The sequence below is a fragment of the Paroedura picta genome, chromosome 10, assembly GCF_049243985.1.
Source record: "Paroedura picta isolate Pp20150507F chromosome 10, Ppicta_v3.0, whole genome shotgun sequence".
Taxonomy (NCBI): domain Eukaryota; kingdom Metazoa; phylum Chordata; class Lepidosauria; order Squamata; family Gekkonidae; genus Paroedura; species Paroedura picta.
The window spans coordinates 14189642-14319836 of NC_135378.1; the positions used below are offsets into that span (position 1 = coordinate 14189642).

General features: G+C 45.6%; 1 protein-coding gene and 2 long non-coding RNA genes across 5 annotated transcripts in view; 1 reads left to right on the forward strand and 2 right to left on the reverse strand.

The window, feature by feature from the left end:
• The first annotated feature begins 8051 nt into the window (after positions 1 to 8051).
• LOC143819434 (uncharacterized) lies at positions 8052 to 44688 on the forward strand. Of its 2 annotated transcripts, none has more exons than XR_013224970.1 (3): positions 8052 to 8158; positions 12257 to 12344; positions 44577 to 44688. It is a non-coding gene; the product is annotated as an uncharacterized LOC143819434 (long non-coding RNA). The 2 variants fall into 2 exon arrangements; XR_013224971.1 differs by lacking the exon at positions 44577 to 44688 and adding an exon at positions 41055 to 41137.
• Positions 20731 to 89070, reverse strand: TAPT1 (transmembrane anterior posterior transformation 1). Of its 2 annotated transcripts, XM_077301089.1 has the most exons (15): positions 88431 to 89070; positions 68919 to 69049; positions 59159 to 59277; positions 50923 to 50946; positions 44706 to 44868; positions 41131 to 41266; positions 39955 to 40052; positions 39711 to 39780; positions 33870 to 33950; positions 31482 to 31591; positions 31148 to 31207; positions 29821 to 29889; positions 29085 to 29161; positions 24849 to 25009; positions 20731 to 22626 (listed from the first exon to the last, which is right to left on the reverse strand). In XM_077301089.1, exons 1-15 carry the CDS (start codon positions 88972 to 88974, stop codon positions 22409 to 22411), a joined length of 2061 nt encoding a protein of 686 aa, XP_077157204.1. In that variant the 5' UTR covers positions 88975 to 89070; the 3' UTR covers positions 20731 to 22408. The 2 variants fall into 2 exon arrangements, with proteins under 2 accessions (XP_077157204.1, XP_077157205.1); XM_077301090.1 differs by lacking the exon at positions 50923 to 50946 and having other exon boundaries at positions 88431 to 89069.
• A 22225-nt stretch (positions 89071 to 111295) lies between these two features.
• Positions 111296 to 130195, reverse strand: part of LOC143819046 (uncharacterized) — a 27998-nt gene continuing 9098 nt past the window's right edge. The window contains exons 2-3 of the long non-coding RNA XR_013224738.1: positions 112372 to 112414; positions 111296 to 111338 (exon numbers count right to left, since the gene is read on the reverse strand). This is a non-coding gene — a long non-coding RNA (uncharacterized LOC143819046). The remainder of the gene's footprint in view (positions 111339 to 112371; positions 112415 to 130195) is intronic.

The following is a 130195-nucleotide window of genomic DNA, read 5'->3' on the forward strand; positions in this document are numbered from 1 at the left end:
AACTATCAAGCCTTCCATTATTCCTCCCCCTTCTCTATATGACTGCTTGTAGGTGTGTTAGATATTCGTGTGTAGTTTTGTTATTTTCCTTTCAATAAAAGCTTATATTACTATTTTACCATTTACATCTGTGTTTGCCTTGAGTTCCTATGGGTGTAATCAACCCTGGTATATACAGGCATCTCGATCCATAAACGCTAACTTACCCCCCTCTCGCAGCATTTGGGCTAATCTTCCCCACAAGCTCAAAGATAAGTGTTTTAGGACACGTGTTCACGCAATTTGGGTAACAAGGAGGAAGATAGGAGGCCAACATCCAGAGAGCAACTGGAGGCCAATGGACATGACATCACAAAGAGCTCACTGGAGTTGCCTGGAGACGAAGTAATAACATATACTGGCCTTGGCAGGGCGGGGGGATCTCTGACTCGGAGAAAGACAGAAAGCCAACATCCAGAGAGATTTTCCTAGGAGCCCTTAGGCAAACAGGAGCCAGTCCACGCGCTTAGAGATACAATGGGGGTGGAAGGGTGAGCTGATGCGAGCTTGAGTCCAGAAGCACCTCTGGGTCAGGCAAAGGCTGTCATTCCAAACCTAAGGCAGAGATGGAGTCTGGCCTGGCTTGGCCAACCCTAGCAGTATTGTCTTGGCTTTAGCTTAAGCCTAGACTATTGTGGGGAGCCATTGGCTATAGAAGACAGTGTGCCTGTCAATTTAGGCAGGGGGCCCTGCCACACCTTAACTATCCCCCCCCTCTCTGGAGTGAATTTTATTTCCATTTATTCGCTCCAGAACAATGTATAATGCGTTAGTGGTGGCAAAGATTGAAATTCAGACTAGAAATTCAGAGAGAACAGTGGGGCCATCTTCTGCCACTACAAAAACTTAAGCCAAATTAAAAAACAAAACACATTTAGGAGGGGTTTGGGTGACTTAAGGAAAGCTGTGAAGTTGCCGTTCCTCTTTACCACAACAACTCAAAACTAAATGTAACATACATGGACTAGCTAAGCATGAGGTCTCCACCATATGAATAAAGCAATGAACCAATGCAAACTGATACGTTGAGCAAGGCAATCTAGCAAACAATAGACAAAAAGCAAATGCAGTGAAAACCAAATTCTATGTAGGCAGGAAACTGTGGGCAGTACCTGAGCAATATTTTAGAATGCGAGCACTAGGCAATCCTAAAAATGCTGGCAATGAATATCAAGCAATTACTATGAAGCAGGCAGAAAGTGGCAGAAACTAAAAAGTTAGAAAATGGAGTAAGCAATGGCTTCTAATAAGCAATGCAATAAGAACAAGGTAAAGCTAAGCAATTTAGCAAAACTTATATACATAAACTAGCAAACTATTTGCTACATTCTCAATCTAACTAAAATGGATACACAATGAAAATGTATATTTACAACAAAAAATGTAGAGTGGGAAAGGTGGCAGTCACCTTCCCAATAAATACAGAGTCAAATTATTCCCGTTCCCACCCCTCCCTCCCTCCCACCCAAGAATCTTCTTGGCAGGTTGGCAAGGTCTTCTGATGCCCTCCCCCCCTTGCTTCCAGGAAAACAGTGGCGGCAAAGTGGCTGCAGCAAAGTCTCCCAGGGAGGGTGGCATCAAGCATTATTCGTGGCAAGGCTTACAACAGGGAAGCCGTGAGATCTTTGGGGCAAACCGGGAACAATTGGCATCTGCGGGAAATCTGTAGCAGGGAAACAAGCTGACAGGTTTGGTTATGGATTCCCGAGCAGCGGGAACCCAGGGAGCTGGATGGGGAAAACGAGAATCTGGTTTTTTAGGCTTGGGGAGAGGAGGTCAAAGGTGGGGGCTGTGGGGAAGAGTGAAGCTGGTTCAAACATTTGACAAGCTAGGTTCAAGACTGGGGGACTCTGAGAATGGCAGTCCCAGGATGGAGCAATAATCTCCTGTTGAGGAGGAAGAGTAGGGGAAGCATTTCCAAGAGAGAGCACAGCAAAGACTAGAAGGAGAAGCATATCTGTTTCTAGCATCCGTGTGTTCGTGTGGCAAAACAAAGCGAGCGACCTGAAAAGGAACAGGGGTTGTATCAGGGGCTATATACACAGCTGCAAAATGCCTCAGGAAAGGGCCTCCCCCCCTTGCATCTGAGAGCAGGCAAGGTCTTTGTCCCTATTTCCCTTTACCCTGGATCAAACTGGAGGAAGGTTTCTGCCACATTTCCAAAGCAGGCTCTCCTGAATTGCTCAGTGTGAGTTGTTTGACCACAACTGTTGTGGTGGGGGCTGGAGGTTTGACCTCCGGGGGCTCTTCAGTGGCACAATCCTCCTGGGGATTGTCCAATTGTCCTTTCCATTCCTTGGACACAGTAGAAATACTTCAACCAGATGCTCCCATTCTTAGGCAGAGCAACCTGGTATCCTTAAAGGCAAAGACTATTCCTGTGCATGGGCAGAGGGTCTTTATCGGCTGGCTGATAAGCTAGATTTTCATTCAAAACAAAACAAAAATGACAAAAATGTTTTAATTGCCAATTAAAAATAAAAAGACAAAATGTAAAAGGGAAGAAAAAAAAGGACACATTTCACAAAGAAGATCTGTGACTCCCCCCCTTGCTTCCCTGAGGTGGGGGTCAGTCTTTAAAGAAACAAAACTTCTTCCCTTCCTGATTTGAGAAGAATACTTTCTGTTCTGTTAAAGTTCCTTAGTTATGTAGATTATTTGCTTTGCTGGGGGAGAGAAAGGCATGAGTCATAGGCCTGAGTGCCTAGGAAGGCAGTTAGATAAAATTAGTCTGTTTTAAGATTGCAAAATAGTGGCTGTTTCAGTGTGAATGCAACTATCAGTGGAGGCTCTACCAATTGCAGCCAAATTTAAAATTTGGAAGTAAAAATGGAAGCACACATGTTGAACAATTATTGTGAACTTGGATTTTGGAACTCTGTACAGGTTCAGAGGCAAGGTTTCCTTCCTGACTCTGAGATGTGGGAACTGAGAATATTTCCTCTTCTTTAAAGACAAGAGGTGAAGCTGGGTTGCTGGATCTGCTGTATTTTCTTTTCAATTTATTATCTGTGTGGCTTTGGAAATCCAGTACATTTTGCAAATGTGTTTTTACTTTTAAAAGTTCACCCTGGAATTCCTTGTTTTTCTCATTAAGATCCTTAATTTCTAGATCTTGTTTCTGGGTAAGAGTTTTTAAATTTCTCTATTTCCTTCTTGAGCCTCTTGTGGCGCAGAGTGGTAAGGCAGCCGTCTGACAGCTTTGCCCATGAGGCTGGGAGTTCAATCCCAGCAGCCGGCTCAAGGTTGACTCAGCCTTCCATCCTTCCGAGGTCGGTAAAATGAGTACCCAGCTTGCTGGGGGGTAAACGGTCATGACTGGGGAAGGCACTGGCAAACCACCCCGTATTGAGTCTGCCATGAAAACGCTAGAGGGCGTCACCCCAAGGGTCAGACATGACTCGGTGCTTGCACAGGGGATACCTTTACCTTTACCTTTATTTCCTTCTGCCGATCCTTAGGGGATTCAGAATAAATTTCTGTGGGGCTAGTTCTTGCCTTCATCCCTGGCTCAGATTGATCATTTTCCTGGTTTTCCTCTTCCTCATGGCCTTCACAAAGGCACACATGAGCACAGATGTGGGTTGGTTATCATACTGGGTCATGTCTGCCCCAGCATTTCTAAGTTCCCACCGCAGAAAAATCCGGTCACTAATTTTATTCTGCTGCCGAGGGGCAGAATCTCTATTAGGTTTGGGATTATTCTGGGGGAAGTTACTATAAGAAAAACCACTCTGTGTCTTATCCCTGTTTTGGGCAGGGGAAGGTAGCTGTGGGAGCTCTGCCGAGTTGGCAGTAAGCTTCCCATAGGCAAGGGCTCGCTTTCCCAGAGGCTGCCTGTTGAACTGGGCCATGTCCAATCTGGCCTCCTTGAGCCTGGCCCAGAAGTATCTCCTTAGGAAGGTTTCCGGGTGCTGAGACCGATTCTGGGCAGAGGGAACTGCCTGCTGAGGGTTCCCAAGAGGTGTTGGGGGAGGCACAGCAGTTTGGGTGCCAAGGGAAGACTCTGCACTTTGGCCAGAGAGGTTTTTCCCTGCTCCAAAGCTGCTGTGTCCCCTGTTTCTTCTAGGTTTCAAATGGGGGCCACTGTTGGCATAAGTGACCACCTGCACCGGTTCCTGGGAGCCTTTCTTGGGATGCTTGACTCGAGAACCTTGAGCATAGGCCGCCTCACGGAAAAGGTCGCCAACGAGCCGTACCTTCTCCTTCAGTGCATATCAAGTGATGTTGGTCGGGTTGAACAAGCCTATAGCAATCTTTGTTCTGGTGTTGAGACCATTGTAGAACGGGGTCTTAAAATTATCTACATTAAAGTTCCACATACCCTCAGCATTTGCCTGAACCTTCTCAGCTAACTGCGCAAGAAAGCACTTGCGGCTTGAATAGCTTTCGGGGTTCTCATCCGGGCCTTGCTTGTCCATGAGGAACTGTAGCTCCGCTGATTGGCCCGGCCATAGCAACTTGGCTATTTCACGGGCCCAATTCATTGGACCTAACTGTGCCATATTACGTTGGAGTAGGCCATTCCGTAAGGCTTGTGCGTCTGGTCCAGTAGCGCACACCCTTACCAATTGGCACAGATCCTCCCCGCTGGCAGTGGGGTACTGCTCTAGGGTTGTACACAGCCATTGCACGCCAGTGTCCCTGTTGAGAGGGCCCAACTGGTCACCAATAGCCTTCGCTTCATGAGGCTTCCAAATCATGACTCTCTCCTGGTTGGTAACCTCAACACGGCCGTTTGCCATGTGCCTCCGGACTGTCTCATGCTGGACAGGATGGACCGGAGTGGGGGTTTCCATCCAATCAAGGTTGATTGGATGATGTGAGACAGCCTCTGCTGGCAGTACCTGCTCTGTGTGAGACAGGTCTGGCAGGGCAGGGACTGTCTCGGGGTGAACAGTTGCAATGAGAGAAGTCTGAAGCCCCAATTTTTGCTTCAGACTTTCAATTTTACGGCGGCACACATCATGGCTTATGGCTGAGACTTGTGCTGCTTTTTCTCTAGCCAGAAATTGTGCTGCACTCTGTGCCTGATCATGCAGCTTGCCCAGTTCTTCCATCTTAGCAGAGGCCTCTTCTGCTCTCAGAAGAGCCTGTTGGCACTGGAGATCTTTCTCCTGTACCAGAATTGCATAGTGGTTTTTGTCCACCAGCAAGTCAAATTTCTCTCCTTGCAACTGTTCTATTTTTTGGTGGAGCTTGCTAATTACAGCGTCTCGCTCCCCGATTTCTCTCTCAAGATCTTTCCCCAGGGACTCAAGGTGAGCTTCCGTATCAGAGAGCTTGAGTGCATACTCACACTCCTGATTTTCCAGTGCTAGTCGGAGGTCCCGTTACAAACTTTCCAGCGCTGTTTGGAGTTCTCTAATCTGTGCCACACTGTCTTGCAGCGCGATGTAGAGACCCCAGGCAGTGTGGGTACTCACACTTCCCAGTTTCAGCCTCCTGGAGTCACAGTAGGACTGAAAAGTCTCTGTAAATTTCTCCAGGGGATTTGGGTCTTTAAAGAACCCAGGTTTCCAGGGGTTGCGCCCCTTTCACATGACCCACTTGGTCAGCTGGTCTACCCTGTCCTTGCTCTGAAAGGCTTCAGCAAGAACAATCTTTGCAGCCATCCCTTATGGCAGCAGTTACCCAAACACTCAAAGAGAATGCAGCAAAAGAAAGACCAGGGCAGAGTCTGCACTTACTTTGTTTATTCCATTGTCAATCCTGTTGAATTCAGATCGCTTTGAATCGGGTCTTCCTCTCCCCCCACCATTGAAACAGGAAAGTCTTCTGCACGTGGTTAGGGAGGCTCAGAAGAGGGGGGGGGAGGCAAATGGAGACTCTTTCTTTGTTTTCTTGAAGGGGGGGAGAGGATCCAAGAAGTCAGAGGAGAGAGGGAAAAAATCCTTTCTTTTCTTAAAGGGGGGGGGACGAAGAAGGCACAAAAAAAATCCAAGGCCGACAGAAGTTGAGAGAAATTTGGGGCTTCTCCTTTGAGGCAGGCTTGTCACATGACCACCTGTAGCCAATCACAGGTCTTCTACCACAGAGGAGAGATGTGATTCAAAACAATGCGATTTTCTGAATATATTCAGGATTAGCAGCAGTCTGAGATATCGCACAATAAAGGTAGGGTCACTCCGGATCAATCCTTCTTGCTGCAGAAGGAAAATTTAAATCGCCCAAAATCCAAACGGAAATCGCATTCTGTGTAGAGGGCAGGGACTGAATCGATCTGAGGTTGGAATAAAAGCTCCGTGCAGTTTACACCCTGGTCTGTGTCCTCTGTGTCTGCAGAATGATCACAACTTGCACCAACCCTGATTCACAGTATATACAGCACATGAACAGGAGGAAACTAAAAGGGGGGGTGGGGGGGTGGCATGGTGTCCTTTCTTGCCCTGCACTTAACGGGAGTGCCCGAAGTCAGGAGGAGCACCTGCAAACCTCGACTGATTCACGGTATCTACAGCTCGTGATCAGAGGAGGAGGAAGAGGAGCCCTAATTCATGGTATATACAGCACATGAAAGGGCAAACCTCAGGTCTGCCTTAGCGAAGGTCAGATGTGTGAGGGCGGGGTTCCCTATCGCAAACTACTGTGGTGGGAGGCACCCTGTGGGTCTGAAAGATGCAATGTGGGGTCCCCACAGAGCGACAGTCAAAACCCACAACTAATTCCAAGTGAACACCGTTTTAGCCCTCGGCCAACAGGCTTTCTAGTACTAAAGGAAAGGAGGGGAACAGAAAATAGCCCACCCAGAATTCACACTTCCAAAAGCACATTCACACACTAATGCCAAGTGTTCACTCGGGCTTTTCCCCTTATGTCTGGGTTACTGGAGAGTGCCGTGTGTCCACTTTACTCCCTAGTAAACGGGCAAATGTCCGCATAATCCACCTTAATCTGTTACCCAAATTGCGTGAACACGTGTCCTAAAACACGTATCTTTGAGCTTGTGGGGAAGATTAGCCCAAATGCTGCGAGAGGGGGGTAACTTAGCGTTTATGGATCGAAATGCCTATATATACCAGGGTTGATTACACCCGTAGGAACTCGACGCAAACACAGATGTAAATGGTAAAATAGTAATATAAGCTTTATTGAAAGGAAAATAACAAAAAGACACACGAATATCTAACACACCTACAAGCAGACATATAGAGAAGGGGGAGGAAGAGTGGAAGGCTTGATAGTTACCTGTCCGAGGAGTGGTGGGTCAGAGGAAGAAGCACAAACCAGCGTGGGAGGTCTCGGGTTGGAAGACACTCAGAATGGCTGTGTGAAGCCACAGTTTTTATGGGGTTTTGGGAAGGGGGCTATGTGACAAGGCTCAGGTAAGCATGTGCTGGAAGTTTCCAGGGTCCCCAGAGATTAGGACAATACCTGGCCAAGTGGGGGGGGGGTTGGCCATAAATGGATTTGGATAAAGGTATTAATGGCTCTGAGGAAGAGAGCCATCAGGTCTCGCTGGCAGGGTGTGGGGAGGAAATATCCCCTGGCAGAGGGGCCAAGTGTGAAAAATGTTGCAAGACAAAGGATTTTCCTAGGAGCCCTTAGGCAAACAGGAGGAAGCCAGTCCATTTGCTTAGAAATACAATGGGGGGGGGGGGTGAGCTGACGCGAGCTTGAGTCCAGAGGCACCTCTGGGTCAGGCAAAGGCTGTCATTCCAAACCTAAGGCAGAGATGGAGTCTGGCCTGGCTTGGCCAACCCTAGCAGTGTCATCTTGGCTTTAGCTTAAGCCTAGACTATTGTGGAGTGCCATTGGTTATAGAAGACAGTGTGCCTGTCAATGAGGCAGGGGGCCCGGCCACACCTTAACAGGATCCCTTACTCCAGACAACTCAGGTGAGCTCTTTGTGATGTCATGTCAGTTGGACTCCAGTTTCTCTCCGGAGGTTGGCCCCCTGTATCATTACTAGTGTGTTTGTAGTTCCCCCTCCCCCGCCAAGTCCAGTAAGTGGCATCACTTCCTCTCCAGGCAACTCTGGTCTGCTCTTTGTGATGTCATGTCAGTTGGTCTCTAGATTCTCTCTGGAGGTTGGCCACCTGTCTGACTCCTGGTGTTTTTATATCCTCCGCACACCAAAGACCAGTAAGATACATCCTGTCCTCTCCAGGCTACTCAGGTGAGCTCTTTTTGATGTAAAGTCTGTTGATCTCCAGTTTCTCTTGGGAGGTTGGCTTCCTGTCTGACTCCTATTGTGTTTAGAGTCCCCCCCCCAAGGCCAATAAGAGTCATCCCTTCCTCTCCAGGCAACTCAGGTGAGCTCTTTTTGATGTCATGTCAGTTGGTCTCCCGGTTCTCTCTGGATGTTGGATTTCTGTCTTTCTCCTAGTCAGAGTTCCCCCCGCCCCGCCAAGGCCAGTATATGTTATCACTTCCTCTCCAGGCAACTCCAGTGAGCTCTTTGTGATGTCATGTCCATTGGCCTCCAGTTGCTCTCTGGATGTTGGCCTCCTATCTTCCTCCTAGTGAGAGATTTCCCCCCCTGCTGCCAAGGCCAGTAAGAGGCATCCCATATGGATGTTGGCTTCTTGTCTTTCTCCTAGTGTGAGATTCCTCCCCTCCCCCTGCCAAGTCCAGTAAGTGGCATCACTTCATCTCCAGTATATGTAAACGAGACCTTGGGGTACTTGTGGATTGTAAACTAAACATGAGCAGGCAGTGTGATGCAGCAGTAAAAAAGGCGAATGCCATTTTGGGCTGTATCAACAGGGGCATCACATCAAAATCACAAGATGTCATAGTCCCATTGTATACGGCACTGGTCAGACCACACCTGGAGTACTGTGTGCAGTTCTGGAGGACTCACTTCAAGAAGAACATAGATAAAATTGAAAGGGTACAGAGTAGAGAGACCAGGATGATCTGGGGTCAAGGGACCAAGCCCAAGGCCCGTAATAGAGTTCCCTTCCTCTCCAGGCAACTCAGGTGAGCTCTTTGTGATGTTATGTCAGTTGGTTTCCAGTTTCACAGGTGAGCTCGTTGTGATCTCATGTCAGTTGATGTTCAGTTTCTCTCTGTATGTTGGCCTCCTGTCTTTCTCCTATTTAGAGATTCCCCCTACCCTGCCAAGGTGAGTAGGTGACATCATTTCCTCTCTAGGCAGCTCAGGTGAACTCTTTTTGATGTCATGTCAGTTCGTCTCCAGTTTCAGGAGGTTGGCCCCCTCTCTCACTTTTAGTATGTTTATATTTCCCCCTCCCCCAGGCCAGTAAGAGGCATCCCTTCCTCTCTATGATACTCCGGTGAGCTCTTTGTGATGTCATGTCAGTTGGTCTCCAGTTTCTCTCTGGATGTTGGCCTCCTGTCTTTCTCCTAGTGAGAGATCCCCCCACCCCTGCCAAGGCCAGTATATGTTATTACTTCCTCTCCACACTACTCAGGTGAGCTCTTTTTGATGTAAAGTCTGTTGATCTCCAGTTTCTCTTGGGAGGTTGGCTTCCTGTCTGACTCCTATTATGTTTAGAGTCTCTCCAAGGCCAATAAGAGGCATCTCTTCTTCTCCAGGCAACTCAGGTGAGCTCTTTGTGATGTCATGTCAGTTGGTCTCCATTTTCTCTCTGTAGGTTGGCCCCTTATCTGACTCCTAATATACTTAGAGATAACCCCCATCCCCTGCCAAGGCCAGTAAGAGACAACCCTTCCTCTCCGGGCAACTCACGTAAGCTCTTTGTGAAGTCATGTCAGTTGGTCTCCAGTTTCTCTCTGGAGGTTGGCCTCCTGTCTTTTTCCTAGTGAGAGATCCCCCCGCCCCGCCAAGGCCAGTATATGTTATCACTTCCTCTCCAGGCAACTCAGGTGAGCTCTTTGTGATGTCATGTCCGTTGGTCTCTAGTTTCTCTCTGGAGGTTGGCCTCCTATCTTTCTTCTAGTGAGAGATTCCCCCCCCCCCGCCAAGGCCAGTAAGAGGCATCCTTTCCTGTCCAGGCAACTGAGGTGAGCTCTTTGTGATGTCATGTCACTTGGTCTCCAGTTTTTATCTGGATGTTGGCCTCCTGTCTTTCTCCTAGTGTGAGTTTCTTCCCCTCCCCTGCCTAGTCCAGTAAATGGCATCACTTCCTCTCCAGGCAACTCAGGTCTGGTCTTTGTTAGGCCATGTCAGTTGGTCTCCAGTGTTTCTCTGGAGGTTGGCCCCCTGTTTGACACTTAGTGTGTTTATAGATACCCCTACCCCCCACCAAGGCCAGTAAGAGACTTCCCGTCCTCTCCAGGCTACTTAGGTGAGTTCTTTTTGATGTAAAGTCTGTTGATCTCCAGTTTCTCTCGGGAGCTTGGCCTCCTCCTATTATGTTTGGAGGTCTCTGGAGGCTGGCGCCCTCTTTTATTCCCAGTGTGTTTAGAGATCCCCCTCCTTGCCATGTCCTGGAAGAGGCATCCACTCCTCTCCAGGCAAATGAGGTGAGCTCTTTGTGATGTCATGTCAGTTGGACTCCAGTTTCTCACTGGAGGATGGCCCCCTGTCTTAGTCCTAGTGTATTTAGAGGTCCCCCCTCTCTAAGGCCAGTAAGAGGCATTCCCTCCTCTCCAGGCAACTCAGGTGAGTTCTTTGTGATGTCATGTCAGTTGGTCTTATTTTCTCTGGAGCTTGGCCCCTTGTCTGACTCCTAATATTTTTAGAGTCTGCCCCCCTTCCAAGGCCACTAAGAGGCATCTCTTCCTCTCCTGGTATCTCACGTGAGCTTCCTGTCTGACTCCAGTTGGCCCCCTGTCTGACTCCAGTGTGTTTAGATCCCTCCCTCCCCCAGGAAACACAGGAGAAAATTGAGCATGTGGAAAGCCCAGACCTGTGGTTTCCTTGCTATCTGCCCAGGGAGCAGCGACTCACAAGAGTGTCTGCCCCCAAAATGTGTTGTTCTCTGGGATCCTGAGCTAGACTCCAGGGACTCGGCCCCCCTCTGAGCTATCTTGCAAGCTGGCAATGGACTTCAAACCCTTTCGATATTCCCATGTCTCAATGAGGTTAAAGTTGTGGGCAAGTCTGCTTTCTTGTGCCAAAAGAGCAAGATATTATGGAATGCAAGGACATCGGCTGCCTTCTGTCCTTAATTTGGCATCCTCTGTTCCGTATCACATCTGTACTGTCCACAGCAAAACAATATGTTGCACCTTTTATTCCAGCAACATCTTCATTCAGGCCTGGGAAAATAACTTTGCTTGGTCAAATTCTCTTCCTTCTACCCACTTCTGGAAACTTTTTGCTGGGCTTTGTGAAACTTTTATGTAACTCACCCTCACACAACCTCCCCTGCCCACCCCCCAAAAGTAGAATGCCACTGGGTCCAATGTAATGCATAATTACTAAGGTCTCCAATAAGGTTGTGAACCTGCAGACCTCCCATGATGACAGTTTATCCCTAGACTACAATCTGAGCTGTGGCTCAGGGGGAGAGCAGTTCCGAAGGAGTCTCAGCATGGCTTACAATTGCCTTCCCTTTCCTCTCCCCACAACAGACACCCTGTGAGGTGGGTGAGGCTGAGAGAGCCCTGGTATTACTGAAGAAGAAGAGTTGGTTCTTATATGCTCCTTTTCTCTCTCTGAAGGAGTCTGAAAGCAGCTTACTGTTGCCTTCCCTTTCCTCTCCCCACAACAGAGGTGGGTGAGGCTGAGAGAGCCCTGGTATTACTGCTTGGTCAGAACAGCTTTATCATGACTGGCCCAGGGTCACCCAGCTGGCTGCATATGGAGGAGGAGCAGGGAATTCAACCTGGCTCGCCAAGTGAGAATTTGTTTGTGCCCATATCCATACCTGCTCAGAAAGCCTGTGAAGTGGGAGATAATATAGACTCCTTTTCACTTAACACATCAGTAGGTGTCGACCACCATAAATTACCTAATGGCAAATTGTCATTTGTAGACCATTTAGATCAATGATGTCCCACAATTCTTACCACAGCATTTGAGATCTACTCTCACACACGGTTTGAGTTTTCTGAGTATTTACATTTTCATAAATGAGTAAATTTTGTCAAAGCAGTTATTGAAGATATTAAATTGTTATTCAGTTCCAGCACTACATGAGTTAAAATTTTGCTCCTCAACAAGAGAAATATTTAAAATACCCACGAAGTTCACATTGCTTCCTTTGGCTTGTATTTTCCATGGGCAACATCTTTTGCCCTTCAGGTCAACCTTGATAATGATCATTAAAAAGAAAACCCTTTAGAGAAGGGTCCATGGCATATCTGAGACAGAATTCATTCTCTCCTTGTCTGTCATCAGATATCATCATTACAACAACAAGAAAAAGCAGAATCTCAATTATGGCCATGAGAAGAAACAGAACATCTTTTAAAATGAATCTCTGGAGGTAACTGGACCATTTATTTATTACTGTGTGAGGTCAAATGAATAGAAAACTTCTTGTGATGGGTTACAAAGCTGCATTATTTATAAATACAAAGGGGACTTTGAATGCGGCCTTCTAATCCCCCCCCCCCCAAAAAAAAAGAAACCAATCTAAATTTGCAAAGTTATACTACAATTAACCTTCCAGGACATTCAGTTGCTGATCTGAGAAGCAATTATCTTACAAAAAAATTTCAAAGGGAGATTAAAGAATGAGACTGCTGAGTTGCAACTGATAATGAAGCTCCAGACAATGCATCCTCATGGACTGAATGAAGATCTGGGTTTCTTGTCTTGTTACCAATGCTTATTTATCCAAGCCTACGACCCCTCTGCATATACACCTAATCCAATTATGCTCCCTATTGCCATTCACCTGCTACTGTCATTTGGTATCTGAAATCACTCCACTCTTCAAGATATAAGAACAAATAGAATCAGATTCTAGATATATCTGGAGAAGTGAGCAGTGATTCATGAAAGCTCCTCCTCGCCACATTTTTTAAAAAATCACAGACACTGTTTTAATTACTTTTCCCCAGAAGGCTGGCTTGTAAGTCCTTGTGGATGGATAGAAAGGCAAGACAGAAATTAGCTCATGGGAGTTGTAGTCCATGGACATGTGGAGGTCTGCAGTTTGACTACCCCTGATGGAAGAGGGAGCAGAAGATCCATGTCTTTCTTAAAAACGGTCAATGGGATTTCAGCCACAGTATCATAGGCTCTGTGGGTTTTTTTTTAATATTCTAATTCTCTCGCACACAAATTTGTAGAGTCCAGTAGCACCTTTAAGACCAACAAAGATTTATTCATGGCATGAGCTTTTGAGTGTTTGCACTCTTTCTCAGACTAAATGGAACAGGGATCATAAGTGTACAGATAGAAGGCAAAAATAAATTATGGCAAATTAGTAAACTCTGTCATAATATCCTAGTTAAGCCATATGACGCCATATGATAATTCTTTGCTAAAACAGCTAATCAGTCCTTTTGAGTTCAGTTGTCGTTCACAAAAACATTGGAGAAATAAAATTGCCCACATTAGTAATTCATGCCAGACACTTTCCCAGTTCTTGCTGGCCCCAGCCATCTCCACCCAAGCGTGGAAGCTACTTTGAGGTCTTTTACTGAATTTCCTGGAAGGCTGACGTGTTCCCCTACAGGTTTTTCAGTCCTGTAATTTTTGATATCAGACTTGTGTTGATTAATTCTCTGGCGGAGAGTTTGACCTGTTTGCCCTATGTAGAGAACAGAGTGACATTATTGGCATTTAATGGCATATACAATGTTAGAAGATGAGCAAGTGAATAAGCCTTTGATGGTGAAGGTGATGTTATTCACTTGCTCATCTCCTAACTTTGTATATGCCATTAAATGCGAACAATGCCCCTCTGTTCATAGGGCAAACAGGTCAAACCTTTGCCAGAGTAGCTGTTTTATTAGAAAGGAACTTCAAGAAAAGACTAGAAAGGGAGATTGCAGAAATCCAAGTTTTTACGACACTCAACACAATAGTATACCCTGGACTCAACAAGGACATAGGTTTTTTTAATCTCACGATGCATGCTAATATCCACATTCCTTACACATTATATCCACATTCCTTACAGTCCCCTCTTCTTTCAAATGTATTTTATTTGGGACAATGGGACTGTCATATGATGTTAGCAATATGTAATGTGATTCTGAATTTAACTCTCTTACCAGCACAGCTTGTCACTTGCAGGGATGCTTTTGCGCTTTTGCCAGTTATGATGGTTGTTCATTTAGTCCAGGGGTAGTCAAACTGCGGCCCTCCAGATGTCCATGGACTACAATTCCCAAGAGCCCCCTGCCAGCGAACGCTGGCAGGGGGCTCCTGGGGATTGTAGTCCATGGACATCTGGAGGGCCGCAGTTTGACTACCCCTGATTTAGTCTGAGGAAGAGTGCTTGCACTCGAAAGCTCACACCTTGAAACAATCTTTGTTGGTCTTAAAGGTGCTACTGGACTACATTTTTGTTGTGCTACTTCAGACCAACATGGCTACCCACTTGAATCTACACATATTTATGTGAGGGCTCCCCAACTGCCTGGCTGCTAGGGCTCCCCCTGGTGTCTGCTCCAGAATCTGGGGTGTGGCTCCCTCTTTCAGAGGGCACCAAATAGGTGGTGAGAAGGTGGTATCGTCATCCGACGCCGCCTCCTCCTCCTCCTCCTCCTCCTCCTCCTCCTCCTCCTCCGCCTCCACCTCCTCCTCCTCCGCCTCCTCCTCCTCCTCCTCCTCTTCCTCCTCCTCCTCCTCCTCCTCTGGAATAGATGGCTTCAATCCAGCCTCCTCTGGCTTCAACTTAGAGCTTGGTCTTGCTGTTAGGGTAGCTGTCTGCTGTCCTTCTCTCCTCCTCCAGTTCATCTGTCTTCTCCTTCCCAATTCATCCAACCCCAGCTTGTCTGTCTCCTCACCCTTTATTCCCCCAGAGCTCTCAGAGTCCCCAGCGTGCTGGCCTTTCCCCCAAGGTGATAAGAGTCCTGCCATCATCTCAGCATCTCTCTTCTCTGCCAGGCCTGTGTCCCATGTCAGGACCAGCGTCCATTCTTCATGCCTTGTGCTGGCTGGGCAGCCTTACTGTCATGGCGCACCTCCAGGATTAGGCCCCTTAGTGTCTCTGGGACTTACACTTTGTTGCCATTATAAAATGGACAATTAACCTCTGTGAGTGACCCCTTCAGTTTCAGGAATTTGGGATCCTTAACCAGCACTTCCAAGAGTGCATCTGAGCTGGTTTGTGCCCATATCCATACCTGTCTCGGGGCAGGGCTGTTGAGTTTGCTTTCATCTTATTGCGGGTTTGAACAAATATTCCCAGCTGATGGGAGGAAAACACCATGTCTATCGTCTCTTCCCACTTACTATCATGCTGGGGTAAATGAGAGGGGGCAGCCGCAAGGAGATTTGAATGCCTTGGAAAGTTTTACTTTTTACTCAAAGTAAAATCAAAACGGGAACCTGTTTCCCACTCAATTTACGCGGCTTGTGCAAGACCTCTATTCTTGTGATCTGTGCAGTCCTGGAACAGCAACTCCACTCACTCCAGAAAATGGCACCAGGCGGTTTCAGGAGTCTTCACCATGGTTGCCTCTTTCTCCCACACTGCCCGGTTTTGTTCTGCTACAGTAAATTTGTGGGAGATGTATACACACGGGTGCAGCCCACCATCCTCCCTGCACTGCAACAACAGTCTGTCCATATTGTATTGCTAGCATCTAGAGCCTAATGCTGGGAGCGATTGAGGGCAAAAGAAGAAGGGGATGACAGAGAATGAGGTGGCTGGACGGAGTCACTGAAGCAGTCGGTGCGATCTTAAATGGACTCTGGAGAATGATAGAGGGCAGGAAGGCCTGGAGGATCATTGTCCATGGGGTCGCGATGGGTCGGACATGACTTCGCACCTAACAACAAAGTATCTACTAGCATGATGGGCAGGGACCAGATCGGCCAGGACTGGCTTAGCGGTGAATAGTCTCTTCAATTCCTCAAAAGCCACCTGGCATGCCTTGGTCCACTCCAGGCAGCTACTCAGCTTTGTCACCCCTTCCCCTATGTTTTTAACAAGTCAGTGAGGGGCAGCATAACCTGGGAGAAGTGAGGCAGGAGGTCCCAGTAGAAATTGGTGAAGCCAAAGATTGAAACTGTCTGTGGGTTCAGGGGGGTGGCCCAGTCAAGGACATCTTGGATCTAGGCTGGGTCCATCTGGATGCCTTTTGGGGTGACCCTATATCCTAGATAATCCAGACTTTCCCTATAGAACTCACACTTGGAAAGTTTGGCATAGAGTTTGTTGTCAAGGAGCCACTGGAGAACCTCCCACACCAGGGGCACATGTCCGTCCAGCGTTTGGCTGTAGATAAGAATGTCATCAAGTAAAACATATCCTTGTAGAGCAGGTTATGCAGAACTTTGTTGATCATAAATACTCTTGGGGTGCCTTTTAACCAGAATGACATGATGAGGTAGTTGAACTGCCCCAGGAGGTATTAAATGCAGTTTTCCATTCATCCTCAGGGGCTATTCTCACATAAAAATATGCCTCACTCAGGTCAAGCTTGGTAAACACCTTCCCCCACCCAGATGCCCCAACAGGTCTTTGATCAGAGCAGGGGTAGTCAAACTGTGGCCCTCCAGATGTCCATGGACTACAATTCCCAGGAGCCCCCTGCCAGCGAATGCTGGCAGGGGGCTCCTGGGAATTGTAGTCCATGGACATCTGGAGGGCCGCAGTTTGACTACCCCTGGATCAGAGGGATGGACTTTGAAATGGTATTGATGGCTCAGTAGTCTATGCACCTTCTTCTTATTAGCAAAGAGGACTTAGCAGCCATAGGTGAGGTGGCAGGGTGGATAAAACCTTGTGTGAGAGATCCACCAAATGTGCAGGGCTCAACTTATCGAGGTTATCCTTCAACAAGGGGCCCCCTGGGTTCAGCGCTATTGTGCTGTCTATGGGACAGTGAGGCAGCAGATGGTCACACTCCTCCTCAGCAAACACTAGGGACAAATCCCAGTGGCACTCTGGAAGGTCCTCAGTCATGGCAGTAGCCACACCTGCCCACACCAGCCAACCACGCCCTTGCAGATGGCAGGAGCACACATCCACCTTCACAACTACCTTGACTGAGATGCTCTCAATAGGAGGACACATCCAGAAATGTTGAGTGCACATAGAATATGAGAAAGTCTCATGTTCCTTTTACAGAAAGACAGGGAAGTGGGTCATAAACCGGTCCAGACACAGGAGCACCCAATACCTGGAAACTGGAGCTACCATCATGGAGATACATTCATTGTAGCCCCCCACCCGCATCGAGATGGGGGGTAGTAGCCTTGGTGATGGGTCCATTCCCTACTGGCTTCCCATCAACCTGTTCCATAATGATGGGGAACTCCAGATCTTCAGTCTCCAACTTTACCCCTCTGACAATCTCAGACTTGATTAGGCAGGTGCTGCAAGTGCAGTCTAAACAGGGTTCCACTACCAATTGGGAACCGGTCTGTTCATTTGTGAGGCAGGCCTGTACCAGGAGGGAGGGGGTACATGTGATGGGGACCCAATGGGGTATCCTGAAGATTGACCTGTGGTGAGGTGCTGTTCACTGCAGGTTGTCCTTATTTCCCAGTAAAGCGGCATCAGATTCCCCCACACTGGCCAAGGGTCCCAGAAACCGTGGGAGGGGGATTGCTTCTCAGCCGGAACTAGGAAAGACTGCTCACCATCCCTGTCTTCCTTGGTGCTGGTTTGGGCAGCGGAGTGGAGCTCGAACTGGCTGGGGTCTAGCACATTCAGGGGGGACAGGTGGCCAAGGATTTGCGACTCAGGCAGCTGGCAGCAAAGGGACTGGATCTCTCACACCCCATACATAGCCCCTGGGATCTACAATGATCCCTCTCACTGGAAACCAACCTCAGGGCTGACTAGCCGCCAGTTGCTATCTTACCCCTGGTGGGACAAGGGATCCCATTGCTGATGCCACAACTTCAACCTCTGGAGCCAACTCTAGGTGTGCCGTGCTACCATGAACCACCCCTCGAGCATGGCTGAGTTTTCATTAATCTGCAACCCCTCAGTAATGGGGGGTCCAGCCCCCTCTGGATGTATTAGATCCGTGCGTCCTCGTTGCATACCCACAACCTTCCGAGTAGGGTGTGAAGATCACTACTGTTACCTGGCCAGTGAATGCACCCTCTGCTTAAGCAGTTGCAAGTCAGCTTTGGTCTTGTGTTCATGGAAGGGGTCACCAAAGCATCCTTCCAGGGCAGCCCAGAATAGCCCAAAGTCAGTGAGCTCAGGACCTTTCAGCTTGTGGAGAGTTGCCCACCACTCCACAGCTTCACCTTCCAGATTGCCCACCAGTACCCAAATCGCTGCTGTGATGCCAGGGAAGGAGTTTGAGGGAAGGAGTGAGAGCTTGTTCTGTGTGAAACCCAGCAGCATGAAAATTCATTTGCAAGTGTCTTATTTAACCCTGCCTTGTGCTGAACAGAGGCAAAAGGCTCCATCTCTTGTCCCCCCATCCCCTTCCCAGCCCCAACACCTGGCCCTGTGCACTTTCTATTACTTTGGTGGGGAGAGGAAGGAAATTGTCAGTTAATGGGTGCTTAATGCTTAACTTTAAACCTTGCAAGTTTAGCCCTGTATGTATGTTAGTGGACTACTTGCAAGAATGTTCTGTTCTGGTAGGAAATCTGCTGGGTACGTGCAGTTGTGGAAGACTCTGGTACTGCTGCTAGTAGGTGTTCTTAATAAGTCCTAGACCAGGGGTAGTCAAACTGTGGCCCTCCAGATGTCCATGGACTACAATTCCCAGGAGCCCCCTGCCAGCGAATGCTGGCAGGGGCTCCTGGGAATTGTAGTCCATGGACATCTGGAGGGCCGCAGTTTGACTACCCCTGTCCTAGACTGAGGCAAGTGGACTGAGAGAGCCATCCTGAATTTTTTTCTTTGGCTCCCAAACAGCTTCCTAGAGTTGTGCGTTTCAGCTGCCAAAGCAGCTGTTCATGCCCGAATGACTGCTTTGATGCTTCCTAAAGTTCTATTCCTATCAATTCTTTTTGTGCAGTGACACAATAAAAACACACACTTCACCATTGCACTTGTGCCAACTACAAATTGATACGTCACTGCAAAAGTTGAAGTCTATTTTACACTGACTTAAAATGCTCCTCTTAGTGTCAGGCTAAGACCCTTGAGTGGCCTACAAGGAACGTGCTGAGACCCAATGCTTAATGGATAGGAAATTATGGATTTCTTGAATGTCGTCATGGAAAAACTGGCTTGATACTTTTCTTCTGTTGACTATTTTTGTTGTCTTTATGTAAAGCAGTCTGTTTTATGGCAGAAATATAGCCATTTTCGTTGTGTAGTTCTATGCTAAACAGTGTCTAATTTCCTGTGGAAAATGAATATTTTAAATGTTTTTTCTTTTGTTATAGTTCTGTACTAGAACAAAATTTGAGTCTAGTGGCACCTTTAAGGCCAACAGAGTTGAACTCTGTATAAGCTTCCGTGTTCCGGTGCCAACTAGCAGAGGCCGGTGCCTTCCCCTTGATGTCATCTCCCAACATCGATATCCAGAGATTTGCTGCCTCGTCTTATTATGAAGTTTCATTTTAGACCCCCATGGCTAGCAGCCACGGATGGACCTATCCTCCACGAAGCTAACCCTGTTAAAAAGCCATCCATGCTAATGCCCAATACAATGTTCGTTGGCAGTATATTCCATAACTCTACTCACTGAGTTTCATTGTGTAGGTCTATGTTAAACAGTGTCTAATTTCCTGTGGAAAATGAATATTTTAAATGGTTTTTCTTTTGTTATAATTCTGTACTGAGTAACGTGGTATTTCCTTTTGTTCACCTTGGATCTATAGCCTGGCAATTTTTATTGGATATCCTCAATTATAGGCAGGGTGGGTGGTCCTAATAAAAGGTAGTGCATGAATTTTGTTTTTTTTGTGAGGGTCAAGGCAGCTGCTTCCAATTTTCTCCTGCATCACAAAAGGTCAGATGGACAGCAGATGCTGCTGAAGGCATGAGATTTAGGGACACAGCATTCAGCACTGATGTCCTCTCTCTCACCTTTACCTGGCCAGGCACTTAGTATTTGGATTCTTTAAGTTTGAAATTGATTTTATCAGTTTAACTACTACTCTGCTCTGAGGAATGTGATTTTCAGCCCATGACTGGTTTTGCCAGTCATTCTGTGAGGAGTATGAAATGAAAATATATTATTTTTCCTAAGGGTGGCTGTTTTCTTAACAAACTTTTAGCAAACATTAACTGTTTCACTGTGAAAATGTCATTTATTGGATTTAAAAAGCCCTGGCCTCTGCAGGAATTTCTCAGATCCTTATTCCAGCAGGGCCTCTGCATAGCTCCTCAAAGGCCCCTGATGGTTGGGGGGTTCCTCTGGAACTGCACCCCCTATGGCAGGGGTGGCCACTGTGGCTCTCCATGGACTACAATTCCCATAAGCCCAGCTCGCAGGGGCTCATGGAAATTGTAGCCTATGGACATGTTGGAGGGCCCCAGTTTGGCCACCCCTGCCCTCTGGGCTGCACATATTCCCCCTCCCCTCAGCGGTGAGGAAGGGTTTTCTTCTTAAGTACAAAGGTGTTCGGATCCTAGCAGTATTTACTTTCATTCCATCAAAAGATGTGGAGCCTTGGAATGCTGCTTTTTAAACAAAAGTTACAAAATTGAATTTTTATTGTGTCACACAAGATGCACTTATATAAAATTGGTACAGAATGTCATTGAACAGTTTCCTTCGAGCAACAGTTCAACAAAAATTAAACTACATCAAATTCACAAATACTTTTGAATCAAATTTTAATGAGTCAAATTCATCAAAATAAAATACATCCCAAATAAAGGTCTCCCTGCCTATATTTGAATCTCCCTCCTGCCTCCAACTTTGGCCACTTCTCCGACTGAAGGAAGGAAGATGTGGGTAAAAGGGGGGACGGGGAAGACACGCGCCTCTCGGAACAGGGAGCAGAAGCCAGCCTGACTTTTATTTTCAAAGACTTCTCCACGAGGACGTTAGTTCTGTACATTCATCTCGGTAACAGTAATCGGTGACTTTTGAGGAATAAACACGGATCTGAAAGCTTAAAACTTTTAATATTCTTTCCTTTTTTACTTGGCCACTCTGTGATTGCTACTAAACTGACAAAGATCTGGAAATCATTCAGCATTTAAAACGGCATAGTTACACATAGCCCAACACCATGGCACCATCTCACACTCGGCTTAAATACCAAATATTCCTTTTCCGTCCTCCTAGAACAGGGGTGGTCAAACTGCGCCCCTCCTGATGTCCATGGACTACAATCCCGATGAGCCCCTGCCAGCATGTGCTGGCAGGGGCTCATGGGAATTGTAGTCCATGGACATCCATGGACATCAGGAGGGCCGCAGTTTGACCACCCCTGTCCTAGAGGATCCTCCTCCCTTTGCCATTCCTCCAGTGATTCTGATACTCCCAACGTAAAAACTGCTGCATACTTTCAAGCCCAAACACTTCATAATAAAACCACATTCATTCTACTTAAAAGCCCACCCCATCCCCCCTCAATGTCAGGCTTTCCCTGTTTTCAGCCATGTGCAGCTGCCCAAGTAAGGAGAGAGGAGTGCTCATTTTAAAGCTGATTCTCGATCCACAAAAGGCAGGCTCTCCCGGAAGGGTCTGCAGCAGCAAGTAAAATGCTTCTGTGCCGGCCGGATCCTGCATCTCCATTGTGCCCCTCCCACCCTCAAGCGTGACGTGTTCACATTTCATAAAGTCATTTAGTTTTTCACTTTTAAAATAACAGTGCAAACTGGAGAGAAAGAAAAAAAAAGCTGTGGATGCCTAATTAACGGGCATATTCAACAACTCCATTTTTTCTGATTTTTTTTTTGTAGCAGCTGGCTTAATATTTAGACAAAAATATTATGCATTCAATCTTTCATCTGAGGATCATTTATCTGGATTATCTGAAATACACTCTGAACTATCTTTTGGTGGTGATATCTTGACTGCTTATTCTAGTGAAAGTTTGGAAAAAAGGCTCATGGGCCGGTGAAGTACTTGGAGCTGCTTACGAAAGCCAGCTGGGAGACGTGCTTCTTGTGAAAGACGCAGATGCATTTCCAAAGTTAGCCTTCTGTTTGAAGGGATCTTGGCAAAAAAATGATCCGTTCTGGAAGCCCAGTTCAGAGGACATAAATGAATGAAATATTCCTTTTCTCCACGCTGCTTCCAAGGAAGTGAGGTTGTAGCTCTGCCAAGCTGAAGACCTCTCCAAACTCATCCCATTTCCCCAAAGCTCCAAGAGCTGAAACCTGACCAGTCCTCAAGCCAAGGTATTCACCATAATAGGGTTATCGTTAATAATTTAATTTTTAAATAAATATTTTAAGTGCCTGTTTGGCAAGTGTCCCTCCGTCCTGGTCAGCAGTTGGTGCGCCAAACGCTCAGGATCCCCAGCACATCGATGGACAAAAGTTCAGTCAATTCTGTTTCCACAAATTGTGAACCTGTCTATCTCCAACAAATCTTTCTTTGCAGATCTGTGTTTTAACTCCGAATTGTCCAAGGTAATATCTTTCTCATCCCCGTCAGGAGTTGTGAGGAACTGATCCGAGTTGCTGGTCACAAGCAGGGGTACCGCATTCTCCTTCTGGTGCGCCGGCTGGCTGGTCACTGACGCAGACGAGTTTTCATCTGTGGAAATACATGCATTAAAAAACCAGAAATGAGCACACGGGAGGGACAGGAGAATTATTCGTGGCAGCTATGGACATGGCAATTTTTGCAAAAAAACATGTTTTACTCACTGCATTGCAAAATCAGTTAAGTTAAAATATGTTCAAAGGAGGAGGGTGGCAACAACCGGACTGTCCAACAGAGCTCAGCTGGGGCTCTGCTGGGCAGCCCGGCTTAAACTGGATAACAGAGCCTGCCAAGGAGCTGATACTGTCGGGATAACTTTCCCGCAGGCTTGGCTAGGGACAAGCTGGCCTCAGGATCTGAGTGCTGCAGGGTGGTCTCTGTATGAGAAACCAGTCAAGCCAGCGGGGACAGCTGATCCACAGGCTGTCTTCTGCAGTCCCTTTAATCTTTAAAGAGACTGCAGTAGAAGTCCAACAAACAGCTGTAATCCCCAAATATAGTAGGGATTTTCTTAGGAACCCCATACTCAGGAAAACCCATTTCTATTTGGGAAGCTAAAATATATCAGAAAAACATTGAAAAGATATTTCCCGGGAATACTTTCAACTTGAGCGGACCAGAATCCCCCTCCCCACCCAATTATCTCCCGGAACAGCCTCAGATCCTCCAGTGCTGATATGCTGTTGATCCCTGACCCAAAAGAAGTGCATCTGGCCGTAACCAGGGCAGGGCCTTTTCAGGGCCAGGTGGAATATGCTGCCAGCAGAGATCTGGGCCCTGATGGAACCATCAAGCAAACAGCAGAACATACCACCATAGTTGGCAAAGATCTAGGCTAGGAACAAGGCCAATGGGGAGAATAGCAGGGTACTTAGAATGATGGCTATAAATGCATTTGCTGTATATGCTTATGCCCCCCCCCCCCCCCCGGAGAGCTCTTCACTATGCATGTATGAATCAGCTAGTTGTCCCGAGCACCCAGGATGTTCACCTGACCTCAACCTGGGCCAGGAATTTTCGGTCCTGGCCCCAACGTGGAGGAATGAGCTCCTGGAAGAGCTGAGGGCCCTGCCGGAGTTGTCAGCTTTCCACAGGGCCTGCAAGACGGAGCTCTTCCGCCAGGCGTATGGTTGAGGCCAGGGTGGAGTCCTGGTATACCATCTGAGGATTCCCCCCAAGGTTCAGGCAGATATGGTGCCTCGCTCCCAATTAGGGTTGTGCACAGCTGACGCAGCCAGCTCCATGCCTGCATGTGTGCGCCGCGTTACGCGCCGGCACCGGCACCTCCCCCCCGCGGCGCGCCACTGGCTGCATCGGCCTGGAACGGCCAATTCAGTTGCCGCCGTGCACAAACCTACTCCCAATGGAAGAAGACTTGGCCTCCGGCTGGACGAGGAAGGAAGAGATCAGAGGTAATTAGAAGCTTAACATGTGACCGCCTGCTGTCTTTGATGTGAGGGATGATTTTACGGGTTTTTATTGTATTTTAATGTTTTTATTGCTGAGAACTGCCACAAGACCATTGGAACAGCGGCGGTATACAAACTGAAAAACAAACAAACAAGCAAGCAAATATGTTTTTATTGGAACTGTTTTACGTCAATTTATAAAATGTGGTAAAATGTGGCCAAGCCTTGTAGGGACGGGTGGTTTATAAATCCCATTTAATAAAAAGAAAACTGTTTTTCTTTTTCACATTTGGTGGCAAAGCTCAATGCTTAAGAAATCTGGGCACGCTGTTACAGACGCAGCAGCAGGATGGAAAACCTCGTAAGGCTGCTCATTTAGGGGATGGTAAAAAAGTAGCAACTTCCATGCATTTAGAGAGAACTCTACTCATCGCAGCAAGAGATTACTAATAGCATATTACTGGGAACCAGTCATGCTCCCCTGCAAGACAATTTGGTTGAGGAAGGCATTCTGTCTGGTTCCGTCCTGACCTCTGGAACCATGGGTGACTGACTCCTCATTTATACCACGTCTATCATTTCAATGCGTAGATGTAAGATTAGTGATTTATACCATGTAATGAGATTAGGTATAGCCAGTGCAGACACGCAGAAACATGATCCTGGCACAATCATCTCTGGAGCACAACAGCTAGAGCAGGGGTAGTCAAACTGCGGCCCTCCAGATGTCCATGGACTACAATTCCCATGAGCTGGTAGGGACCGGAGGGTCGCAGCTCCCATGAGCTGGAGGGCCACAGTGTGCCTACCCCTGGGCTAGAGAATGCTTCCCCAAACAGCACGGTAGACAAAGGTTCCTCTCACCTTGAGGGGACTTGTATTTGCTGTGCGGCTTCCCAGGAGGTTTGCCAGGGGTGCTGGTAGGAGGCGGGTTGAACAGCTTCTCCTCCATGTTTGCTTCTTTGACGTACTGACATGACTTTCCCAACAGTACGATGCTGTTAAGGACCTTGAGCGAGATCAACCTGAAAAGAAGCAGGGCCTGTGAGACGAGACAACGCAGGAGCTCCATGTGTAGTGACTCACAGGTGTTACCACCAGCTGCCACTGCTTACTACAAAAACAACAGCCAGCCAAAGGTCCAAGGCCAAACGGCTAGGGTTCTACCACTGCACTGACAACTGGACAAGCCAATTAAAAACCGGGGAAAGAGGTGACTGAATTAATGTATGTGAGTAATACTTTTATAGGCACACAGATGCAGTGATTCAATAAGCTATAGAGCAGGGCTAGTCAAACTGCGGCCCTCCAGATGTCCATGGACTACAATTCCCAGGAGCCCCTGCCAGCGAATTCTGGCAGGGGCTCATGGGAATTGTAGTCCATGGACATCTGGAGGGCCGCAGTTTGACTAGCCCTGCTATAGAGAGAGTTAAACCAGATGTAAGATCTGTGAACCCAATCCACTCCTTTATTTATTCAATTAGCATGTTGAACCTTCTACTTTGAAGACCAGGGAAGTGATTTCATTGGAGGGGGGGGGGGGTGACTTTAGACCCTCCTTATGCATGCCACTTGCCCCAGTCCAAATCATTCCTTTCCCAAATTTTTACAACGATCATTTTGAGCTAACCAGCACTGGAGAAAATCACCCCCAAATGAACATTTCAGGAAACCCTGAACCCAAGAACTCCTGTGCCACATCTAACTGGGTCCTTGAAATAATCTTATGGGGCCAGTATAACTAAAGTCAGACACAGTTAACAGTTCAATCTTATATCTTCTTGCTTAGAAGTAAGTCAAAGAATACCAGGGGTTTCAATCATCATCATCATTAATAATAAAATTATTAAAATACAAGGGCATCTTATGCCTTGCTGAACATGCCAGAGCACAGAAGCTGGCTCCCTTAAGGATAATTTTGTTAAAACAATCAGCAAGAAAAAGGCAAGAATAAAAGTCATTTGATCTGCCTGGATTGGGGTAATATTCATGTTCCGAATGTCATGGTAAGATCAGGCAATGTAAGAGGACAAGTTCAACTGTTTGCACCAGTGACCGTAGACTTTATTATAGTCACTGACCAGCATAAAGTTAAAGGTAAAGGTATCCCCTGTGCAAGCACCGAGTCATGTCTGACCCTTGGGGTGACGCCCTCTAGCGTTTTCTTGGCAGACTCAATACGGGGTGGTTTGCCAGTGCCTTCCCCAGTCATTACCGTTTACCCCCCAGCAAGCTGGGTACTCATTTTACCGACCTCGGAGGGATGGAAGGCTGAGTCAACCTTGAGCCGGCTGCTGGGATTGAACTCCCAGCCTCATGGGCAAAGCTGTCAGATGGCTGCCTTACCACTCTGCGCCACAAGAGGCTCTTACTGACCAGCATAGACCAGTGTAAAAAAATGAGGCACAATCACTTAAGATCAAAAATGAACAGCAGACTGCAGTGCAATAATATAAAACATGGAATAAGAATGAAGACATACAGTCGGAGCAGATAAGGAACTACTATGAGATATTACAGCTCTCAAAGTCATTTAGTACACATCATCCTACTACAAATTTTCAATGTGGCTGCAAAAAACCTGGCGGAGTTTATGTCTGTGAGCAACAAGGAAGTATAACATTGTTCTGAGTGCCTTGGAAATCTAAATAGCAATAGCAGAGTGAAGCTGCTATGTATGCCATTATGATATTGATCTTGGAAAAATAGGTTCCATTTTTTCTATCTGTACAGAATCACATTCCAGACTTTCATGGGCAGAGACGTTGTACAGGAGGGATACGTGCAAATCTCCCTTCAAGAGGGGCAGATGGGGGGCGCCAACTGGGCCAGAGTGACGGCTCCACAGTGTTTGAGGAATTCTTATGTATAAAGGGCACTTGATGGAATGGAACTTTTGCTGCCGTCCCCTACTGCCGGAACAGACTGGGCCTGTGCTCTGTCGACTTGAAGGGCAGTACCCCACGGTCTCTGTGTAAGAGCTCAACTTCAGTCCCCTAAAAGGGACTGTTCAAATAAATTTGAATTGGGAATTTAAGGGTTTTACCATCTCTATGGAACAGATTTGGAATTTAATGGCTTGTTGCATCTTGTTGCTTTTATTGTTGTATTTTTGTCTGTGGTTTTAATGGGTATTTTATTGGGGTTTTGAACAGGCTTCTGTGATCCGCCATGAGCCATATGGGAGTGGCGGGCAAGAAATCTAATGAATGAATGAATGAATGAATGAATGAATGAATGAATGAATGAATGAATGAATGAATGAAATTGTAGTAAACATTAATTCTCTATCAGGAATTGTCTAATTCTGCTCCTGTTGATGTAAAGTTTTGGACATTTCAGTTATTCTAATTGCCCTAGCAACTTATTAGTAGCTACTTGAAGATAAAGTTTCCAATATCTCATACTCAGTGGCAAGGGCTTGTTATCTTGCTAGCACACTACAGAGTTCTCTGGTGCCTGATGGAACTGTTTGCTAATATTATGCTTCAGTCTTGTGCTTGGTTTCTACTTTATCTGTCGTTGGTTTTTTTGCTGCCCAATTGACTGGAAAATTACATCTCAGGGCCCTCGGTGGAATTTAACTACACACGGGCTCAGCAGGATCCAGGCAATACGCTTTAGTTACAAGTAAGAGGAACACACTCTGTCACTATGCAGGGGGTGAGCCTTTCTTATTAAGAAAAAAAGAAAGATTTAAGAAAGGTTTATATGGAAGTGGCACAGCAAGTGTTTCAAAAGGCTTGGGCTCAAAATCATTTGGCCTATGGCGTTCCTAATTACGCATGGCTCTGGAGTACAACTGCAGAACTAAAGAAGGCTTCATTATTTCATGTAATTGAGAGTTGCTAATTATTTTTAATTGCCACTCAAGGTGACAGCTAGAAGCCTGAACTGCCTAACTTGGCATGGGAGTTAAGCAAAGTGGGCCACCGTCAGTACTTGGTTGGAAGACCACCAAGGAAAACCGGGATTACTACGCAGAGGAAGGCAACATCAACCCCCCTCTGCCCTGCTCTGGCCTCAGCAGCCCCACTGTGTGTTAGGTGGGACTTGACAGCACAGCCTTTGTCTTCAAGATGGTGGCAGAAAACAGAAGGCACTGCTCGGCATAGGCAAGAAGTCAATGAGGGGTAGTCAAACTGCGGCACTCCAGACGTCCATGGACTACAATTCCCATGATCCTCTATCACTGGCAGGGGCTCATGGGAATTGTAGTCCATGGATATCTGGAGGGCTGCAGTTTGACTACCCCTGGGGTAGAAGCTTTGGAGAGTCAAAGCTCCGAAGAAAATCTTGGTGAAGGTGTTTCCTGGAGTCAACTCCACACCAACATGGCTTCCCTTGGAAATGAGGAAGAAAATGGTGGCTCGCACCATGGCAGACCCTGAAAACCAGCACCGTTGTGTTCACCAAGCACAGCAAACTACCCTTTTATTTATAATTAATTAATTATATTTATATACCGCCTTCCCCTGAGGCTCAGGGCGGTTCATGCAAAACCTAAAGCCTCTGAGAGCCAAAAGAAAGAGAATGTGAATGAGATCAGAGTAAACAGCCACACAAATTTTAAAAGTCCTAACACCCCAGAAGACAGCAACAGAGTTCAATGAGATCTGAACACACTGGGAAAGTGGGCAAATGAGAACAAGATGCAATTCAATAAAGAGAAGGGCAAGCTTCCACAACTGGGTCACAAACATGGGAAGCTTGACTTTAAACTACATGTAGAATGCTCCTGCCCACTGGCAGTCTTCAAGCCAAGGCTGGACAGGTCCTTATCCTGGAGGCTTGAGGCTGATCCTGCATTGAACAAGAGGGTGGACTAGATGGCCTGGATGACCCAATTCTGGGATTCTGATTTAGGGTAGTGATTTTTCAGTTTTCTAAATGCAAAGAGAACATTTTCCGCATGGAACAAAGTTTAAGTAGAGTGGCAAAAAGTTTAATTCTGGGTATAAGCTTTTGTGTGCATGCATATAGAAGCTTATACCCAGATCAAATTTGGATGCTCTTAAAAGTGCCACTGGACTCTAATTTTGTTCTATTGCTTCACCTGAATCAATCTTCATGAAATTTCACATGGCTTGCACTTACCCACAGTAGAAGAGGACCACACAAGCACAAGCCAAGACCCCTTGCACTTTTACTGAACTGGTAACCACTCTGATGAGCTAGAGACAAAAAAAAAAGGGGAGGGGGATGGATGTTTTAATGTTGTTGTTAGGTGCGAAGTCGTGTCCGACTTCGTGTTTTAATAGAGGTTGATAAATAAGAGAACTTCAAAAGAGACAACTTTCTGTGCAACAGAAATTACAATATTTACATTTCAAATAACCAGTGATACACTGCACAGCCTCTTTTACAAACTATCTTGAGATGTCTTTTGCAAGACACAAATTATGTCACGGCTACTTTCTCTCTGTATCAGTCTTTGCATTAGGACGACAGCATCTGGGTTTGATACAGGCCTTGATATTTATCAACTTCAGCTTACTGTTGTTTCAAGGCAATGTTTATGAAACAGCTGCATTTCCTCAACTGTTCATCATTCATTATCCAATACTAAAATTAAACCCACACTCAGGTGTTCTAGGGCAGCACTGGATTTACACCTTTTAACAGCTACCTCAATAGCAGGGTCTGTTTTACCCTAAATGGACACCCCGCTAACGTCCTAGGCCGAGTGGCCGGCCTCTCAACTTCATTCATATCCCTTTCAGAGGCTTTCCCAAACTGAAGTACTCAGAAAAATATTTAACATTTCATCCCTTGGTAATTTTTTACCCACCACTGAAGGGCTTTGCCATATGGCAAGAAATACACAACTTACTAAAACAGCCAACGGGAGAGGAATAAAGCCCATTCGCCTGGAAACAGAATCGCTGTAATCTGTGTATGCCTGGGGGGAAAGAACCAGGTTTTAAAAATAAAAGAGCAGCGCAAGTTCTGTTAGGACTGGTTACATATTCTGAATGGTATCAGCCATTTCTGAGGCATCTGTTAAAGGAAAAGCAGAGCTGTATTTCTAATTGGCAAAACCAGCAAAAAAACCCAAATGTTTGCCTGAGAATCTTATTTAAAATTAATGCAATTTAAATTCCCTGAGTTACGAAGGTCCAGCTGTTGGACATTGCAGGAGCAAACTGCAAAGACATTTCACACCATCCCATTAGATAATCCAATGGAAAAGTACTCAAAATGTCATAAAGATTACAGGGGAACATGTAATATCTCAGTCATACAATAGTTGTCTATGATACCCTCTTCCTGCCCTGAAGCTTTAAGCATCTGAGCTCTCCTTATGGCTCTTCTTTCAACCATAAACACACAAAAACGGAGTTAAAAATAAATAATCTCACACTTATTTATTGAAGAACACGGAATTTATTCACCTGACCTATGAAGAAAGACAAAAGACCGGCTTTGCCCTATGAGATTCCATTATAAGCCAGTGGGCCAAATCTTCAGAAATGAAGAAGGCTACAGAAATACAAGCAGGGCCAGGAATCCCCAACTCAGTGGTTGTGGGCACCATGACACCTGCTGGCACATTTCTTGGTGCCCATCAAGTGTTTTTTGGAAGTGGCTTCTAACTGGCCACTGAAGATATGATTGGCTGTGCAGATTTTTAAAAGCACGGCTTTGGCAGCAGCTACCAAGGAAGCACAAGGAGTTTCACTGTGGGACTGAGGAATGATGGGGCAGCCATGGGGCACCTCCCCATGGCAGCCATTCTAAGTCATATCCACCACTCTGTGTCACAATTCCAAAGCTGCCTGCAGGCCCAAAAAAACTGTGAATTTAACAGCAAAACAAAACATATATATATAGCACTTTAAAGATGTTAGTTATACTTAAACTGTAAGAACTGTAGGTGAAAAGGCCGATGCTGAAAGTGGGTGACTTTTCTATGGCCATCTAGAGAATCCACAGTGGAGGTGAGCTTATCTTCTCACTCTAGGACTTCTAGATCTACAACAATTTCTAAAGTCATTACTCACATCAAATGTTTTTTATTATTATTTTGTGCAAGTTACCTAGGGCAAGTTCCCTAGAGAGACAGCATAAAACTCTTCTAAATAGGTAAATAATTCTGAGAAACAAAAGCACAAACATCAAGTGATACAAGAAACAGAACCTTTTACCCCCACACTTACATTTTTCTGTCGACTGCTAACGAGATCAAATGCAAGGCTTGCTCTGTATTCACTGTAGACCTTGGAAAACAGCAAAGCATACAGGTCATTTTAAGATCATCACAATTTATACAAAAACAGATTATTGTTACAAACTGTTCACTTTAAAAATAATTTTAGGTGTACTTAATTCAAATTACTTAATTCAAGTTACTGGTGGTTCCTTAAACAGCATGCACACCAATCAGGGTGCTATACCAAGCCAGCTTGGTGCAGTGGTTAGGAATGTGGACTTCTAATCTGGCGAGCCAGGTTTGATTAATTATAAACATCCATAGTTCAACTATATACTTACATCAGCTGTAATGTCATTGAATTTTGTTATAAAGGCATGTTTCACAATGTCTACTGCAATTTCCGAAGCAATCACCATACAAACATCTGGAAATAATACCCAGAGGTGGTCTGTAAACATAAGAAAAAGATACATACATACTTAATATGGTTAAAAACAAAACAAAACAATAATGTCTTCTCACCTTACACAAAAAAATTCCCAAGAATCAGATTATCGCAGATTATGTGGAAACACATAATCTGTAACAAACTGATTCTGGAAAGAGTGCAGGGCTGGGTGCGGAAGATGGGCAGCGGAGGTGGTGGTGGGGCAGCAAACGGGGCTCAATGCTGGGCCTGGCTAGCTGCTGCCGCCACCGTCTTCCTTTCCATCTACTGATGCGTTTCCCAGATGTGGGACAAACGGACATCATGTCCATAGTCACTTCCGTTTCAGGGAGCACACCAGCAGATGTGTTTCCACATCAGAAACATTCCTTTTTCTAGCAAGCAACTTTAAAAACTTTTGCAACATCCCCATCCCAGAATGTAGCAAGTTCTTAAAAGACAAACCTTCCTAAGTATTATTAAGAATGCAGTTCACTTTAAAACACCACAGTAAAACTCTTGAACACCAGGACTGAACTGCAGATAAAACAATGAAATGGACAAAACAGAGAGAAGACATGAATAAACTGAGGGCAATTTTCCTAACAATGCATGAAGCATTATGGGAATCTAGTCAACTGACAGGCAATGAACCAAACCAATCCACTGCTGGAATCCCTATGTCCCCACTTGGAGGACTCCCCTAAAGCTATGGCACGAGCAGGGATGCTGGTGACAATAACCTCCATTGGCACCACAACAAAATCCTAGATGTTGTATAAGTCATACATAACTGAAATATTTCCTCACCTTACAAGAAATGTTATATGATCAAAAGGGTCCAGACAGTCTCCACACCAAAGTAGCTTTCTACTGTCTTTCCAGGAATCATACTCCATACAAATGTAATTATTATTATTAATAAGATGACATGAAGCTCATGTGAGCATGAACATCTAGGCAATATGCATAATTAAACAACAAAAATAAAAGAAGTCCTGTGCACATGTCCAATGTTCTTTAAACTGAAGAATAAATGTTTACGAATGCTCAATAAACTGATCAAAGTTTGAATCTAGTAGCACCTTTAAGATCAGCAAAGTTTAATTTGGAGTATAAGCTTTCATGTGCACGTATGTGAAAGGGACTTAAATTTGGTTGGTTCTGTTACCCACACAGCTACCCACCTGATTCTATATATAAATTGGTTAGTTTTGTCTGCTGGTCTGCTTCCATTATCCACATCTTTCAGTCCCATTCACAGAGGTGCTAGACCAGGGGACCCCTACATGGGGGCTGTGGTACCATTATACCTGACACCTTTCCCACCAGGGGTTTTTAGAAAGCGGCAACTGCCCCTACAGTGTTGATTTTATGCTCTCACTCTTCTTTCCCACTATATTTTTTAAAATTACTCCTCTTGTCTTGTGGCTCTGGCTCCAATGGTGGCCATTTTGTGGTTGTGATTACCAACCCTTACAGCTTACCAACAATTCCTAAGATGTCCACATAAAAGTTTGGGGTCCTTAAGCTAGACAAATATCTCCAAATACAATAAGGCCTGACCATGTCATTTGTACCTTGCAGAAACCAAAGGCACCTAGGGTGCTGCCGTATAGTTGGCACCCTGAACCCAGCCTTTCCCCTTGCCCCCTACACAGTGCTAGGGGGGAAATATGGAGCCTCTTTCCCACTTATCCCTTCTTCACACAATCTCACTCAATGCTTTCCTAATGTCTCTTCTAAAATAAGGGTCTGCCATGGTTGAGTCTAGATCAATAATCAGTGAATCAAAAAACAAGATTACTCAAAAGTATTTTGCTGGGATTATAGAACCAACTGGAACATCAGCTTCTATACAACAGAATGAGTCTCCTGTCTGCTTTTATATTCCGATCATGCATTTTTCTAATCTGAACGAGAGCAAAAACCATATGCAGACACCAGACTGGGTGTTATCTAACGGGTGGCTTCAGAAAATACATTGTAATGGAGCTTAATTTATCAGCGTGCCGCATCATACCAGATGCATTTATCCAAATTGCTTCTACGTGTATGCAAACATATTATTTACAATGTAATCCAAACACAACTCATTCAGCAGCACTCTAATAATCAGGCCTTGTGACATAGCAAGGTGACATAACATGTGTGACATAACATGAATGACAAGAATTAATACGGTTCCAACATTGAAAAATGTACAATCAAAAGATATGTGTGCTTCTGGCAGTGACTACAAAACATCAGCGGTTGCAGCTTTCCATTTCTGTATGTTTTGAGCGGCAGCAAAGATTACCTGGATTCCATGAAAATTGCTCCATGTTTCTTAGACAAACTATCAGTAACAGCACGTAGTTGGTGAATCGCTCCTTGATATCTGAAAAGAATAATCAGATTTTATCTCTGCACACAAGTATCAGTTTGCCTGGTGGCCTATTATACTGAAGGTCCACTAGACAGACAGACGGACACAGACAGAAGTTAACGCCAAGCCAGTTTCTAAAATGGTGTTTCACTGTTAGGAGTGGGCAAAGGGTGACATTATCTCTTTCACCACTTCATTTGAAACAAAACCACAGCAGGCTGAATGTAAAAGGTAACATACCAGATTATCTTAAATGTTCCGAGATGAGTTGGGTGGGACTACTGGGACCTATCTGCGTAATTTATGGTGCAAAATAATCAAGAGGTCTGCTGTGCCACAGGCAGGAAACTGACCCCAGGCAAGCCCTACGTGCCACGAGCTTCCTCTCGCCATCGGTGTCGCAGATATGGAATCCTAGGAGCTTCCCCAGTGCCTTTCGCAGCCTGAACATTTTACAGCTGGTTAGAGGCTGCTCCAGCTCCCAGGCTGGAGTACCTAATCTGCAGATTCTCCTGGAGTTGGCTATGCACAGGTGGGGGTGGCCAGGGATAGAGAAAAAGTCACATCAGGATAGTGAATAATTTCCTGGCTCAGGTTCTTCAAACATATAGCTTCTGCCTACGTGCATGTTTACACCTACACAATAACCCATCATAATGATAAGAAAATCATTTTAATCCAGCATCCTTTTGATCAGCCCTGATCTGGATAGCCAAAGAAAGCCTGATCCCATCAGATCTCAGAAGCTAAGCAAGGTTGACCCTGGCTAGTATTTGGATGGGAGACCAGCAAGGAAAACAAAGTTGCAGTTACCTGTTCATCAAGTATCTTCTGTGCAGGCGCATGAGGAGGCCTGCCATTGGATAGGTTTTACAGCTAAGAGTCTCCAGGGAGCACGGTGCATCATAGCCAGAAGCTTGTTCTCACCCAGGGACTATTGCTCCTGCACAGCAGCACCCCTTTATTTTCAGTACCTCTCGTGCAGCTGAATGGGGCAGGAGGAAGGGTGTGTCTGTCTGCACTAAAGTTGTGTGCTTTGGCTCAGTTCGGATGCCTCGGCAATCACCGAAGCCCAAAGCGGTGCGTAGGAGGCCAGTGGCACGGAGAGGAGGGGTGGTGGCGGCACTCAGCCAGTGGCCACATGAAGGTGCCTGCATGCCGCCACTGGCTGGGGCGCCACCCCCCTCATCCTCTCTGCGCTGCTGGCCGCCTTGGGCTTCGGTGCTCACCGAACCCAGCCGAAGCACACAGCCCTAGTCTGCACAGAAGATACTTGATGGACAACAGTTACAGGAAAGTGCCACTTAGTTTTCATCATCAGAGCCAGTTTGGTGTAGTGGTTAGGAGTGCGGACTTCTAATCTGGCATGCCAAGTTCGATTCTGCACACCCCCACATGCAGCCAGCTGGGTGACCTTGGGCTCACCACGGCACTGATAGAACTGTCCTGACCGAGCAGTGATATCAGGGCTCTCTCAGCCTCACCCACCCACAGGGTGTCTGTTGTGGGGAGAGGAATGAGAAGGCGACTGTAAGCCGCTTTGAGCCTCCTTCCGGTAGGGAAAAGCGGCATATAAGAACCAACTCTTCTTCTTCTTCTTCATCAGTCTTCTGTACAGTCCTCCATGGGGATTTCAGCCAGCTTCACACCACGTGGAGGGGCAGCAAAAAAGAACTGCCTTGCCCACTTGTGCTTCACATTTCACTTGTAGACCCAACGCACAATAACCTGCAAACATATCTGCCGACAACCCTATATGTGCTCTGCGTGTGTCTGTCAAAGGCACTCCATCCAAGAAAGCTGTGAAAGAAGCCGCTGTCCTGGTAGAATGTGGACAAATGTTCAACGGGCAAGGCGGTCTGGCTCTCTTGGAGCATTCCCTACTAGCCTTGACAATCCAGCTGGACAGTGTCTGAAGTGACCCTCTCCTACCATTCTTCAGGCCACCAAAGCAAATAAACAGCATCCTATCCCTATGAAACGTCAGGATTCTCTGGAGGTAAAATTATAACGCCCTCCTAATATTTAAAGAATGCACCAAGCCCTCATTCTCAAGTTCAGCGTGGGGGAAAATACAGGCAACACAGAATCTTGGGAGAAAAGGAACCTTGAAATTATCCTAGGCAGAAACTCAAGACTAGGTTGAAGGGGGGAAAAAATATAAAAAACGGGATCTATCAGAGCTGCCAGTTTATTCACCCTCCTGGCTGAAGTAACAGCCACTAAACAGCATATCTTCATAGAAACTTCTGCCAAAGAACAGACTCTGGACCCTGCGACCCCTTGTTTGTTTAAATAAATCACTGTAACATGTTGTCTGTCTGCACCATCATGGAACAGTTCCACGTAATATCTGACAAACAACTAAGGGCACAGTGCAGTTCCAAAATGTTACTGTGCAGCGGTTTCTCATCTTCTAACCAAACATCCCTGGCTGAAATACCCTTTTCACAGTGAGCACCCCAACCCAAAAGTGAGAAACTCCAAAGGAAACCCACCCGGGGGATAAATTCTCCCAATAAGACCACATAATAAAGAATGTATAACAGGACTGGGGATACAGAACCTGTGCCATAAGGCATAAATCTATAGCAAGACCAAGACCAGAGCATATGTAACCCAGCCATAGGTAAGACTGCAGGATTGGAGTATATATATCCCAAAAGGCACAGAATGTTCCAAAGTGATTGAAACTGGTGAGATCTGAACTGAGGGTGAAGGGGTTGCTGCTGCTCAAAAGTACGTGGTCCCTGGGTGGGAGCAAGCTTCTGGCTATGGCACGCAGTGTCCCCTGGAGGCTCTTAGCTGTAAAGTCTTATCCAATGGCAGTCCCCCATGTGGGACTGCACAGTCCCCCATGTGGGACTGCACAGAAGATCGATGATGAACCAGGGGCTCTACACACAGGACGTCAATGGCAAACCACATCAGAATGTTGCTTGCCTCTTTAAATCCCTCTGGCAGGGGTAGTCAAACTGCGGCCTTCCAGATGTCCATGGACTACAATTCCCAGGAGCCCCCTGCCAGCGAATGCTGGCAGGGGGCTCTTGGGAATTGTAGTCCATGGACATCTGGAGGGCCACAGTTTGACTACCCCTGCCCTATGGGCTTGCCACAAGTCAACTGCAACCTCTTGGCAAACCCCCCCCCCCATTTCTGAACAAAGGAACTCAGAATTAAAGTTGGAGGTCAGTAGCGCTTAGGATAAGACAAGCAACAGAAGAAAGGTTAGATTCAGCTTGGGCCTAATAATTAACTCCTCTTGTGTTTATCACTAAAGTGATCACGCTTAGAGGAGTGAAATAAAGAAATAAATAACAAATAAGGAATAAGCTGGAAAATGCTTGGGCACTAAAATTTTAAAAAATCCAGAACATGAAATGAGTAATTTTTACACACACACACACACACTGTTTATATGCCAATTAGCCTACTAAAGCTATTCAGCAAAATGTCAAGGATGCAAAAATGAGATATAAAGAAAAACTGTCACATTGGTTGCCACTTTCTCCAGCCTAAGGACATTTTACCCTCGCGGAACAAAATCTGAGTCCAGTATACCAATGAAATTTTCTAGAATACAAGTTTTTGTGAGCCAAAGTTCACTTTTTGTGATGAAGTGAGCTTTGCCTCACAAAAGACTTATGCCTTGGAGAATTCTTGTTGATCTTTATGTTGCTTTACCAAGTATGCATGCACGTGAAAGTGTACAATCAAAATTAAGTGTAAAACCAGTCTTAAAGATGCTACTGGACTTTTCTGTTGCTTGAGACCAACATAACTACCCACTTAATTCATCTTCCTGGGATTTCTAACTCAATCAAACTGTTAAATAAATTACTTAAACCTGGAATTTCCCACTGTCAAACATTTTTAAAGCAAGACTTTGGACTTCTTAACTTACTACAGTTATTGAATATGCAAAAATGTGATAAATTTCACAGGACACGACACCCTGTACTTTCACTGACTAGATCTGAGTGTATATTGGTCCTACTTTGCCAGTTCATGATCACTCACTCAGAAGAGATTTCTTACAGTTTTAACTAAATTTTGCTTTATCTGTACCCCGACGTGTATTGGATATGAGGCCCAACACATTCCTTCAACAGTTAATCTTTCTCTGGATCTGCAGACAACTTTCTAAAATAGTCCAAAACGACTGCCCATATTTTAGGCTTTTCCAGCTAGGCTAGTCGATGACCTGAAGGAGAAACATCCTGCCCTTTTAAACAGAGGTTTAAAGTCATTTTACCTGCCAATATTATTAACCTCTGGGCCATGGAACAGGCCAGCTGCCCAATGCTACTGATCAAGCCTGTCATCAAATGGGTAGGACGTTGTTCTCCTGGCCTTCTGGCAAACCTATTCCCCTGCCATCGGCTTTATACATAATAATTTAAAATAATAATTTAATCAGTTGTATTGCGATTCCTCCCCCTAAGCAGCATGGCATAAAAATAGCTGTTATATCGCCTGCTTCTTCCGGCGGAAGAAACAGCAGGAAAATATTTCTACTGTTATCACTCACTATACAACACAGGTTCTCCAGGGATGCCTGTTAGTAACATTCTGTACTGGGGGATAGGTGTCACTTATCAAAATAAATTCTCTCCTTAGACAAAAGCAAGAAACAATGAAATAGCTGTTCTCAGTGAAATAAACGGCTCCAGTTTCTGTATGCCTAGTAAAACAGGTGCCACCAGGAGGTCCCCCAGCAGGGCCAGAACTCCATTTTCCTGCCATTTTTGCCCTCTAAGCACCAAGAAGACAGAGCATCCCTGCCACAAACAGAATGCTGCATCTGTACCTTGTGGCTAATAGCCACTTAAGAACTTCTGCTCCATACGTTAAAGTCCAGGGGTAGTCAAACTACGGCCCTCCAGATGTCCATGGACTACAATTCCCATGAGCCCCTGCGTTAAACCAATACCCTCTTGAAGCTGTCTATGCTTAAAAACCACCGCTAGTTTCCGTGGCAGTGAAATCCACATCTTAATGGCTGTTTGGGTGAAGAAGTCCTTCCTTTTATCTGTTCTAAAACCTGCTGCTTATCCATTTCATTGAGTGTGATATTAATCTTCCTTGGAAAAGGGCGTACATTTCAGTTATGTTCTACAATGTTACATTATGAGATGAATGTATGAGATGATTTATGGAGGAGAAATAATCAGCAATCCACCCCATCGAGTAAAAAGGGGAGCAGCATGTCTTCAAAGTGCTCAGAAATGTTTAATATATTAGAGCAGCAACAAACTTCCAGGTATTCCTTTACCTTTAATATTGTAACTCGCCTCGAGCATTCGGGGAGAGGCAAGTAAGAAATGTAAAAATAATAATGATGATGATGATGGTAAAAGTATCCCCTGTGCAAGCACCGGGTCATGTCTGACCCTTGGGGTGACGCCCTCCAGCGTTTTCATGGCAGACTCAATACGGGGTGGTTTGCCAGTGCCTTCCCCAGTCATGACCGTTTACCCCCCAGCAAGCAAGCTGGGTACTCATTTTACCAACCTCGGAAGGATGGAAGGCTGAGTGGACCTTGAGTCGGCTGCTGGGATCGAACTCCCAGCCTCATGGGCAAAGCTCATGTTTGCTGCCTTACCACTCTGCGCCACAAGAGGCTCTAATAATAATAATAATAAAGACCTCTAAAAGTCTGATTACTCAAACGATATGAATCTACATCAACAACAACTGTTCTGCATTTCTACTGAATACACAGACTACAGATTAACAGTAAGTACTGAATTAGGACACAAATATACATACCACTGTTTGACATCTGAAACAAATTGTTCTTCTCAAACTTCTTGAAAACGCTTCCTTTTATTTCAACAAACTGCAATTGAAAGAAAGCAGCATACCTCAGATAATTTAAAAAAAATTAAAATAGCCAATCTGTGTTTGACAATGATTAACCAAGTTGTCAGAGCATAACTGCTTCTTAGAAAGGCAAAAGTGTAGACTGTAATATATTGATCAGCTGAGAGGCAAGTAGCCATTTAATACTTACATTGTTAGACATCATGATGGTAAGAAGTGACTTATTGTGGGAGTTAAAAGCTACATTGAGCGTAGTTGCTTGGACCATTATAAGAATAGCATGCAAGACTGTGTTCAGGTGTGTTAAGGAAAAAGGTTATTAAGAAAAAAATGTTTACCAAACGTATTCCCCTGTACTTTCAGATCCTCCCTCCCAAACAAAAACATCTTCAGATTTCACTGATTTATACCCTTCAACCAAATGCTGATAGTTTCATAGGTCGTAGAGTCAAAGAGTTGGAAGGGAACATCCAGGCTATCTAGTCTAACCCCCTGCTCTACGCAGGATCAGCCAAAAGCATCCAGGAGAAGTATCAGTCCAGCTGCTGCTTAGACTGCCAGTGAGGGGGAGCTCACCAAGCAGCCCATTCTACTGCTCAACTATTCTGTGAAGGTTTTTTCCTGATATCTAGCCAGCACTGTTCTCCACGTAATTTAAACCCACTACCACAGGTCCTATCCTCTGCTGCCAACACGAACAGCTCCCTGCCCTTCTCTAAGTGACAGCCTTCCAAAACTCAGAGCAATCATTGTGCCTTCTCAACCTCCTCCAGGCTGAACATTTGCATGTCCCTGAGCTTTTGCTCAGAGGGCTTGGTCCCAGGCCCGGATCATCCTCACTGCTCTCCTCTGAACCCTCTCAATTTTTTCCACGTTCTTTGTGAAGTGAGGCCTCCAGAACTGCACTCAGGACTCCAGGTGGGGTCAGACCAATGCAGCATATGGCGGGACTGTGACATTTTGTGATTTCAATGTGATGCTTCTGTTGACATAACCCAAGACTGCCTTTTGCCTTCTTTACCACCACATCACACTGTCTGCTCATGTTCAGCTTACAGTCCACAAGTATCCCAAGATCACGTTCACACACACTGCTCCCCAGAAGTGTATCTCCCATCCAGTATGAATGCTTGTCATTTGTGTGACCCAGATGTAGAACTCTGCATTTCTCTTTATTGAATTGCATCTTGATCTCATTTTCCCACTTTTCCAGTGCATTCAGCTCTCGTTAAACTGTATCTCTATCTTCTGAAATGTTTGCTTCTCCTCCCAATTTGGTGTCACCTGCAGATTTAATGAGGAGTCCCACCTCAAAGAACTGACGTTAACTTGGCACCGTAATCGCATTTGTGATGTAGAAGGATACAGACATACAGCACGGCCATGAAAAAGTGAGGGATCACGCCTATGTGTGCTCGTTTCCTCTCCTTTGGTTCTGTCGCTGTCCAGTAAAGAGCATCCAATATATCTTGCCCAAAAGATGAAAAAAGACGATCGGCTACCTAGAAATAAAAGGATTTTATTTTGTAAAACTTTGTTTCTCTTACACTTGGACTCATTTGACTTCAACACAATGTAAAAATTCGTCCCAACATCACTATGAACTGTAAGGCGACCCATTTATAACTCAACACGATTACAACAGCCAATTCAAAGGCTTGTGTACTTACTGTTTTTAATCACAACTACATTAGGACACTGACATGTTACATATTCTACGGAGATGATAAACATACCTTCTGTAACTTAAAGGCTTTATATGTCAGTCTAAGGAATTTCCCCCACTTCAATTGTTTGCCAAGGAACACCTACCATGGAATTCCTGCAGGGCATTTCTCAGTTGTATTACCCTAGAGGTAGCCCATAATGGAAGGGTGCCTCACACAGAGACACCTTCACACAGAAACCAGCCTGGCAGAGACTGACTATGGAGTCAGTAGGGCCTCTCAACAAACCTAGGAAGCCAAGCCAGGTCTCCATCTTGTTTGGGCTTCACTACATTTCCTCCTTGCCCAACGGACTGAGCTAAATGTGCACATTATCTAAATCACCTCCCCCCCTCAGCCAAAGACCATTAGACTATCTACAGCAGGGGTAGTCAAACTGCGGCCCTCCAGATGTCCATGGACTACAATTCCCAAGAGCCCCATTGGCAGGGGGCTCTTGGGAATTGTAGTCCATGGACATCTGGAGGGCTGCAGTTTGACTACCCCTGATCTACAGGAAAGGAATATCCCGTCCAGGTACTAACTGCAACTTCTTTTGTCTCTCTTGCCCAGTGTAATTTCTGCTTAGCAGCACCTCTTATCCCCAAATGTCTTCCCCCAGTCCTTCCTGATAAAACAAAGACAGGGCCATTAGCGACACATTACACCTAGCCAAGGTATTGTTCCACTTGATGAGATTACTCCACACCTCCCACTCTAGTGACCTCACAGTTCAAACGCACCTATCAGGTACTCATAATATCAGAGACCAATCAACAATCACGGACCTCCCAGTGGGCAGTCCCTGGGGTTGGCCCAGGAATTTCAAACACTATATCAAGCCTTGCGCACACCTTGTGTGTGTTTGTGTGTTGTGTGTGTTGTATGTGTGTTGTTGTCCACACCCGGCATCCTGTCTACCCCCTGATGTCGTGAACCCTGGGTCTTGGCTGCTTGGATCCAAGAAAGGTGCAGTATCTTTCCCCCCCTGTAGAACTTAGTGTAACTTGTCCCCCTGTAGAACTTTGTGTATGTATGTTTTTACTTCTGTGTGTGTTTTGAGTGTATCCCAATATTTTCCCCAAATAAATGCCCTGAGTGTAAGCTTAATTGTCTTCTTCATTTAAGAAGGGATTCTTCCAGGGAAAGGACCCCGTAAAAATTGGTAGTAAAAGATCCTGTGTTACCCAGCCTCTTGCTATATTCATGATTCCCCAGCAATCTGGGTAACAGTTCCTTGGATTCTCTACCTCGGCACTATCTTGAATGTGAACACTACCATAAACCCAGTACCTTGTAACCATGTCTTATAGGGAAAGAGCAACAGTGATAGGTAAATTGCATTTCAGTGAGGTCCCTTGTTAGTGATCTTCTCATTGGGGAATCAATAATAACCATCCAGGCAGCCCCACAGTTCTCTACAACAGGGGTAGTCAACCTGTGGTCCGCCAGATGTTCATGGACTACAATTCCCATGAGCCCATGTCACCATTTGCTGGCAGGGGGTCATGGATATTGTAGTCCATGAACATCTGGAGGACTACAGGTTGAGGATCCCTGCTCTACAACATGCTCCTTAATTACAAATATTTGTGTGATTTCAAACGGATGCTTCCTTTCGCTTAGTAATAGTATTTAAAATTTTCACAGGCACAAATTCATCTTAAGGCTCTCTCCATGGCCACAATGCAGGCATAGACCACTGCTGCACCCAGGGGCTTTCATGAGGAAGGAATGCTCACAGCATAGAAACCGTAGATCTTTTTAAAAGCGTTTCTCCTTTAGCATAGCTTGTATTATATTTCAGCACAAATCTACAAAACTGCACCTTTCATTAAGCTGGGCTGACCTAAACTCTACTGAAAACGAAAGATCCTAAAGGTTAAGAAGATCTGACTGTTTAGGTCCAACAACTCTGTTAGTCAAATTAAAAACATTAAATACTGACAACATATACAAGAATACACATGTATTTATTACAACATCAGTTTAAAAACAGATATTGATAACTTCAATTAAGAATTGATTTGTACTGTGATAAACAAAAATGTCCACTTGACTCTGACTGTACATGTTCCAGCCCACTGACCTTCCTTCCTCAGTGGTCAAGCAAAGGATGTTACAGGATTGATCCAGACATCCCCTCTGCAATTTATCATCAACCTGAAAGTCACCTAGGAGCTCTGGCAGATCCAAGAGCACTCCTGAACTGCAGATCAGAATCCAAAGAGGGAGCGCTAGCCTGTCCAAAACAAGTCATCTAACCCTGGATTAGCTGATCAAAAACGAAAACCTTTGTCCTTATTGGATTAAGCTCCAGATTGTTAGTTCCCATCCAACTCATCACCTGTGCCTAGATACATCCTCCCTGGAAAGTGATGAAAATGAGAGAGATCTGGGCAGCACTAAAGGTAGGACCTATGGCGATGAGGAGAATGATGCTGCTCCTCCCTGAACCTCAAGGCTCCGTCACTTTTGGTGTGAACAGCAGGCATGCTCCACAGGCCGCCTCATGGTGTCCCTCGCTCAAATCCAAGAGACAATGTTCATGCTTGACTGGCATTTTGGAGGCACATTTTGAGACTTGTCCATAAACAACCACACACACACACACACCAAAGTGGAAGAAACCTCAGTCAAGACATAAGGTAAAAACCTCAAGGATTCTTCCTTCCAGGCCTCCCCTTCCATTTGTTGTTTCTCTCTCTCTCTCTCTTGAAGCAAAGTCAGTCAAGGGCTAAAGGATTTGAATAAAAATACCTCAGGTTGGCCAAGAGAACAGCTGAGTGATGATCAAAATTAGTAAGGTAATTACAGACAACTAGAAAGGCACCGACTCCATCGGTGGCTCAGGTGGAACTGAGGGAATGGGGGCACTGCTCCCTGAGAGGAGGTCACCCTTTGGGTGGGAAAATGCATCGTAAGAGCTCTGAGAGGGAAGGGTGCCTCCTGGGTGAGTTTTATGCTAGGAAAAAAACCCTCACTGCAACAGGCCCATTCATGCACAGTCCTAATGTGGGGATGCATGGAAGACTGAAGATGAAGGTTGAATATTCAAAATAATGGCATACAAACATATTTCCTGCTTTTCTTTCTCCTAAATAAGATGAAGTGAGACAGCGGAAGGGACAACACAGAACTGCCAGAATTTCAGAACCCCGAAGCACTGAAACTGCTATGGGATGTCGACACAGGAAGGAAGTGTGCTTCGGTGTTCTCATGTGGATGCACTTACCTCAAGCATATTATAAATGATGTAGAGTTTGATGACAGACTGTCCCCTTATCAGGTGGTACATCATGGAGTAGTCAACATAGTGCATCATGAAGTAGCAGATCACCAATATAACGCCCTTGAAAATATCACACACCTGAGCAGGCTGCAGCAATCGCCGGTCACTGAAATACATCAACGGGAGAACATAACAGCAGTTGGCAAGCTGTAGCCACATACAGCCAATTCTTTACTACAAGAAAATAAAGATGCTCCAAATCTTGCAGCTACAAAGATTTCGCCCCTCCTCTGGAGTCTCTTACTGGAGATCTGGCAGACCGTAGGAGGCAGGGCGAGGATTCTGCTTTATGGTTAGCTTGTTGGGGCTGAGTGATTTTATGTAGTATTTTATACTTGTATTGCAATTATTTGTTAGCTACCACGAGCCAGCAGGCCGGGAGCAGCAGCCTAGAAGTATAATTAATTAATTAATCAATCCATTAATTAATTAAAATAATAATTAAAAGAACAAATAAAGCTACACTGGCTTTTAATGGCATTAGTCCTGCACAGTCTGGCCTCCAGAAAAGCTCTCACACCAAGAACTGGTGGTTTACTCTTAGAAGCAAGGGCCTCTTGGAAACGATGTTAAAAGAGATTTGAATACAAGAGCCAGCAAAATATTCTGGCAAATCCAAGGCATGATTAGCAGATAAATGCTTACCACAAATTCAACTGTGCCATGTTAAAGTGTAGATTTGGAGAGCCAAATAAATTTACTGAGTTATATTTCAAATGTAATATTGGAGAAGAGTTTTACGGAAATGGGGACCACCAAAAAAGACAAATCAGTGGGTTCTAGGCCAAACGAAAATCTAAAATGATTAAACTGAGGCTATTGTACTTGGTCACATTATGAGAAGATGAAACTCACTGGAAAACTAGAAAAAGGCAGCAGGAAAGGAGAAAGACTCAGCATGACATAAGATTGACTGAGCTTTTGGGGAAGAGCAGGCTAAAAATACAATAATAAAATATTTTTAAAATTAAAATTAAAACCACAGCTCCAAGACATGAGCAAGGCTATTAATTCACAGGGTTGTCATGTTGGAAGCAATATAACAATAAGCGATATAACCATAACAACAACTTCATTCTTATAGCTCACTGTTTCTTGGTAGGCTCAGGGTGGGTAACAACACAATCGAAACATTCGATACAATATTCCAATACAAAATGATAAGCACAAAACATTAATTAACTCTAACTTGGCTTTTAAAATTAATTTAATGTTAAAAGCCATCTCTTCAAAGGGGAACGGCTTGGTTGGTGTATGGGCAGATTTAATGAAGATGGCCTCCAGAATTGTTGATCGTTCTAGAGGCCCTGATCTTGCTGGGCAGCACATAGCTTTTTTTTCTGACGCACATGAAGACACACTCTCAGCACAAAATTATATAATAGCGAAGAGTGGTGACCCTAGGCATATATCATAGGCACCGGGCCGTGGCTCCCTCTCCCCGCTCCCCTCCCCACAGTAAGAAACTTCCCAGGCTGCAAGCAAATCGGCCGCAAGAGCGGCCAATTAGCTTGCGGCCCGGCAAGCTTCTTTTTGTGGGGGGGGAGAGAAGGAAGCAGGGCCGCACATGTGCGCTTGCGGCCGCGCATGCGTGGCTGTGCAATTGCCCTCCCCGCCGCCTTAAAAAGGTTGCGGACCACTGATCATAGGTGGTCTCCAAAAAAGGATAAAATGTACATATATTGGATGGAGCCATAATTTACAGATCCCATTCAACCACTCAGCTACACTTTATGAGATTAATACAGAAATTTTATATAGAGTGTATTATCACAGTTCTGACCACTGAGGAAGACCCAGTAGGGTTGAAACGCATTTGGTCTTATGTGCTGTTAGTTCTGTATAGTTTTTATGAAGTTTTTATTGTTTTTAATTATGTACTATAATAATCAACAAGTTTTACATTATTTTATTGTACAGCTCAACTTCTGAGTTCCTTCCAGCACATTCCACCAGACACGGGCCAAGGTTGAAAAAATTGGTCAAGGTCAGTTTTACTTCCCTGGGGCCAAGGACCCTGAGCAGCTTTTGATCACAGGATCTTAGTGCTTTCTGCGAGGTGTAGTGGAAGAGGCAGTCCAGTAGATACAGGGGTCTCAGACTGTTTAGGGCTTTGAACATAAGGATCAAAACCCTGAACCTGATTCAGTCTCCAATCTGGAACCAGTGCAGCTAGGCGAGCACTGGTGTTATACGCACTCTCCATGGGGTCCCACAATGACCCTAGCTACGACATTTTGGACCAGCTGGAATTACCAGAGCCTCTTCAAGGGCAGCCCTACGTAGAGTAAATTACAGAAGTCTAATCCAAAGGTGGCCATTGTATGGATCATGGCAGCTAGATCAGTTGTTGAGAGGTAGGGTAGAAGTTGATGTGTCTGTCTGGCAGCGGTGGTAAAATGCCTGGGGAGCTACATTTGTGGTCTGGGCCTCCATAGATACCTAGGTTCTTGACAGTGGTTAAAGGTGTTAAATGGTCCCCATCAAGAGCTGGGAGTGGCACTACCTCCCATACGCCACAACTGCCCAGCCATAGGACCTTCATCTAAGTTGGATTTAATTTTGGCTGACTCCATCTAAGAGGGTCCTTCATGGCCCCCAGACAACTGGCCAAAGAACCTGGGGGATGGGTGGCATCCAGCATACTGGTGGCAACCCAGCCAAAAACCCTGGACCAGGCGGGTGAGGGGCACAACTGACAGCCCTTCACACACACACACACGCGCGCACGCGCGCGGAAGTAGCTGTGGTAGATAAATATTCTGAAGACAGATCCTAAGCAGGGGTTATTATTTTAAAAACATCTTCTAACTAAGGCTATAGACATAATGCAATTGACATAATTGTTCTTTTGGCATCTTCACACCAGCTGCAGCTTGTTTGGTCTCTTTTCCCCATTTTGTCTGTGGCCGTATTTGACCAGTTGCAATTTACTGGATGCACGTTACACTCCCCATACGTGACCCCTTGACATCCTCCCCACACAAACTAGAAAAGCTGTATAGGAGCCTGGATCTTCCAGGATGGGCACTGCAGTATTTCACTTGCACAGATTTCCTTGCTGTTTCATCCTTTTTCTTCTTCTGCAAGGAGTATTTGGCACCATTTACTACTTCTAAATTAAACTGAATCATTTCGTTCCTTAAATGTTTAAACGCGTTAACAGTATATACCTGGGCTTAATTAAGAAACTATTTGAAAGACACGATTCTGATATGGCATACAGAGCTATCTGCCTTACTTACAGTAACCTTAACGTTCTCTTCTCCTTTTTGATCGTATGGATTACATAGGTCAGGTGGTTCATCTATATCTGTATTCTGTGTGTGAATATTTTTATCAGCAGAATTAACTATAAATTTATTCTATTAAAGTTTGACTTGACCATAGCTATGCAAGAAAGGATACGCATAAAAGCCCTTGAGGCTGGAAGTCTGAACAGCAACGACAAAATATTCAAATACAAAACTTTTCAGTTTTAGTAATAATTTTTCTTTCCAAGCCAAAGATGAATGCAAAGGATAACTCAGAGGGTCATAAAAGTGCAAAAACCGCTTCAAGCTTGTTTTCTTACTTAGTACCACTTGTGGGTGGAAATGCTTAGGTGGAAATGGATGGAGTATAGTGACAGGTTCTCTTTCAATTATGCTCAGGTTCCACAACTGGGAATGTGTCTGTCCATTAAAATTTAATATTGACATTTTTATTTCCTTCTCTAGAGTTTTCCCCTCTAGAGTTGAACCCAAGCAAATTACCTGATAAATTTAGCTTGTTTTTGTAAAGCTTCTTACTGTGGGGGGGGGGAGAGGGCAGCAGGGCCGCGCACGCGCAATTGCGGCCGGGCCACGCACGCGCACATGTGCCATGCGCGGCTGAAAACGTGCATGCGTGGCACTTTTGCACGTGCGCGCATGCGCGAAAGTGCCACACATGTGTGTTTTCGGCAGCGCATGATGCATTGTGTGTGCGCAGTTGCGCACGCGCGGCATGCGCGGCCAGGCAATCGCCCTCCCTGGTGCCAACGGTCCCCAGCCTGAAAAAGGTTGGGGACCACTACTGTAGATTGTTCATCTTATGTCACCTTCCTAAAATTTTAGGAATAGGCAAAGCTAGAAATTCAAACAAATGTCATCAAGCTGCCATCTAAGGAAATGCATAAATCTGCTAATATACGGCTCTATATGCCTAGGTTGTAATGTAGGTCAAAGTTTTCCAAATAGCACAACACTGTTTTCAACAGGTTGCCACACCACAGCTACCTTTATCGTATACTTCTGTTTCAAGTAAATGTTGTACATGTACTACATAAGAGTTTTACCTCCATCTGCTGGATAAGAAGAACATTTACACATGCATTAATTATAGAACACACACAACTCAAATACTATTTTTATTTGCTCTACAGCAGTGGAGCGAAGGCCATGGCGCCGGGCCGCAGCTCCCTCTCCCTGCCCACCCCGCAGTAAAAAAGTTCCCAGGCTGCAAGCTTGCAGCCCGGGAAGCTTCTTACTCAGAAAGCCTCAGAAAGGTTGGGGACCACTGCTCTACAGCATCAGCTCAGGACAACATCTCTAAGGGGGGGGGGGTATTTTTTCACCAAATCACCCACCCTGTTGGTAGGGAGGGGCAGTTTGGATAGGGAGGAATTGTAATATTTATTTACCCAAATGGGATCCACAAGGTGGCTCACAACTAAGGCTACTAGGATGTCCCCCCCCCCCCCGGTCACTAGTGTGGGATGGGGAGTTAGGATGGCCAGATTCAGACTGGGAAACTCCTGGAGATTTGGGGATGGAGCCTGGGGAGGATAGGGACTTCAAGTGGGGTACAATGCCAAAGTCCAAAGCATCCACTTTCTCCAGGGAAATCGATTTTTGTAGTGTGGAAATGAGCCATAATTCCAGGGGATCCTGAAGTCTACTGTCACTTAAGCAAATAGCACTGAGTCCTATTTTCAATGACAAGCTTCAATTTTTTGTTTCTTCATCTCAGAATGCTGAGAAATCTGACACCAACTATGACTCCCTTTACACATTAAAGATTCAAGTACACAGTTGTGTTGGTCTGAAGTAACAGAACAAAGTTTAAGTCCAGTGGCACTCTTAAGAAATCACCAGGCCATAAAGATAGATAGAGGAAATGCAGTTAATTAGCATACAGCATAATGGAGATGTTTAACAGATTCAAGGACCAAACAGAAATAACAAGCTTATTTTATAAGGTTACCACTTGTTTTGGTTTAATTCCTGGGGAACATAGTGAAGTAAATAAATGTCAAAATAGGAAATTAATGGGTGGATGTATCCTTAACTGTGTAATGCTCTACAATTATTTACTTTTAATTACAATTAATTACTCTTAGTATTCCACAATTAAGGGTATCCCTGCTCATTAATCTCCAATTCTGACATAAACCCATGGCATAAACACTAAAGAAGTATGCATGCACACAAAAGCTTATACCTTGAATAAAACTCCGTTGGTTTTAAAGGTGCCACTCAAACTTTGTACATATTTAAGACATCTAAGCATCCTACAGGATGCAAAGAGGCTTTGAAATCCTGGCCCTGAAAGATGTGAGCCCTCCCCATACACAACCACCATTTGTTTTGTTTTTAGCTTTCAGCCTGATGAAAAGTTCTGGAGAACCCAAAAGCTTGTACATGGAGAGCCAATGTGGTGGAGTGGTTAAGAGTGGCAGATTCTAAACTGTCATTTTCAGTTGGTTGTAATAAGTGCCATTTACATGGAAAACACATATATCATCCATGTACAGTCACGTTGGGATTGCCAACCACATCTTGCAAAAGGTAAACTCAGCTGCAAACTCAGGTTTGTAGCCACAGGACACACTAAGTGGGCCTTTCAAAGCAGGTTTCTTGGTAATCTGACCATTTAAAGCAGGGGTAGTCAAACTGCGGCCCTCCAGATGTCCATGGACTCCAATTCCCAGAAGCCCCTGCCAGCGAATGCTGGCAGGGGCTTCTGGGAATTGGAGTCCATGGACATCTGGAGGGCCGCAGTTTGACTACCCCTGATTTAAAGCATGCAATATTTTAAACAAGGGAGTGCCTTCAATCTGCTCACAGTTAGATTTACAAAACTACATGCGCACACAGACAGCACGAGTACATGCTAAGAAAGAAAAATCAACACCAACCTCATTCTTAGGCCTTGCTGAGAGCTGTCTCAAAATAAAAAATACATATAAGCCAAAATGAGAATATGCACAATAATTTATGAAGATTCATAATTCATAGGCTCTCCTCCATAAGTCAGAAGTGACTTGATGGCATTTCGCACACACAATCATTGCAATGTATAGAAATTTATTTTTTAAATTGGTGATGAAGTAGATGAGGCCACGGCAGTCTCTTTTTAAAAAAATCATCACCATGGTTTAGTATTCTATGCACAGTGTTTTTACTTCCAGTGTTTTATTTTTGTCATGGACCAAAAGAGCCCTATATATGAATAAAAAGAAAACTATATATTATTATCCCATGTGGTAGATGTATTCTGTAATTTAATTAATAAGCTTTCCAGTTAAACTGGAAATTTTTTTAATGTGGAAAGATTTGTTTGAAATACAATTCCATTAGATTGCAAAAAAAAATTTTTTTGGCAAATATAACAAAAAGGCTTCTAGGTCTTCTCAATTCATACATACTCACAATATACATGATGTAGTCCTTTTTTCATATAAACTTCTTATATTTACCTTTATCTGAATCAAAAATACATCCCTAGCCCAATCATGTTTACTACCACAGATATTAGCAAATGTTAAAGGTAAAAGGTAAAGGTATCCCCTGTGCAAGCACCGGGTCATGTCTGACCCTTGGGATGACGCCCTCTAGCGTTTTCATGGCAGACTCAATACGGGGTGGTTTGCCAGTATCTTCCCCAGTCATTACCAGTCATTTTTCTTTTTACTCAGATATACCTAATGCACATCTATAGTGGCAACTCTCTATGCAAGGATCCATCTATCCTCTTCTGCTTGCTTTTTCTGTTTCCCTTAGTATTCCCCCAGCAAGCTGGGTACTCATTTCACCGACCTCGGAAGGATGGAAGGCTGAGTCAACCTTGAGCCGGCTGCTGGGATTGAACTCCCAGCCTCATGGGCAGACAGCTTCAGACAACATTTCTGCTGCCTTACCACCCTGCGCCACAAGAGGCTCTTAGCAAATGTTAGTTATCATGAAATCATAACTCCAAGACATGCACCCCAATATAGAAAGTTTCCTTCCTTGGGTCCTAGAGATGTTAGGGGAGGGCGGTATACAAATGTAATGTAATTTCACTCCTACCCCATAGTACTCCCCACTCCCCAGTTTTATCTAAGAGTAAAACTGGAATTCTGAGGACTGAAAAGCTCCAACAAAATATTTTCTTTCAGAATGAGTGAAATACTTTATTAGATACTAAATCAAAATGTGAAATAATCTACAATGTTAAAGAATAATTCCTGTTCACATCACAACTTAATGGGACTAATTTTGTTCACAAATTGTTCACATATGCTATAATGTGTAATACCAGTTAGATATCAGGAAAAAGTTCAGCAGTGGGGTAGGCTGCCTAAGGAGGTGGTGAGCTCCCTCTGACTGACAGTCCCCCTGGCTGGACAGATCTTTATCCTGGATGCTTTAGGCTGATCCTGCATTAAGCAGGGGGTTGGTCTAGATGGCTTTTATGGCGCTTTCCAACCATATGGTTTTCAGGTTTGGGTGTACTGAACCCACAGATATCAATATTTCCAAATCCCAATACTGGTATGGTATTTGGAATTGATAAATATTCAGGAAGCCCTCAGCTCTTTTATATCCTATGGGGACCATTATATAAGGTGCTGCTGGTGCCTCTCCACAAAAGAACTTGCCAGGTTTAGAAAAGATTAATCCACAGAGTCCAAATTCTATGGACCCTCCAAAAGGTGACCCCATCTTCCACTGCTTTCAATGGAAGGAGAAGAAAGACATTTAAATGGAACATGGTCTCTTTAAATGTCTTTTGCAAGCTGTGTGTTAACTCCAAAAGCATTTAAAGGGCTCACTATACCCTTTAAATTTCTTCTGCAAGTGGCAAGTTTACCTGAAAGGCATCCAATGGGACTGCAATCCCTTTAATTGCCCTTTAAATTCAACCGTTCGGCTGTCCTGAAAAATTCCAAATATTTCCAGGATTTTTTGCGCTTGGTCATTTTGGATAGCTGAGATGCAGCATCCCTTTATATCCAGCTACATTTTTCTTTTTACTCAGATATACCTAATGCACATCTACAGTGGCAACTCTCTCCCCAAGGATCCATCTATCCTTGTTTGCTTTTTCGGTTTCCCTTAGCATTCCCTCAGTGATCCCTCCTCCCTCCCTGATGTGTTGGTTTTATTTACTTGCTGGACTGATTTAAAACTCTGGTTTTAACTTTGTTTTAATGACAGATTTGTATGTTGTGTTTAATGGATTTTAAGATGAGATTTTAATTTGCATGTTTTAATTTGTTAGCCACCCAATTGGCCATATGAGGGCAGAAAGACAGAGCAAGAAACTTGTTAAAAATAAATATGTAATTTTACTATTGAAGACCATGCTTATGAAAAAGTGTACTTTTCTTTGTTTGTATATACTCTCTGATAACAAAAGCTGAGACAATCATGCAAAACTAATGTGCAACTCTCCTCACAACTCTCCTCACTCATTTTAAAACCGGGTCTAGTTGAAATACTGCTTATAGAAAATGAAGGTATTTATATTTGTACTTTACTGTGCATTAATTTCATATACAAAATTATAAAAGATACATTTTATGTTATTAAAATATTTAGCGTTGACAAGAAAGCTTTTCCCAAATGTTTCTACTATTCTTCAGAAAACGGCTTCAAAATTTCCGGAAATTTTAAATCTCTGTGTTCCTGCGGTTGGATGCTTTTTCTTTTTACTTTATCCTCGAGACCAGGATATTTACAAGCCAGGCAATAACATGAAACAAGGTTTCAAAACACAAACCTCCAGTAAACCAGAAAAAATCACATGGTTTGTTTGGAACTTGGGCAATACCCACTCCTTAAACTTAATATGAAAGCATGCTCTGATTTAACCATTTATTTGAGGTGTGTGTGTGTGGGGGGGGTGATAAAGCTCTATCACAGATGTTATTTGCTTTCCTCCAACATCGCTTCCACTGGGAGATCCTGGAGCAATTTATAAATACAAGTATACCATACCAGTTAATAAGGTAGCCAGGTTCCCCCTGGCCACTGTCAAGGGATGGGAGGATAGGGTTGCCGGGTCCAGGTTGGAAAACTCCTGGAGATTTAGGGGTGGTGCCTGGGGAGGACAGGGAACTCAATGGGGTATTTTCTCCAGGGGAACTGATCTCTGTAGTCTGGGGGCGAACTGTAATTCCAGAGGATTCCCCAGTTCCCACTTGTAGGCTGACATTCCTATTCCTACCAGTTAATAATTTGATTATTTTTCCACCTTCAATCTATGAGTTTATGTGGAGATTTTAACAGACAGAATACAAGAAAAATTAGGATTTACTCACCATGGAGAAGTCCCATGTGACATCACATTCCATCCTATAAAGGAACTCAAAGTGCTCTTCCCTTCAGTCTGATTTACAAGAAATAAAAGAGAAAGAGAGAGAAAGAAGATTGTAATGTTGCTACTCTACGTATGTTGACCATCATGGAAAAAAAAGAGGGGAAGTGTTTATGAAAGTCTCTGTTTTTTTCCTCATGTAGAACGTACAATGGCAGCAGGAAAAGTGTATTTTTTCTCTCTTTGGGATGAAAGGAACGATCATTATCTGCTAAATCGAGAAATTCTGGGTCATAAACCTTGGCAAAAGGAAATTAGATCTAAGTCCAGCAGAATCTCACATTTTCTTTTGTCAAAAGTTAAACTATGAGACATTTGGGGGAGGGGGGGATCCCCAAAAGACTATATTTCAGTTAAGGCTTGTATCTATTAAAAGTCTCTTACTACCATTCCTCTGTTGCATTAGCTGAATAGGAGATGGCTGTATTATTTGCTGTAAAGCCCTGAATTCTCCAACAAGGACAATATTTGAAAACACATACAATATACTGCTGCAGACAACAGTATACATGCACTTGATATAAAGGATGCAAAGCTGATCCAAATAAAGGATTACACAAATTAATTTATACCTCTGGGAAAAAAGTAAAGTTTAACAAAACCTGTATTCAAAAATACTTAAAGGAAGACAATCTTGACAGAAAGAAAAATTAATCTCAATTAAAGATTACCTTTTCCCCATAAGAAATAACAAAGATTTTTGGGGTGTTGGCGGTGGAGTCTATTATTTGCTAGTTACCATATGTAGCCACTGATCAATATGTTTTAAATGAAACAGAGGAAACTGCCCACAGGTCACAGGGCAGGGGGTAGATATAATACCTACATTAGCCTGAAAAGAACACTTGACAGTTTTCTCCTGACTGCAACTTCTCCCCTACCCCGCCATTCAAAGTGACAAAAGTTGAGTCAGTTGTTCTCCAGCCCAACTCAGTCACATGACCATAGGGGGACTCAACTTAGAAACTGTTTGGTGGCCCCAAGAGGAGCAAAGAGGCCCCCCTTCCTCACCCCTTGCAATGTTCAGAGTCGCTCAGAGCCAGCAGAATGCTTTCTAAAGTGAGTCCTCCTTTGAATGCGGGATTGTGAGTTGGGTTGAGGGACCCTGGATTCAATTTGTGGCACAAGATTTGACCAGGTCTTGGGAGTCAGCATGTCAACATATTCATTTCTAAAGTTTGTAGTAACTGCCAGACTCTGTGAGACTGAAGTTTGCTATCTGGACAAGGCAGGACTGGTACCATATCAGGGCTAGAGGAAGTTAGACATGCTGTATTAGCACACCTGATACACTGAATGTCTGTATTTGGTAGTGCCCTTAAATACTGAGGCAACATAAGACACCGGTTAAGTCTTTGTTCCATGATTTCAGTATCAAAAGACAAGCCACTAATTCTGGCACAACAGAACATCTCTTGAAACTGGGATACAGCATATATACATAGCTAGCTCAAATGACACAAATGGGTCTTTCCGGCAGGTTTGCCAAACTCAAATTAACTAACAAAAGCCAAATTCATACAAAGAGAAAAGGAAAGGAAACAATCCTCGCTATGAATAAATCTCTCTAATACTCTTTTGTTTTGGAAGGGGACGGGAGGTGTCCTGGCATGCTGAAATAAGACTCTGTGCTGAGCCCCATTTTGTGTTCCGAACCGTTCATGGTGCTGTGAATTAACGATTCGTGTGGACAGGTAAAGGAGTTTTAAGCTCTTGAAAGAATAAGGTCTGAGAGAATATAATCTCTAGTTTGAATGATTTAGAATAGAATAAAACAAAGCGCAAAACAAAGGATGGAGATATAGGAAACAGTGTCTCTACTGAGATATTGGAGAAAAAAAACAGAACGAAGGGAGGAGCACTTTTAGTTCTACATAGAATGGAATATGATGCGGCATCTATAGGAAGACCTTTCATACAGCTCAAACAAGTCAGAGGGAGAAATGCCCACACAGAACAGGAAGAAGACAAGCAACCCATCTGCTGTCAGCAGCCTTTGTTGTTTCAGCCCTTCTTAGAGTGGCATTTGGTGCAGCATACCTACGCGTACTCAAGATGGAGAGATGTTCCTTCAGCACTTTTATCTTTAAAAAACATGACAAGCTGACAACCCTAAAAGCAGCAGTTAAAAAAAAAACGAAACAGAAAACTACAGATAACTACACGTAATTTATTACGAAGACAAGAAACTGCCTTGCACTGAAGGTCAGTATTAGGGATGCGTGAATCGGCCGCCGAAGCAGCTGTTCCCGCCCGTAGCAGCCAGCGTCGTGCCACCGGGGGGGGGGGCGCGGGAGGTGGAGCTCTGCGCCTGCATAAGTGCGCCTGCCGCCACCTGTGCCCCCCCCCGCGGCGGGGCTCTGGCTGCTACGGGCGGGAATGGTTGCTTTGGCAGCCGAATCGCACCACCTCAGTCAGTATTGTCTATTCAGACTGGCAGCGGCTCTCCAGGGATTCAGGCTGAGATCTTTCCCATCACCTCCTACCCAGGTCCTTTTACCTGGAGATGGCAGGGGACTGAACCTGGACCTTCTATGGACAAAGCAGATGCTCTACAACAGGGGTAGTCAAACTGCGGCCCTCCAGATGTCCATGGACTACAATTCCCAAAAGCCCGAATGCTGGCAGGGGCTTCTGGGAATTGTAGTCCATGGACATCTGGAGGGCCGCAGTTTGACTACCCCTGCTCTACAAAGACACCATGTCCCCTCCCTTGTAACACAACACTGAAGAAAAATAAAGTAAAAGCACAAGTCCAACAAATCACTGTTCAGACAGGAGCAAAATAAGCCTCTAAGTTAAGTAGCCTAAAATGCACACTGCAATCCTAAGCAGAGTTACACCCTTCTAAGCCCCTTGGCTTCAATGGATTGAAAAGGGTGTGACTCCACACAGGATGGCACTGCAAATTGTTTTGTTAAGCTGACAAACCCACTAATGTCTATGGGAAAATTTACACCAATTTTAATACATCTGGATTGTACCCAAGACCTTGACATACCCTTGAGTATACTGAAATCTTATCTGCCGACTTCAGCAGTTGATTTATTTTCACTCCTGTACAAGCTGTGCCTTGCAATCCCACTGTTTGGGTGTCTCCAGCATGATATTAGATCGTTTCTGTATACAACCAGGATTATGAAAGATAAAAACCATCTGTAACCTGGACTTTCTGCCACAGCAGCAACGTGAAGTTGAACACAGACAAACCTTTTGCACAAAACAACTGGGCAAATAAGTTGTCCCCGTCCACAAAGTGGCTAAGGAAATTTTGACGTACATCTGCTCCCAACTAAAATCTGACGAGATGGGGAGAAGTAAAATTTACAGTGGCAATCTGCTGCTTCAGAAATAGGTATTTCTATTCATCACATACAATTTCTTGAGAAATCCGGAGAAAACTGTCATCTACTAAGACCTTTGTTAGCTTTAGGCTAGTAACTCTTAAGTGTGCTTGCAATTCTCGTTATAAACAGAAAGTGGCTGAAAGGGCTAGTTTTAGATCATCATAGACATTAAGCATTCTGAGAATACTTCCTACGTTCTTTACATTGGGTAACAAAAAGAAACAGGAAGAAGGGCAGCTCATTAGTACCCTGCTCAATTTGTTCCCATCACTCAGCATCGAAACGTTGTAAATTCTGGTATCTCATTTGCTCTAATAAGGTATATTCTAGAGCAGGGGAAGTCAACCTGTGGTCCTCCAGATGTCCATGGACTACAACAGTGGTCCACAACCTTTCGGCTGCCACAGACCTCTGCTCCGGAGAGTGGGGAGAGGGTGGCCCGGGGGCCGGCAGGGGCGCAAACACGCGTGTGCGGCAGTCCGCGCATGCGCGTTTGCGCCGCCGCCATGCCGGCGGCCGCGGCTTGAACTCCCGGCCCCTCCGGGCTGCCAGCAAATCGGCCGCCAAAGCGGCCGATTAGCTTGCGGCTTGGCAAGCTTCTCTTCCCTCCCCCGCCCGAAACAAAAGCTTGCCGGGCCGCAAGCTAATCGGCCGCTTCGACGGCCGATTTGCTCGCGGCCTGGCGAGCTTCTCGCTTCGGGCGGGGGAGGGAAGAAGCCGCGGCCCGGCGCCAAGGCCTTCGTGGCCCGGCACCGGGCCGCGGACTGCAGGTTGGGGACCACTGGACTACAATTCCCATGAGCTCCTGCCAGTATTTTCTGGCAGGGGCTCATGGGAATTGTAGTCCATGGACATCTGGAGGACCACAGGTTGACTTCCCCTGCTCTAGAGTCAATCTCCATTTACAAAGAACTGGGTTTACAAATGCAATGGGAGACTATAAATGGTTATTGCCTAAAACTTGCATTAAATTAATTTGTGAGCTATAGCATTCCAAGCGCAAGAAATCCCATTTTTACCTACTTTCATTTTCGGTATCAAAGACAGATAATCTCTGAAGTCTGAAAATCTACGTACCTGTAAACAGCAATGTGCCCAGGTAACATTTCGGGTATAAATAACCTGATTTTATTTAAATGGGTGTCTATAAATACTAATTAATAAATAAAATAAAATGCTATAATTTAACAATGTGTGTCTTAATAGATAATGTTCCCAGCAAGTCCTTGTTACTTTTCTAATCACAGTCTGACGTTATGTGCCTTGCAGAAGCACATGAGGATTCAGGAACTGCAATCATGTTTGAAGGCTCTCAAACCTGAAAATACTAGCACTTTCAAACAAATCCATGCTTAAAGAGCAACATGGTTAAACAGGCACATTTAAAAGATGTTTTTCTATAAATCATGTCAATGCCCTTCTTACAAAGTAAAGGGAACTTACCGCAAGCCATAGCAAGGCAATGTGATGAACCTGAACATTGCCAGAAAAACTCGTAACGGAAGGAGAGTGAACACGTAGAGAAAAGCATCCAGGCACAAGAAGATTCCAAAAATCATCAGCTAAATTTGGGGGGGGGGGGGGGAGAAATAGGGTCAAAACAAAAGACAGAAAATAAGAACAATGTCACCTAAACATCGCTTCTTGGTTAATACAATAATAATTTATGCTTGTAAATTGGCCAACCAAGTCATTCACTGCAGATAAGGAACACAACAAAATCCCAATTATCTAGATCAGTGGTTCTCAACCTGGGGGTCGGGACACCTTTGGGGGCCCAATGACCCTTTCAGAGGGGTCGCGGCAGGGCGGGCAGCGTGGCCAGGGGGGCGCCATGCACACAACAGCCTTGTGGGTAGATCGAGATAGAGCGTTCATCTGTCTGGAGCAGTGGAAAAGAGCGAGAAAAGCATGGTGGGACAAGAGGCAGAACTGAACTGAGAAATCCCGGAGGGAAAAACAATTTATATACAATAATGAACCATGGATCTTCACGCCATTGGTCAGTTTCAGTTTAATTTCTGTGAAAGAACACCTGCCTAATTTTATGGTTGGGGGTCACCATAACACGAGAAACTGTATTAAAGGGTCATGGCATTAGGAAGGTTAAGAACCTTCTACATCAACTTCAGTCGGAATTCAGGGTTTAGCGACTGCTTTCATTGCTCATGTTAAAGATTTCTGACAGACCTCTCAGAAGTTTTCCACACCATTACTTATGGGGAACTTTCCAAGTTTTTCGATATCTGTCAAATGTCCATGTCAAATTGTGACTGGATGTAACCACCCAAATACTTAAAATTTATCTATTTATTTAATTAATTTACAATTTGATTTTTATACCACTGCTCCCTGTAAGCAGCCTCAGGGCAGTTTACATAACAAACAAGGTTGACTCAGCCTTCCATCCTTCCGAGGTCAGTAAAATGAGTACCCAGCTTGCTGGGGGGTAAAACGGTAGTGACTTGGGAAGGGAATGGCAAACCACCCCGTATTGAGTCTGCCATGAAAACGCTAGAGGGCATCACCCCAAGGGTCAGACATGACTCGGTGCTTGCACAGGGGATACCTTTACCTTTACCCCCATTGCCACCTGCAAGCATGACATGCTGTCTCCAGCCAACCCTACCTGACTTGGATAATCCACCTATGACCTTTTGCAAGCTAGTAATAATCTTGACATTCTAGTAGTAACCAACTCAGTGTTCCTCCTAAGCCCCCCTTCCTCCAGCCCATAAGCAAGTGCGACACTTCCTGCTGACTCAACCTGCAATATTTCTGTCTTTAAAACTTTCCATAAATGATAAATATAATGGCTTCAATCAAGACTAGGCAATTATACAGTCATCAGGATTCTGCTCATAGTGCCATTTTCCCACCTCTCCCCTCTCAGGGCAGCTTAAAATGTCCAATGAAATTCTGTTCTTAAAAGAGAGGGGGCCCACAGGATCAAGATTTCAGGGGGAATTCTGAGAATGCTTAGGGCTGATCTTGCGTTGAGCAGGGGGTTGGAAGGGGCCTGTATGGCCCCTTCCAACTCTATGATTCTATGAGATCTTATGAATGATGGCCAGAGGCAGAGCTAGACTGCTGGGGAGAAAGCAAAGACCACGTGGAGAGTTATAGCATGGCAAGGGGCTTCCCCCCCCCTTCTTCTTTTGTCTCCTCTAACTGAAGCTGCTCTCTCCCTCTCCCTCTGTGTGTGTGGGGGGGGAGAGGGAGGGCAGGCAATATTTGTATATGAGTGGGCATTTTTGTAGCCTGCTAGAGTGTGCTTTGTTGTGTTTATTGTTAAGAGTTATTGTCTGTGCCTGTGCCTGACTGAGCAGGTGTATGCTGGGGGTGGTGAGCAGCAAAGGGATTATAAGCCCCACTCTGTGCTGGGCTGTGACCCTGTGAGTTAAAGGCTCTTCCTCACGAGAGCCACAAGCAAAAGGGTTCTTGTCCTGTGACTCCTTGCCTGCAGACTGTCTGGGGATCACCCTAACTACTTTATCCTGAAATAAAGGTTTGAGAGTCAAGGAATCTATTTTTTGGAAGACATGAATACTCAAGGCTCACATCCCATCACCTGCAAGGAGTGTGCAATGTTTGTTTTCCTCCCTAAAAATGAGCAGACAGTGTGATGTGGTGGTAAAGAAGGCCAATGTAGACTTGGGCTGTATTAACACAGGCACCACATCAAAATCACAGTGCTGTATACCGCATTGGTCAGACCCCACCTGGAGTAGTGTGTAGTTCTGGAGGCCTTACTTCAAAAAGGGCGTGGACAAAATTGAGAGGGTTCAGAGGAGAGTGACAAGAATGGTCCGGGGCCTGGGAACCAAAACCTATAAAGGAAAGGTTGAGGGTCTTGAGGGTAGTTCAAGCAGTGGAAAGGGCTGCCTAAGGAGGTGGTGAGCTCCCCCTCACTGTCTTCTGGACAGATCCTTATCCTGGATGCTTAGGGCTTATCCTGCATTGAGCAGGGGATTGGACTCGATGGCCTGTATAGCCTCTTCCAACTCTATGATTCTATAAATCCTTGCACATATGGAAAGGTTAATTCATTTGAATCCATCCCAATAATAGAAACACCATGTTGAAAATGTTTCAAATTGACTGAACTGTGCTCACTATATTTTAACTAAGAATCAGTTAGTGATATGCATGCTTCTTTAAGATATATAAATTTCAATCTGAATTGCTTGACTATAATTAAGCCTATTTTCTTGGAAATGTAAGTGATTCATCTGAAACACTGTTCTGTCACTCTTTAACAGACGGGAAGACACTGTTCCTATTTTAAAAGTGTTCTCTCAGCATATATCACATTTCAGCTTCCAGCAAAGCAACAGTACACTTGGCAATATGTTCCGGCAGTAGATTCAAAGATTAAATTATCAAGAATTGTGAAACAGGCGAAAGATTTATGTGATCTGAAGAGAAACTCTGGCAGAAATGCAAGATTGGGACACTATGGAATACTCAGCATCAGCATATTGGTAAAGTGTTTTATTGATGCCAAGTGAAAAATCACTTACAGTAAAAATAAACAGAATGTTTTCAATATTATAAAAATGTCCTCTTTACTAATCTGTACTCATATCTGCATGTAACAGGATTTTGTCCTGTACATTTATAATGGTTTCTTTTTTGTTTGATACAGAATTCAATGGAATATGGAATATTTTGAAATAAAGGGAAATTTGAAATTTAAAAAATCCAGAATTTCTAAATGTAGGAGCAGTGCAGGCATTTTCAGAATTCTATTCTTGCATCAATACTGCACAGGGCCCTTGTAAGACAGAGAAGCAAAGATAAACATGACTAGCTGTAAGAAGATTATGTCACGGTTCCTACTTGTATATAACTGCCCAGGAAAGGATCCTAGAACTGATAGAAATCAACGTACTATCATCTAAAGCAGCGGTTTTCAACCTTGGGGTCACGAACCCATTTGGGGTCGCATGGCCTCTTCCCCGGGGTCGCCAGGTTGCTCACCACCACAGTGGTAGTGAGAGGCGGGAAGCAGCAGTGGCAGGGGTGGCATGTGGAGGCGGGCGAAGGTGGCGGAGCCATGGCAATGGCCGCCTCCACACACCTCGATTGTTGTGTGCATGCATGTGCACTCACACACCACCCACACGCTCTGCACACACGATGCCGCCGCACCAGCCGCCACCAAAGTTGGGGTTGCGGCAAAGAAAAGGCTGAGAACTGCTGATCTAAAGGGATATGTTTGTCAAAAGGGGGAAGGAACCGTGCCTTCCACCCACTAAGAAATACTACTTAGTGTGGCATTTATGGATTTGTATAATCTAGTACAGGGGTAGTCAAACTGCGGCCCTCCAGATGTCCATGGACTACAATTCCCAGGAGAACCCTGCCAGCGAATGCTGGCAGGGGGCTCCTGGGAATTGTAGTCCATGGACATCTGGAGGGCCGCAGTTTGACTACCCCTGATGTAGTATGTCATCTAACGGGAAGACCGTCAATTAGAAGGTCTGCAAAGAAAATTAAATGTGTTCATGATGTTGTTTAATTAGTTTCAAAGCTGGGCTTGAGACAGAAGTTATTAGTGGCACCAGATAAGAAACCTACATCTTCAGGAAGCTTAGGATTAGGGATGGGGCACGATGCGTGTGTTAAGACTTTCATAGGGCAGACTTTCATAACTCATACATGACGAGAATCATCCTGCTAACCAGAATACTGGAAAAGAAAGGAGTAAGTGATGGGTGACCTCTCTTTAAACAAGAGCTATTGCATGCTCAAGCCATGACTATTCTAGCAAGACAGAAATGTGGTAGGGGATCCAAGAAGCCTATTTGGATGAACAGAGAACTTCAGAAGGAGCTAAAGAAGAACAAGAAAATGTTCAAGAAATGGAGGGATGGACAGACCTCTAAAGAACAGTATCTGCAGGTTACTAGGCATTATAGATTAGCCATCAGAGAAGCCAAAGCTAGAAGTGAGCTGAGATTGGCCAGGGAAGTCCATTATGTCAAAAAAAGCTTCTTCAATTATGTAAGGAGCAAACGTAAGGTAAATGAGGCAACAGGCCTGCCGTTGGGTAAAGATGGAGAGACTCTGACAGATGACAGAGAGAAAGCAGAAAAGCTCAGTACTGGGAAAATATGGACACATCTAGGGCTGGAAGTAGGCAAGGTATAATGTCTGGGTAGCAGGCTGGCATGGACAGAGAGATTGTCGAGAGGCACCTGGCTGCACTGGATGAATTCAAATCCCCTGGGTCAGATGGTGTCACCTGAGAATGCTGGTAGAACTTTCTGGAGTGTTTGTGGAACCCTCGTCCATTATCTTTAGGACCTTTTGGAGGACTAGAGATGTACCAATATCAGTTGCATGACCGTCCAAATAGATATGGCAGAAAGGGCTCCTTCATGGTGATAAAAAAAGGGAAATTGGGAAAGGTAGCTAGGGACAGGCCATGACATCACTCTTCACATTACACCTGCATGTTGACTTAAGTGTATCTCTCCTTCAGTTTTGCTAACTTAAGCACAATGCTGGTCAGGGTCTCTTGTGGGCTCCAGCAGTACTGAAGTGGAATCAACCAACTAGCCTTCCTCCAGCCTAAACAGACTTCCTACTACTTAAATGGCCACCATTTGGAGAATGGATCCTTAAATTGTAGGAAAGCTTTGGACTTGAGCCAAGAGACAAGATAGGGTATATTTCCATAAATAAATGAACAAGCAGACATTGCTCAGTGAATTGCTATGGCAGGGGTAGGATCCAACCCCCTATTTCCACAACTACAGCTTTAGTCGTAGTCTGCATGGCTGAGACCATCCCATGCATACCAATGGGGAATAATGAAAGGAAGGGGTACACAATGGGACACACCCTCTGAGGATACAAGAGCCTCATTATGAACTTTTCACACAACCAGCCCTATGATTGGGTGATTGGATTGTTATTCTCTGGAGGGGGAGAGTTGTCTTCCATCCACACACCTCTAAGGACCCAAACATCAGCATGGAATTCCAGATTGTGCCTTTATTTCTACAGTTTCTCTCTTCACTGAACTACGAGTGGCTTCCATTTGACTGAGTGGGCTCCTTCCCCTTGCAAGTAACTTGCTCCCTTCACATGATATTTCCTACAATGAGGTTTGAAACCATCTCCTGGGAGGAGAAGGTAGCACAGGTGTACAAGTTCTCCTTGCATACTTTCTCCTCAGAATCCTTGTGTGGCAGATATAAGCTGCTTCTCATCGCACTAGGTGAGCAATGGCATACATGCTGTGACATCTTTCAGGATAGACCTTGTGTGGGGGTGCAGTGGAATGTATGGAATGATGTTCCTAGGAAGTCCACAATATCTTTTCTTCCTGGTGGGTGTCTTCCATACATGGAATTATGGGAATATTGCCAGCAGCTGGTGATTGTGATGCTTTGGGAGTGGTTGTCATAACTATCTGGGCATCCTTGTTACTTTTAGGCACAACAGCACAAATTAAGACTCAGTAATTACCATCTTTGCTTGCAACACTGAGTAGACCGGTAAAGTCATTCAATGGTATATAGGCCTATGCATCTAAACTTAAACTTAAGTAGGAAAGATATATACCTTGCTAATATCTCTTTAATTTCCTTTTCCAGCCAAGGCCCAATAACAATTTTGAAAGGAGTTTGGCTTCCCACTGGGCACACTAAATGCTTTTCTAATCAGTATACATATTTAAATTAAAAAATTAAAATGAAACAGTAAGTTTTAAAATCCTAGAATGTATTTCTCCCACATACACACACTCTGGAGCAGGGCTGGTCAAACTGTGGATCTCCAGATGTCCATGGAATACATGCTGGCAGGGGCTGATGGGAATTGTAGTCCATGGACACCTAGAGTACCATAGTTTGGCCATCACTGCTCTAAAGGCATCTGCATTGCAGCCAATTCCAGCCAATTTTGTAATATCATTCTTCCAAAGATAGTCATACTTCAATAGTCAAGGAACTGATTTAAAAAAAAACATGTACATGGTGCTTCCTCTAGAACAGTGATCCCCAACCTTTTTCAGGCCGGAGACCGGGGGGGGGGGTGGAGAGGGAGGACCAGGGACCAGGGGGGAGAAGAGGGAGGTGCGGGCATCGGTGCTGCGCCATGGGGGGAGGAGGGAGGCGCCCACTGGCGCGCTGGCGCCTCCCTCCCCTCTACCACGGCCAGGCACCAAGGGCTCCACACCCTGACACCGGTCCACGGCCTGGGGGTTGGGGAACACTGCTCTAGAAGACTATATCACTCTGCTATGACATTCCAGTTTTATCTGACAAATGTCTGCTACAACTGTCAACCAGCCTTGATTTTTAAAAAGGTATTTTATCCTCCTCTTCTATTAGTTTGCCTCTGAATCATTTTCAAGCCCCTCACAAAAACCATCAATCAATTTGAAAAGAAAACCAAACTGCTCTTATTGTGATTAAAGTGTGCTTGTTCCTGGCACCCTAAAGAGAGTGTTCAGGGTGCATTTATTTGTGAGTAAGTTCCACAGAACACAGTAGAACTTACTTTTAAGTAAGCATGCCTAGGATTGAGCAATACAAACTGACCACAGGATTGGACAGCAGAAATTTAACATGGGCATATGCTCAATGTTCCAGCCCTGTGAATGTGCTACTGGACTTGAATTTAGCTTTTCTACTGTGTTTGTGCTGCCCTAGCTGCCCAGAGATCAGATTGTAATAATCCCTGTATATGTTTAATCTCACAAATCAATGGCAAGCTGTTTGCATTTTGTTACTGGTTAAGCAAAGAAGTTCTAGCTGACGTAGATCACCTTTGGATACAAGCAACCATCTCTTGTACAGCAAAGGTTAGCATTTGCCTGGACGAGTCTCAGCAGATAGTGGAGATCAAAGCCCTCAGGATTGAGCCCTTGGAGTTTCAACTACAATTATATTAAAAAACAGCAATGAAATAAAAGAAAGCCAAGGACAGACAGTCTGTTCACCAATTCTTTAGTTTGCAAATTTAAACCAATCAGAATATCCTAAATCAAAATACCACCCAGTTGGCTTCCACCGTATTTATATAACAAATCCCTTCTCTCAAAGTGTTATTTGCTAACATTAAACCAGAGGATACAGTTAGAAGGTGAAACTAAGGTTACTGGGGGGAAAACAAGCAAGCAGGAAGAAACACAGGATAGAAAAAAATTTCAGCTAGTAGTGCAAATATTTAATATTTTAAGTAGGATCCCTGAAATAATCACATAAAACACAGGGACATTTGTGCTCAATCCAAACTTGTAAAACATAGACTTGAGCAAAAGAAAATTGGAATCACCAACTATGTACAACTACAACATCAAAATTCAGCTTAACAGCAGCCTCACATGAGAAACTGGGATACAGGAGAATGCTGAAATTCGGTCTGTACTCACACAAAATTAGCAATTTACAGAACGGACTTCTGTATAGCCTTCTGATCTAGGTGGCTCTTTCTGCATTGAAAGAGCCACCTTCTGGAAGAAGTCTCCGTAGATTTGAAGAAGGCTTCCAACTTGAACCAAGAGGAAGAATAAGGTATAAATATTTTAGTGAGTAAATTTTGCACAGTGGAATGGTAGGATAGAGGGACTGCTACAGCAGTGGTCCCCAACCTATTCCTCACCGGATACCGGTCAACGCTTGACAATTTTACTGAGGCCTGTGGAGGGGTAGTCTTTTGCCAAGAGATGTCGCCGCTGCCTGAGCCCGTGCTCCACTTGCTTTCCTGCCAGCGCCCCTGACTTCCTGCTGCCCACTGGCGGTGCTGCCAGCAGCAGCTGCACAGTGCCACACTGAAGGGGAGCCCCAGCCATGGTGGCCGCCAGAGAGCACCAAAGGTGAGCTGGTGGCAGAGTGGCAGGACAGCCCCCAAGGCAGCAGCTGGGGAGGAGGACGAGGAGGAGCCGTGGCTCAGTACCGACTGATCCACAGACTGGACCGGCACCGGTCCCTGGACCGGGGGTTGGGGACAGCTGTGCTACAGTTTCTCATGCACATTAAAGTCTGAAACAGTACAAAGTACAGCACTTATTTCTTTTGGGACCGCCAATCGTACAGTCTAGCCATCAGTGATCCTTCAATGATACCTGGGGCCAAGGTCTCTTCCAATCCCAATGATAACTGGGGCCAAGGTCTCTTCTTCTTCCATAATGTGAAAACTTCAGAACGTATCACCTCTCTCCACATTTTTTAAAAAATTACAGAACAGATTTCAATTAGAGGATTTGGTTCTTATATGCTGCTTTTCTTTACCCGAATGAGTCTCAAGGCAGCTTACATTCACCTTCCCTTTCCTCTCCCCACCACAGACACCCTGTGAGGGAGGTGAGGCTGAGAAAGCCCTGATATTCCTGCTTGGTCAGAACAGCTTTATCAGTGCTGTGGTGAGCCCAAGGTCACCTAGCTGGCTGCATGTGAAGGAGCAGGGAATCAAACTCAGCTCACCAGATGAGAAATCCACGCTCCTAACCACTAAACCAAGCTGGCTCTTTGAAACTGAATTTCTTCACCAAGCTACGATTAGATCGAAAAATCAAGAGACCAATAATTTTTCTGCAAGTCTAAAAGAATGATCCAGTTATTAACAATGCTACTTAGCATCTGTTTAGGGCCGTAATTGGTAAAGACTCTTTTCTTGGCATAACTAATCTGTGAAGCATTTATAACCACTTGAGTAACTTCCCAATTCACAGACCTGCTTCTTCGCCAGCCTACTAGACCTAACAGTGTGGCCGGCATCCATTTGCTGCCTTCTCTGCGGCTTCTCCCACTGGCAGAGCCAAGTTGCATTTAAATCAGACCACTGCTTATCTTTTTGGCGGTAAAACCACCACAGGGGGGGGGGAAATGATGCTCTGGCCGCACATGATGTTCTCCCTCGTACACCATCACTTCTTTGGAACCCAGCCTATATATTTAATAAGCAAATGCTATAAAATGTCCTTTGGTGACTCAAAGCAGAAGCAAAACAATAAAGTGCAATATTCAGTTCTTCCATTTGCCTTCTATGAACTCACATAATGCATTTTGTGCTTTATTGGCATCTGCTTATGCTATCTGTCTACCTGCATAAAGAAGGAAGATGCAAGCCAGATTTAATCATATCTGCCTCTTTCCCATTAAAAACACACTTTTTCTAAAATGCTTGCTTTGCAGCTGTTACTTTTGTATAATAAAATATCAAACTAATGGATTGCTAAGTTTACCTTTTCCAGTTCTCTAGGTATTCGCAGGCACGTGTAGACCCTCTCTCTCCGTTCTGTGTACTTTGCTTCATTATGCTCAAGGAAGTAACCTCTGGTTAGCTCTGCATTGATGAACCGCAGTAGTGAAAGATCTGCAAGAGAAAAGTACGGAAGGGCAAAATTGAATAAAACCCAATTCAAGAATTTCTAAGCAGGTTTTTCCAAATTTCAAAAAACATTTCTTGCTTCCCACCCCCCCAAGGTTAAATAGTTATTAGAAGCAAATTCCCAAGTAGCCAGAGTTTTATTTAGCTTCCACACACTGTAAAATCACGACTGGCTTGCTTGTTCATTCCAATGACAAAATCTCATCCTTTCCTCTCCACAACAAAGAACTGGTTCTTATATGCTGTTTGTCTCTACCTGAAAGAGTCTGAAAGTGGCTTACAGTCGCCTTCCCTTTCCTCTCCCCACAACAGACACCCTGTGAGGTAGGTGAGGTGAGAGAGCCCTAATATTCCTGCTCAGCCAGAACAGCTTTCTCAGTGCTGTGGCGAGCCCAAGGTCACCCAGCTGGCTGCATGCGGAGGAGCGGGGAGGCTCGCCAGACTAGAAGTCAGCCCTCCTAACCATTACACCAAGCAGGTGTAGAGAATGAAGAAATCACCAAACTGTCAAACCCTCACATATGCAGGCTTCCAAATCAGGATATATGTTTTAATCCTCAACATTTTACAAAGAAATCCTATACTGCATTTAAGGCCCAATATCAAAGACTTGCTGTAAACGGTAATGACTGGGGAAGGCACTGACAAACCACCCCATATTGAGTCTGCCATGAAAATGCTAGAGGGCGTCACCCCAAGGGTCAGACATGACCCGGTGCTTGCACAGGGCATACCTTTACCTTTACCTTTTTATCAAAGACTTAGGCCAATTCTCAGGTGAAGAATATGTGAATTTTTAATAATGAACTATAAAACTCTTAAAGCCTTTTAAAGAGATGGTACTCTGGCGAAAAAGACTGACGGGCACAATCAGTTAAGTTTGTATTACGGCTAAAAGGTTTAACTCCTCAAAAAGAGCTTCATGATTACCATAATAATCTTTAATAAAAGAGTGAAGAGGGCCTGGAAAACTACAGGCCAGTGAGTCTGACCTCCATGGCAGGGAAGATAATGGAGCAGATTTTAAAGGGGGTGATCGGTAAACATCTGAAGGACAGCTTAATCAGAGTCCAGTAGCACCTTTAAGACCAACAAAGATTTATGCAGGGCGTAAGCTTTCGAGTGAAAGCACCCTTCGTCAGACTATGATCTTATATTCCCTGTCATGTCATGTCATTATATTCCCTGTCATGTAAGAAGATCATAGTCTGAGGAAGAGTGCTTGCACTCGAAAGCTCACGCCCTGAATAAATCTTTGTTGCTCTTAAAGGTGCTACTGGACTCTGGTTTTATTGTGCTACTTCAGAACAACACAGATACCCATTTGAATCTAACCTGAAGGACAGTTTGTTGATTCGGGGAAGTCAGCATGAATTTCCCTCCAACTGATCCTGCTAGACCAACCAGGTTTTCTTCTTTGACTCAGTGATGGGCTTACTAGATCATGGTTATAAAACTGCACCCAAAGAGGGCAGCCCCAAGATGCTTCCATGCTTGAGAGGACAGGCAGGGGCAGAAGGGCAAGGTCTCAGCCAACTGCTGTCAGGAACTGATTATCTAGTTGCCTTTTATCTTTAACTGCTCCTGCGGAGTGGAATAAATAAAAGAGTAAGCCCAAAGGGGGAGGAGAAAGGGCGGGCTCTATCTGGGATAAAAACTCAGAGGGCCCAATCAGGAGCCGCAGAGCGCAGCTCCCCATTGGCTGCTTGGCCCAGCCTCGCCTTGCCTGGACTCACCGCACACAAGGAGAAGCAGCCTTCCCGGATGGTGAGTACTCCCGACGGCTTCCCCTCACCCTCGTGAAAGGAGCAGGGACGCAGCATCGCGGACGCCCCGTCCCTACTCCTTTCCCGCCAGGGGTCCCTTCCCACTGGCCATTCCCCACCGCCACTTCCCCACACCCAGACACACAGCCTCACCAGCCAACCCCCCTGGCCGCCCCCCCTCGCCCCGCCGCCGCTTCCCAACGACCACAGATACACAGACACGCACACACACACAAACCCTCCTGGCCGTCCCCCTCGCCCCGCCGCTGCTTCCCCGCCCCCACAGACACACGCGCACACACACCACGCTCTGCCACCCCTCCCCCCACCCCACACATCCATGCACACACTCCTCTCTACCCTCCCTCTTTCCTCCCCCTCCCCATTCACCCCCCCGCGATTCCCCCTCCCCTTTCACCTACCTCTCTGTCTGCCTTCCTTTCTTCCTTCTTACTTCCTCTCTCCCACCCCACACATCCACGCACACACTCCTTTCTACCCCCCTTTCCTCCCCACCTCTCCCTCTCGATTCGCCCCCCATTCCCCTCCAACCTACACCCCCGTCCCCTCCCCTTTCACCTACCTCTCTGCCTGCCTGCCTGCCTTCCTTTCTTCCTGACTTCCTCTATTTCTCCATCTCCTTCCTGTCTCTGTCTTTCCCTCTCACTTGCTTTCTGTCTCTCTCCTTTACTTTCTTTCTTTCTCCCTTCTACCCATCCCTTCAACCACTCCTTGCCCTTTTTTCTCCCTCCCCTTCCTCCTTTCCTCTTCTTCCTTCCTTCCCCAGTCTGTTCTCCCCTTCTGCTAGGGCCCGCTGTATTTCTTCGACAGCGGGCTTATTTTCTAGTTATAATGTGGACATATTTACTGAACTCAAGATGTTTCCCATACAATTCAATCTCAAGTAAATACAATCAAATCCAAATTGCTATTTTTCCTATTCATCTCTAATCTGTTAACCATTTACATTATGCTGTATGTTAATTTACTCTCACACTTTGCCTGTAAGTATGAACTGATTCCTTCCATTCCATGAGATTGCATCTGAAGAAGTGCACATACACACAAAAGCTCATGCCTTGAATAAAACTTTGTTGGTCTTAAAGGTGCCCTCTGGACTCTAAATTTGTTTTGCTGGTTCAGACCAACACGGCTACCCACTTGACTCTGACTGGAATGGCAGTCTGAGTATCATTTAGCTGTTGACCATACAATACATTTATTAATGTGACACCATTTTATTACTTTTACTGTTTATTAGTTCTGGTCAGGTTTTCTATTGCATGTCAACAGCCTTTAGTCTTTGGAAAGTCAGCATGTAAGTGTTTAAAATAAATTTATTATAGAGTATTGCTTCAGTACTGCTGTTCAATGCAGCTTTATATGCCCAGTAAGCTTCAAGAAATGTCCTTTGGGACAGCAAGCAACATTGGGCAAATAACTAACCAAGCAATGTCTGGATACAGAAACTATTTGAGCATTTATCTTACTTTCCATTTAGACATTATATTGGAGACATATGGGTGAGCTGTTGTGGCTTCTTATCTTGAGAAGGATATGAGGAGATGATGGCAATTTAGACCAACATTCAGATGACTCAAGTAACTGAAGTAGCATGCACACAAAAGCATGCACCTTGGATAAAACTCGGTTGATACTTAAAGGTGCCAATGGGAAAAAATTCTTTGTTCTGCTGCTTCAGACCAACATGGCTATCCACCTGAAACAGCTGAAGTATGTCTGTAATCTAAGCAGTGAGAACTAGTAATGGGCATGAACCACCTCACAATCCTAAATTCCCAACAAATGTGGCCAGTTCAAGGGAGACACCTCCCCCAAACATTTTCCGGACGTCCAGTTGGGCTTGGGCCACTTAAACCCTCCATTTATCTTTCCCCCTTCCAATTGGTGAGAAGCAAAATGGAAGGTTTAAATGGCTGCTAGTCATTTTGGCAATCCATTTTGCTTGCTCCCTCCTGTTTGGAAGCTGGAGGTAACGATATCAATCAGTCTTATAGCAGGGTATGCACCAGTGTGGTGTGAGGCTGAGATGGCTGACAACCATTTAAACCCCCGTTTCACTTCCCCCTGCTTCCAAGCAGAGACAAGCGAAATGGACCAGTCCAAACCAGCTGGTTTGTTTCAGGGCTTCTGGTTCATTTGGGTTTGTTTCAAGAACACCCTGAATCCTAAAGTAAACTAGAATCCTAAAGCAAACAGGAAAACATATCACAAAGGCCCTCATAGGTGAACAAGCTAGGGTCCACAGCAACCTGGGGTTTCTGATCCATGTAAGACTATTGTAGTTTTCAGGTTTAGATGATTGACAGAAAGCTATACAGAAGCTTCTGCCAAAGGGCCCAACTGAAACACACTGAGAGAAAGTGTCTACATGAACTGCCATCATAATGCATAATCCGGCATGTGAACCAAGATTAACATCTTTAAGGCCTTCTGCCTACAAATGAAGAAGGAAACTGATCAACAAAATGAGATAAGCCCTAGCAAGTCTGCCAAGTCACAACTCTACAAACTCAAGTCTGCAGTAAGTGGCATTAAGTCCGTAACTGGCAGCAGTGCTTCGGCTAAAATGGCCTGAGCTAAAATTATCAGACTTTACAAAGTGTTCTATGATTAACAGGATGCGTAATAGGAAAGTACAGCTCCATTATACCAAAAAGGTACATAAGGGAGATGGCAGCTCTCCACGGAATTGGTAGTCCCATCTAACATAGCATTTATTAAAAGCCCCCGCCAACAAGGAATTCTTCAGAGTCAAGTTTTTCCAATACAGAATGCAGTCCTGAATCATCTGTGATGGACAGCACTTTGAAAGTCCACTCACAGCCTGAGCTAGCCTCATAGCATGGTTCCTGAGTTATAAAAATGACGCTCACTGTCACACTGTTAGATCTTTTTGGCTTTACTCAGCCCCGGAAATCTTTGGGGAAGCTGAAGAGCCCTTTTTCTTATAACCCTTTATCAACCCTTATAAGCCCTTCTAATAAATTTAAAAAATAATTTTACAAAGAGGAGCAGGGAAGTTGGAATGAGGAGACTAAGCTTTATCTATGAAAATCAGATATTTTACAGTTTAGAAGCCTGTGGTTACAGACTTTGAGATGTTTACAGGCTTTTCTTTCAGGCATCAAGATTTCTTTTAAACTGAGAGGTTTTATTACTTGTGTTTATCCACCAAACACATCTGTTTTCCTTTTTTATCTTTTTGAGTTCCACTGAACTCCCCCGGCTCCTAGAAAGTGGGCACTCTTGCTAGTACCACCACTTTCTCCCTTCCTAGAGGTACCAATATCCCACTGTCTACTGAAGCAGTTCCTCACACAAAAGACTCAGAGGAAATAGACACACCTGATTTCCCCTTTCTAACTGGGCAGGGATCCTCCTTTTGTCCTTAGAAGAATTCTCCTCCCAATTTGGCTCATTTTGCTCAAATTCCCTCTGCTTAATATCTGCCCCAGTTATCCAGGCACAGGGTGTAGAAAAGTCAGTTCTCTAACTAGAGTTTCTCAGAGTGGATGATATGCTAAGGATCCATCAGACTACCGTCTGAACCAGAATCAAATCAGACTGACTCGCTCTTCAGCATACATCTAGAATATCAGCTCCTTCTCTGCTGTTGCTAGCCAATCAGAGCACTTGGAGCAGCCTGTCGCTCCAGCGCTCTCTTGTCTAGTGAGTATTTTTAACCCTTCACTAACTATTGGTGTTATTTCAGCATTTGGAACCTGACTTTCAAAGTACTGTCAAAGTACTGTCCATCTCAACTGAGGACTTCAAATTTCATTTGCAGAACCTAAAAAAACAAAAATGTATGACATTTTTTCAAAAGAACCTGATGCCAGCCCTCCAAACATTTTGTTGTCAGGGATACTAGGTCATGAACCAGGGACCATGGTTTCAAAATCTAATCCAGCAGGGGCTTCAGTACAGTATCCCTGCGACCTCACAAGCCAGGCAATTGGTCCCAAAGCAGGCATCCAATCCCAGTGTGTAAATAATCCCAGGACAATATATCCAGCCCACATTTCAAGATCTACTGCCTTTTGCATATCTCCAGTACACTGCATCTCCACTATGGTCCCTCCTCCATTACTTGTCTATGTATGCTCCCACTCATTCCCAACTTTGTCTTTTGATGGCTTCCTTGGGCTAACAAACCCTCACTTGCCTTTGACATAATCTGATATTTTTGAGATAAACCCCAGTGATTGACCTCAATAAACCTGAGCCCTGTGCCTCCCCCCCCCTCCACTTGTCTTGCAAGTCATGTCCACCACCCACCAAAGATTTGGGTCATGATCCTACAAGCAGTCACATATCTTAAACTACAGGCAGGGGCTAACTATGCCCCAGGTCATTGTGCTTTGAGAAAAGTCAATATTTCAAGAATACCCTGTTATGCTACAATGTGTAAAATTTCCTTCCTTATTCAGTAACACATGCATGCCACCCTTGGATCGAGTGAGTGAGTGAGTGAGTGAGGGAGGGAGGGAGGGAGGGAGGGAGGGAGGGAGGGAGGGAGGGAGGGAGGAAGGAAGGAAGGAAGGAAGGAAGGAAGGAAGGAAGGAAGGAAGGAAGGAAGAAGCCTTAGTTACACTCATGTTTAGAAAAATGTAAGCCTTGATCTAGTAATTTTCTCTTTGGGAAGAAAATATGGAAAGCTTTCAAGCTGTTAGTCTCAAATCTAATTATCCAATCTTCAGCTTGTCCAAGCAAAGTCTGTGCTGACATCTTTGGCTGAAAGACATATAGACAGCTGTTTGCTCAAGCCATTTCAGAATATCCATTACTGTTAAATTTATCCTTTATGAAGTAAAAGCCATGGTTAGATACCAGGCAGCAGACTTTGTTATATGCTGACAAATAAGATTACTGCTGTATCCAAGTGACCTTCTGAGCAAAGATCCAAATCCCAGTTTAAGAAACCCACACTCTTCTCCTAACTAAAAAGGACCTATATTTGAAATAGTGAATCCATTAGCCAGGAGCATTCACAAAATTACCCAGAGAACAGACCAAAATACAGCTGCATTAGCAAATATCTGATCCATTGCAAAAGTTCCTATTAGCGTAATGATATTATAGTGACAACCTGCCATCTTTCAAATAAGAGAGTTTCTTGCATATACAATGTCTACGGATTAACAAAAAGCCATCGGCCTACTTTTCAAAGTTGTAATGGGCACACAAAATGCAAACAAGGTGAATCAAGTGAGGGTGTAGGAGCACAGACTGCGGCTATCACAGACAAAATATGCTGGTGCCAGGACATTTCATAACTGTGGAATATATGGCAATATTTGTCTGCCATTAAATAAGAAGCAATCAGCTGCCGATATATGTCCTATCAATAGGCCAATGTCCCATTACTACAAATGATATTTCTAGTGATATTTCCTTTGGCATGCTTAGGGCAACCTGACACAGAAGACTGGAAACATTTTTCAAGATGTGCCCAAATAGTGCTGATGGGCAAGAAATGTGTTTCAGAGATTCCTTCCTTTTGACTGTCCCTTTCCTGTTCCCTACCATATCTTCTATTATACACAAATTAGATTACAACAGCTGTGAAGAGGGTAAATGGCCTATTTATTTCACATTTATTTTTAGTTGTCAGAGTCAGTTTTTCAGGCACCCAGGGAAACAGGTGACTGGGAGCTTTCCAACCAAGAGCATGGCAATTTTAATATGGAGCTGATTAAACTGATGGAGTCATTGGATCTGTTTGTGTCTACACACACAACCACAACTTAGTATATATCAGCATGTGTTAAACACCTTGCTTTCCTTTTCCTGAAAAAAAAATCCTGACTTTCCTGAAAGTAACTTGCATTTGTCCAGGCTATCCTAGTTTTTTCCACATTGAGAGGGACCAAACGGGTCATCTCACAAGGCTAGAAAAATGAAAAGGGATGCCCATTGATCTTTTAAAAAATTAAGTATGCACAAAACACTTACACACAGGTTTCTGAGAACCCTATATCATATTTTTCATTTATAACCCACTTTTCTCCTCAGATAGGGATTCAATGTGGCCTACAACATTCTTCTTATCTACATTTAATTTTAGGCTGAGTTTATGGATCAGTCCAAAGGTCATACAAGTTTCCATAGCAGATTTCAACTTGGGTCTCCTTTGGTTTCAAATAATCTTATGAACTAACAGTCTTAGACACCATCAATTGCACTAATTCCAGTGAAGTCACTGCAGCCAAAAATTCTGCCACAGCCAGCCTTATGCAAAAAATCAGTGTCAACTAGCAAAAAACCCAAACAAAACAGGGAAGCAGAAGAAACACCAGAAACAATCACTGGCTGAATCCAGAAACTTGTGAAAGGAGAGCGCAGGATGCAGTCATAAAGGATATGAGCCAATGTTTTAATTGCACCAGATCCACAACGTCACAGTCGACTTGAATAAGCTAGTGCTCAGGATCTACCCAGCAAAACAGCACAGATAAAAAACATTAACATGGGCCTCTCAGATCCTAATCTAATACTCTTAACTACTATAAGCAAGCTGGTTCTCATACTGGTATGATAAATAATATCATATCTGAACAGGGCTTTAAAAAAATCATGTTGGTACTCTTAAAGAGCTAGATCACTAGAGATACCTGGGGTTAATTTTGCTCACTGGTTTTTATTTTGTAAGCCACAAAACTAAGTGCCTTCTCTAAGTGCCTTCCCAAGTGCCTTCTCAAACATCCCAAAAGTGAACGGAAAAAACACCCTTGCCTTACTTCATTCTATTAAATTAAATATTCCCATTTTTTTTAAAGTATGCATCAATTTCAAATTTTGGAACTTGTCCAAATTTACTTCGCTTCAAGAGTGCAAACTGGTAGCCTGCAAGAAAAAGATAACGGGGGCATTCAAGACAATGAGGCTGCATATACCAAAATTAGAGATACTGTAATGTTGCCGCTTTTGCCAAAATACAATTCTTTAAAGGATTCTGAATCATTGGTTTAATAAAGTTTGATGAGACCATTCAGACACCGATGTCTGAAACAATTCTAACTACAAAAGGAATCCACCTGCTCCTGCACCTCCCTCAAAGCTGGGTAAATACAGAAGTTCAGCTTACTTTGAGTAAACATTTAAACTTCAATGTATCCCTTTTGTAACCTGTTGCCCCTCTGAGCTGGGCGCATCCACTTTAATACCAGTGTGCTAGGTCGCCATGGGTCAGTCACACACTCTCAGGCTAACATACCTCACAGGGTTGTTGCAAAGATAAAGCAGGAGGAAAAAATGATGTAAGACACTTGGAGTTGCCACCGAGAAGAAAGGCAGGATATAGGCAAAGGAAACAAATCAAAAATTCTGTCTGTCGCAGATGCAAAGAGCACTAATTGTTTTTGGGAACTGAAGATCCTCTTTGGCCTTCACCCAACTTGCCTTTATACTAAGGAAGAAGTTAAAGCTATATAAGGTATGCTGCACTGCACAAATTAGTCAAAGCGCATGAATCACTTTTGCTCCTTATTTCAGCTTGCTTTGCAGACTGCTAAATCATTTTAAAGCCAGATGAGGCCTGCCTTTAGCCTAGTAGCAGAAATAACTGCATTCGCTGACGATCACATTTTGCATTAATTTCCTAGAGGACACGCCCAACCATCTGGTTACAATGGTTTAAATGTTAGGAAAACTATTCCACTTCCAACTCACACGAATTGAGTGGGAACAGAATCATTCCTGAATCCACATGCATCAGTGAAGGGCAAAGATACCTGAACACGAGAAATTTTTTCCTGGTGCAACACTGCTGGTACTTATTAGAGAAACATCAGCAGAATGTGGGGGGGGGGGGGGGGAAGACACCAGGCAGATGGTAACTGGAAGGGGGAAGCAGCAACAACACAACTCTAAATACTGCACGTGTCAAATGGGAGGACCCAGAACCAATGTTCACCCACTTCCTGCTACCTGCACATGCAAAATGGTGAACGGGACTTCAGCTGATCCTGCGGCCAAACATAAATCACCACTAGGAGAATAAAAACCCTATTAGGGAAACATTTATTTATTTATTATTATATTTATATACCGCCCTCCCCGAGGGCTCAGGGCAGTTTACAGAAAACAGGGAGGATACAATTAACAGGTAAAAATAACAGCAGTAATAACAATAATAATTTAACATGATAATAACAATGATACATAAAATAGAAATTGTAAGAGCCTCAGCTCAACTCTTACTGGACTCTGTGGGCAACCGATTAATGTTGGTCGTAGAGGGGGGGGAGCTTGAGGGCCAACTGGAAGCGGTGGTTTGGTCAACCTCAACCAAATGCCTGGCGGAGGAGCTCCCTTTTGCAGGCCCTGTGGAACTGTATAGGTTCTGTCAGGGCCCTGATCTCCTCTGGGAGCTCATTCCACCAGGTGGGGGCCAGAATGGAGACAGCTCTGGCCCTGGTTAAGGTCAAGCGGGCTTCCTTGGGGCCAGGGACCACCAGGAGGTTGGATGTAGTAGAGCGTAGGGCTCTCTGAGGAGTGTAGGTGGAGAGGCGGTCCCTCAGGTATACTGGGCCCAGACCGCGTATGGCCTTAAAGGTGATAACCAACACCTTAAGCCTGATCCAGAATTCAACCGGGAGCCAGTGCAGCTGCTGGAGGATGGGCCGGATGTGGTACCTCCAAGGTGTTGCTGTGAGGACCCTGGCAGCCGCGTTCTGGACTAGTTGCAGTTTCTGGATCAAGGATAAGGGCAGGCCACAGTGGCTGGCCTGCCACTCTAGAGGTGACCGTCGCGTGGATCACTGTGGCCAGGTGTTCCGGGGCCAAGTAGGGCACTAGTAGCTTGGCTTGGCAAAGGTGGTAAAATGCCAGCCGAGCTACCGTCGTGATCTGAGCCTCCATTGAGAGGGAGGCATCAAGTATCACTCCCAAAATCCTGGTGGAGTGGCCCACTTTTAGCTGTACTCCATCCAGATTGGGTAGGTGCTCTTCCTCTCTTGGCCCCTTCCTGCCCAGCCACAGGACCTCCGTCTTTGAATGGTTGAGCTTCAGACAACTCTGCTTGAGCCATCCCGTCACCACCTCCAGGGAGCTGGCTAAAGTTTCTGGGGGAGAGTCAGGGCGGCCATCCATCAGGAGGAAGAGCTGGGTGTCATCAGCATATTGGTGACAACCCAGCCCAAACTTCCGCACCAGCTGGGCAAGTGGGCGCATAAAGATGTTAAATACGGTTGGAGAGAGGATTGCGGGACTCCGCAAGCTATTTGGTGGCAGCTTGATGAGCTCTCTCCTAATGCTACCCTCTGTCCGCGATTCCGGAGAAAGGAGATCAGCCACTAAAGGGCAGTCCCTCTGATCCTGGCATCGGCAAGGCAGTGAGCTAAAAGCTCATGATCTACTGTGTCGAACACTGCTGAGAGATCTAGTAAAATAAGCAGCGCTGATCCGCCCCGATCCAGCTAGCGGCGGAGGTTGTCCATCAGGGCGACTAGCACTGTTTCTGCCCCATGGCCAGGCCGGAAATTAGACTGGGATGGACCAAAGCTTCTTCCAAGTATGTGGACAGTTAGTCTATGACCGCTTTTTCAAGTGCGAGACGGGGCGATAACATGTGACATGCATCGAGATGTATGGCAATAGTCATGTCACTCTGCTTCTCTGTGAAAAGAATGAGGCATACACAAGAGTGAGAATGCCTATGCTTTGCACAGAAAGTAAAACAAACGTGTACTTTAGAACATTTACAAGCAAGACTGCCATCCTCCAGGTGGGGCCTGGAGACCTCTAGGAATTGCAGGCAATTTCCTTGGGCTCTACTCTTCCAAATCTCCAGGAATTTCTCAACTCAGATCTGAAAGCTCTACTTACTACAACTATAACCAGTGCATAACACCAGAGGTTCCCAACCCCCGGTCCGGGGACCGGTACCGGTCCGTAGATCAGTCAATACCGGGCCACGGCTCCTCCTTGTCCTCCTCCCCGGCTGCTACCTCGGGGGCTGCCCTGCCACTCTGCTGCCTGCTCACATTTGGTGCTCTCCGGCGGCTGCCATGGCTGGGGCTCCCCCTCAGTGTGGCACTGCACAGCTGCTGCTGGCAGCACCCCCCCCCCCAGCAGGTGGCAGGAAGTCAGGGGCGCCGGTGGGAAAGCAAGTAGAGCAGGGGCTCAGGTGACGGCGATGACCCTCGGCAAAAGACTACCCCCCCCCGGGCCTCAGTAAAATGGTCCCCAGTGATAAAAATGTTGGGGACCACTGCATAACACGATAGCTAGGGAACTGTCTGGGGGATCGTATCTTCCTGCAAACTGTAGCCCCACTGACTTCTGGTTTGTTTCCAGGACTAGTTTATATGGTTAGTGCTGAACATAACAGCACAGGGCTGGGGTATATGAGGGACCACCAGCACCCTTATGAACCTTCCATCGCTTTGCAGGAGATGAAGCTGGTAGATATACAAAAGAGAACATTCTTTACATTGGCCCTCAGGCTCCAAAACACTCTTCCCCCCATGGAACCCAGATCCATTCTTCTAAAGATTATTCAAGGCATTTTTCCCTTAGAGGACTTTTAAAGGGGCTGAGTTATACCGCCAAAGTTGTCTTGTATCAATGTCTGGAATCTTTTGGGCTCATCACAGTCCTGATAGTGCTGTTCACACAGAGCAGTAATATCAGGGCGCTCAGCCTTACAAGGTGCCTGTTGTGGGAGAAAAAGGAAGGAGACTGTAAGCTACTTTGAGACTCCTTCAGGTAGAGAAAAGCAGGGTATAAAAACCAACTCCTTTTCTCTACGAGAATCTTTTGCACTGCTGAAGTTTTTCAGATTGTAGTATGTTTCTATAGTGATTAAAGAGTGATGGACTCTATTCTGGAGAATCAGGTTTAATTCCCCACTCCTCCACATGCAGCCCACTGGCTGCCCTTGAGCTAGTCACAATTCTCTTATAGTTATTATTGCAGAGCAGTTCTCTTAGAGCTCTCTCAGCCCCACCTACCTCACAGGGCGTCTGTTGTGGAGAGAGGAGAGGACAAGTGTCTGTAAGCTGCTTTGAGACTTCTTTAGGAAGTGAGAAGAAGGGTATCAAAAACCAGCTCTTCTTCTTATATTCTTGTTTTATCCTTGATTGTATGGCTTATTTCAATACAACATTATTTGTTTTTTTCCCTTACTATAAGGTGCCCTGAATGTTTGACAGAATGGCACAACACTTAAAAAACAACAGCTAGACCATCATAGATCCCCATCCCTAGTGACCATAACATCTTTAACACTAAGTATGGCACTTAAGCCATGTGAGGTTTCATGCCATGCCAACTGCAGTTCAATTCTTCCATATCCTTATGTCTGATGGCAATCAAAGACGACCTGAAAACCAAATACACTAAGAAATTATTGCCCACTGCTTGAGGGACAGTAAAATATGAGTATTCGATCTTGTTGCTATCAGATACTGATCCGTACATTTCTGACTTCCCCTATCTGTTCTTGCCGCTAGGAAAAATAAGTTTAACTATTTAAACAAAATTGTGCTGTCTTAATAATTTTCACTTCAACTCCGTATGTATTAGTCAATTCTAGGTTTTGTCGATTTTAGATTTTAAGTTTTTATTTCATTCTACGTCTTTTGTATATTTTTTAGACTTGTTAGGATTGTGATGGCTAATGCAATAGAACTTACCTAACCTCAGAAGTATCAGCAGCTTAACATTCACTGAACAAGAGCTAGAACAGCACAGTGGTTTTAGGAGTCATACTAGGAATTGCTAGCTTCAAATTTCCTCTTCGTCACAAAAACTCAAATTTTCTCTCTACCACAGAAATTCTCTGGGTGACCATGGGCCAGTCACACTCACACACACTTACCTCACCACATCTAACCCACCTCACAGGGTTATTGTTGTGAGGATGAGGTAGGAGAGAACACTTATAAAACTGCCTTGGGACTCAATTAGGGAGAAAAGAAAGATATAAATAAAAACAACTTCTCTCACATACCCAACATGTTCAGACCATATTGGTCTGAAGCACAACGAAGTTTGAATTCAGTTGCACCTTTAAAACTAACCAAGTTTAATTCTGTGCATGCACACAACCTAACCTTGGTCTTAAAAGTGCCACTGGACTCAAACTTTGTACTATCACTCAACAGAGGTTAGCAGTATCCCCCCCCCCCCCCAATGACAAGGGATAGGGTATTTATTTATTTTATTTTTTGGATTTATTACCCGCCACTCAGCACAGCCGGCTCATGGCGGTTTACAACAGAATAAAAGCACAATAAAACAGTAACCAGATATAAACCTCCCCCACACCACCCCATAGACCTCAATGCACGAGATAACATTGCTATTCTTTCTGAGCAAAGGCTGGTGCTATAGTCTTGCAGGGAATTACAAGGAAGAGTTGTTCTGCTACTCTTGGCAGCAGATTCAGCAGCAACACTGAGGAAGTGGTGGCACGACCTTGGGAACACCTTGTAGCCATTCTTTTCCTACTTCAATATAAAATATGTACCCTGTAAGTCAAGCTAGTTTACCAGTGTTATGATTCTGAAATTAAAAGTTTACAAAACTCCTGCCCATATGAAAAAAGCATCTGCTACCCAGTGAATCTAGGCAATTTTGAGCAAACAGCTTTGAGCAAACAGCTAAAGTAATATTCTGATCATTTCTAACTGAAATTATTTCCGACTTTGAAGACCTATAAATGGGTCAGAAAATTAACCTGCAATTAGAAAATTGGACTCCACCTCCATTCCTCTTTCAAGATCATTTCCTGGGATTCTACAAAAGAACACAAAGATACAGAATAAGAATCCTGACTGAAAGAGAGCACTGTCATTTACAACAGCTCTCTTTCATCTTACAAAGCAGGCAAAAGATAAACTAGCAACTAAACATTATACAAACTAGGTTCCAGCAATTTTTAAGCAGTATTTGCTTATTCATCTAACAGCTAAAGGGTTCTTTGTGCTTTCACTGAAAAATAACACCAGAAACACAAACATAACAATGTGATATAACTCCACTGTTTGCAGTTGTCAGTGCTTTTTATTCCGGTCTGTCTTGTCCAAATGCCTTGGAGCAAATATTTCTAGCTATCCTCCAACTGCTAATGCTAGTATAATCACTATTGCAACCACTGTACCCAAACATGACGCAAGAAACATAAAGATTTCTCTGTTCTCCAACTCCTTTCCCCGACAATTAACCCTAATTGTAAGCCTGAGTTACAAACCTTTATAAAAGCCCTGAGTGGTTTAAAAGTCACAGGCAGAGAATGGGAGCGGATTCAATATCTGCTAAGATGCTCTGTGTGCGTGGATGTAAAAGTGCCATCAACTCACAGATTTTATTTATTTATATTTATTTTTACATTTCTTATCCGCCACTCTCGGAGCACCGACTCATAGCAGGTTACAACATATAAAAGCCCCAAATTAATAAAACCCCATTAAACCCCATAATACAACATTACCAAAAATAGCAGCATGACAGCAAAACCAATCCCTCCCCCATAATGGTACGCCTGCCACAGGGGTGGCAGGGGGCTATGTCAATCAATTCCCCACCTATGATGTTCCGAGCTGATGGCATGACTTCTGTGTGGGGGGGGGGAGAGATCTTATGGCGACCCCCAGAGTGTTTTCAAGGCAAGATACCAGGGGTAGTCAAACTGCGGCCCTCCAGATGTCCATGGACTACAATTCCCAGGAGCCCCTGCCAGCTTTCGCTGGCAGGGGCTCCTAGGAATTGTAGTCCATGGACATCTGGAAGGCCGCAGTTTGACTACCCCTGCAAGATACTAACAGAGGGAGTTGGCCATTGCCTCTCTCAGCACAGCAAACCTTGGTGGTTTCCCATCCAAATATTAACCAGGAATAAGACCTGACAAAATTAGGTTAGCCTGGGCCATTCAGGTCTAGGCCCGCTATTCTCTAGCAGTAAATGTTACTCTTAACGCGATTTAAAAGATGACAAGCCTTGCTTATAAATGTGATACCAAAACTGCTGAGCAGTCATCAGATCTTTTTTCTCTTAACTTACAACTTGAGGATGAAAAATGAACTTTACAGAGGATGTGCACTTAGATGTCTTCTTTGCTTGTACTTCAATATCAGACAGAGCCCCTCCCTAATGGTAGAAACAGCACAGATATGTTTTAAACAACTGTGGAGTCGGGGCTAATTTTTCAAACCCGTCTAAAATTAGGCTCCCCAAAATAGCTGACCACCTTTGCCAACATGCCTGATAACAAACTTCACAAGCTAATTTTATGAACCAGAGCTGGTGCATATGGAAAGACATCAAGAATTGTAAAGCGGCAAGCACTGTAAAAGCCAGGTGCTTGTAAAACTCAATTGCTCAATACTCTTGACAGTGCCCAATTTGGGGAACAAAACAAACTTGCGAAAGGAAAACATAGCAGAGCCAATCGGAAAGCTCCAGCTGGTCAAGACTTCCCTGCTGTTAGAGAGAAACCTTCCTGATAGTGGAGGCAAGTCAAAACTCTTGTGCTTTCAAAAATATCTATGACTACCAGATGTCCTTAAAGTAAAAGAAAACACACAACTGTAGAAAACAGATAATCCTCCAAGCCTACTTATCCACCTCCCTGACATATTTTGATTTTTAAAGAAGCAACACAAAGAAGTGAGAAATTAACTTTCTCCCCCCTCCCCATACACACACACAAATTCTTACAAACTGCCATCTAAAACTTAATTCCTAAGGGACAAAGATGCCAAGGGCCCAAGCCTTGTACTGAAGGCTGCATAGAAAACTTTCCCAAGAGGCTCACATAGCTTTGGCACCTGTTTGTTTGCAATGCCTAGTCACATACAGTCACATGAAACACCCCTTGGGGTATCCCTCTTCCACCAAGTAAATATGGAGAATGCACCTCTACACACCACGAACTGCAGTGGTGTAGACAGGAGCTGTGTAGTGTTTCCTGTTCAGGAGTTTTTCCAGCAGCTCTTCCTCCCACCAGGTTAGACACTGAATTTCTCCTCCTCCATCCGTGATACACGGAGAGAAGGGAGTACTGAAAAATACACACTAAACACGTTCAAAAGAAGTAATTCCTTATTATGTTTCATGTTCCACTTCTCCCCCTTTCAATAATCAGTGCTTTAACTTGGCTATAGAAGCCAAGGACCCCCTTTCTTCTTAACTGGTTGCTATCCACACTAGTGTCAAGTGCTGACAAAGCTCACAACAAAACAGCCTGACAACTAGACTGTTCCAGATGATTAGTGGACTTAGGAAATAAAAAAGACCTAAGAGTGTGGGTCTATTCCTGGAACACAAAAATAGACACAGCTATAATTGTGTGATCTAGATGTGTTCCTTGGTTTAAGAACTTCAAAAAAGATCACAACAGAGCTAATATCAGCGTAAGCAAACTAATGTTGGCTTTCTCAGCCCTCCGATTCCAGGGAATGCCTTCAGCTGTCTTGACCGAGAGGTATACCCAAATTCCCTTATCACAATGCCTCTGCGTATGTGGGGATCAATCAGTTGAAGATCTTCCGCATTACTTATTGGATTGTCCAGTTTATGCAGATCTTAGGGGGAAATTTCTATATAAATTAACTTCAAGGTTATTATCTTCTGTACATGATAAACTAATATATTTGCTCTTTGACACGGATCCTTACAGGTATTGGCCGCAAGAAAGATTGGAGCTAAGTGCTTAACAAATGTGTCTCTTCTAAGCAGCTGATTTCCAGTGTGTACAGCTAATATTAATTCTTACTCTGTTTTCAGAAGAGTTTTAAAGCCTGATGTGCCATTTGTTTGGAATTGGTAAATTATTATGTGCTATTAAATTTGCTATGGCCTGGTGCAATTAAGTTTTATTCATTTATTTACTTATGTTTCATGTTACAAGCACACCTGCCCTAGATTGGGAGAGGGGGTGAGGAAGGCTAAACCACAGTAAAACAGAACAGGATACCAGTGGCCCCTTAAAAACAAACATTTACTTCTGCAAAGGCACTAGTCCCAAAAGCTACCTGGGTGTAGCGGCTAAGAGCGACAGCTTCTAATCGGGTGAGCCAGATTAGATTCCCCACTTCTCCACAGTGTAAGTGTCCTGATGAAGCTGTTTTCACAGAGCAGTCCTGTCAGAGATGTCTCAGCCCCACCTACCCCACCGGGTGTCTGATGTGGGGAAGTCCTGTGGCACCTTTAAGAGAGTCCTGTGGCACCTTTAAGACCAGCAATTTTTTATTCAAGGTATGAGCTAAAAAACTGTTGGTTTTAAAAGTGCCACAGGGCTCTAAATTTGTTCTGCTGCTTCAAACCAACACTGCTACCCACTTGAATCTCTTTGTGGGAAGAAGAAGGAAAAGGTGTTTGGAAGCTGCTTTGAGACACTTTCGGGTAGTGAAAAGTGGGGTATAAAAACCAACACTACTACTACTACTACTACTACTACTAGTAGTAATATAATAATAATAATAATAATAGAATAATAGTAATAATAATAAAAGAGTTACAGTGGGGAAAAAGAAACACATGTCCTCAGTTTTTACAGGTAATTACAGAAGGGAAAACCGTTTTCTGTCACCCCCTTGCATCTGAGGACACCAATTCTGTCTCACAAGCCTCATACTGGTTAAATATTAGTTCGAGATGGATCACCATGGTAGTCTGTTTGTAGCAGCAGGGCTCCCAATGGCTCACAATAGCCCCAAATTTTGTTTGTTTTGCTGGACTGTCCCCTTTTTCCCACTGAATTAAACATGATTACTCTTTCAGGTGCAAACACAGTTGTGTTTTTATTTCGCCATCCAACAACTGACAGATTGAACTGCTGCTGATCTTTCCACCGAGATTTGTCCCGACTCCTGAAATTCAACTGTCTCTGCTAATCCTGACATGTTAGATGGGGGAATTCAGGGATGGGGTCCTGGTTCCGTGGGAGAGCTTTATTTGCTGGGCAGTAGGCCCCAGATTCAATGCCTGACATCTCCAGTTAAAGGGATCAGCAAGTCAGGGACGTCAAAACAGCTGAGAACCACTGCCAGTAAAGTCCGTAGGATAAGGCAGGTTCTGGAGCACTGTACCGTCAAGTTAGCCAATCCCCTCTCTCGTGCAATCCTAAACAGAGTTCCTCCCCTCAAACTCGGTTGACTTCAGTGGATTTGGAGTAAGTCTATATGGGGTCGGAACAACCTTTGAGTCCAGGAGTCACTTTAAAACCAGCGAAGTTTTATTCTTGACATGAACTTTGTGTGCGCCTACACTTCTCTGTTGTTCTGCCGCTTCAGGTCAACATGGCGAGTGACCTGGATCTCTACGGGGTTGTAAGGAGCGTCCTAATTCTTATCCTGCAGGCTCCCAGAACCGGACCCTGGGTCCCTTGGGGCCCGTATCCTCTACTCGGGTTCTTCACCTCAGCCCTTGCCTGGCCTGCTCTAACGGGGCTGGCTCTGGGACTTCTGCAAACCCCTCCCCTCCGCAGGGTCCTTGCCCTTCCCCCGTTGCCCTGGGCACTGAGCCCGGGACCCTCTGCTCTGCCCCCTCCCCGCTCCCGCCGCGGCCTGCCCTCTGCCCATGCTCCGGAGCCCCCTCGCCTCTCTCCCCCCCCCTCCCCCGGGGCGCACCTGCGGGCCCGCTGCGCTTGAGCTGGCGGAGGCGGTCGCTCTCGTAGAAGCCGAGGGTTTCGGTGCGGTGGGGCTGGCCGGGCGCAGGCGGCGGGCCGGGGCCGGGGTCGGGCGGCGGGGCGGGTTCGGGGGCGCGGGGCGGGCGCGCCGGGGAGGGCTGCCGGGCCCGAGCCTCGCCGCCCGTGAAGCTGCTGCTCCGCCGCTGCCCGCCGTCCGGCTGCAGGAGCGCGTGTTCCGAGGCCGAGGCGTTTCCCCTCCGCCCGCCGTCCGGGGCTCCCGCGCCGCCGCCGCCGCTGCTGGTGCTGGTGGCGGCGGCGGCATCGGCCACGCCCGCCATTTTCACGCGCGCGGCCGCCACGAACTCCGCTCCTCGCGACGACGACGGCGGCAGCGGCGGCAGCAGCGACGACGGCGGCGGCGGCTGGTCGGGCGGCTGAGGCAACCCGCCGCTCCCTGGCTCTGCGTCATCGCCGCGCGACAAGGAGCCGACCAGCCGGGCCCACCTATCGAGCGCGCGGGAGTTACGGCCGCCCTTGCCGGCCATCCTGCCACAGGCGGCGGGGGCGCTGCCATAGCAACGCGGCCTAGCGCCCCCCGGGAAAGAGGACGGCGGAGTCCGGGCGGCCGCTGTCCGAAAAGACGCCCCAGCCGCGCCGGGCCCCCCTTTATAGCCTCCTCACACGCCCCGAACAAAGAAGGGAGATTTGCATATGCTAATTCGCATCCCCCGACGCCGCCCGGACAGACGCGACCGGCCCTGCCCGGGGGGGGGGGGCAGATCTCCGCGAATGACAGCTGACAGTATACACACAGGGTTGCCAACCTCCCGGTGGGACCTGGACACACACGCACACACCCAGGCAAAAGAGGGCAGTTGCTGTGGAGAACACGGCTGCTTTATAAGGTGGCCAAACTGGTCCCCTGGCATCTGGAGAGCCACAGTTTGGCCACCCCTGGTTCTCCACCTTCCTAATGCCGCGGCCCTTTAATACCATTCCTCAAGTTGTGGTGACCCCCAACCATGAAATGATGCAAGGGTTCTTTCACAGAAATTAAAGCAAAACTGACCAATGGCGTGATACATTGTTCAGGATTGTATATAAATTGAGTTTTTCCGGGGGTTTTCGCCAATCTCGCTGTTTTGCACTACTCCAGACAGACAAACACTCGATCTACCGCGCAAGGCTGTTGTGTGGATGGCAACCCTCCCTGGCCATGCTGCTTACCCTGCCGCGCCCCCGGTGAAAGGGTCTTTCGACCCTCCCAAAGGGGTCCCAACCCCCAGGTTGAGAACCACTATTCTAGGGCATTATCCCCTGCTGAAGCCTCCACCCGCCCCAAGCTCCACCCTCCTCAAGTCTCCAGGGATTTCTCAACCCAAAGTTGGCAACTGTACATAGTAGTAACTATGTTAGTAGCTTGTAGTATTCAGTCATAAGGATATTTAAAATGAGAAGTGTCACCGTTTTCAGCAGGCAGTCGGGGAAACGTCGGAATAAATCGGAATATTCCTGACATTCTAGCCCAGGGGTAGTCAAACTGCGGCCCTCCAGATGTCCATGGACTACAATTCCCAGGAGCCCCCTGCCAGCGAATGCTGGCAGGGGGCTCCTGGGAATTGTAGTCCATGGACATCTGGAGGGCCACAGTTTGACTACCCCTGTTCTAGCCTATAAAAAGAACATGGCTTTTTAAAAGAGTGCAAAAGTGGATGAGTGTCGAAAAGGAGGATGTGTCCTGTAAATTAGCTGTCCCCAACCCCTGGTCCGGGGACCAGTACCGGTCCGTGCTCTTCGGCGGCCGCCATGGCTGGGGCTCCCCCTTGGCTTGGCACTGCGCAGCTGCTGCTGGCAGCACCTTCCAGTGGGTGGTGGGAAGTCAGGGACACGGGTGGGAAAGCAAGCGGAGCAGGGCTCAGGCAGTGGCAACGTCCCTCGGCAAAAGATTACCCCCCCCCCCGGGCCTCAGTAAAATTGTCAAGCGTTGACCAGTCCCCAGTGATCAAAAGGTTGAGGACCACTGCTCTAAATGCACAAAAATTACACATCTTTATCTATGGGTCCTGCCTTTTATAATTGTTAAACCAGCCTTGGGGAGGAGCGAGTCTGGCTGCCCACTCTCTGCTGCTCCAGCCGTGCGCTTCCTGGGCCCCAGGTAAGCGCCCGCAGCGGGGGGGGGGGGGAAGAGACATCCCTTCCCTGTGGCTCACCAACCGCTCTGTGGGGAATCCAGGGAGCTGCCAGGCGGGGGGAGAGGAACGCTTCCCCGTGGCCTGCAAAGCGCACCTGTGCTTCACACGCCGTGGGGAACCGGCTACAGTGGTGGGGGGGGGGGGACTTTCAAAGACTGTTCTTATGAAATGGTTTGCAGCTAGTAATAAATAAGTTAGCTCTGGCAGCTCTCCACATTGATGGGATAGGGTTGCCATCTGCAGATTTGGAAATGCCTGGAAATTCAGATGTGGCTCCAGCAGAAGATGGTTTTGGGGGCTCACTATAATAAATAAACAAATGCTATGATGTCAAGGTAGGTCAGCTCCACCAGATAGCGATTCCCCTTCCTGTGAGTTCCCTTCTAACCACCCAAATTCAGATTTTAAAAGTTCCCACTTTGTGCCACTTCCTTCTTTTTCTCCCACCTTACATCACGTGTAGGCTTCTAGGTGATTGCATTCTGCATGTCATACTAACCTTTTGATTAAAAAAACAAACAAACGTGCCAGTAAAGCTAGCTGCCGCCCAGTTCCACTCAGCTTAAGAAACCTCTCAGAGATAAGGAGAAGAATCTGCTCCAAAGACTCGCAGTGATTGCTCCTATCCCCCACTGGCACTCACTGGAGTAATGTGAGGAAATGAGACATCCCTCAAAATGTCACTTCTAGGGGAAAACCCAGAAGTGATGTCACCACATTGAGAGGCAGTCTAGGAATTAATTTCACATCCAGACAACACCACATTTCCACTGAAACATGTAAGAGTTTTGATGGAATCCTAGAGCAGATGCGATAATGTAGTTTTCGAGTATGTCTGGAAATGACATGGTATTGGAGCAATGCCAGTTTACATATCCAAATACCCTCTGCTTTCCCGCCCACACACACACATAATACCCCCAAATACCTCCTGCCAGTTGTTACTGAACGCAGACTTTTTTTTTTTTATAAAGTTTTTATTTTTATTTTCCAAAATTAAAGACAGTAAGATATATGCAATCTATGTTGTCAATACAGAAAAAAGAGGACTATGCTCTTCATTTAATACATTTGGTTCCCTGTTTCAATCCCCTTTGTGTTATTTTTTTAGATAGTTCAGGTAAGGGCCCCATTGTTCTTGAAAGGCCTCTTCTGTTTTTCCATTAATTATCAGTGTCAGTTTAGCCATCTTGGCTAAGTCAGCTAGTTTATTCAGCCAGTCTTCTGTCAAGGGTAGTTCTTGCGTTTTCCATTTCTTGGCCAATTCTAGTCTTGCTGCCGTCGTCGCGTAGAAGAAGAAGCTCTGTGTGTGGGTTGGGAGGCACTGAGGAGGAACACTTAATAACATAGCTTCAGCTTTCATAGGGAATCTAAGACCCCACATTTTCTGCATAATAGTATGTATTTTTGCCCAAAACTTATAAACTTTTTCACATCTCCACCACATATGAAAAAAAGAACCTACTTTATCATCACATTTCCAACATTTGTTGTTACAATTTTTGGCAATTTTAGCGATCACTTTTGGAGTTACATACCACCTATAAAACATTTTATACCAATTTTCTTTAAGTATTTGACTGTTGGTATACTTTGGTATTCTAGACCATACTAACTCCCATTGTTCCATTGTCACATTAGTCTCAATATTTTGCATCCATTTGATCATACATGGCTTTACCCGTTCCATTTCTGTCTCGTACCTTAGTAACAGTTTATATATTTGGCCCTGTAAATGTGGTTTATCTTGGATTACTAAGTTTTCAAACTCCGGTATTGGGGCCTCTAGATTTAACGGTTGCTGGAACTCTGCTTTAAATCTGGATACTAGTTGGTTGTACTCTAACCATTGAATTTCTACTCCTTCATCCTTTATTGTTTGTATATCCTTAAGCTTACCAGTCTTTGATATTAAGTCTTTGTACTGAATACAGGTCAACCTTTTTTGTTGAGCTTTACCAAAATGTGCCTCAATTGGCGATTTCAATATTGATGGTGTGGGGGAAAGTCTCTTATTATATCTTGACCATACATTCATAAGCCCACTAGTCCAGGTATTTGCTACTACTTTTTGTTTTTGTTTTCCTGCTGGCCATAGTCTTTCATGAAAACTGTTACCCATGGTTTTTCTTTCAAATACCAATTCTCTTGAGTGCGGTTCCCGTATCCAGTCCACTATGTATGTAAGTGTTGCTGCGTCTTTATATAGTTTTAAATTAGGTACACCTTGGCCTCCTCTCTCCTTTACGTCTTGAAGTATTTTAAAAGCAACTCTTGGCCTTTTTCCACTCCAAATAAATTTGTTAATCGCTGATTGCCATTTTCTTAGCGTTTTCTCCTGGACCACTATTGGTAACATTTGGAACAAAAAGTTGAATTTAGGCAACAGGTTCATCTTGACCGTAGCCATTCGAGCTGACCAAGACAGTTTTAACTCGTTCCATCTTTTGATATCCAGTTGCATGTTCTTCCAGAGTCTTTCATAGTTACCAATGAAGAGTTCTTGGAATTCTTTGTCTAGATAGATTCCCAGATATTTCACCCATTTGGGATTTGTCTCACATCCGGTTTTTCGGTTGATATTTTGCACTTCGAGATCTGTGGCTCCCTGTAAAACGATTTTTGTTTTATCCTTATTTATTTTGTACCCTGAGTAATGCCCAAAGTCTTTCAGTAGTTCCAGGAGAGGGGGAATTGACGCTTTTGGGTTCATGACAGTACACACTACATCATCAGCATAACATTTTAATTTGAATTCCTGATCATCTATTTTGATTCCCATGATCTCCTCTGTGGCTCTTATCTTAGTTGTCAGCATTTCCAGTACCAGGTTAAATAACAATGGAGACAAAGGACATCCTTGTCTGGTGCCTTTACCTATTTTAATGGATTGTTTTGTAAGCATTCCATTTATTAAGATTCTGGCTTCTTGTTCCGAATATATTTGTCTGATGAATTCCAGGAAAATACCACCACAATCGGTTGCTTTCAGTGTTTCAAATAGGAAATCCCAACTAACGTTGTCGAAGGCTACTGAACGCAGACTTTGTTCGGCTGCTTCAGGCCAACACAGCTATCCACCTGAATCAAATGTTGCTTACACTAAGAGTAGTTATGGTCCATATTCATAGTATAACTTCACACTAGTAATCTGTGTACCCCCTTTCTGAGCTCATTGCGGTAACAAGTTATGGAAAGGGGAGAATGGTTGTCCACCTAACTTGTGGTCCATCCATCTGGAGGCAGACCATCAAGTTCCTCCTGAGGGGGATTGTCCACATGGCTGATGGACTCCATCCGACTTCAGGAGTCGCAAGCCGGGTAGCGGGCTGCCCGGCACAACTGCCATTTGTTTTGCAGGAGCTTGGGCAAACATCATGCTCTTTGTCTTTCCAGGTCAGATTAATATTTTATTTGTGGCAGTGTTGTTCTGACGTTGTGATGTTTGCCATTAGCTGAACTCCAGGCACATTTCCGCAGATGAGACCTGATGCAGTGGGACGTGAGCATTGCTGTTCCTTCAGCCCCAGTAGAGCATGCCAGAAGCACTTATGTAGAATGTCCAGACCTTTTCACAAGCGACAGCTCTCATTGTCCTGCCTTTGTGTCAGATGTCCTATAAGGCACGATCTTATCCACTCCCCAATTTCGTTTTCAGGGCGCCAAATGTTGCCTTACCCCCACAGGGCTGTTTGTTTCCATAATCTACAATCAATGACACAGTCAAAGACAGGAGCACTCTGGCAAAGAGATCTGAACATGGAACAAAGGCTGGACGTGTGTTATTCCTTCCTTTGAACAGAGATGTTGAAGAACAGGGAAACAAAGAGTGCGTTCATGCAACTGCGTGGCCAGCAGGACAGCCCCAAAACCTCCCTGAAATTCCTCCCAAATAGAAAATATTTGGATCCCCAGGTCCCCCCTGCAGGTTGACAAATGGTAAACAGTTCCTGTAAAGCAGCGCTCCCCAACCTTCTGGTCGAGGACCACCTCTGAGGGTGGGGGAGAGCCGGCGGCCCGGGAGCCGCACACGTGCAGCAGCTGCACATAAGCGTGCATGCGCAGTTGCCACACATGCACGTTTTTGCCACCAGGTGGCGCTAACACCCATGCACCGAGTGGGCTTTGAATTTAGTATTACATAAATATGCAGCCAACGTATGGTGACCCTGGTGAGGAGGTTTCAATGGTGAATGTTTGCTTTTGCCTTCCTCTGAAAAACCTTCCTTGGTGTTCTCTCTTCCAAGATCTGATCCTGCTTAGCTTCCAAGAACTGGCAAGGTCAGGGTATACAGTTCTACCTTTCCTCCAGTCATTATATTGGCTTTGTTATTATGTCACAAGGCCTGTTTCTGTGGGGGAAATAGATTTTTGTTAGTATTCCCTATAATGTCACCGATCTAATACAGAATTAAGCACCCTTGTGTGTGTATTGGGCCAGTCTCAGCAAGTGACCCCAGCAAGGGGCTTTCAAGGTAAGTGAGATGCAGCAGTGGTATGCTGTTGCCTTTCTCCACAGAGCCTTCCTTGGTGGTCTCCCTTCTACATACCAACCCTGTTTAGCTTCTGAGGAGATCAGGCATCTATACCATGCTGCATTCACTCCCTAAGCATCCTTAAGCCTAATTAAATCAATTTGCTTGAGTCTGACTGACCCAACAACAGCTGCTGGTCCACCCTTGGACACCCCCTCCATGACCTGAAGCAGCCTGACCTCCCTGGGGGCTTGTCTAAGTTATCATTCTATTTCAAGCCACTGTTAGAGTGTTGATACGTTATTTATGACTATGTTATTTGTTTAGACTGTTCTGTGTATTACCCCTGCAATATTTTACGTGAACCGCCCTTAGCCGTATGGGAGGGCGGTATAAAAATCCAATAAATAAATAAATAGGCTTAAGCATGCTTAACTCTGTTTTAGAGTACTGCCAGTTTCGTTCCTCCTCTGTCAGAATTCATTTGAAACTGTACAACAGAATACTCGATTGCTGTAAAAATGAACCCATAAATACTTGTGGCTGTCTTGCTTGTGAAACAAGCATTTAATGTATCCAAGGACATATTTTTGGAACTATAATGGGCAAATAAATCTATAGCTGTGCATACCATGTAAATGAAATCAAGTCCTTGTGCACAGTTTGCATGAATACAAGGGCATGCCGGTACAGATTTCGACACAACCTCAAGTGTCACCTTTGAAGAACTATTTTTACAACTGAATTATGAATGACTCCCAAAATTGCTGATTGTACCTATACCATGGATGGCGTTAGCAGGCATCTATTTGGGTGCCCCTCTATTCAACCGAAGACAGATTGCCGGGTACATTGTGTGATTGTCTCAAGGACTTGCTATCTCATAGCACCAAGAAGTTTCCAGCCTGGTTGAGGATATTTATAAATGCCACTCCATTTTTACACCTCCTCACTGTACAATCAGTCCTGTACTAAACTTTTTATTTGTTTACATTCTTAAATATTGCTGGCTGGGAGTCAATTACAAAAATTGCCAGGAGAGAAGGCCCGTAAAAAATTCTAGGCAACAGGGCATACGGAAAGATACAATGATATTGCTTTGGAAATGCACTTGCCCCATTTTGGTTACCTACTTTGTATCACTAAGCTCAAAAACCCAATTTTGGCTCATTTTTAGCAGAAGCCAGTTCTGCACAGCACTGATCAGTTGGCCTGTGTGCTGTCACAGAACCCCTTTCTGTTACCCAAAAGTGTTTTCAGTTTTTTTAATAAAATTGATTTTTTAAAAGCAAAAACAGCTTCAAAGAAACTACCAGGCTTTTAGCCTCAAAATCATCTTTGAAAAAGAGCATTATTTCAGAACAATATCTGATAGCTTACAGGCCTGCCCTCCTCCCCCCACTCCACCAAGAACTGGCCATTGAATTGAGCACTTACTGAAATTAGAATCCCTTTAGAAATAGCTACGTGCACACAGGTTTACGATGTAAACCTGACATGGCACAAGGGAGAGGAAGGGGAGGAAGTCACAGGATGCTGGAAACAGACAATGAAGGGCCAAATCAAAAAGTACTATGCTAGAAAAATGACTGAAGATGGCGCTGTGTTAGCCTGTTTTGTAATGAGCTCCTGAGCCAAGCAGAGGGCCAGAAGCAGAAGCACCTGGCAGACCTGAGCGAGGTGCGCAAATCTCGCTCGCTGGTCGCCCCAGGAACCGGGAACGGCATCTTGAGGGTCCTACAGATCCGCGGAGACTAAGTTCTCCGGATCACTGCTGCCTGTGCTCGGGGCCATAATGGCGTCCTTGTCGTAAATAAGTTTCTAAGCTTGAAACGACCAGCCGAATAAAATCCTGCATTTTCCCCAGATCATCTCTTTCCAGCTTGACGAATCAACAACGCAAGGACTCTGAGTTCTCTGTTTGCTTTCCTCTTCTTTAAAGCCAGGCAATAGCCCCCCTTCTCCCCACCTATCCAATTTACAAGGGAATTCTTTCTTTGAATGGGAGGCAAACCAACTAAATACACTCGTTAAAAAAAACAAAAGAAAGAGCTTAAGAATTTGTTAAGGAGAGCTCAGCGGGAACTGTTGACACAATACGGAGATTGACTAACTGATCATTCCTGATCGCTCGAACTCTCGCGAGACGCCCTGTCTGCGATCTGTGACTGTTTACAGCAATGAAAAACCTAACCAATGCACAGATGTTTCGTTTGTTATGCAAAGGCAACTCAAAGATACTGAAAGTAGTCAAAAAGGTTGAAAAGGAAATTCAAGATACCAAGAAAGAGCTCTCAGACAGAATCGACGGTTTGAAAAAAACAACTGATGAAAACACAACTCAGCTGGCAACACACTAAACGAGAATCCAATGTGTGGAAGTTAATCAACAGGAGTGGGAGAAAGAGGCAGAAGACAAATCCGAAGCCCTGGAAGTAGAATCTAAAGCTAGGAATGTAAAAATCAAAGGCGTCTCGGAAGAATTTGGGAAAACAGACCTAAGGAAGGAAATCACCGAAAGCCTGGAAGACTACTTAAAGGAGCAAGAGATCCGGATTGACAAAGTATAGAGAGTCTATTCAAAGGTGACCGCACGCAAGAAGCAACCAAGAGACATCTTTGTGGGCTCTGACAGTAAGGCTGCAAGGAATATTCTACTCAAAAAGCATCAGGCGACGAGTATGGTGGATCAAGAAGCACAAATATTTCAAGACCTACCAGCAGATACATCATGGAAAAGAGCACAATTCCATCTTTTGCAACCACCTGAAGAATGTGACGAACAGTGGAGCAATTACCTGGTCTTTCTTGGGAAAGACAGCAGCAACTTTTAGGTTAGGGCCAACATACAATGGGAACTGACTATATATTACTTAAAATAATTACAGATTATATTCTCATATGTATCAACAATTACTTTACTAAGAAAGACAGCAGTAACTTTTAGGTTAAGACTAATATGCAATGGGAATTGAATATGTACTTTTTAAGATAATAACAGACTATACTCTCACATGTATTAACAATATTTTGCTAGCTGGTTGTTTCTTTCTCTTTTCATCTTTGTGTAAGCGCTTCATATACAATAAAAATAAATAATATATATATATATTTTAAAGTACTATGCTACAGCCATCTTAGCAGAGGGTTTTGTTAACCCTCTTCTTACTAGAGAGATGACCCAATATCAGGGTCAGTTCCAAATAGAGTTGCCAGTTCTGGGGTGGGAAATACTTGAAGAATTCAGCGGTGGACCCTGAAGAGGGCGGGATTTGTGGAGGGAGGGGCATCAATGGGGTGTAATGCCAAAGTGACTGTTTTCTCCCAAGGAACTGATCACTGACACCTGGAGATCAGTTGTAATCCCAGGAGATCTTCAGCCATCACCTGGAGGTTGGAAACCCTGGTTCTAGGTTTGGCCTAATGCCCTTTATGTATACAATTCACCCATATGCCATCACTTCATTGTGCGTCATACTCCTGCCCACTTGCAGGTTTTCACGGCATCTGTAGTTCCAGTGGCCTAAGCTGTCTGCCCAACTTTTCCCTGATAGTGTCAGCAGGACGGATACAGTAGTAGGGCACTTCCATGGCTACCAGGAATTGATTCTGTGTGCACCATCCAGACACCCTTCTCCAGCAGCAGAAGGCAGCACATGCAATTGAGAGCACGTGGTGACACAAAGCCTGGGGCAGGGTAGAAGATGAGAGTGATGCAGCAAACATGGTGTGCAATTGACCAAGATAATACAAAGCAAATTGTCCCAGCTGCTATGTTCTGACTTGCCTTTCCCATTTTTGCTGTCTCCCTAGCTTTCAAAGGACCTTTGGATTATAAATTCAGGTGAGTAGCCATGTTGGTCTGAAGCAGAAGAAATTTAGAGTCCAGTGGCATCTTTAAGACCAACAAGATATTTATTCAAGATATATGAGCTTTCGTGTGCACGCACACTTCCTCAGATACAATAGGATGAAATGGAGGTCATCAGTTCATACTTGTAGGAAGTCCGAACTGATGACTTCCATGACATTGCATCTGAAGAAGTGTGCTTGAACAAAAGCTCAAACCTAACTTTGTTCTTCTGGTTATATGTAACTATCAGTCCTAATTGCCTGAACTTTTCCATTATGTGAGGCTAGGCAAGCAGGTGACAGACTTGGCAGGCTTGGAGAGAGAACAGGAAACAGAAACAGATGTGCAGCCACCACCTCATCCCCACCCCCAAGGCAGCCTGCTTGCTCTGCAGACAATGTGAACGTTTAGTGCTGTTGAGTCATTTTTTTGACTGGTTTGTTGGTGCTTTTATTCTGGTTTTCCTATCTTCCTGTGAATGGCCACAATCCGGCTGGCCCCAAAGTGGAAGTCGGTGTCTATCAAAAGAATGCATCTTTGATAACGGTCTACCAACTAAAGACTTATTCACAATTCTCCGGAGTGCAATAAGCACTAACCCTTCGTAAGATTTCAGTACAAAAGAGAGAGAAATGACACCGCATGGCCTTAAGGATGCCGGGTTCACACCTCATTGTGTATTTAAATGGTCAACATGGAACCCTGGTGCCTCCTTCCTTTGATGCCTTGTGGTAAGAACATGAGCTGGTGGGGCTGTTTACCAGTTATTGATGGAGTGCTGAAGGGCAGTGAGCATCAGCATGTCTCCCGATTGGGCCCTGACTCAGGCCACGCCCACTCCCGGCCACCCAGCTGGCACTGGGCATTGCTGGTAGTTTGCCCCTGGATGCTACATGTAAGTGCCCTGGGGGTGGGGCCCTTTATTCCCGTTGGGCCGGGAAGCCCTCACACCGACTCTTCCTGGCCCGACAGGAGCCAGCAGGGAAAGGGGGGCTTTCTCTTCCCCCTCAGGCCGGGAAGCCTCCCTTCTCCCCAATGGCGCTGTGGCATTTTTTCACCCTCTCCCTCCCTTCCTTTCTGCCTTTCATTGCCATTCTGTCTTTTTGTCTTTTTTCCTATTTTTCTCTCTGTCTGTCTGTCTGTCTGTCTGTCTTTCTTCCTGTCATTCTTTCTGTCTGTCTGTCCCTCCACTACCCTCCACATTCCAGACTGCAGCGGACTTTTTTACTAGTATATATATAATTTCTGGACTTGGGGGTGGGGGAGACAGAAGTTTGAGTCCTCAAATCAACCACTGTGAAGGGATTGGTGGTTTGTGTTGATTGACAACCCGAGAAGCGGGGGGTGAAGTTCAGGTTGTCTGCACTTTTGGCTTCTTCTCTACCTCATTGGCAAGGGAAAACCTGCAAAAAGGTGGTGGGATAATGTGGGAGGGGTCTCCCATCAGGAAGCATGCAAACATGTATTTTCCCATTGCACATTTGCAAGCAGGAGGCATTTTACACCTCCGTGTGGAAATGGTCCTGGTGTTTTTCAAAAGATCTCCTCCAATGTTCTGATTGGCTGCTTCAGAGACTTCCTGTTCCTTTGAGCACATTTCATCCCTGCTTGCCTCTGGAACAAAATGAACTGAATGAATGCAGACCAACAGTTAGAAAGTTAGTCAAGACTATCTCTCACCTCCTTTCTAGACAAAGTTGTTTCCTTTCTAAGAAGCCTGGTGCTGTGATCCTCTTAGCCTATTTCAACTCTGCCAACATAATCTAGGGTGGGGGAGCATTTGACGTGAGATTGCAGTCCGATCATCGGGGAGAGCAATTTGTATAAACTTCCTGGATCCACCGGATCCAATTACATTAACAGCAACATCTTTGCTGATACAGTGAAGTAATTAGTTAGATGATGAAATGGCATTAAATGGAGCTGGATTCATAACTCTGCCAGCCTGTAGTTTATTGAATCTTGAGCACTCAGCAAGCTCAGAGCATTAAAACAGGACTCAGGTGAAAAGCATATTGTTGTAGTTCCAAGGAGCCATCTTGGCAAGTGGACTGGGTGCTGCTTGCAGGCCTGGTCAGTGATGCTGAAGCCCGGGTAGAGATCTCCTGGGATTAAAGTGGTCAACGAGCAACAGAGATCAGATCACCTGGAGAAAATGGCCACTTCGGAAGGTAGATTCTATAGCATTATGCCCCATTGAATTCCCTCCCCTCCCCCAACCCCATCCTCCTTAGGCTCCACCCCACAAATCTCCAGGTATTTTACAACCTGGAGATGACAACCCAACCTGGTAGGGTTGCCAGGTTCCCCCCTGGCCACTGGCAGGGGATGAAAGGGTAGGGTTGTGAGATCCAAGTTGGAGAACTTTTGGAGATTCGGGGATGGAGGTCCAGGGAGGACAGGGATCTCAAAGGGGTACAATGTTATAGAATCCATCCTTCACAGCAGCCATTTTATCCAGGGGAACAATCTCCTTGTCTCTTGGATGGTTTAATATGGGGGTCATCAACCCCCGGGCCGCAACCCGGTACCAGGCCACGAAAGCCTTGGCATCGGGCCACTGGAAGCCGCACCTCCCTCCCCCCCCCCGCAGCGAGAAGCTCGCCGGGGCACAAGTGAAACGGCCCCGAAGTGGCCCATTCACTCAAGACCCGGCGAGCTTCTCGCTGCAGGGGGGGGGAGGGAGGTGCGGCCACCAGCACGCCGGTGGCCACAAACGCTGCAATAGCTATAACTGGGCCATTCTTCTCCAAATAACTTGAGGGCAAAGGGGGGGAGGAGTCTTTTTTTATAATAACCTACGACTGCTAATTGGAATCATGCCTTTTGGGCATGAAACGCTGCCGCAGCCAGGTTGTATGCGAGGACACGGGGCGCGCGAAGTTAGCCTTATTATCATCACCATTCAAAAGATTTTAATTCCGAGCCCTGCATGGAGGGGGAGAGGGGAGCGCCAGGCCCTTTGATCAGCGTCGCAAGACAAAGGAGGCTCCCCTCCGGCTTCACGCTCGCTCTTTGAACAGGACGCACCTCCTGGTGGGGCCTCGCATGGTCGCTTGCTTGGGGAGCAGCGAGGGGGCGAGGTGGGCTCAAGGCCGAGGCAGGGAAGGGAGCAGGGCTGGGGCAGGCCATGCCATCCGAGCAGCTGTCGCTCTTCTCACTCGACAGTGGCTGGGCTAGGTAGAGGGTGTAGCAGGTGAAGGGTGTCGTGCAGCTCCGCAGCGCTGTGGATGTGAAATGGAGCAGTCACGCAGCCACCAGCCTACAAAGGCTGGAGGAGGAGGAGGAGGAGGCGACGGTGGCCAGGCGAGGCCAGGGGGGACTCTTCCCCCATGGCGTGCCACCGACACCTGGCTTGCAGGACTCTCCTCAATGAGACGTGAGCGCGCTGCCCTCGCTCACTCTGCCTTTTGCATTGTATTTTTTTTTGGGGGGGGGGGAGGGTGCGCTGGGAAGGGTGACTCATGGGTGCCTGTCTTTGCAGATCGGTATAGAGCAAAGTTTAAAATGTGAGAGGCTACAAGAGCAGAGCGGCTGGGGGAGCCGCGACGAGCATGGGGAGGAGAGGGGCATGCAGAGAAAGGCCAGAAGTCTCAAAGCTGGTCTCCTTTCTTTCTTTGCACGGAGCTGCTGCACATGCACGGCGCCCAGGCCTTGCTCTCCCTCCACCCCCGCAGGCCGGTCCCCAGCCTTCTAAAGGTTGGGGGCCGCTGGTTTAATGTATATATACCCAGTGTGCAATCAGATAAGCCTCTGTTCCTTATTTATTTTTATATATCTAAATATGTGTGTAACAAAGATACATTTAATACATCTGTATTGGTCTCTCAACAGCGGACTTGCTGTTGTAATAACGTGCTAAGTGTTAAGTGGGCAGAGAGTGGGCGTGGCCTGTCCGAAGCAGGGCCCAATTGGGACATGCTTCTTTCTGAAATGAAAGACACCACACCTCCATAGTATATTGCTAAAACTTGCTTCACTCCTTGAAGTAAGAGAAAAAAAATTGGGGGAAAAAACAAAAATGGGAAGAGATTTATATTCCTTTATGTTGGAATACACAGGAGTGTTGGATAGAACTCCACTGATTTTTTTTTTTTTAAGTGAAGGGAAGTTCCATCTCAAAGTGGAAAAACAGTCACCCAGCTCTGGAGTTTTGCATTTTCCTTCTTGGGATTACAACTGATTATAACCCTCCCCTCCCTTGTCACCCAACGGTGGCTAGGGCGGACCTGGCAACTCTTTTAGGGAAAGGTCTTAAAGTGTCATAGACTGCACTGTCATTTAACCCTAGCTGTTTAGTGAACTCTTCCAAGTTGCTCATACACCTAAACTCACAATCCAGTTTCCAAGGAGAGGACCCATGTGTTGGCGCAGTAGGGCATCTTCTGGGGCCTGTGCACCAAGAGGAAGAATTCTGCCAAATGAAGCCCCTGGACCTGACTTCTAGCTGATTGACGGTCCGCAAGGAGGATGAGGAGAAACTGTCCCTTGCCTGTATCCCACACTCTAGTGGGAGAGACCAGTGCTGCTACTGCTACTCTTTCTCCTTCATGCCTGTTCATCCTCCCTCCCTCTCTCCTCCCTTCCCTCTTCCTCTCTTTCCAGGGTTTTGTTCTGCATGTGGTTTACCGCTGCTGTGATGCACCACAGAGCTTGGGGGACCTTCTTCTCCTCCTCTTGTGCCCATCGCTGGCATTTGGAAGGGATGGACAGAGATGGCCCAACTCTGCATCAAGGTGCAGGGAAAACTCTGCAACTGAGCAGGGCAGGGGAAAAGGAAAATGTCTCTGGACTAGAACTTTGCAATTCTGGAGCTGGCCATATGGGTACCTATTTTTGGCGAAAGTGCCAATGACTTACCGCTGGGTGAGCAGCAGGCAAACTGAACAATAACAGAGCTGAAAATGATATGAAGTCTTGGGCATGTTTCTTCTGTGATTGGTTATTTGCATGTTCAAGGTACCACTGCACAATGCTGCACTTATCCTTATCCATGGTTCCTCTATATATTTGTGAAACAGCCTGGGGGGTGGAACGTGTCTGGCTGTCCAAGTTGGAATAGGGCCAATCAGAGTGCAGCCAGTAATGCTGGCTGCACCTTGATTGGTCCTGCCCCTACAGCTCCCGCCCTCTCTCCCTGGACACTAGCCAGAGACAAAGAGAGATGTACAGAGCCCTACCAAACTGAAGACGAGCCCTCATTCTCTCCTATCGCTCCTGCTGCGAGGAAGGTGGAGAGAGACACAGAGAGAGCCGCCCCTGCTGTGATGGAGGGAAAGAGAGACAGACAGAGAGAGCTGCCCCAAACTGCACACCAGCCCTCCTTCCCTCCAACAAACCAGCCCTGATTACCTGCTATGCCTCCTGCTAGACAGAGATCTTCACCTCCCGGTGTCCCCTGGGTCCTGCTTGCAATGGGCTTTCTTGCTAGTCAAGAAATAAACATGCAGGGCTGAACCAGCATTGACTGGACAGCAGAAATGCATTACAATGCACTACATATGTCCCAAGTGGCACCTAGAGATCTCCAGCTATTACAATTGATCTCCAGATGAACAAGATCACTTCCCACAGGCCTGGCCAAACTGTGGCTCTCCAGATGCCCATGGACTACAATTCCCATGACCTCATGGGAAATGTAGTCCACGGGCATCTGGAGAGCCAGTTTGGCCGCCCCTGCCCTAAAGCAAAGAGCTGCTTTGAAGGGTGGACTCTATACCATTATATCCAGGGGGTATTATGCACTTACTACTTTTCCACCAAAGTCAGTTGTCCTTTTAAAAAACGGCTGCATTTATGCATGTTTTCTGGTACCGCATAGGACTTTTTAATCTCCAGTAGTAGAACATTGTAAATGATTATGCATTGGTAATTTTTAACACACCGAATCCTCAGAAACCGCAAATAACAGTTCCTGGTGGGAAGGGTCAGCCCTCTGTTGTGCTGTGCGCTCATTGGCTAGCTTCGAGGACAGGCTTGTTGCTAGTCATAGTCTCCACTCATCACTAGGGGCTGCTGCAGCATTAGCTGTCCAAGTTCAATGCAGTGGTGCTAACAGTTGGCCACTGGGAGCGCTGTTTCCAGACTCCGATCAACATCTGACATTAGTGCACAAGGCAACGAACATTGCGGTGCGTCTGGAAGAACTCAAGGCATCTGCCGGCCTGTGTAATGAGTTTGCAGGTTTGAATCCCATGCTATAATTTCACACTTTCCACTTCCGCAAAACATTTCCGTGTGGGCAAACATCTTTTCAAGCACAATCTGTATATCGGGAAACACCACCATCTTACAATGGCCCCATTCGCAGCACTGGAAGGTGTCTGATCCTTCCCCCCAATAGTAATTCTGCTGCTGGCTCTCATTCATTGCGGTTGTCATTTGTGTGTGTGTTGTCTTCATAATACAGGTTGCGTTTCCAGCTGCGTGCTGCAAGCAACAGAACTTATGCCCTTACACCCCAACCTTTACATTCATCCTTTGGTTGTCCACAAAGAAGTGAGCAGCCTTTTAAAGCCTCTAGGCCAGGGGTAGTCAAACTGCGGCCCTCCAGAAGTTCATGGACTACAATTCCCATGAGCCCCTGCCAGTGTTCACTGGCAGGGGCTCATGGGAATTGTAGTCAATAGACATCTGGAGGGCCACAGTTTAACCACCTTTGCTCTCGGCAAAGTGGGTGCAAACATGCACAACATGGTAAGTACAGCAAGTCGGTGGTGCGTAAGGAAGGAGGGCAGACATCTGCTGGTCTGTATGTCTCAACTTTACCTGTTCGAGTCCCAGTGTGTGGGAGTTTGGATATATTTAAAAGAGGTGCTAAAGGACTCTTCATTAACATCACATTCTTCCACCCACCCAGACTGCTTAATGTGGATGTGTGGCTAAGAGCCATTGTGGTCAAGACCAGTGGCTTCTTATCAACAAGCTGGGTTGGATTCCCTGCTCCTCCACCTTCCTCCACCTGGGCAACCCTGTTCCAGTAACTGGCATGACAGAGCTGTCCTCACATAAGCAGTTCTGTCCAAACTTTATCTGGCCCAATGAGCTCACAGGGTGTCTGATGGGGGGGAAGGAAGGGAAGGTGATTTTCAGTTGTTTTTTGGCCACACTAAGACAGTGAGTCATGCACGGGGCCGTGTGCCACATGTGCTGCATTTCCAAACTCCGAAAGGCAATTTTAAAAGTCTGCAAACTAAAACAGCTTTTGGCAGCAAAATCCTTCTGACCAAGACGATTTCCAGAAAGCTCTGAAGGATTTTTTCCAGACGTGGGGAACTGCGCATTTGGGGGCTGAGCATGGAGAGTGCAGAGTCTGGGGACAGTGGCCATAGTCTGCCTTTCAAAAGTTGACGATCACCCTTGTGTTATGCTTTCCATTAACCGTCAGCCATGTGTTCCTTGGAATGGCAATTCTGCCTTCCCTCCCCTTGAAATAAAAACTTCAGATTGGGTCACTCAACAGGGAAGATCTCAGAATCTGAAATGAAAGGAACCATTGCCTTGATCATAGAGAAAAGCACATATCTGCAGAGACTGAAATATTTTATGATTTAGACATGCATGTTAAGGTTTTGGGGTTCGGGGTTTGATTAATGGTTGACTAGTCCCCTAACCGGTGACGGCCAAAAGAATGACTGCTTTGGGAGAAAAATGGTAAGTTCTGCATGCAGAGTGGGAGACTTCCTCTGTGGCTTTCGTGGGACTGCCATGCCCAGCGTATATTTCCAAAATGTGGCATTCCTGGAAGAAGGAGACCAGATGGCAGATACAAGCGGTCGTGGTCCTCCTTATGCACTGCCTGTGCTTGGGACATGCCAGAAGGCTGTTTACAAGCAGCCTTATAAACTGCTGTGACATATTTTGGGAGGAATCACAAAGTTTGGAGCTTGAGAGATACTCCCAGACGCCCTTGCAATGCAGAAGGAAGTTTGGGTGCTTGAGGGAGGACTTTCTAAGTGGCAGGAGATGATGGCCCTGTCGTCCCCACACCACCTTATGATGTTATGTCAATAATGTGGGGTGAGGCTGGGAGACCTTTGAGAGCATCAAGGTAGGAGAAAAGGAAATGACATTTGGTTTCCTGAGCCAACCAATTGATGGGAGGGGATCAAAATTTCTTTGCAAAGCCACTGTTGTGCAAGAAATTCTATCCACCTCAAACCAGTGATGTATGCTTGCTGCTAAGGAAGACCCCATCATGGTGTGTAATGCAGCTTCCACCTAGAAATATGTTTCCTTCACCCCTGCAGGTCCGTGTCATGTGGGTGTGTTTAGGATCTGGAGGGTCCTCTGCAACCAGCCGGTGTTCCATGGTTTCTCCAAGATGTTCCTACAATTTGGAACAGATGTTGCTTGAGCCAGCCTTCGGAACAGGACACTTAGGTACAGTCCCCAGAGTAGATTCAAATGGGTAGCCGTGTTGGTCTGAAGTAGCACAATAAAATCAGAGTCCAGTAGCACCTTTAAGACCAACAAAGATTTAATCAAGGCGTGAGCTTTCGAGTGCAAGCACCCTTCGTCAGACTATGATCTTATATTCCCTGTCATGTCATGTCATTATATTCCCTGTCATGTAAGAATATCATAGTCTGAGGAAGATTGCTTGCACTCGAAAGCTCACGCCTTGATTAAATCTTTGTTGGTCTTAAAGGTGCTACTGGACTCTGATTTTATAGTCCCCAGAGTGTGGGGGCGCATGTGGTGGTCCCAACCTTATTTTGGAGGATCATACTTCTTTTAGATAAAGGTAAAGGTATCCCCTGTGCAAGCACCGAGTCATGTCTGACCCTTGGGGTGACGCCCTCTAGCGTTTTCATGGCAGACTCAATACGGGGTGGTTTGCCAGTGCCTTCCCCAGTCATTACCGTTTACTCCCCAGCAAGCTGGGTACTCATTTTACCAACCTTGGAAGGATGGAAGGCTGAGTCAGTCTTGAGCAGGCTGCTGGGATTGAACTCCCAGCCTCATGGGCAGAGCTTTCAGACGGCTGCCTTACCACTCTGCGCCACAAGAGGCTCTTTCTTTTAGATAGTTTTGGTTTAATGACTTCACAAATAAGAATGAACAAGAATACGGGCAAAGAAGGAACCCACTTCGGCCTCCTTGGGAGGAACACTGCTGTCAAAGTTTGGGATTAATGGCAAAAGCAGCAAAACCACATTTGCGGTGTCCACATGTTCTTCTCCAGACAAAAGGATCCCCTCACCATCAATGACTACCAACTTTCACTGTCAAAATTACTGGAACTACGAGACTGTATTGTCATGCCAGTAACCATATAGTGTAATCCTGAGTCCTTCTCCCTTGTCTTGGGACATGAGAACAGACTCTAGGAAGCTGCTTTCAAATGTGGGGAGGGGCATGCAGCACCAGACCGTCTCCAGGGCCGGATTATCCATGTGGCACAAAAGAGATGTGGTACTGGCCCTTTGCGTTCAGGGGCCCACAATGTGCCTTCTTCCTCACAGAGCAGGGCTGTAGCCTCTCTCTTCCCCACCGTTCATCTGTTCTAGGGCACTCACAGTGACAGCCCTTTCCACATTCCCAGGCCCCTCGGCCCTCCGTCTGGGAACTTCCCTCCACAATTATACTCTGCTAGGGCTCTGGTGCCATGCGACCCACAAATCCTAAAACCACTCTTGGGGTTTCTCCATAAATCTCCCAAGGTAAAAGTTGTATGTTTTTTGCTTCATTTATGATCTGTCTCCAAACATTCCCTTCCCAAGGCATTGCTGCTCACTCCCCCTACCCTCAAGACAATCCTCAAAAGCAGTGGTCCCCAACCTTTTTATCACCGGGGACCACTCAACGCTGGGGACCACTCACCAGGGACACTCAGTGCCTTTTACTGAGGCCTGGTGGGGGGTAGTTTACTCCTCTACTCTCAACCACTGCCCTAACGCTCTCTGATCGCTATGGTAATGTTTAAACATCCCTTCAAAATAAGATACAGACACGCCACAACAAGGAACATAAGGAACATTTTATTTTCATGGAAATTTTAACTCATAACAATGACAAATCAATGGGAACCCTGAGCTTGTTTCTCTGCAACGAGATAGTCCCAACTGGGAGTGATGGGAGACAATGACACCCGAAGTGTGTTGTAAAGGGCCGGGGGGGATGAAGTAAAGGGCCGGGGGGAGGGGAGAAGGTGTCCTTCGGGGCCCACCTCCAATTAGTCTATGGACCACATGTGGTCCGCGGCCCACAGGTTGGGGATCGCTACTCAAAAGGATGGAAGGAGGTTTTAAAAGATGTCTCTTCAACAGTAATAAACATAAAGTTTTCAAAACATACATGCGAACTCAAGACTCAAACTGACACACTCTGGAGCCTCAGAGCAGCTGTGCTCTCTCATTTCCACGCATGCCACCCACCCATTGATGTCCTTTGCCTCTTTAAGCTAATGATTGATGGGGGGGATATGTTCATGCGCGGCAAGGAAGGAAAACAGAAGACGGAGGTTGCCTACCACTTGTTTAGCTTTTATTGCCTTTAATCGGTAAGTTTGTTTCTCTGAAGCTTTTTGGGTGGCCTGCCGAGGTACCTTTAAGGATCGCAAATTTCCCGTTACCATTCTTCTGCCCTGTTGCACCCATGGACATTTCAGATATTGGCATTTGAGCAAATCTGATTCATATGACCTTTTGTGTGCATGCACAATGGAAGTAATTATGTTCATTCATACTTCTAGACACAGTGCGAGCATGGAGATAGATTGGTGATTCAACATTGCGCCCCTGGCTGGTGAAATGTTGTAATGGCAGAGGTGGAAAGGGTGCTGCCAGATAAGGGATGTTTTGAGTTCCCACTGGTAGACCAAGGACTGCAAATATAAAGGGGCTGTCTGTTCACCCATTGGTGTACGATGGCACAGGAGAGGAGACCAAAAACATGTTTATATATGCTAAAAAAAGTGTCTTGGTACCATTGTAAAGGAAAAGTCGTAGTAAAGCAATTTTTAAATACAGCAAGGAAACAAAATGGGAAAGGTGCACCCTGCTGCTATGAAGAGTGAGGACCATGCAGAATTGAAAATACTAAGGTGGGTAGTCCATGGGGAAAACGGTGCAACATTCAGAAACAACAAAAAAAATGTGCAGACTTTTTGCGAGGTTCCCTGCTGTGCATAATACTCCCTGGTGAGGTCCCTTGCTCTCCAAATCATGCCCTCCCCAGGATCTACCCATTAAATCTTCAGGCATTTTTGAACCTAGAGATGGAAACTCTATTTATAGGGCTGCTGTAAAGATTACTGACTGGGCTTGACTGATCCTTTAACGTACTGGGAAAGCTCACAGTGGCCTCCTGCCCAAACATATAGCAGGAAGCTGAGCCAATTGGTTCCTGCAGGGCTGAGACCCCACATTACAGAAACGGTGACAAGGGATTCAGAGTTGTTCCTTATGCAAGGTAATGGGGTTCAATGGGCATGAGGCACTACTGGTTGCTCCAAGGCTTGCTTAACATACTAATCCTCACCTGAGCCATGAAAAAATGTACCTAAGTTTCCGGCCTCTGGTTGGTAGCTGGAGTTGTCTTAGAATTACAACTGGTCTCCAGTTGACTGATTAATTCCCTGGGAGAAAATGGCTGCTTTGGAATTTGGTCTTTATGGCATTATACCCTGCTGAAATAATCCTCTTGTGGTGCAGGGTGGTAAGGCAGCCGACATGCTATCTGAAGCTCTGGTCATGAGACTGGGAGTTTGATCCCAGCAGCCGGCACAAGGTTGACTCAGCCTTCCATCCTTCCAAGGTCAGTAAAATGAGTACCCAGCTTGCTGGGGGGTAAATGGTAATGACTGGGGGAAGCACTGGCAAACCACCCCGTATTGAGTCTGCCAAGAAAACGCTGGAGGGCATCACCCCAAGGGTCAGACATGACTCGGTGCTTGCACAGGGGATACCTTTACCTTTACCTTGCTGAAGTCATTCCTTTCCCAGGATCTAACCTCCCAAATCTTCAGGAATTTCCCGACCCAGAGCTTGGAGCACTAAATACAGAGGCAGCACTTTAAGGGATATACAAATACAGTGTAATTGTTATCAAAAGGACAAAATCTTGCTAAGGAAGCAGAGTTGAGCTCTCGGGGAGGATTTTTTATTCATCTAAGATAGATTTCCCCACCTCAGGCAGAGTCCATTAAAGAAAAACTGGGAATGTTTTATGTTCTCGTGATGTAACACTTGGCAAAGCAGATAGACATGCCCCTTATTCAAAGTCAGCCTCTTAAGTCAGCTGTCCTTGCCCTGCTTGAATTGGAGTTCATGGTGTTCTATCCTGCTATTGTCCAATCCTGCTTGTCAGGGATGATTCATCTAGGGTACTTAGCTTTCTTTCCTTTTTTTTCTTGGGGGAGGAATTATAATCCACGAGTCAAAGGCCTGGAACGGATAACGAAAGGTCAATTTGCTTAGAGGTCTCCGGGCACTGTTCCTTATCCACCAGCAGAATTTATTTACTACTTTCATAAATTAGCATTTTCCACTCAATAGACAATAGAGGTGGGGAAGAACCATCTAAAAGCCACTGCGAAAAAACAAGAACAATAATCACAACAGCATTTGGAGCAACAGAGGTCCGGGAAAAGTCATCAGAAAAGCCCGTGAAGAATGAAAATGTGCTCAGCAGGTAACAAACTTTGCAGACCTCCCGCGGCTGCACTTTCTCTCTGTACCATCCCCTCACAAGTTTACTGGAAGAGAAGAAACATATATCTCCTCTAGCTGATCTCCATTAACAAAAAGCTGGTCAGCCTGAAGATCTTTAGATATGTACCCTGTAAAACAGAGGTAGTCAACCTGTGGTCCATCAGATGTTCATGGACTACAATTCCCTTGAGCCCCTGCCAGCGAATGCTGGCAGGGGCTCATGGGAATTGTAGTCCATGAACATCTGGAGGACCACAGGTTGATTACCCCTGCTGTAGAACATTGCAGCCCTTAGGAAGATGCTGATGGTCTCTTTACTAAATATCTAGGAACTTCAATCAGGATAAAGGTCTGCCAGAGCCCTTCACAGAAGTCCTTTTAGCCCAGCAGTTACCAACCTTTTCGGTTACTTGGTATGTTAACTCATCCAAGGTTGGACCCAGGTTTTTTGGTGCCCTGGGCAAACTATGACCTTGACACCCGCCTGGTTCAGGATACCATTTTCTACAGTAGCTCACCAGATGTTTGTGAGACACCTACAGCCACACAAAGGGCACAGCTGCCTCCACTGTGAACCCCAAGGGAGTGGCATCCTGACATGCACAGCCTTTGCGTGTGGAGGTCACACCCCAGTCTTTGACCACCTGCTCCTTCTCCACAACTCTCTCTAATCCCCTCCCCCAGGATTCCAGGACTCCATGAAACTCACTCTGGTGTCCACCAGGATCAACATGTACATGCAATAAAGAAAACAATGTAAATTAACCTGTGACATGGGAGAATCGGTTTCGAGGGTCAGATCTTGGTTCCTGAAATACAAGGAGAAGAAGAAGAAGAAGAAGAAGAAGAAGAAGAAGAAGAAGAAGAAGAAGAAGAAGAAGAGTTGGTTCTTATATGCTGTTTTTCTCTACCCAAAGGAGTCTCAGAGCGGCTTACAGTCGCCTTCCCTTTCCTCTCCCCGCAACAGGCACCCTGTGAGGTGGGTGACATGGAAAGAGGGATAGGGAGGGCAAAGCAGCTATTAGGGAGGGCTTTTAGCAGTTTCACAACCCACTTTTGGGTCCTGACTCACAGGTTGGGAAACACTGCTCGAACCAGTTTATACCCAGACACGAGTGGAACCTGGGCAGAAACTGCCCCAGAGTTGTGTCCTAGAACTAATATAAAACTGGGAATGCATTACAGAACGTTGCATGAAGCCCAGGTTTCCTGAATGGGGAAAAGCTCCAGGTGTAATGCTGCAGAGCTGAATCCCATAGAGCAGGGGTGGCCAAACTGTGGCTCTCCAGATGTCCATGGACTACAATTCCCCTGAGCCCCTGCCAGCATCTGGAGAGCCACAGTTTGGCCAACTATGGGACTCATTGGCTTTGGTTTGATCCTGCAGCCCATAATGGAAGCAACAGAAACTTCTGCAGCAAGCAGCAGACCCACCAACCATAAATCAGTTCCCCGTAGCATTAATTCTGGTGCTTCATCCTCGGCCAGCTTCCAATTTCCTACCTCTACCTGTGCTGTCTCCTAAATCAAAGCGGTAGATTTGGCTCCAGACTTTTTGCTTGCCCTTTCATCCAACCGATATAGGTCACTTTCCCAAAGCAAATGGGAGGGATTCTCGGCTCTGAAGGCACTCCGGCGTTCTTCTGTGAACTCTTAGCCTACTAGTCTAGCTAGAAATGGGCAAACTCTGCCTGTTCCCCCTTCATTTGTTATTCTTCAGCTTCCTTCCCTTGATGCATTCTGGGATTTGTCGGTCCCAGAATGCTTGGTGTTAATGAGGACAATGAGACCCCGAGGACCATTACATTTATAATTTACATCTACTTAATTGCACCACTGTTGGTTCATTGCTCTTATTATAAATATAAATCAAAGAACACGGGCATTTACTGTCTCGGGGCGATCACTGAACTATCCAGTAACTATTGCCTGTCTTTGTTTCTGGTTAAGAATTTTGCAGGGTCGTGGGGAGGGGGGGAGAGGTAGACAGGAGAGTTCAGGCTTTCTCAACCAGGATTTTGTGAAACCCTTGGGTTTCTTGATGGACCTGGAAGGGTTTCCTGAATGGATGGGAGTTAATTAATGTTTTATATATATTCTTCAAATCTGTCAAACATTTATTGGGTGGCATGACCATATATTAATTCCCCAGGCCCCATCACCAAATTTACAGGAGTTTTCCCATCTGGATATGTCAACCCTAGCCCCCTCCCTACCCTATGCCAGTAGCCAGGGGGGGGGGGAGGCAACTCTACTTAGAAGGGTATATTTCTTCTTAGTATAGCATTGTACATTTCTGAAATACCTAGCTTAATATCTGTTATTTTCTCAGAAAGTATATGGCCATATATGATCATGTTGACCCACGTGCCCCCAATGGCCAATGATGGGCCTAGAGGGGGTGGGGAGGAGCCCCTGGTGGGTGTGTCCACAGCTCTGCTTCCCAACCGTATTCTGCCCTATGCACTGCTTCTGGGTTTTCTCGAAGCATGAAGTATCCTTCAGGGGTTTCTCAATGGTAAGAAAGTTGAGAAAGGCTGGGATAATTGATCGACAAAGGTGAGGGGTCAGGCTAATGGAGGTCAAAATATAGGGGGGAAGCAGCAGCATCTGGCATTGATTCCAGCCAAATCTACAAACTACTGTCATAGCTGCAGGTTGTATAAGACACTCACTTTGAGTTTGTGTGCATGAAAAATAAGCACTGGGTATCACTTTCTGAGAAAATAACAGATACTGTCCCCCCCGCCAGGATACTGGCATGGGGGGGGGGGTAGGGTTGACATATCCAGATTGGAAAACTCCTGGAAATTTGGAGATGGAGCCTGGGGAACTGATCTCTGTAGTCGGAAATTCAGCTGTAATTCTGGGGGCTCCCCAGGTCTGACCTGGAGCTGGCATCCTACACTCACCACAAAGGTTACATTAGCCTGCCAAGAAGAGTAACACTTTTTTTAGCATGTTGATCCGCTGAGGCCAACATCCATCCAAGGGTATCTCTGCTTAAGGTGACGTTGTCAGGATCACAGCTCTTTCCTGGGAATGGTGGCCTGGTCCCCCCCCCCCCCGGCCACCAGCTTTGGTTTGGAAAATCCTGGTAAAACTTGGGGGGGGGGATCCTGTGGAGGGCAGGGCCCTCATTGGGGTTCAAGGCCATACAGTCCACCCTGCGAAGCATCCGTTTTCTCCAAGGGAACTGATCTCTGTAATTTGGCAATGAGCTGTAATTCTGGAAAGCCCCCAGGCCCCTTTGACTCACACGGGAGTAACTTCTGAATCAACCAGCTTAACATTGCTCCCTTACGGCTTACCCGCTGCGGTTGTAAAAATGCTTAATTTGATTTTAAATCACAATGTTTGCGTGAGCCCGGTGACCAATTAGCATGCACTTTCATTTGGAAAGTTTCTAAATAATACGCCAGAGTGATTAAAATTGGCCGATTTAAAATCAATCCACTTTGTTGTCACCCCCCAAAGAAACAAACAAATGGATTGGAGGTTGTATCCGTTCCATCCTTCCAGACTTCTGTGTCTCGCTGCCCACCGATGCTTTTCCCTCAGCATTTACTCAATCATCGCCTGTGACAAGTGAAATAATGGCTTGTGTTCAATGCACTTTAATTTGGTTCATTTTCTAAATTAACTTTGCAGATGTTAACTCCAAGCACGACATAGAAAATGAAAAACGCAGAGATAGATCACAGAAGCTGGGAGTCCTTTGAAAAGAAGTCCTAAGTCAGCATTGGACGGCTCTGTAATGCTGAGGGTGTTGAAAAGATCTGAGTCGTCTTAAAGCTCCCAGGGAAATTTTGAAGTCCCCTCTTCAGGAGAGATGGAACCTCCCCTGAGATCTGGAGGGGAAAAGGCACACCCCTGTAGCCTCTCTGTTTTCAGTGTCAGGACCTCTGATGGGCCTTCGCCCTGCTCCATGGACTCTATGCTTTATGCATTTCAGTAGACCCTCCTCCACTGAATAATAGGGACGTTTTCAGTTCTTAAGATTAAGGACATAGTAGAAAAACAAAACTGTCCTGCAGGAATTCAGAACCTTTGCCTTCTGCTATATGGTCTCAAGACTGTACATGACATCTCTCATATAGGGTTGTTAGGGCTGCAAGCCTCCAGGTGGGATCTGGGCCCCCCCTGAAATTACAGCTCATCTCCAGACAACAGAGATCATGGATTCTATGTCACTGTACCCCACTGATGTCCCTGTCCTCAGGCTCCAGTCCCAAATCCCCGGGAGTTTCCAAAACCTGGATCTGGCAACCCTACATTTGCATGCAGTTAATATTCATGAACAATCCCTGGTTGGCTGCAACCATTTGCGCAACAGCATGGTTTTTCAGCTGCTGAATTGTGGGATGAAACATCGTTCAGTTGCTCCAGACCAGGGGGAGTCAAACTGCGGCCTTCCAGATGTCCATGGACTGCAATTCCCACGAGCCCCTGCCAGCGAACGCTGGCAGGGGCTCGTGGGAATTGTAGTCCATGGACATCTGGAAGGCCGCAGTTTGACTACCCCTGCTCCAGACCAACACGGCACCCCCACCTGAATCTACACTGAGGCTATCCGCATTTAGTCCCATGATGGAAAGAGTCGCTGGAAAAGACAAGACTGCTGGGTGGAAGTCTTCCTCTGATGGCGAGATATTTTTCTCCATTGAAGTCCTAAGATCCCACTTAGTGGAAGGGAAGCATGGTGTACAGGTCTATGGGAGCTCTCCCACATGCTAAGCGATGCAGCTTCAATCCACTGCAGTGACAGTTAGCAGCTGGATTTTGCCGTTTCGCACCGTGGAATCCAGCTGCAAAGTGCACTGAATCGGGATGGAAAGTACTTTGTTTGGTGTTTGTGAAAGCAAATATTTTTAGGGCCTGAATTCTTCAGCAAGTTTCCCTGGAGCGATCCTCTGCGTACCCGGTTGAGAACTTGGGCCAGGATGCGATCTTTTGCAGATCCATAATTTTAACACACCGTAACCTACCTCGGTGGCAATTTAGCATTTTAAATAAATACTGTCTACTTAACCTCACAAGGAGGTTCTAACATGGGTTGCAACCTGAAGACTCCAGGGCAGAGTCTGCACTTACTTTGCTTATTCCATTGTCAATCCTGTTGAATTCAGATCGCTTTGAACTCGGGTCTTCCTCTTCCCCCCTCCCCATTGAAACAGGAAAGTCTTCTGCACGTGGTTAGGGAGGCTCAGAAGAGGGGGGGGGGAGGCAAATGGAGACTCTTTCTTTGTTTTCTTGAAGGGGGGGAGAGAATCAAAGAAGTCAGAGGAGGGAGGAAAAATCCTTTCTTTTCTTGAAGGTGGGGGGGGGAACGAAGAAGGCACAAAAAAAAAAACCCAAGGCCGACAGAAGTTGAGAGAAATTAGGGGCTTCTCCTTTAAGGCTTCTCCTTGTCACATGACCACCTGTAGCCAATCACGGGTCCTCTACCATGGAGGAGAGCCCAGATTCAAAACAATGCGATTTTCTGAATATATTCAGGATTAACAGCAGTCTGAGATATCGCACAAGAAAGGTAGGGTCACTCCGGATCAATCCTTCTTGCTGCAGAAGGAAAATTTAAATTGCCCAAAATCCAAACAGAAATTGCATTCTGTGTAGAGGGCAGGGACTGAATTGATCTGGGGGTGGAATAAAAGCTCCGTGCAGTTTACACCCAGGATAAGGGCAGCAATTCTGTGGTCAAGCATCTGCTATGTATGCAGAAAGCCCCCGCTATAACCCCTGGCATCTCCAGTCAACAGGAATGACTAGTAGTAGATTGACTTCTAAGAGAGCCAGCTTGGTCTAGGGGTTAGGAGTATGGACTTCTGATCTGGTGAGCTCGTTCCCCACTCCTCCTGCACATGCTACCAGCTGGGAGACTTTGGGCTCGCTATTGCACTGATAAAGCTGTTCTGACCAAGCAGTGATATCAGGGCTCTCTCAGCCTCACCCACCCCATAGGGTGTCTGTTGTAGGGAGAAAAAGGGAAGACGAATGTAAGCCGCTTTGAGACTCCTTTGGGTAGAGAAAAGCGGCATATAAGAACCAACTCTTCTTCAGTAATATCAGCCTCACCTCCCTCACAGGGTGTGGGGAGAGGAAAGGGAGGGCGATTGTAAGCTGCTTGGCGACTCCTTCAGGTAGAGAAAAGCTGCATATAAGAACCAACTCTTCTTCTTCTTCAGTAATATCAGGGCTCTCTCAGCCTCACCCACCTCACAGGGTGTCTATTCTGGGAAAGGGAAGGTGAATGTAAGCTGCTTTGAGACTCCTTTGTCCAAAGTGAGGCTGCAACAAGGTATGTCTCCTAATGCAGAAATGGTCAAGAAGAATACCCGCCCCGGCACACGCACACACACACACACACACACACACACACACAGACACAGACACAAGGTAATAGTGGGGCTCAGCTGGTAATGTGTCTTCAGGAGGCAACCTCTGTGTGTTATGTACCACCAAGCCACTTCCAACTTATAATGACCCTTTGAGGAAATGTCCTTTAAAATCTCCTGCTCAGGTCTTGCAAATGGAGGGCCCTCTTGGCTTCCTTGATGGAGACCATCCATTTCATGATTTTTTCAACACTTCCTAGCATTATTATCCTTTCCAGTGACTCAGGTCTTTTCATAATGTGGCAAAAGTATCGCCAGATGTTATTTTGTAGACAGGGGCAGAACCATTCCAGCTAAATGTATCTGCAGGACCGCTTGTCTGTTTATGCCCCCCCCCCTTTTGCAGGGCTCTTTGTTCTACAGGTATGAATTCACTGGTTGTCCCGGGCCCTTGGGATTTTGCCTGGCCTCAACCTGGGCCAGGGCATTTTCGGCCCTGGCCCCAACCTGGTAGAATGAGCTCGCGGAAGAACTGAGGGCCCTGCCAGAGTTGTCAGCTTTCCACAGGGCCTGCAGTATGGAGCTCTTCATATGGTTGAGGCTGGGATGAGGTCCCTGAGTTACCATCAGCGGATCCTCTAATGGTGGTAAAATCAGGACCCTCACTCCAATTGAAAGAGCTCCTTGACTATACTGGATAGGTGTGGGGAGTTGAACTCTACTGTATTGCCATCTTAAATGTTTTAATGCGTTAAGGGGATTTTTTGTGTACTGCAGCGAGTCTCTTTGAGAGCAGTGGTATATAAGTCCAAAAATAAATAAAATAAAATAATCCTGGTACAGGCGAAAGCAATAGCAAACTATTTCTGACCAACATTTACCTCAAAAACCCTAGAATTAGATCAGGGGTAGTCAAACTGCGGCCATCCAGATATCCATAGACTACAATTCCCATGAGCCCTCCTTTTGCTGGCAGGGGCTCATGGGAATTGTAGTCTATGGATATCTGGAGAGCTGTAGTTTGACTACCCCTGAATTAGATAATCCAAAACGAAAGGAAGCAAACTATCTATCCAGCATAAATTAGAGTGTTTGATGAACTACAGTTAATATGGCATGGGGTTTTATCATGTTTTTTTTTGGGGGGGGGCTATATTGTATTCCACCATGAGTCTCTGGAGAGTAATCGGCTAAAAATCTAAATAATAAATAAATACATATTGGAGGAAAGCACGGAAACTATTTTAGCCTCAGAGAAAGAAAAGAATTCTGAGCTGCTAGCTTGATGGACCAGAGTCTTCCCTGTGACTCAACAAAACTAGCAACAATAGTCAGAACAAGGGCCTTCCGGTGTAAAGTATAAAGTCATGAACAAGGAAATTAATTATTTTGCAATACATTAGAAACAGGGAACTAGCTCAGTGGAGGAGGGTTGACTTGCTGGATGACAGAGGAAAAGGTCTTCCCGAGAAAGATGAGGAGATTGCTGAGAAGAGGAATGATGTCTTTGTGTTGGTGTTCACTGTGGAAGATGTGGGGCAATTCCACACATGAGAATGGCTATTTGGGGAGAAAAGATTCCAGTAATGCTGAACTACGCAAAAAAATGTCTTCATTGTAAGTATACTTGGATTTTAGTGAAGTTGTTGATAAGTTTCCCCATGATGTTCTGACGGATAAATTGAAGGACTGCAATCTGGATTTTCAGATAGTCAGGTGGATAGGAAATTGGTTAGAGTAGCGGTCCCCAACCTTCTTGTAGTCGGGGACCGCCTCCGAGGGTGAAAGAGAGCCGGCGGCCCGGACGCCATAGCTGCACATGCACGCGCAGTTGCGGCGCGTGCATGTTTTTGCCACTAGGTGGCGTTAACGCGCATGCACAGAGCTGCCACACGTGCACGTTTTCACCAGCAGGGGGCACAAACACGCATGCGCGGCAGCTCCGCGCGTGCGCGTTTGTGTCGCTGCCGTGCCGGCGGCCGTGCCTGCCCCCCCTCTCGCTGCTGGGGGGGAGGCAGGCGCGGCCGCTGGCGGCCCGGGGTTTGAGGACCCCTGGGTTACATAACCGCACTCAAAGAGTTGTTGTCAATGGTGTTTCATCAGACTGGAGAGAGGTGAGTAGCAGGGTACCTCAGGGCTTGGTGCTCGGCCCGGTACGTTTTAACATATTTATTAATGATCTAGATGAGGAGGTGGAGGGACTACTCATCAAGTTTGCAGATGACACCAAATTGGGAGGACTGGCAAATACTCCGGAAGATAGAGACAGAGTTCAACGAGATCTGAACACAATGGAAAAATGGGCAAATGAGAACAAGATGCAATTTAATAAAGATAAGTGTAAAGTTCTGCATCTGGGTCAGAAAAATGAAAAGCATGCCTACTGGATGGGGGATACGCTTCTAGGTAACACTCTGTGTGAACGAAACCTTGGGATACTTGTGGATTGTAAACTAAACATGAGCAGGCAGTGTGATGCAGCGGTAAAAAAGGCAAATGCCAGGGGCATCACATCAAAATCACAAGATGTCATAGTCCCATTGTATACGGCACTGGTCAGACCACACCTGGAGTACTGTGTGCAGTTCTGGAGGCCTCACTTCAAGAAGGACGTAGATAAAATTGAAAGGGTACAGAGGAGAGCGACGAGGATGATCTGGGGCCAAGGGACCAAGCCCTATGAAGATAGGTTAAGGGACTTGGGAATGTTCAGCCTGGAGGGGACATGATAGCCCTCTTTATTTGAAAGGTTGTCACTTGGAGGAGGGCAGGAAGCTGTTCCCGTTGGCTGCAGAGAAAAGGACACGTAGTAATGGGTTTAAACTACAAGTACAATGATATAGGCTAGATATCAGGAAAAAATTTTCACAGTCAGAGTAGTTCAGCAGTGGAATAGGCTGCCTAAGGAGGTGGTGAGCTCCCCCTTACTGGCAGTCTTCAAGCAAAGGTTGGATACACACTTTTCTTGGATGCTTTAGGATGCTTAGGGCTGATCCTGCATTGAGCAGGGGGTTGGACTAGATGGCCTGTATGGCCCCTTCCAACTCTATGATTCTATGATTCTATGATTCTAAGTACATTTGGCATTAAGGGACAGACTAGAATGAAGAAGCGAGTGAATCAGAGATGAAATTCTACGGCTAATTGATCAATTTAAACCAGGGCTGGGCAAACTATGGCCCTCCAGATGTCCATGGACTACAATTCCCATGGGCTCATGAGAAATGTAGTACATGGACATCTGGAGGGCCACAGTTTGCCCAGCCCTGGTTTAAACGAACAATTTACCAGGTTGAGATAGCATGCAGTTAAGATGTTCAAAAGTAGAGAGAACTGTACCATAAGGTTTTCTTTCTAAACCGTGAAATTAAGACTAGAGGAAGGAATATAAATAATCTTCAGTATGCTAATGACACTTCCCTCCTGTGAGAAATTAAGAAAGGCCTGGAATAGCTGATGACAAAGGTCAACGAAGTAAGCAAGAAATTTGGCCTTAGACAAAAATAATGACCATTGCAAAAAAACAGATATGTCTCATTAATAATTGAAGGTGAAGATATTGAATGCATTCAAGACTTATTTTTCTTGGATCCCAAATTGACGTGAGTGGTGATTGCAGTATGGAAATAAAACATCAAATTGCTCTGGGTCGCTCAGCAATGATGAGCTTGAACCATACATGGAAGAGCAAGGACATGAGCCTGACTGCCAAATGAAGATTAGTTCGATCTCTCATATTTCCAGTAGCCACTTATGGCTATGAAAGTTGGACGCTGAAGAAATCAGATGAGAAGAATCGATTTGTTGGAACTCTGGCGCTGGAGAAGGTTTCTGCGGGTTCCAAACAAGGAAATACTACAGCACCTAATGCCTGATATATCACTGGTAGGCAAAATCACGAAACTCTGACTCACTTACTTTGGCCATATCATGCAACCCAACTCAGTGGAGAAGGCAGTTATGCCAGGATTGGTCAGTGGAAAAAGGAAACCAAGCTGACAAAGGGTGCAGTGGGTGGATGCGATTGGGGGGGGACACTGGCCAGAACATTGCCCAGCTGAGGGAGGTGGTGCAGGATCAGGGCGACAGCTGTGCCATGGAATTGCCAAGAGTCAGGGGCATTTCCCACGGCTTAAAAATAGCACAATGGTTGCCGATTGAAAACGCTACTAATTTGCCATAACGCACGACGTCGTCAACAATCTGCAACAATCCTGAAACCGATCAGCAATAAGCGCTTCGTTGTGGCGCTTTCAGGGGAATCCAGAAAACTGGATTCACCCTCCGGATAGCGATACACTCCTGCAACCAATCTGCAACACTAGCGCTAAAGACCTGTGCGTTACCATTGTAGCTGGTTCTTCAAAGTCCCTCCCCCTGGATCTCTCCTCCAAACTTCCGGCGAAGCGATCGCCATTTTTTTTTCTCGGAGCGAGCGGGGATAAACGCACCGGCGAGCCTCTTTCTGTTTAGAGGCTTCCCTGGCTTCAGTCCTTCACCTTTAGTCACTAAGCACAAACCACTTAAAAGCCCGTTTGCTGAAATAAAGTCCCTTTATTTTTTACACATAAATTCAGCCGAAAATCGAGCCCGTGAGAAGGGGGGGGGGAATTTTTTTTTATCACTCGAGGCAGCGTGCAAACGATCATACAATCAAACGATAGCTCACAATAGGCAGCTGGATGGGTCTCTCCGTAGCAACGAATCTACACAGATTCGTTGCTATGGGTCTGTTTTTTTTTTTTTAAAACCTTCCTTAAAGGGAAAGCGGCTGTTTGGGAGCATGCTAACGGCTGCCCATTGGCTGCTTGACGGCCAGGGGCGGGACGAGCTTGGCAATAGCGCTTCCTTTCTAGCGATTTCTGCCGAGACCGGAAGCCTGTGGGAAACGCTAAAAAACGCAACTGATTCCACTACAAAGCCAGGTGTGCAAAACGACGAATTCCACTATTTTAAATGGCGATTTTTCATTCCGCAAACAATTTGCAACAAAGATCCCCGTGCGAAATGGCCCTCAGTCACGACTAAATGGCTGACAACAACAACAACCACCATGAAGTAGAAAAAGCAGTGGGAGGTTTCCAAGATGGTTGGTATCCAGCAAGAATGCTCGTTGCCTGTCTGATCTCTGTAGGATCCCAGGAGCCAATGAGGCAAGGGCTTTGCTCTTTCTTCTGTGCATAAATTAATGTGGTTTGGGGTCAGATTGGGAAAGTGCAAAACAGCATGCCTCACTGAGATTCTACCCCAAGAGGAAATGGATGTGGCTTAACAGAGATGCAGTTGGAAGAACATGGCATGGTGTGGCTGTCCCGAGTAACCCCACCTGGCTACGCAGCCCTCCCACCAGCCCCCAATGAATGCCCAGTAGAAAGAGTGAGAAAGGTGGGCGATAGGCAAATTAACAACAACAACAACAAGAAAAATACAAATGTGAAACTGTTGCCCTCCCTAATGTGACATCCCTAAAAGCGGTTTGGCTTACAGAGATTTAGAAAGTAGTAAATGAAATGCTAATTTTTTAATAGGGGTCCTTACAATTATGAGCCAGTGAGCCCCTCTGTACCAGATAAATTCTGGAATATGAAGAATCAGTTAATTGAAGCACTGGGGAGCTCATCAGCTGGGATTGCGTGTCTTGTTATAAGGCCTCACCAGAATCTGCTGAAGGAATGAACCAGAAATATGAAATTCTCCATTTTCAGTGAGCTCTAAATCCAGTTTTGGAATTGTCATAATAGAACCACTGTTCAGAAGCTCATTTTGTCTGCTTTGCGAGCAGTTTTGACTGCCTCCGGTGTCGCCAGCCCTTCCTGGCCTTCCGATGCCGCACCCAAAGGATGCCGCGACTGTTTTGCGATCAGCTGCTTTCAGAGGCGACTCTTCATGATGCGAGAAAAGTCCCATCATTGTTGTCATTGAATCATCCCCCAACAAACCTGAAAGGTAAGCAGTGAAGCACGCGGGGGATGATCAGCCCAGAGGAAACAAAGCAAGGCTTTGGAGAACTGGAAACCGCTGGAATATTAGGCATATACAAAGCTCTCTGTGCCATTAAACTTTAGTGCTCCTGAATTGTCAGTGAAAAATGAAGTTCCTGCACCGTTCTTGCTGGCCAGAATTCAATTGGAGGGTTCAGAACATTTCAGGGTCGCTTGATCTCATCAGATTCCAGCAGCTAAGCAGGGTCACCTTGAAAGTATTCGGATGGGAGACCACCAAGACATTCCAGGGGTGCTAAGCCTCTGAACTTCTCTTGCCTTGAAAGTCTCAGGAGATGGCCATAAATCAGCAGTGGTTTGACGGTTCTTCCCACCGCCACAATTAAGTCCATTGAGGGACAGGTGGTCACAAATTCCACACAGAGGTGGTCACAGATTCTATAGCAGGGGTAGTCAAACTGCGGCCCTCCAGATGTCCATGGATTACAATTCCCAGGAGCCCCCTGCCAGCGAATGCTGGCAGGGGCTCCTGGGAATTGTAGTCCATGGACATCTGGAGGGCCGCAGTTTGACTACCCCTGTTCTATAGCTTTGCTGCCCTCTTGTGTATCAGAACTTACACTGTAATTACACGGGCAGGGTCGATTTGTAACTGAAAGGAAAAGTTGAAACCAGCAGCGCCTCTCCCAGCTTTCCACGCACGGTATTCTCCAAATCGTTCCTCGGCATTTCACACGCCCACCTTTCCTGTTCCTCTGTGTCAAGGAACCTTCTGATTTATTCCATTTATTTGTTTTAATATGTACCTGCCACCCTTCCCCGAAGGCTCAGGGTGGGTCACATCATCAATTAAAAACACACAACATAAATATACACTGTAGGAATTGAGAACATATTAATTTTTACAGATCTGAAAATCTAAAAATTAGGAGCTACTTTACTCAAAGCCTGCCGGGAGAAAATAATTGTATGTGTGTGTGTGGGGGGGGGGGGGATGTAATATATCCTGTCAGATGGATTACTTAGGTCAGGGGTAGTCAAACTGCGGCCCTCTAGATGTCCATGGACTACAATTCCCATGAACCCTCCATTTGCTGGCAGGGGCTCATGGGAATTGTAGTCCATGGACATCTGGAGGGCCGCAGTTTGACAACCCCTGAGTTGAACAGGGAAGCCAGCAGGGTTTTAATGTAGTTTCAGAATCTTAATCACAGTCATGGCTGAACAGCCCTGCCTAGAAGCTCCTGCAGAACTGTTTATGGTCCTCCAAGGACTGGTCTCACTAGACAGAGTGTTCCACAGGGCCTGGGCCTGGCCCTGATTGAGGCCAGTTTAACTTCTTTGGTGCTGAGGATCCTGAAAAATTTTGTTCGCTGGATCGCAGCGTTCTCTGGGGGATATCATGGAAGAGGCAGTCCCGCACATATGATAGCCCCGGACTGTTTAGGAATTTAAAAGGAAGAACCCAAAACCTTGAACCTGATCCAGTCTTCTATTTGGAGCCAATGCAGTGGAAAAGCACAGTTCATATTGGGTCCCAGTAAGGACCCATGCTGTTACATCCTGGTCCAATTGAGGTTTCTGGAGCAGCTTCAAGGGCAGCCCTGTGTTACTCAGTCAAGTTACAGTACTCTAAGCTGGGCATGACCATTACATGGATCACAATGGCTATGTTGGATACTGACAGGTAAGGAGCTAATTGTCGTGCCTGGTGAAGTTATTAAAATGCCTGTCAAGCGACATTAGTACCCTGGGCCTCCATAGAGAAAGAGGCATCCAGGACCATGCCCAGGCTCCTGACACTCACCGAAGCTCTTAATTGGACCCTGACAAGAGCTGTGAGTCGTTCTAACTCACCTGGGGCACGCTGACCCAGACAGAGGACCTCCATCTTAGCTGGATTTAAATTCCACCTATTCTGCTTCAGTCAATCCACTACAGCCTTCAGACATCAGGATGTATGGATGAAAGGCTGTCCATCAACAGATATAGCCGGATGTCATTAGCATATTGATGCTCCAGGCCAGTTACTTTGATATTAAACCGCACCTGTGGTTGCAGGCAGCAGGCTGGGGGTGTCAGGGGTTACTCCTGAGAGCAGCCTGGTTGCCTTCTTGAGCAGAGCAGGTCAGAGAAGAGTCATGGTCAGAGGAAGACGCATCAAGCCAGGAGAGAGGTCAGTGTAGGCAGGCAAGGGCAGTCCAAAAACAGTCCAAGGTCAAAGGTTCCAATCCATCACAGGAGGTAGGAGTCTGGCAAGGTGACTGTCAGGAAGGTTGCAGGCCAAAATACTCAGCTGCTTCCATGACTGGCAGTCATTCCAACAGTCTCTGAGTAGTTCATACCCCCACTGCTAGTCCTCATCCTGAGATGACTCATCCCATTCCAGCACTTGGCATTGGGCTGTTTTTTCCCATTTTTATTTTGAGTATTTAAAGTATAAAGACAGAAAGAGAGACAAAAAGACATCGACTATATACATTATTAACTCATCCTTCGCCCTCCCTCAACCCCTGATATCGATAGCTGTCTAAGTCAGGGGTAGTCAAACTGCGGCCCTCCAGATGTCCATGGACTACAATTCCACTGGCAGGGAACGCTGGCAGGGGCTCCTGGGAATTGTAGTCCATGGACATCTGGAGGGCCGCAGTTTGACTACCCCTCGTCCAAGTAGTATCACCATTGATATTCTTCAGTTGGTCTTTTATTAACGATAGATAGATAGATAGATAGATAGATAGATAGATAGATAGATAGATAGATAGATAGATAGATAGATAGATAGATAGATAGATAGATAGATAGATAGATAGATAGATGTCAGCTTCGCCATTCTCAATAGTTCTGTAACTTTATTCAGCCACGTCTCAATAGGCAGTACTTCTTGGCTCAGACTAATCTTGCTGCTGTATAGAAAAAAAGGGTTCTAGCCTGAGTAGATAATATATCTGGACAGAGACTGAACATCATAGAATCATAGAGTTGGAAGGGGCCATCCAGGCCATCTAGTCCAACCCCCTGCTCAACGCAGGATCAGCCCAAAGCATCCTAAAGCATCCAAGAAAAGTGTGTATCCAACCTTTGCTTGAAGACTGCCAGTGAGGGGGAGCTCACCACCTCCTTAGGCAGCCTATTCCACAGCTGAACTACTCTGACTGTGAAAATCTTTTTCCTGATATCTAGCCTATATCGTTGTACTTGTAGTTTAAACCCATTACTTGTAGTTTAAACCCATCATATATTCAGGTCTTAAAGGGAAGTTAGTCTTAAACATCACTTCTAAAAGACTTTTGTCCAGAATTTATATACCTTACCACATCTCCATGGATGTGGAGGCACAGTGCTCAATATTAATTGAGAACTGTGCCTGTTACTTTGTAAGTCCTGTCAAAGATAGCTTCTGTGCTGCTCTGCAGTTGTTTCTGGGGAACTGACAGCCTGATGACCTGCAGCTGGCCTTGGACTGGAAGAACAGGGTGGGCTGCCAGGCAGGGGTGCTTCTGCTGGCACTTTCAGCTGGGAATCCCAAGCAGGTTGCCCCTCAGCCTCACCCTGTTGCAGGGTGGCCTGTGCCGAGCTCTTGCAGCTCAATTTCTCTTCTGAGGAGTCCCCAATGGTCTGAGGCTGGTTCATGACAGCATCAGAGAGAGAAACTAGCTCAGTGTGGGACCCTTTCTCCAAGCATTACTCGCTAGCCCCAGCCCTGGAGACAAGATTGCAGCTATTTGAGTGCAGCACCTTGAATCACCACATCTTCTAGGCCAGGGGTAGTCAAACTGCGGCGCCCTCCAGATGTCCATGGACTACAATTCCCAGGAGCCCCCTGCCAGCGAACGCTGGCAGGGGGCTCCTGGGAATTGTAGTCCATGGACATCTGGAGGGCCGCAGTTTGACTACCCCTGATCTAGGCACTGGGTTAGTAGCCCATGGTTGACAGTGTCAAATGCTGCTGTTAGATCTAATAATAACAGCAGTGCTGACCCAGCTAGATTATTTATTGATTGGTTGATTGATTGATTGGATTTGTATACCGCCTCTCCCAGCAAGCTGGCTTGCTGCGGTTCACAAAAGCCGAAACAATGTGCAGCAAGTCACATCTAAAGCATAGCCTAAAACAATCCCCAATAATCTTAAAAACAATCCTCAACAACGTAAAAAGGTGGCATACTCTATATACTAATAAAGCCTCTGCTCATATATTGGACCATCGGGCCGGTGCTAATCTTAATATTGACTGGCAATACATAATAGATGTCATAAGATCCCTAATGCCGCCTGGTACTGCACACAGGGACCAAAAAAGGGGGGAGGAGAGACCAGATTGTACACCCCGGGATTACCACCCGGCCCGCACCAAATGCCTGGCAGAAGAGCTTCATTTTACAGGCCCTGTGGAACTCAAGGAGTCCTGACAGGGCCTGCAGTTCACTTGGGAGCTCATTCCACTAGGTAGGGGCCAGGACCAAAAAGACCCTGGCCCTGGTAGAGGCCAGGTGTGCCTCCTGGGGCACATGCCAAGTGGGTCAAGAGTAGGCATCCCCAAGCTTTTTGAATCCTGACACAGTATGGTGAGCGCCACCACAAAATGGCTGCTGCAGGACATGGAACCTGCCACAAAATGGCTGCTGCGGCTTACCTCCCATCACACAATCAGGATCCTCATACTTCTGCCTGTCATAATCCTGTCCTGCCTTCACAAGCTTTTGCTAGGACTCCAATTTGTGTGTGAGCATTTGCTTAGGCTGGCGGTAGGGGGGATGATACGCTCAGAGAAGGTTCAGGAGATGGGGGTGTGGGACTTTTGTCTGCCATTCCATCTGGAGAGGCAGGGTGTAAATCTGCTGAGTGTTTAGGCAGAGGTTATCTCTAAGCCTGGGAGCCAGGCCAAGCTGCAGTGTCTGGCACTTAGTTTTGTTTTGCCATGAGACGTGTTGGGAGGGGGTGTCAACTGGAGTTTTCCCACCCAAAGTTGGAATTGGGGGGAGAAAGTGGGGAGTGTATAGAGGGGCTTTCTTAGAGGTGCCTTAGACAGCAAGACATTGGAGTTGCCCTGCTTTGCTTTTTCCTCAATAAAGAGATTTTCCTCAACAAAGTCTGTTCATTGGGAACATCTGCTGGAACCTCACAGTGCACAGCCAACCAGAAGTCTTGCTGGGCAAAATCTTCACCCAGCCCTAACTCACTTTCTAAAAACTCTCGTTTGTCACCAGGAAGTGTGTCCATGGGCACCACACTGGGGGACCCCTGATCTGAGACCACCCAATGGCATGTTGTGTATCTCAGAGAAATTGCAGCCCCAGTCAGAACCCATCGTTGAACTCGTTTGGCTTCTAATCCACAGCAACTCGGTCTTGTCTGGTGTAGACCACAGAATAGCTACTACTACCCTTCACCCCTGAATAGCTACTACTACCCTTCACATTCATGGGGCTGGTGACTGTGGGAATACCCAGCATGCTTGAAGCATGCAGCTTTCCCCCAACAGATGTGGGGTGCTCTCCCACAATGTCTGTACTACACAGTTATTTGTGGGAATGTTTCAAGATCGTCTGCAAAATTCTATCGCTTTCATTTTTACAAACGGACACCGTATCTGCCACAATGGAAGAGCTGTCCACCTCTCACCATCTAACCTACAATTTCTCCAAGAGTCCGAGAGAAACAAATTGCAGAGGAAGGGAGGGATCCTCATTGCCGATTGGGCAGGAGATGGATGGAGAAGAAATGTGATGTCAAAAGGTCACCCTCAATGGTTGTGTGTATTGTGATATTTCACAGACTTGTCCGCCCCATGTTTAACTGATCTTGTCATTCGTGTTTTGTGAAGTGTGCGGTCTAATTTAAAAGGCTTGTCAGGTATGCTGAAATTCATTCACCTGTCCAGCTTCCCCCTGCACCTACTCCTTGTTTTTCATTAAAAAATGCATGCCGGTTCATCTTCTGAATCTTTTACAAGTCTATGTTTTTACTCAGCTTCTTGCAGACTCTACAAAGCTGTGTCATGGTCTTCAACCTTATGCCTGTTCTATGTTGACCTGATTCCCCCCTCCCCCTTCCCTTGTGGCTCAAACACCTGATACGCCTAAAACATGTCTAATGAAGGGTACGTGACAGGCCTCTTGGTCAGAAGTGCAGGGGGGGGGGATTCTCCTTAATCTGTGCTTGTTCTCCCAGAACTGTGAGGGAGCAGAACTAAGAGGGAGAAGGAGTTTCCAGTTTCTCTGTCACCCAATTTTGCCAGCAGAAACAGGGGCAGGAGGCCGTTCTGCTCACTGAGACAGAAAAAAAGGATCAACAAGCCCCTCCAATG

What these genes read in the sequence shown, in the direction of transcription:
- TAPT1 (XM_077301089.1), bottom strand. Translation starts at nt 88,974, where the DNA reads ATGGCCGGCAAGGGCGGCCGTAACTCCCGCGCGCTCGATAGGTGGGCC. An exon ending in CATGGCCGTGCTGTATGTCT is followed by an intron (nt 40,053 to 41,130) that starts GTATCCTTCTAC and finishes ACCTGAACACAG; the next exon opens with TCTTGCATGCTATTCTTATA. An exon ending in CTCTCCCGTTGGCTGTTTTA is followed by an intron (nt 29,162 to 29,820) that starts GTAAGTTGTGTA and finishes TTTTGTCTCTAG; the next exon opens with CTCATCAGAGTGGTTACCAG.